This window comes from Pleurodeles waltl, chromosome 8, assembly GCF_031143425.1.
Source record: "Pleurodeles waltl isolate 20211129_DDA chromosome 8, aPleWal1.hap1.20221129, whole genome shotgun sequence".
Classification (NCBI taxonomy): Eukaryota; Metazoa; Chordata; class Amphibia; order Caudata; family Salamandridae; genus Pleurodeles; species Pleurodeles waltl.
The window spans coordinates 1,453,204,701-1,453,348,879 of record NC_090447.1 but is presented as its reverse complement, the minus strand read 5'-3'; the positions used below and the strand labels follow the sequence as shown (position 1 = coordinate 1,453,348,879).

Genomic DNA, 144,179 nt, shown 5'->3' with positions numbered 1-144,179 from the left:
TAAGCCTGACTGCTCGTGCCAAGCTACCGGAGGGTGAGCACAGGCTGATTTTGGATTGTGTGTGACTTACCCTGACTAGAGTGAGGGTTCTTGCTTGGACAGAGGGCAACCTGACTGCCAACCAAAAACCCCATTTCTAACAGACAGGATACTACATGTGACTTGTGTAATGTGGAAATATTCCCTTCTCCTACAACTGTCAACTCAGTAGTCAATGTCCCATTGACGATATTAGTGCGATGGAATGACTGCCAGACACACATGACATTGCACATGCCACAGCACTTGAATAGTCTCCACGTGACATGGCATGTTGTTTCAGCAAGAATTTGTGGGTATCTCAAAGCTGTCCATCCACATCCACCGTTAAACATGGCAATGCAATTCTCCCAGCATGCCTCAACCTAGCTGACTCTTACCATGACTGACTGATGTTGAGGTGTATACATTTCTTAGTGCTGGATTTATCCTTTGCCAGATGCTAACGATGTGGCTGTGTCTACTCCCACTCAGTGTGATGTGGGTCCCTGACTTTATAAGAGAATGCTGCACATGAATGCTGCACATGTTCACATATGTCACACGTGATTGTGATATTGGAGGAGAGTACATGTATGAGCTATTTAGTTACATTTGGTTCCATGCAATGGATCTGTCATGTAAGTGACAATGAGTGGTTTGTATTGCTATGTGTTGTGTAATGTTGTTATACGGGGCATACTGTGTAGACATACAGACACAGGTCAATCATTGTGGATAATGGCATACCCGTTGCTACCTAGGATGGACACCCATACATTAGTCTACATGTATTTCTCATTATTAGCAGTGGGCATGTCTGAATTAAGCCTATTGGTGTGACAAGTGTACATCCTATGTAGATGGGTGTGTCACACACTCTGCCTACATTCCAGCCAGACTATCATTTGGCAGATGCATTCTCTCATTGAAAATAATAGAGCATACATTCTGTAGTTTGTTTGTATATGGAGTCAACACCCCTAGCTTCTTTATGTCACTGCCAAGCCATTGACCATTCCCCAACCAATGTGTATGTGCCAGACATGATTTACAGTCCTCCATGTGTCAGGGATGTGGCCTATTGCAATGCCAATACATAGTCCCATGAACCCACTGTGCATGTTCAGCTTCTAACATTGACTAAATACCATGGACTATTACTGAACAAGCAATGTTACCTATGATGTACCCCCTTGACATACATGTATGGTGCAGGCCAAGCTACTCTCACACAGAGTTTTGACAGTGTTCAGTTCTGACATTACTTAACCACCATTTTCTGACAGCCCCTGCCCTATGTGTGGCCCCCTTGCATGCTACCTATTAGGGATGGTTTTGTGTTGCTGAATGGCCCATGAAATTACACATTGCCCACATGATGCAACAATATATGTAGTGGTGCATGGATCTTGGCTTTCAGAAGTCACATGCCAGGGATTTGGGTGTCACTGATCTGTGAGATGGAGTTTGTAGAACCCCATACATCACCAAAAATGTGTGTACCATACTTGTTGTTTTTGTGTTTCTGACACACTCCCCGAGGTTAGATTCACATTCCCAAGGTATATGTATTGGGCAATGAGTAGACCAAGGATTATATTGTTGAACAAAATTCATTTGAAGTACAAAGTACTTTTTTAGTAAAAAAGTTGTCAACAATTGTCTGTTTCCTGCGGACTCCTTCCGCTGTGTTTGGTTGGTCCTCCTCAAAGTCCTCAGCCCCATCATCCTCCTCCTCCTCATTGTGGACATCTACTTGTTCATCCCAGGGGATATTCTTTCTGATACACATGTTGTGCTAGATAGCACATACCAATATGATCTTGCATACCAGCGGGGAGCATACATGAAGCTTCCTCCTGCCATGTCCACGCACCTGAACGGGGATTTGAGTAGGCCAACTCTCTTCTCCACCACATTGTGTGTTTTCCGGTGTGCTTCATTGTAGTCACACTGTTTATTGGTAGTTGGATTTGCAAATGGGATCATGACCCACAGCTGTATGCAATAACCTTGGTCAGCTGCAAAGATAAGAGGGAGAAATTTAGTGAAGAGTTGAGAGGGAGCTGGAATATTCCATGGCAGTAGTTGGTTGCAGTTTGAGTGGTGACTCAGATGTGTTTGTGGCGTTATGTATGTTCCAGGTCTTGTAATACGGTTCAATTTGACTGTGCTGATGAACATGACATTCTTGGGTACTGACTCAAGGACCTGTATATGACCATCTAGATTCCAATACGTATGCTCAACATGTATGTAAAATGTTTTGTGGAGTCCATTTTAGTAGCAGGGTCCTCATATTAGATGGAGGCTACCACCTCCTTGCAGCACAATGGTGTCAGATGTGTGGTCAGCATAGTTGCCCTACAAAGCCAGCCTATTCCGAAATGTGGCATTACACATGCAGTGCAACACTTAGTGGACCTTAGTGGCAGATGATGGTTGTGTCAACCATCTGGGCCCTCATTACAAATCTGGTGGTCTCAAGAATGCCAGACTCAAAGTGGCAGTTGGACCGATGCGGTTATGCAGTATGACCCCCACAATATGACCGTGGTGGACCCACCACGTTTGGACCGCCAACATTGACAGGTTGCCACCAGCCAGCTGCCTGGCAGTCCCAGTGGTCTTGATCTGCCAGGGCAGCGCTGCAAGCACTGCAGCCCTCCTGATTTGTACTCCCATATCTGCCACTACCATGCAAGGGCTGGTGGAATGAGGGTGTCAGGTGTTCTCTAGAGACCCCTGCACTGGCCATGCACTTAACCTGTGAAGTGCTGGGGCCCACATGGACAGACCTGTAGCGCTTTCCAAGACACAAATTACATGCAGTAATAACCGCTACCGGTGCTGCTGCACCTGCACCAATGCCACATTGCAGCTGATCACTTACGAACCAGGTGCAATGTTTTGGCCCTCTTCCCAGATGGGCCGGCGTACAGAAAATACTGTTTCCGCCCACAGGCCCAGTAGTGAATTCCTAATTGGGCCAGTAGGGTTTAGACCACAATGGAGGTCTAACCGTGGTGGAAGATTACTAAGCAGCCTCTGCAGGACAAACAAACTCATGATAAGTGTCCAGGTGTCCAAGGGTGTGTATCACATATTAGCATGATGATCACGTTTGATACCGGTGTATATCCTAGCTTCTTAGTAATTGGATTATCAGCCAGACTTACTATACATACTCGGACAGACTTTGGGAGGGGGCCCAGCTATATTTCTGAAAGGTCACTTAGTACAGTGCATGTATGGACAGTCATGTCCTCCATACTCTTACAGGTGTCTACTATGGGATCCATGTACATTACAGCTGAGCAGTGAATCTGCACCATGGTGTACCTTTTTTAGTCTACAGTACAGGAATGATGGTGTTCTGGGGCTCTAAATGGGGCATGAGAGGTGTCAGTTGAGTAGTTGTGTCACCATTTCTCATGATTCTGTCCCATTGTCTATAATGGCAGGTACATTAGTCTTCCCATATGTGCAATACAATGCACTCAACAGATGTATGTGCAGCCTACAGGTATGCCAGGCATGTGTAGATAGGATGTAGTTGTAGTTGGCACCACTTGGGTGGCATTTGATGTGGATTGTGCCTGAGTCTTGCACACCATGAATGAGGTGGGGATGTACCTAGGTGTGACTTTCTTTACATGCTTATGCCATAGGCCATTGACATGGCGGAGCTATTGTTTGTTTGGTCTAATATGTGTGAAGTATACTTAGCAGTCAACCAGTGGACACTTGTAGTGGTTTGTGGTCTTATTCTGTATGCAAAGAGAACTTAGCTCTTCCTGTCCTTCACGTGGTATGGCTGTTAGTTGGAGGCTGTGTTAGGTACATGTGAGTGTCTAAGTTTGTGATGTCCAATCATTGTGGTGTACTGAGGCATGTTGCAAATGTATTGTTGCCAGTACTTCTATGGTCCCATGCCCATATGTCTTTGTTGTGGTGTATATGTTGTTTGTCCTACAAGGTTAGTGTGTTCTGTGTGTTTTGATTGGTTGGTTGACTTACTGACAAGTAGGCCATTGCCATATTGTCCATCCTGGAACCGCTCATTGATGGTGGAGTGCCGGAATATGTAAGCATCATGGACGCTGCCGGGGTACTTGGCTGAGATGTTGGTGAAGAGCACACAGTAGTCCACAATGGCCTACAAATGTATCAAATGTGTGTGCTTGCGGTTCCTGTATAGGTGTTCCATAGCTGCAGGTGGCACCAGTCGTACATGGGTGCAATCCATTGCACCCAGCATATGCCGAAACCCAGCAATCAGATAGAATCCTTGCTTGGTCTCCTGCTCCAGTTGCTGGGTGTTTGGGAAGCAGATGTGGTGGGTTGTGCGGCAGATGATGGCATCTAGGACCTTAGGCAGGTAAATAGATATTGATGGCTGGGAGACACCAGCCACTAGTGCCCCAGTTGTCTGAAAGGATCCAGAAGCCAGCATATGCAGAACAGTGAGGAGCTTTGTGATGGGTGGTACGTTGCAAGGAGTTTGCAGCCTTGCTGTAATGTCTGGTGCAATCTGTTTCAGCACCCGTAGAATGTACTCCTGGTTAACGGTAAGTCGTAATGATGTCTTGCTCCCTGAGGCCAAGGAGGGTTGTCCTCTGCTGAAATATCCTCTCCCGCCTTCTGCGTTGCCTTTGTGGGTGCCCTGGTGGTATTTCGGGTAGCTCTTGTGGAGGGAGCAGCTGTCGTTGCAGACATCTGCAGCATGTGCCTAGCTGTAGCAGTACTACTTCCATGTTGTCCTGGAGGTAGCAAATGTTCCTTCTGTGAATTTTCCTTATATAGTGGTGTATGCGCCTCATTTTAATGCCTGGTCAGACACGGGCGTTAAAATTTGACATAAAACGTGGTTAATGTCACGTTTTTGGGTCCACCTCCCACCCATGCATCATTTTTTGCACGGGGGATAAATATGGTGCTATGGGCTCAGAGTCATTTTTTGGATTGGAGCACCTACCTTGGATCTCATTAAAGCAAGGTGGTTTCAAGCATCCAAAAAATTACGTTAACTCCAATATTTTAACGCCAGCCGGGTCAAGGGTCAAAATATAAATATGGAGTTAAGAAAATTACACAAATTCAGAGCAAATAGAGTATAAATATGCCCCTGTGTATCTCTTATTTATCATAGTTAAAAGACCATCGCTCGCATGTTCCTCTAACCACTGTTTGACAGGTCTCAAATACAGATATTGCTTTAGTCATCTCTGAATGGCTTAGGATTCTTTATAAAGTTCCAACACTTCACCCAGGTGGTGGCCTGACTATTTATCATGCCACCTTAGCCACCTCATACATTAATCCACCTTAAACCAAATTGGTTGTACTATTGTTGTTTTGAAGTCGAGGCTTTATCTAAAATAACATTTACTGGAGCCCTTCAGTAGCACTCCCCTGAGCCCTTTGCCTCATTCGTAGTCAAACTGTCTTTTCTATTAGCATTCAACATTTTGCAATATGCCAGTTTCACTCAAGCAGTCTAAATATTTGGATAGATAACAGAGATTAACTTAAAATAATTATGTTCTGTGATACGTTGGCCTTTATGAGGCTTGATTTACAATATTGAATTTGTGCCTAAATGGCTTATTTGATGTAATACTGCAAAACAATGTGAAATCTGAATTCCTACCAGGCTGGATGTACTTAAATTTATGTGTTTGATCACATGATTTGCACTTCTCATGGGCACTGCTCCACTGCACTGATCTTTTTTATTTTGGAACTTCTCTACAATGTTGAATAAATCAATGTCATGTAAAGTCTATTTTAAGATCATTGTCTCACATGTAGCCTTACTGAATTTAATTGCACTAGGGAAGTACCTTTAATGGGCCCTTCCTGGATTAATTAAATTTACTTTGAACAAGTTTTCCGTCAGAATCAATTTGTCCTTTATAACTTAATTTGCATGTTCATCAAACAGCTCATATTGCTGGCAACCTCTTATACCTTATTTTCTCTTTGTCCACATCTCGGATGGCACCTTATGTACCCCGTTGAGATATCATTATGGAGCCCTTTATTCATTTCTCTTGGAACACAACATCTTCTCCACTTGTTCTATCAGAAATGCAACCATCCAGAATCTGATCTAAAGTTACTCCTGATCATCTTTTCAACAGCTCTTGTTTCTCTCTGTGCTGAAATCGATAATAATGTCGCTATTGATAGTAAATGCTGTCAGCATATTATTTATCTTATTTCAGCTCTGGATCCTGTTGCTCCATCCAAAATGTTCTCGCATACCTTTCCAGACCCTCCTTGGTATGACAAACTGAAGAAATGGTCGCTGGAAAACAGCAATGCAAGAAACTCTAATGGTTATGGAGGAGCAACTGTTTATCAACAGATAAGTCCAACTACACCTCTTTTATAAAAACAAAAACAAAGCTTTAAATAAAAATGCCAAGACTAAGCGCACTGCCTCGTGCACTGATTCTGCTCAATACTTTTATATAAAAATCTAAAGTGTTTTTGTAAATTGGTTTCGAGTAATTCTTTTGAGTGTGTGGTCTCATTTATTGCTACTGTGAGTACAACAAATGCTTTGCACTTCTCCAAGATTAGCCTAACTGCTTGACCGAGCTACCATAAAAATTAGAGCAGTAGGTGGTTGCCTGGACCCCCTGCACAGTGTGCCTAGCTTTGCACACCACATAGAGGGCCAGCCTTCTACAAACTCTAAAACACAAACACGACACGGCACACTGCCTGTGTGCCCTGTCCACCATACTCTGCATACATTATGGATAAGACACCCCTCGGGCAGTGCTCCCAGACCTAAGGCAGGGTTCACCATAGTACATGTGAGGGCATAGCTGCATGAGCAATATGCCCCCACTGTGTCCTTGCCAAACCTGGGACATGGTGAGTGAACAGAGCAGCCATTTTAATACATGTGCTGGACACTGGTCAACACAAGTTTCCCAGCTACAAGATGGCCACTCTGAACCCTAGGATTTTTGGTATCAAACAACTCAAAATGATAAATCCAGACTGTACCAGTATTGGATTTATTCCTAAATGTACCCAGGGGGTCACCTTAGAGGTGCACCCTGCAAAAGCTAACTACCCTGGCATGGTTGCTGACTGGTCCTATCCATTCTGCCACCACCAGACACCCAATCTACAAGCCTTGGGGGAGAGATCCATCTCTTTGGTTTGTAGAACATTGCCCTTCCTGGGTGGAGGTGCTAACACCCCCTCCCCTAAGGAATGTGCACTGCCCTGGTGGTGAGCTTCAATGGGATTACCAGCTTTTAAATCCAACCCCCAGGCCTGCTGCTAGTGGGAGTAAAGGTGGGAAACTACACAAAGAGTAGGAGGAGTGGCCCCACCTGGCATGCACCGCCCCTAAGGTGTTGCCTGCGAGGTGGGCACTCCATTTCATTTTCCTCCATCTTGGATGGAAGGAAAATAGCCAATCAGGGATAGAGAAGTGACCCTTCCCACAGGAAGTGGTCACTGTAGTGGGTATCACTCAAAGGTAGGTGTCCCATTGGACACTACCAGGTTCCCCCCTAAAACGCCAACTAAATTCAGTATTTAGTAGGCACCCCTAGACCAGGTAATCTAGGACAAAAGAAGACCAGCGCCAAGAAGACCAAAGGCATGAGGACTGTGGACCTGCTGGAACAAGGAAAAGACGGCAAACCCTGCCTGCTGCACCCAGGACCCAACATTCACTGCTGGGGAGCTTCTGGACAACTGAAAAAACTCTAAAGAACCCCAGATGACCTCCAGGCTTCGAAATTTGCCATAGAACTCCCTCCAGAGTGGAAGTACCACATTCTGCAACTGCAAGAAAACATCAAACCAGTGAGGGTCACTTCACTGACCAGCCACTAACTAACAAACCGGAACTCACAGCTGAATCCAACAACACACCAATGACTGTGCGAACAAACCTTGCCAGTGTGCCAAGTTTGGTGGCACTGTGCCCTCCAGTGTTCAAATCATACTAATACTCTGGGTATTGGTCAGCCAGCATCGGACATCAAGAAAACCAGCCTGCCCAGGGCTGAAAAAGGACTAGGAGGAAGCCCCAGTTGAGGGACTTCAGGAACACCCTGGACCTTCTGCCAGAGTGCCCCCACTGTCCTGCAAGCGACCCTCAGGCCAACTTACCTCCTACTGCATAGGTCATCCTTGCGCACAGCGCCTGGCTCACTGATTAACTCTGCACTCGTTTGCCCTGTGCCCTGCAACGAAGAACCTGCTGTGTCCTAAGTGTCCCCAACCCCTTGTGAACTCGACACTCCAAGGGAACCCCAAGGAACCATCTTTAAACTTACCAGTTCAGTGCTTTTCCAAGTGGTCCTTCGCAATGGCCCTGCACCAGCTCCAGAGACATTTCATTGCTGCTCCTGCCAGAACCGGGAGCCGAACTTCTCCAGCTGGCACAGTGTGCCCACCGATGACCTCAACCAACCTGCAAAAGAAGAACTTGGTAAACCAACTATAGGATTTTATATGTATTTTTAACTGTGACTTTCAATTGATTGCTATGGTGCGTAGTTACACACAAAGACTATTTTTACTAAACTTCAAAAATTCATATATCAAATACTTAATACTTAACCAATTTTGATAATCTTAGTCATACAAATTACACAAAAATATAAAGTATTTTTTATAAATTGCACTTGAGTTATTCCTTTGAGTTTGTGAGTTGCATGATTGATAATGTGAGTACAACATACGCTTTGCACTTCTCCAAGACTGACCTAACTACTTGATCAAGCTACCTTAAAAATTAGAGCTTTAGGTGTAGGAGGCTAGCCTGGTTTGTAGTGGGTACCAAACGTACTTACACTTAATACCAGGTCCAGTTGTCCCTCATTAGTTAAATGTAGTTGGTGTCTAGAAGCCAGGCTCTGTAGGGTAGGCGAGCAGCCAAGGCCAAACTAGGAGTCATGCAAAACTCATACAATACCACTGTAGTAACAGTACTTACACACATGAAAGAAAATACTCAGTGTTACAAAAATAAAGGTACTTTATTTTGGTGACACAAATGCCAAAAATACCTTAGACACTATACTCCTTTAGGAGGTAAGTGATATACACAGTATATACACTAGAATGCAGAATTAGCTATGAAAACAGTTAGAAAACAGTGCAAATAGTGAAAATCACAATGGTTCGAAATGGGTCAAGGGGAAACACAAACCATATACTAAAATAGTGGATTGTGAAAGTCTGTTTCCCACCTATACAAGTGTAGTGTCTGGAGGGGTGCTGGGAGTGTAAGAAAATACCAAAGGTAAGTAATAAAACCCACCCCAGAGCCCAGGAAAGCAGGAGTAAATTACAGTACGTTTCCTAGAATACACACGAACACATGATAGAAGATTTTGCAAGAACCAGAAGAGACTGCAAGGCACCAATGATGGATTCCTGGACCTGAAGACAAGACCTGTGGAAGAAGGGGACCAAGTCCAAGAAGCACTGAAGAGTCCAGGGAGAACAGAAGCCCCTGCTAACCCGGATAAAGGTGCAAAAGAAGAACCAGCAGTGAAGAAGAAAAGGTCAGTACTGCACCCAAGAAGGCCGATGCGGGTTCCTGGTTGGTGCAGATAATGTCTACGCCGGATGGATGATTGCAGTCTGGTTTGCGTTGCTGGATTCCGCCGCCAAGCCTTGGCACCCGCAAAGGTCACAGTTAGCGGAAAATGGTGCTGCCCTGGACCAGGAGGGACCTGGTGGCATCTACCCAGGAGAGAGGGACACAGGGGGGCTCTCAGCAACTCAGAGAGCCATCAAAAGACCAGGCAGCGCACACAGGAGTCCCACAGCACGGGAACGAAGAAGTGCAAAAGAAGGCCCATGCTGCACTATACAAAGGGATCCCACGCCGCCGGGGAACCACGCAGGAGGCTGTGCGTCGCAGGAAGGAGTGCTGGGGGGTGGAGCTGCATGATGCATGAAGAACTTTGTGGAAGGATGCCAACAAGCCTTAGCAACTGCAAAACATAGGGTGCATGGGGGTACTGTCTTGCGTGAGGAGGCAGCTCCACCAAAGTTGGACAACTGGACTTCAGGACCGTTGGGACCACTTCAGTTCACCAACCATGTTGCTGGATCCACGCACTTCTTCAGGAGAGGGGACCCAAGCCACCGGTTATCGCTGCAAAGGGGTGCCTGCTGAAGCAAGGAAGTGACTCCTTCACTTCAAGGGAGATTCCTTCATTCTTCTGGTGCAGGCTGAAGACAGGCAGTCCTTGGAGGATGCACAACCTGGAAACAGTTGAAGCTGCTGGCAGGAGCTGATGATACAATGTTGCAGAAGTTGTCTTTGCTTCTTTGTTGCAGTTTGTGGAGCTCCTGGAGGGTCCAGATGCAGTTTTGTCGGAAGAAGGTAAAGTTAAGGAGGCAGAAGATTCCTGATGGAGTATTGCAATCTAAATCTGAGGAAACACCCAGAGGGGAGACCCTAAATAGCCCTGAAAGGGGGATTGGTCAGCTACCCAGTTAAGCACCTATCATGGGAGGGCTTTGACGTCACCTGCTGGCACTGGCCACTCAGATGCTCCCAGAGTGCCCTGCCAACTTGGAAACCAAGATGGCAAAACCCAGGGACACTCTGGAGGAACTTTGAGCACCATCCCTGGGTTTGTGATGGACAGGGGAGAGGTCACTCCCCTTTCCTTTGTCCAGTTGGTCACCAGAGCAGGGACTGGGGTCCCTGAACCAATGTAGACTGGATTATGCAAGGAGGGCACCATCTGTGCCCTTCAAAGCATTTTCAGAGGCTCTGGGAGGCTACCCCTTCCATGTCTGTAACACCTATTGCCAAAGGGACAGGGTGAAACCTGCCAAAGGAAATGCTTTGTTCTGCCTTCCTGGGCTCGTGCCACTTGAGCAACAGGAGGGCAGAGACCTGTCTGTGAGGTGGCAGCAGCTGAGGATGCCTGGAAAACCTCAGAAGGCTGGTATGGCAGTACTCGGGTCCACTGTGGAGCCCCCAGAGTGCATGGAATTATATAACCAATATTAGAATCAGCATTGGGGTATAATTCCCAGATGTCAGACGCCTTACATAGCTATATTCAGAGTTACCATTGTGAAGCTGGACATAGGTATTGACCTATGTCCAGTGCACACGTAAAATGGCGTCCCCACACTCACGAAGTCCAGGAAAATGGCCCTGGATGATGTGGGGCACCTCTGATAGGGTAGGGGTGCCCTCACACACAGGTACACTGCACACAGCCTTCAGGGTAGGAAGGCTTGGTATATGGATGACTTATAAGTGACCTAGGGCCAGATGTAGCAAAGGGTTTTTCTGTGCGAATGGGAAAATGTGTTCGTGCATATAGCCCCTAGTGCAGTGCACTATTTCACATTGGCTGCAATGGCAGTCCTGTAGAAGCCTTTGCATGGGCTCCCTATGGGTGGCAAAAGTAATGCTGCAGCTCATATGGATCCCCTGGAATCCCTATGCCCTGGGTACCTAAGTACCATATACTAGAGATTTATAAGGGGGGACCAGTATGCCAATTTGGGATGAAATACTGAGTTATCAGTATGCAGTGACAACATTTAGAGGAGAGAGAGCATAAGCACTCGGGTCCAGGTTAGCAGGATCCCAGTGACACAGTCAAACACACTGACATCAGGCAGAAATAGATGGTAACATGCCAAAAAGAGGGTACTTTCCTACACAACCACCCCCCAAACGAGGGACAATAAGGCTAACCTTGCCCAGATGAGTCTTCATTGTCTAAGTGGAAATATCTGGAGAGTCTATTTGCATTGGTTTGGTTACTCCCAGGTCTATATTCCACTGTAAAGTCCATCCTCAGCAGGGAAATGGACTGCCTCAACAAATTAGGATTTTCACCTTTCATTTTGTGGTCTGTCTGAACTATGAAGTGAGTACAAAAGAGGTATGGTCTCAACTTCTTCAGGGCCCAGACCACAGCAAAGACCTCCCTCTCTATGATTCACCAACGCTTTTCGCTAGGGGTCAACCTTCTACTAATAAAAGCAACAGGTTGATCCTAGCCCTCTGAATTGAGTTGTGATAGCACTGCCCCAACCCCTACCTCTAAAGTATCTGTCTGGACAATAAACGTCTTTGAATAGTTTGGGCTTTTTAGGACAGCTGCAGTACACATAGCCTGCTTAAGCTCCTCAAAAGCTTTCTGACAGCAAGCTGTCCACAATACATTCTTAGGCTTTTTATTAGAAGAGAGATCATTAAGAGGGGCCACAATGGAGCCATCATTCTTAATAAACCTCCTGTAGTACCCAGTGAGACCAAAAAAGACTCTAACCTGGGTCTGTGTTGTAGGGGGAGCCCAGTCTAAAATAGTCTGGCTCTTCCCCTGTAGTGTTCAATCTGTTCCCCATCAACTGGGTGTCCCAGATAAACCACCTTCCCCTGCCCTATCTGGCATTTTGAAGCCTTGATTGTGAGGCCTGCCTTTTCAAGGACCTCCAAAACTTTCCAAAGGTGGACCAGGTGGTCATCCCAGGTGGAGCTGAATACACCAATGTCATCAAGATATGCTGCACTGAACGCTTCCAGACCTTGGAGGACTGTGTTCACCAGGCTCTGGAAAGTGGCAGGTGAATTCTTCAAACCAAAGGGCATAACAGTAAACTCATAATGCCCTCCAATGGAAGAGAAAGCAGTTTTGGGTTTTGCATCTTCTGATAGCTTGAACTGCCAATACCCTGCAGTGAAGTCAAAAGTGCTGAGATACTTGGCATATACCAGTGTATCTATAAGCTCATCAGCCCTGGGTAGAGGGTGCGCATCAGTCTTTGTGACTGTATTGAGCCCTCTATAATCTACACAAAACCTAATCTCCTTTTTCCCATTCTGAGAATGAGGCTTGGGTACTAGCAGCACTGGGCTGGCCTAGGGGCTATATGAGTGCTCAATCACTCCTAAGTCCAACACCTTCTGAACCTCAGACTTAATGCAGTCCCTAACATGGTCAGGCTGTCTATAAATCCTACTTTTGACAGGTAAACTGTCTCCAGTATCTAAGGTGTGCTCACACCAAGTGGTCTGGCCAGGTGTCAGAGAGAAAAGTTCAGAGAATTGGCCTAGGAGGTTCCTGCAATCCTCCTCTGATCCTCAGAAAGACAATCTGCAAGAATAACTCCTTCCACTGAGCCATCAGCTGCAGGGTTGGAGAGGGTCACTCTCTTCTTCCTGTCCCTCATCAGTGGACATGAGTTGGGTTAAGTCAGCCCTATCATATTAGGGTTTCAGGTGGTTCACATGAAGTACTCTAAGAGAACTTGTGGGAGTGCCTCGGTCTATTAAATAAGTGACCTCACCCTTCTTTTCCACTATCAGATGTGGGCCACTCCATTTGTCCAGGAGTGCTCTGCGTGCCACAGGATCCAGCACACACACCTTCTGTCCTGGGTGCTACTCAGTCAGGACAGCCTTCTGGTCATGCCATTGTTTTTGTAACTCTTGGCTTGCCTGAAGGTTTTTAGCGGCCTGTTTTATGTACTCAGCCATTCTAGATCTTAGGCCAAGTACATAACCCACTATATCCTGTTTGGGGGGGCTTCAAGGGTTGTTCCCACCACTCTTTTACTAGAGCTAGTGGACCCCCTAATAGGGTGACCAAAAAGTAGTTAAAATGGGTTGTAGCCCACTCCCTTCTAGGGTACCTCCCTGTAAGCAAAAAGAAGTCATGCTAATAGGACATCCATCTCCTTCTGAGCTTTTCAGAAAATCCCATACTCATACCTTTGAGAGTTTTGTTACACCTCTCAACCAAGCCATTTGTCTGGGGATGCTAAGGTGTGGTGAACTTGTAGGTTACACCACACTCTTTCCACATTGCTTTAAGGTATGCAGACATGAAGTTACTACCTCTGTCTGGCACAACTTCTTTTGGGAAGCCCACCCTGGAAAATATTCCCAGGAGAGCCTTTGCCACTGCAGGAGCTGTAGTGGTCCTCAGGAGAATTGCTTCTGGATATCTAGTGGCATGGTCCACTACCACCAAGATAAACCTATTCCCAGAAGCAGTATGATGGTGACGGGGGCCAACTATGTTACCCCTACCATTTTAAAGGGCACCCCAACCACTGGCAGTGGGATCAAGGGGGGCTTACCAATGGCTTGGCAAGTAACGCAAGAGCGACAGAACTCTTTTGGGTCTTCTGACATATGAAGCCAGTGAAAGTGAGGGACTAGTCTGTCCCAGGTCTTGATTTGCCCCAAATGTCAAGCAAGGGGAATGTCATGTGCTCGTGTCAGAAGAAACTCCCTATACTGCAAAGGAATGACAGGTCTCCTGGCAACACCAGCTGTTGGGTCCCTTGCCTCTGTATGAAGGAGATTATTTTCCCAGTACACCCTGTGAGAGTCAGTGACAACCCCTGCTTCCTGTTTGACAGCTTGCTGTCTCAAACCCTCTAGTGTGGGACAGGTCTGCTGTGCCACACTCCACCTCTCCCTGGCAGGCCCCCCTGCACCCAAGAGCTCAGCTGTGTCAACCTGAAGCTCCTCTGGAGTAGGTTCTGCACTGGGAGTGGGCTCCTCTTTATCAAAAGGGAAATCTTCAGTGGAGAGTGGAATAGTGGATAAGGGTTTACCCTTTCTATCCCTAGTTTTTGGGAGCACTTGGTCCATTGTTCCAGGATTCAAGTTTCCCTGTCCTCTTTGCTTCTTGGCCTGAGCCTTTGTCAAAGCAAGGATGTGCACGGGAATGACCAGCATTGCTGCATGAGCCTCCAATTCCACTTCAGCCCAAATTTAAGTCTCCAAATCATTGACCAGGAGACATTACACAGGTAGGTCAGTGGATACCACAACTTTCTTTGGACCAGTAAACCCCCCCAGTTGAGATTCACAACAGCCATGGGTTGGCTAACAGTGTTATTATGGATGTCGGTCACTTAGTACTGATGACCAAGTAGGTGTTGCTCAGGGGCTACCAGTTTTTGCATCACCATTGTGACACTGGCACCTGTGTCCCTGTAGGCCTCAACCTGAACACCATTTATTAGGGGTTGTGCTTGTACTTATTCATGTTAAGGGGACAAGCAACAAGGCTGGCAAGGTCAGTGCCACCAGCTGAGACTAAAACAGCCTCAGTGGTTTCTCTAAGTAAACCAACCCCTACTACATTACCCTAAGTGAGTCCAGCTGCACCCTTGGACTGGTTATTTGTAGTGCTTTTCCCACCACCACTGCTATTACTAGGAGCACTCGTGGAAGCAGTGGGGGTTGTGGTGGTAGGAGGTTTGGTGTTCCTCTTGGGACAAGTGGGGTCACTTGCCCGATTGCCTTTGTTTTTACAAATGTAACACCAAGGATTTTTATTCAGTTGATTGGAAGAGGATTTAGACACATTCCAGAGGATTTTTGTGGGCCTGATGAAGACGCTTGCTTTTTATCTTTGTCCCCACCTTTGTCATTGGACATACCATCCTTCTGCTTGTCCTTGTCACCCCCTGTATGAGCTTTTCTGCTCACCCTTGTTCTGACCCATTTGTCTGCCTTCTTTCCCAATTCTTGGGGAGAGGTCAGATCTGAGTCTACCAAGCATCGGTGCAACAAATCAGACACACGGTTCTTCAGAATATGCTCTCTCAGAATTAGGTAATAAAGAACCTCTTAGTCAGACACTTTGCTGCCATGCAATGTACCTTCTAAAGCCTTCACAGAACAGTCCACACAGCTATCCAATCTTGTGAAGACTCTTTTCTGGTCTTGCTGAACTTTATTATATATTGTTCAGTGATTAAGCCAAATCCATCCAAGAGTGCAGTCTTCGGAATACTATAGTTGTCTGAATCTTCTTCTCTGACAGTGAGAAGTCTATCCCTCCTCTTGCCAGAAAAGGACAACCACAGAATTGCAGCCCACTGCCACCGCGGGACCCTCTGTACTTTACAGGCACTCTCAAGAGCAGCAAACCACTTATAGATGTCATCCCCCTCCTTGTAAGGGGGGAATACCTTTGTGCAGATTTCTGGAATCAAACATATTCTCCCTAACACCATAATTCCTGAAACTGCTGCTGCTGCCATCATGGAAAACTAATCCCAACCCCTGCCTCTCTCTCTGCACAGCCAATATCTCCCTATCTAGGGCTAGCTGTTTCTGCTGCAGCCTCAGCCTGGCCTCCTCCAGTCTCAGTTTCCTGAGCTCCCTGTCTATAGAGTCATCACCTGGAGTTGAACCATGGGATCCCTCAGAAACTGAGGTGACTGAGAGTGTGCAGAGGTAGGTAGATCTTTCCCTAACCTTAGTAACCCTGGTAACCTGACCTCTAGGTGTGAAGGGAGCACTCCAAGAGTGACTACCCCTCCTACCGCCAGCTACACTAGATGGTTTGCTAGGGGGAAGATCTTTTGAAGACCCATCCCCGTAATCTTCAGAATGGTTCCCTGATTCTAAGGGTGTAGAATTTTCTTATTCCTCCCCTTCCCGGTTACCAGTCTGTTCCTGGTCATCCTGAAGAAGGAGGCTCAAAAGAAAAAAATGTTTAGGGTTCTTCCCTACATCTAGGCTCCTCTCTGAGCAAAGACCCTTAAGTTCTTGGAAGGTCATGCCCTCGTGGGGAGTACCTATGACTTCAGAGCTAGGCCCAGCAGTAGACATAGTGTAGTGAGTGTTAGAGTAGTATAAGTGAAAAGAAAAAACTACTCTCCCTAACCCCTAGTCTCTTAGAAAAAAAAGTAAGAGACTAGATCCTACCCTAGGTATATGTATGTATAGCTCTAGATATAGAGTACACTTTCCTTTGAAAAGCACCAGTGACAGAGTAATAAGGCAATTGTAGTACTGATCCCACCAAAGCACAACCAATGTAGGAGGCTGGCCTGGTTAGTAGGGGGTACCAAAGGTACTTACACTTAATACCAGATCCAGTTATCCCTTATTAGTGAAATGTAGTCAGTGTCTAGAAGCCAGGCTCTCTAGGGGTAGTGTGGGCAAGCAGCCAAGGCCTAACTAGAAGTAATGCAAACCTCTGTAGTCACACAGTACTTACACACATGAAAGAAAATACTTGTTGATGCAAAAATAAAGGTACTTTATTTTGGTGACACAAATGTCAACAATACCTTAGACACTATACTCCCTTAGGAGGTAATAAACACAGTATATACACTAGAATGCAGAATTAGCTGTGAAAACAGTTAGAAAACTGTGCAAATAGTGAAAATCACAATAGTAAGAAATGGGCCTGGGGAAACACAAACCATATACTAAAATAGTAGAATGTGAAACTCCGTTTCCTACCTAGGCAAGTGTAGTGTTTAGAGGGGCTCTGGGAATGTAGGAAAATACCAAAGGTAAGTAATAGAACCCACCCCAGAGCCCAGGAAAGCAGGAGTAAATCACAGTAAGTTTCCTAGAACACACACAAACACATGATAGAAGATTTTGCAAGGACCAGAAGAGACTGCAAGACACCAACCATGGATTCCTGGACCTCAAGACCAGTGGAAGAAGGGGACCAAGTCCAAGAAGCACTGAAGAGTCCAGGGAGAACAGGAGCCCCTGCTAACCCGGATGAAGGTGCAAAAGAAGAACCACCAGTGAAGAAGAACAGTCAGTACTGCACCCAAGAAGACGGATGCGGGTTCCTGGTTGGTGCAGATGATCTCCCATGCCAGATGGATGATTACAGTCTGGTTTGCGTTGCTGTATTCTGCCAACAAGCCTTGGCACATGCAAAGCTTGTGGTTAGCGGAAAATGGGGCTGCCTAGGACCAGGAGGGACCTGGTTGCCCCTACCCAGGAGGGAGAGACAGAGCGGGCTCTCAGCAACTCAGAGAGACCTCAGAAGACCAGGCAGCATGCACAGGAGTCCCACAGCACAAGGACAAAGAAGGTGCAAAAGGAGGCCCTCACAGCACTACACAAAGAGATCCCACGCTACCGGAGAACCACGCAGAAGGCTGTGCGTCGCAGGAAGGAGTGCGCAGGGCCATAACTGCACGGTGCATGAAGAACTTCATCGAAGAATGCCAACAAGCCTTCGCAACTGCAAAACACACGGTGCACAGGGGGTACTGTCTTGCTTGGGGAGGCAAGCTCTTACCTCCACCAAAGTTGGACAGCTGGACTTCTGGATCGTCGGGACCACTTCAGTCCACCACCCATGTTGCTGGATCTACGCATTTCTTCAGGAGAGGGGATCAAAGTCACTGGTCATCCCTGCAGAGGGATGCCTGCTGAAGCAGGGAAGTGACTCCTTTACTTCAAGGGAGATTCGTTCATTCTATTGGTGCAGGCTGAAGACAGGCAGTCCTCGGAGGATGCACGACCTGGAAACAGTTGCAGTTGCTGGCGGGAGCTGAAGATACAATGTTGCAGAAGTCGTATTTGCTTCTTTGCTGCAGTTTGTAGAGTTCCTGGCGGGTCCAGATGGCTTTTCATCGGAAGAAGGTGAAGTAAAGGAGGCAGAGGATTCCTGCTGGAGCCTTGCAATCCGAATCTGGGGAAACACACAGAGGAGAGACCCTAAATAGCCCAGAAAGGGGATTGGTCAGCTAACCAGGTAAGCATCTATCAGGGGAGGGCTCTGACGTCACCTGCCGGCACTGGCCACTCAGATGCTCTCAGAGTGCCCTGCCAACTTGGAATCCAGATGGCAAAACACCGGACACTCTGGAGGAGCTCTGGGCACCACCCCTAGGGAGGTGCTGGACAGGGGAATGGTCACTCCCCTTTCCTTTGTCCAGTTTCGCACCAGAGCAGGGACTAGGGGTCCCTGAACCAGTGTAGACTGGATTATGCAAGGAGGGCACCATCTGTGCCCTTCAAAGCATTTCTAGAGGCTCTGAGAAGCTACCCCCCATGCCTGTGACACCTATTTCCAAAGGGAGAGGGTGTAACGCTCTTCTCCCAAAGGAATTGCTTTGTTCTGCCTTACTGGGCTTGAGCTGCTTCAGGGCAGAGGGCAGAGGGCAGAAACCTGTCTGTGAGGTGGCAGCAGCTTGGGCTGCCTGGAAAACCTCAGAAGGCTGGTATGGCAGTACTGGGGGTCCACTGTGGAGACCCCAGAGTGCAAGGAATTATACAACTAATGTTGGAATCAGCATTGGGGTATAATTCCAGGATGTTATACACCTTATATGGCCATTGTGAAGCTTGACATAGGTATTGACCTATGTCCAGTGCACGCATAAATTGGTGTCCTCGCACTCACAAAATCCAGGAAAATAGTCCTGGATAACGTGGAGGCACCTTTGCTAGTGCAGGGGTGCCCTCACACACAGGTACTCTTCACCCAGCCTTCAGGGTAGGAAGGCTTGGTATATGGGTGACTTATTAGTGGCCTTATTAGTGGCCTGGTGCAGTGTAAATGGCTGTGAAATGGTGCATGCAATGGCAGTCCTGTAGAAGCCTTTGCATGGGCTCCCTATAGGTGGCAAAAGTAATGCTTCAGCCCATAGGGATCCCCTGGAACCCCAATGCCCTGGGTACCTAAGTACCATATTCTAGGGACTTATAAGGGGTGACCAGTATGCCAATTTGGGATGAAATACTGGGTTACCAGTATGCAGTGACAAAACTTAGAGGAAAAAGAGCATAAGCACTGGGGTCTTGGTTTGCAGGATCCCAGTGACACATTCAAACACACTGACATCAGGCAGAATTTGGGGGTAACATGCCAAAAAGACGGTACTTTCCTACATCAGGTGATCTAGTTTTCACCCCTGTAAACCAACGTGTGGTTGCCTGGACCCCTTGCACAGTGTGCCTAACTTTGCACACTACGTAGAGGGTCTACAGGGGAGAATAGATGGGCAAAAAGAAGTGGCTGTGTCCTCATCCATCCCAGCAGATTGCCTGCTTGGAAATGACCTAGAACATTCTGCCTGGACTGAAGTAGAACTAAAGACCCATGCAGCCATGCTTGGGATCCCAGAATGGGCCTGGGTCAAGACCAGGAAACAGAACATACTTCAGAAAGGAAAAGGAGAGCTGAATCCTGAAATAGTGGACCAGCGTCTCAAGAGAAAGTGAAGGAAGGCTGGGGAACCAGCTTCTCAACAGATCGCAGGTCAGAACCCCTCTTCTCAATACGTGAACTTGCAGTTCACAAAGGGAACTGAGTCTGCAGAGCTTGGGTCTTACCACCCATTGCTCTTGGGCCCAGGGGGACACTCTATGGAGGATCTGTGCCAGGGACAGAAAACCTGTCCCACTCTTGAAGGCCCGAAGCAGCAAGCTGCACAGGAAGAAAAGGGCAGTGTCAGTGGTACCCCCAGGGTTTATTGGGAGGATTAACTTCTGTTCACTGAGGCCAGAGACCTCAAGCCTGGTACAAACAGGACGGTGGCAGTACTTCAACGGTTCAGAGAGTTTCTCCTCACTATAGCCCATGACATTCCCCTAGCTGGGCATTTGGGCCAAGATAAAACTTGGAGTAGGTTGATTAACCACCTCTAATGGCCAGGAATGTCACAAAAAGTGAAGGACTTTTCTCAACCCTGCACTACCAGACAAACCAGTGGCAAAGCAGGAGGAGACATAAAGACCCACTTTATGCCACTACCTGTGGTTGAGGTTCCCTTTCTTAAAATACATGTGGAAAGAATGTTGGGGAACTTAAATGGTCACTACCCCGTACCATCCTCAAATAAATGGGTTTGTTGAAAGGTTTAACTAGACCCTAAAAGGCATTATTGGAGGACTCCCTGAAAAACTCAAAAGGAGATGAGATGTTCTACTTCCTTGCCTGCTTTTTGCCTACAGGAAAGTGCACCAAATGGAGTAGGAGTCTCTCCATTTGAACTTTTGTTTGAGCATCCTGTTAGGGGATGTAGGAAGTTGGCTCTGTATGTGCTATTTCAAAGTAAGGAATAGCATGCACAGAGTCCAAGGGTTCCCCTTAGAGGTAAAATAGTGGTAAAAATAGATAATACTAATGCTCTATTTTGTGGTAGTGTGGTCGAGCAGTAGGCTTATCCAAGGAGTAGTGTTAAGCATTTGTTGTACATACACATAGACAATAAATGAGGTACACACACTCAGAGACAAATCCAGCCAATAGGTTTTTATATAGAAAAATATCTTTTCTTAGTTTATTTTAAGAACCACAGGTTCAAATTCTACATGTAATAGCTCATTCGAAAGGTATTGCAGGTAAGTACTTTAGGAACTTCAAATCATCAAAATTGCAGGTGTACTTTTCAAGTTATTCACAAATAGCTGTTTTAAAAGTGGACACTTAGTTCAATTTTCACAGTTCCTAGGGGAGGTAAGTATTTGTTAGTTTTACCAGGTAAGTAAGACACTTACAGGGTTCAGTTCTTGGTCCAAGGTAGCCCACCGTTGGGGGTTCAGAGCAACCCCAAAGTCACCACACCAGCAGCTCAGGGCCGGTCAGGTGCAGAGTTCAAAGTGGTGCCCAAAACACATAGGCTAGAATGGAGAGAAGGGGGTGCCCCGGTTCCGGTCTGCTTGCAGGTAAGTACCCGCGTCTTCGGAGGGCAGACCAGGGGGGTTTTGTAGGGCACCGGGGGGGACACAAGTCCACACAGAAATTTCACCCTCAGCGGCGCGGGGGCGGCCGGGTGCAGTGTAGAAACAAGCGTCGGGTTCGCAATGTTAGTCTATGAGAGATCTCGGGATCTCTTCAGCGTTGCAGGCAGGCAAGGGGGGGGTTCCTCGGGGAAACCTCCACTTGGGCAAGGGAGAGGGACTCCTGGGGGTCGCTTCTCCAGTGAAAGTCCGGTCCTTCAGGTCCTGGGGGCTGCGGGTGCAGGGTCTCTCCCAGGCGTCGGGACTTTAGATTCAAAGAGTCGCGGTCAGGGGAAGCCTCGGGATTCCCTCTGCAGGCGGCGCTGTGGGGGCTCAGGGGGGACAGGTTTTGGTACTCACAGTATCAGAGTAGTCCTGGGGTCCCTCCTGAGGTGTTGGATCGCCACCAGCCGAGTCGGGGTCGCCGGGTGCAGTGTTGCAAGTCTCACGCTTCTTGCGGGGAGCTTGCAGGGTTCTTTAAAGCTGCTGGAAACAAAGTTGCAGCTTTTCTTGGAGCAGGTCCGCTGTCCTCGGGAGTTTCTTGTCTTTTCGAAGCAGGGGCAGTCCTCAGAGGATGTCGAGGTCGCTGGTCCCTTTGGAAGGCGTCGCTGGAGCAGGATCTTTGGAAGGCAGGAGACAGGCCGGTGAGTTTCTGGAGCCAAGGCAGTTATCGTCTTCTGGTCTTCCGCTGCAGGGGTTTCAGCTAGGCAGTCCTTCTTCTTGTAGTTGCAGGAATCTAATTTTCTAGGGTTCAGGGTAGCCCTTAAATACTAAATTTAAGGGCGTGTTTTAGGTCTGGGGGGTTAGTAGCCAATGGCTACTAGCCCTGAGGGTGGGTACACCCTCTTTGTGCCTCCTCCCAAGGGGAGGGGGTCACAATCCTAACCCTATTGGGGGAATCCTCCATCTGCAAGATGGAGGATTTCTAAAAGTTAGAGTCACCTCAGCTCAGGACACCTTAGGGGCTGTCCTGACTGGCCAGTGACTCCTCCTTGTTATTCTCATTATTTTCTCCGGCCTTGCCGCCAAAAGTGGGGCCTGGCCGGAGGGGGCGGGCAACTCCACTAGCTGGAGTGTCCTGCTGGGTTGGCACAAAGGAGGTGAGCCTTTGAGGCTCACCGCCAGGTGTGACAATTCCTGCCTGGGAGAGGTGTTAGCATCTCCACCCAGTGCAGGCTTTGTTACTGGCCCCAGAGTGACAAAGGCACTCTCCCCATGGGGCCAGCAACATGTCTCGGTTTGTGGCAGGCTGCTAGAACTAGTCAGCCTACACAGATAGTCGGTTAAGTTTCAGGGGGCACCTCTAAGGTGCCCTCTGTGGTGTATTTTACAATAAAATGTACACTGGCATCAGTGTGCATTTATTGTGCTGAGAAGTTTGATACCAAACTTCCCAGTTTTCAGTGTAGCCATTATGGTGCTGTGGAGTTCGTGTTTGACAGACTCCCAGACCATATACTCTTATGGCTACCCTGCACTTACAATGTCTAAGGTTTTGTTTAGACACTGTAGGGGTACCATGCTCATGCACTGGTACCCTCACCTATGGTATAGTGCACCCTGCCTTAGGGCTGTAAGGCCTGCTAGAGGGGTGTCTTACCTATACTGCATAGGCAGTGAGAGGCTGGCATGGCACCCTGAGGGGAGTGCCATGTCGACTTACTCGTTTTGTCCTCACTAGCACACACAAGCTGGCAAGCGGTGTGTCTGTGCTGAGTGAGAGGTCTCCAGGGTGGCATAAGACATGCTGCATCCCTTAGAGACCTTCCTTGGCATCAGGGCCCTTGGTACTAGAAGTACCAGTTACAAGGGACTTATCTGGATGCCAGGGTCTGCCAATTGTGGATACAAAAGTACAGGTTAGGGAAAGAACACTGGTGCTGGGGCCTGGTTAGCAGGCCTCAGCACACTTTCAATTGTAAACATAGCATCAGCAAAGGCAAAAAGTCAGGGGGCAACCATGCCAAGGAGGCATTTCCTTACACAACCCCCCCCCAAACGAAAGAGGATGAGACTAACCTTTCCCAAGAGAGTCTTCATTTTCTAAGTGGAAGAACCTGGAAAGGCCATCTGCATTGGCATGGGCAGTCCCAGGTCTGTGTTCCACTATAAAGTCCATTCCCTGTAGGGAGATGGACCACCTCAACAGTTTAGGATTTTCACCTTTCATTTGCATCAGCCATTTGAGAGGTCTGTGGTCGGTTTGAACTAGGAAGTGAGTCCCAAAGAGGTATGGTCTCAGCTTCTTCAGGGACCAAACCACAGCAAAGGCCTCCCTCTCAATGGCACTCCAACGCTGCTCCCTGGGGAGTAACCTCCTGCTAATGAAAGCAACAGGCTGGTCAAGGCCATCATCATTTGTTTGGGACAAAACTGCCCCTATCCCATGTTCAGAGGCATCAGTCTGCACAATGAACTGCTTAGAATAATCTGGAGCTTTGAGAACTGGTGCTGAGCACATTGCCTGTTTCAGGGTGTCAAAGGCCTGTTGGCAGTCCACAGTCCAGTTCACTTTCTTGGGCATTTTCTTGGAGGTGAGCTCAGTGAGGGCTGTCACAATGGATCCATATCCCTTCACAAACCTCCTGTAGTACCCAGTCAAGCCAAGGAATGCCCTGACTTGAGTCTGGGTTTTTGGAGCTACCCAGTCCAGAATAGTCTGGATCTTGGGTTGGAGTGGCTGAACTTGGCCTCCACCTACAAGGTGTCCCAAATAAACCACAGTTCCCTGCCCTATCTGGCATTTGGATGCCTTGATAGAGAGGCCTGCAGATTGCAGAGCCTTCAAAACCTTCCTCAGGTGGACCAGGTGATCCTGCCAGGTGGAGCTAAAGACAGCAATATCATCAAGATAAGCTGTGCTAAAGGACTCCAAGCCAGCAAGGACTTGATTCACCAACCTTTGGAAGGTGGCAGGGGCATTCTTTAAACCAAAGGGCATAACAGTAAACTGATAATGCCCATCAGGTGTGGAGAATGCTGTCTTTTCTTTTGCTCCAGGTGCCATTTTTATTTGCCAGTACCCTGCTGTCAAGTCAAAGGTACTTAGGAATTTGGCAGCACCTAATTTATCAATGAGCTCATCAGCTCTTGGAATTGGATGAGCATCTGTCTTGGTGACAGAATTGAGCCCTCTGTAGTCCACACAAAACCTCATCTCTTTCTTTCCATCTGTGGTGTGAGGTTTGGGGACTAAGACCACTGGGCTAGCCCAGGGGCTGTCAGAGCGCTCAATGACTCCCAATTCCAGCATCTTGTGGACTTCCACCTTGATGCTTTCCTTAACATGGTCAGACTGTCTAAAGATTTTGTTCTTGACAGGCATGCTGTCTCCTGTGTCCACATCATGGGTACACAGGTGTGTCTGACCAGGGGTTAAGGAGAAGAGTTCAGGAAACTGTTGTAGGACTCTCCTACAATCAGCTTGCTGTTGGCCAGAGAGGGTGTCTGAGTAGATCACTCCATCTACTGTACCATCTTTTGGGTCTGATGACAGAAGATCAGGGAGAGGTTCACTCTCTGCCTCCTGATCCTCATCTGTTACCATCAACAGATTGACATCAGCCCTGTCGTGGAAGAGCTTAAGGCGGTTTACATGGATCACCCTTTTGGGGCTCCTGCTTGTGCCCAGGTCCACCAAGTAGGTGACCTGACTCTTCCTCTCTAGTACTGGGTAAGGGCCACTCCATTTGTCCTGGAGTGCCCTGGGAGCCACAGGCTCCAGAACCCAGACTTTCTGCCCTGGTTGGAACTCAACCAGTGCAGCCTTTTGGTCATACCAAAACTTCTGGAGCTGTTGGCTGGCCTCAAGGTTTTTGGTTGCCTTTTCCATGTACTCTGCCATTCTAGAGCGAAGGCCAAGTACATAGTCCACTATGTCCTGTTTAGGCTCATGGAGAGGTCTCTCCCAGCCTTCTTTAACAAGGGCAAGTGGTCCCCTTACAGGATGACCAAACAGAAGTTCAAAGGGTGAGAACCCTACTCCCTTCTGTGGTACCTCCCTGTAAGCGAAAAGCAGACATGGCAGGAGGACATCCCATCTCCTTTTGAGTTTTTCTGGGAGCCCCATGATCATGCCTTTTAATGTCTTGTTGAATCTCTCAACTAAGCCATTAGTTTGTGGATGGTAAGGTGTAGTGAATTTATAAGTCACTCCACACTCATTCCACATGTGCTTTAGGTATGCTGACATGAAGTTGGTACCTCTGTCAGACACCACCTCCTTAGGGAAACCCACCCTGGTAAAGATACCAATGAGGGCCTTGGCTACTGCAGGGGCAGTAGTCGACCTAAGGGGAATAGCTTCAGGATACCTGGTAGCATGATCCACTACTACCAGGATATACATATTTCCTGAGGCTGTGGGAGGTTCCAGTGGACCAACTATGTCCACACCCACTCTTTCAAAGGGCACCCCCACCACTGGAAGTGGAATGAGGGGGGCCTTTGGATGCCCACCTGTCTTACCACTGGCTTGACAGGTGGGGCAGGAGAGGCAAAACTCCTTAACCATGTTGGACATATTGGGCCAGTAGAAGTGGTTGACTAACCTCTCCCACGTCTTGGTTTGTCCCAAATGTCCAGCAAGGGGAATGTCATGGGCCAATGTTAGGATGAACTCTCTGAACAGCTGAGGCACTACCACTCTCCTAGTGGCACCAGGTTTGGGGTCTCTGGCCTCAGTGTACAGGAGCCCATCTTCCCAATAGACCCTATGTGTTCCATTTTTCTTGCCTTTGGACTCTTCAGCAGCTTGCTGCCTAAGGCCTTCAAGAGAGGGACAGGTTTCTTGTCCCTTACACAGCTCTTCCCTTGAGGGTCCCCCTGGGCCTAAGAGCTCAACCTGATAAGGTTCAAGCTCCAAAGGCTCAGTTCCCTCAGAGGGCAGAACTTCTTCCTGAGAAGAGAGGTTCCCTTTCTTTTGCTGTGTTGCAGTTGGTTTCCCAACTGACTTTCCTGTTCTCTTGGTAGGCTGGGCCATTTTTCCAGACTCCAGCTCTACTTTTTCACCCTGTGCCTTGCATTGTGCTCTCGTTTTCACACACACCAGTTCAGGGATACCCAGCATTGCTGCATGGGTTTTTAGCTCTACCTCAGCCCATGCTGAGGACTCCAGGTCATTTCCAAGCAGACAGTCCACTGGGATATTTGAGGAGACCACCACCTGTTTCAGGCCATTGACCCCTCCCCATTCTAAAGTAACCATTGCCATGGGATGTACTTTTCTCTGATTGTCAGCGTTGGTGACTGTGTAAGTTTTTCCAGTCAGGTATTGGCCAGGGGAAACCAGTTTCTCTGTCACCATGGTGACACTGGCACCTGTATCCCTCAGGCCCTCTATTCTAGTCCCATTAATTAAGAGTTGCTGTCTGTATTTTTGCATGTTAGGCGGCCAGACAGCTAGTGTGGCTAAATCCACCCCACCCTCAGAAACTAGAGTAGCTTCAGTGTGGACCCTGATTTGCTCTGGGCACACTGTTGATCCCACTTGGAGACTAGCCATACCAGTGTTACCTGGATGGGAGTTTGGAGTGGAACCTTTCTTGGGACAGACCTTGTCTCCAGTTTGGTGTCCATGCTGTTTACAGCTATGACACCAGGCCTTTTTGGGATCAAAGTTTTTACCCTTGTACCCATTGTTTTGTGAAGAGGCTCTGGGCCCACCCTCCTGTGCAGGTTTTTGGGGGCCTGTAGAAGACTCTTTACTATTTTTAGTTTTGGTTGTCTCATCACCCTTCTGCTGGGGAGTCTTTGTGACCCCTTTCTTTTGGTCACCCCCTGTTGAAGTCTTGGACACCCTTGTCTTGACCCAATGGTCCGCCTTCTTTCCCAATTCTTGGGGAGAAATTGGTCCTAGGTCTACCAGATGCTGATGCAGTTTATCATTGAAACAATTACTTAACAGGTGTTCTTTCACAAATAAATTGTACAGCCCATCATAATTACTTACACCACTGCCTTGAATCCAACCATCTAGTGTTTTTACTGAGTAGTCAACAAAGTCAACCCAGGTCTGGCTCGAGGATTTTTGAGCCCCCCTGAACCTAATCCTGTACTCCTCAGTGGAGAATCCAAAGCCCTCAATCAGGGTACCCTTCATGAGGTCATAAGATTCTGCATCTTGTCCAGAGAGTGTGAGGAGTCTATCCCTACACTTTCCTGTGAACATTTCCCAAAGGAGAGCACCCCAGTGAGATCTGTTCACTTTTCTGGTTACACAAGCCCTCTCAAAAGCTGTGAACCATTTGGTGATGTCATCACCATCTTCATATTTAGTTACAATCCCTTTAGGGATTTTCAACATGTCAGGAGAATCTCTGACCCTATTTAAGTTGCTGCCACCATTGATGGGTCCTAGGCCCATCTCTTGTCTTTCCCTCTCTATGGCTAGGATCTGTCTTTCCAAAGCCAATCTTTTGGCCATCCTGGCTAACTGGATGTCCTCTTCACTGGGGTTATCCTCAGTGATTTCAGAGGTGTTGGTCTCTCCTGTGAGGGAACCAGCATCTCTGACTATTATTTTTGGAGTCAGGGTTTGAGGGACCCTGTTCTCCCTAGATAGGACTGGTAGGGGGGAATTGTCCTCCAAGTCACTATCCTCTTCCTCTGAGTTGCCACCCTCAGAGGGGTTGGCCTTTTCAAACTCTGCCAAAAGCTCCTGGAGCTGTATTTTGGTAGGTTTGGGGCCCATTGTTATTTTCTTTAGTTTACAGAGTGACCTTAGCTCTCTCATCTGTAGATGGAGGTAAGGTGTGGTGTCGAGTTCCACCACATTCACATCTGTGCTAGACATTATGCTTCTAAAAGTTGGAATACTTTTTAAGAAACTAAAACTGATTCTAGAATCTAATTCAAACTTTTAACAGACTTTTAAACTCTAAAAGAAATGCTAAACAGGATCTAACACAAGGCCCTAGCAGGTCTTTTAAGAATTTAGAAAACTTTTCAAATTGCAAAAATCAATTTCTAATGACAATTTTGGAATTTGTCGTGTGATCAGGTATTGGCTGAGTAGTCCAGCAAATGCAAAGTCTTGTACCCCACCGCTGATCCACCAATGTAGGAAGTTGGCTCTGTATGTGCTATTTCAAAGTAAGGAATAGCATGCACAGAGTCCAAGGGTTCCCCTTAGAGGTAAAATAGTGGTAAAAATAGATAATACTAATGCTCTATTTTGTGGTAGTGTGGTCGAGCAGTAGGCTTATCCAAGGAGTAGTGTTAAGCATTTGTTGTACATACACATAGACAATAAATGAGGTACACACACTCAGAGACAAATCCAGCCAATAGGTTTTTATATAGAAAAATATCTTTTCTTAGTTTATTTTAAGAACCACAGGTTCAAATTCTACATGTAATAGCTCATTCGAAAGGTATTGCAGGTAAGTACTTTAGGAACTTCAAATCATCAAAATTGCAGGTGTACTTTTCAAGTTATTCACAAATAGCTGTTTTAAAAGTGGACACTTAGTTCAATTTTCACAGTTCCTAGGGGAGGTAAGTATTTGTTAGTTTTACCAGGTAAGTAAGACACTTACAGGGTTCAGTTCTTGGTCCAAGGTAGCCCACCGTTGGGGGTTCAGAGCAACCCCAAAGTCACCACACCAGCAGCTCAGGGCCGGTCAGGTGCAGAGTTCAAAGTGGTGCCCAAAACACATAGGCTAGAATGGAGAGAAGGGGGTGCCCCGGTTCCGGTCTGCTTGCAGGTAAGTACCCGCGTCTTCGGAGGGCAGACCAGGGGGGTTTTGTAGGGCACCGGGGGGGACACAAGTCCACACAGAAATTTCACCCTCAGCGGCGCGGGGGCGGCCGGGTGCAGTGTAGAAACAAGCGTCGGGTTCGCAATGTTAGTCTATGAGAGATCTCGGGATCTCTTCAGCGTTGCAGGCAGGCAAGGGGGGGGTTCCTCGGGGAAACCTCCACTTGGGCAAGGGAGAGGGACTCCTGGGGGTCGCTTCTCCAGTGAAAGTCCGGTCCTTCAGGTCCTGGGGGCTGCGGGTGCAGGGTCTCTCCCAGGCGTCGGGACTTTAGATTCAAAGAGTCGCGGTCAGGGGAAGCCTCGGGATTCCCTCTGCAGGCGGCGCTGTGGGGGCTCAGGGGGGACAGGTTTTGGTACTCACAGTATCAGAGTAGTCCTGGGGTCCCTCCTGAGGTGTTGGATCGCCACCAGCCGAGTCGGGGTCGCCGGGTGCAGTGTTGCAAGTCTCACGCTTCTTGCGGGGAGCTTGCAGGGTTCTTTAAAGCTGCTGGAAACAAAGTTGCAGCTTTTCTTGGAGCAGGTCCGCTGTCCTCGGGAGTTTCTTGTCTTTTCGAAGCAGGGGCAGTCCTCAGAGGATGTCGAGGTCGCTGGTCCCTTTGGAAGGCGTCGCTGGAGCAGGATCTTTGGAAGGCAGGAGACAGGCCGGTGAGTTTCTGGAGCCAAGGCAGTTATCGTCTTCTGGTCTTCCGCTGCAGGGGTTTCAGCTAGGCAGTCCTTCTTCTTGTAGTTGCAGGAATCTAATTTTCTAGGGTTCAGGGTAGCCCTTAAATACTAAATTTAAGGGCGTGTTTTAGGTCTGGGGGGTTAGTAGCCAATGGCTACTAGCCCTGAGGGTGGGTACACCCTCTTTGTGCCTCCTCCCAAGGGGAGGGGGTCACAATCCTAACCCTATTGGGGGAATCCTCCATCTGCAAGATGGAGGATTTCTAAAAGTTAGAGTCACCTCAGCTCAGGACACCTTAGGGGCTGTCCTGACTGGCCAGTGACTCCTCCTTGTTATTCTCATTATTTTCTCCGGCCTTGCCGCCAAAAGTGGGGCCTGGCCGGAGGGGGCGGGCAACTCCACTAGCTGGAGTGTCCTGCTGGGTTGGCACAAAGGAGGTGAGCCTTTGAGGCTCACCGCCAGGTGTGACAATTCCTGCCTGGGAGAGGTGTTAGCATCTCCACCCAGTGCAGGCTTTGTTACTGGCCCCAGAGTGACAAAGGCACTCTCCCCATGGGGCCAGCAACATGTCTCGGTTTGTGGCAGGCTGCTAGAACTAGTCAGCCTACACAGATAGTCGGTTAAGTTTCAGGGGGCACCTCTAAGGTGCCCTCTGTGGTGTATTTTACAATAAAATGTACACTGGCATCAGTGTGCATTTATTGTGCTGAGAAGTTTGATACCAAACTTCCCAGTTTTCAGTGTAGCCATTATGGTGCTGTGGAGTTCGTGTTTGACAGACTCCCAGACCATATACTCTTATGGCTACCCTGCACTTACAATGTCTAAGGTTTTGTTTAGACACTGTAGGGGTACCATGCTCATGCACTGGTACCCTCACCTATGGTATAGTGCACCCTGCCTTAGGGCTGTAAGGCCTGCTAGAGGGGTGTCTTACCTATACTGCATAGGCAGTGAGAGGCTGGCATGGCACCCTGAGGGGAGTGCCATGTCGACTTACTCGTTTTGTCCTCACTAGCACACACAAGCTGGCAAGCGGTGTGTCTGTGCTGAGTGAGAGGTCTCCAGGGTGGCATAAGACATGCTGCATCCCTTAGAGACCTTCCTTGGCATCAGGGCCCTTGGTACTAGAAGTACCAGTTACAAGGGACTTATCTGGATGCCAGGGTCTGCCAATTGTGGATACAAAAGTACAGGTTAGGGAAAGAACACTGGTGCTGGGGCCTGGTTAGCAGGCCTCAGCACACTTTCAATTGTAAACATAGCATCAGCAAAGGCAAAAAGTCAGGGGGCAACCATGCCAAGGAGGCATTTCCTTACAGGGGACAACTAAGGTGGTCATTTTAAACATGGCGGTATGGACCGCCACGCCAGCGATGGCGGTCATTACCGCTAAAGGCATGGCGGTCCAGACTGCCATATTCTGAACATAGTAGTGAACTGGCTGCAAAGCAGCCAGTCCACCACCACCCCTGCTAGGCCAGATTTGACCGCCGGGCCGACTGTGAGCTCATTCGACCCGTCTGTGGAGGCTGGGCAGGAGGTGGGATTATGATTCCCTTTCCACCAGAGATTCCCTGGCGAGTTACCCTGCCCGGTAATCCCTGGCAGATAGCACACGGGTGACAGGAATAATCATTCCTGTCACCTGTATGTGACATGCCAGGTCCCTCCCACCCTTTCCACAATCCCTACCCACCCCCTCTGAGACCCTAGAAAAGCCCCCACCCACTGAACCCCCAAAACCGACCCCACAACTCTCCACCCCCAAAACCCATGTAGGCCCCCACCCCGAGCCTCACCATCTCCCACCGCCCACCCCTACATACAGGTCCCCCAAAACCCCAACCCTCCACATCCACATGTACCCATTCACTTACGTGCACACATGCATACATGCACTCAGACACACATCCCCCCCACAGACACCTATGCACTCACACTCACACACACCTCCCTTCCCCCTTCCCTCTCGGACAGCACTTACCTTTTCCGTTGCACTGCTCCGGGAGGGAACAGGCTCCCTGGATGCTGCTCCGCCACCATAGCTGCCTCTCTATGCACCGCCACTCCTATAACTGCTTCATTATAGGCTTGGCAGTGAAGGGAGTGACGTGGCGGTGAGGGTGGAGCAGTATCCACCCCGTCCACAGACCGCCAGCATGGCGCATGGCGGGCCTCACCTCCATCAATGGCGGTGAGGCGCCATGTGTCATTATTTGGTGGGATGCCGACCACTGCCACTGGTGGTCTTTTGTTGACTGCCGGCACGGTTGGCGGCGGGGCATCCCGCCAAGTACATATTGATCCCCTACGTCTTGTAAACAAAAGCTGGGAGAAGCCTCTCTAAGAGCCAAGCAAGATATGCTGGACTATGTACTTGGCCTACATTCCAGGATGGCATATATATATGGCGAAAGCAAGCCAAAATCTTCAGGCTAGCCAGGGGCTGCGAAAGCTCCGGTATGACCACAAAGCAACTATGGTTGAGTTCAAACCAGGGCAGAAAGTTTAGATGTTCGAGCCTGTTGCTCCAATGGCTATCTAGGACAAATGGTCTGGGCCCTATCCCATTCTTGAAAAGAAAGGGGAAGTCACCTATCTGGTGGACTTAGGAAGTTGCAAAACCCCAAAGGGAATCATACATGTCAACCGCCTAAAACCCTATTATGTTAGAGCTGATGTGAATATGCTCATGGTTACAGATAAGGGACAGCAAAAAGAGAATAAATCTCACCCTGATCTCCTCTCGAGCAACCAACAAGATGGTTCTGTGGATGGAGTGGTCTTATCAGACACCCTCACAGAACAACAGCAGGCTGATTGCAGACAAGTCCACAGTCAATATGCTGAGTTATTCTCCCATGACCCCTGGAAAGACTGATTGGTGTTCCCATGATGTGGACTCTGGTAACAGCTTGCCTGTCAAAAACAAAATTTACAGACAGTCAGACCATATTAGGGACAGCATACAAACTAGAGTCAAAAAGATGTTGGATTTGGGTGTAATTGATTCAGCAGTGAGTCCCTGCGCTAGCCCAGTAATTTTAGTCCCCAAGCCTCACTCAAAAAGGAGAGAAAAAAGAGATGAGGTTTTGTGTGGATTACAGGGGCCTCAAGTCTGTGTCATAAACTGATGCACACCAAATTTCAAGAGCTGATGAGCTCATTGGCAGACTAAGGGCAGCCCCATATCTGAGTACTTCTGAATTAACATCAGAGTACAGGCAGATTGGCTTGACCCCGGGAGCAAAATAGAGGTCAGCATTCTCCACTCCTAGTGGGCATTATCAGTTCACTTTGGAATAAATAATGCACCTGCCATCTTCTAAAGGTTGTGGAAACCAAGTCCTTGCTGGGCTGGAACCCTTTAGTGCAACTTACCTAGATGTCATAGCTGTCTATAGCTCCATCTGATCCACCAAGGGAAGGTCCTTGGGGCTCTGCATAAGGCAGGCCTTACTATCAAAGCCATTAAGTGCCAGATAGGGCAGGGTAAACATGTTTACAAGGGCCACCTGGTTGGAGGAAGCCAAGTTCAACCCCTCCAACCCAAGATTCAGACCATTCTGGCTTGGGAAGCTCCCACAACACAGACACAAGTCAGGGCATTCCTTGGCTTGACTGGGTATTATAGGAGATTTGAGAAGGATTATGGCACCATAGTTGTCCCCTCACAGAATTAACCTCTAAGAAAATGCCCCAAAAGATTAACTGGACAGTGAGTTGTCAAAGGGCCTTTGATTCTCTGAAGAATGCTATGTGCTCTGCTCCAGTCCTCCAAGCTCCAGATCACTCCAGGGAGTATACAGTCCAAACAGATGCCTCTGAACTGGGTGTAGGAGCAGTCTCAGCCCAGAATAATTATGATGGACATGACCAGCCTGTCGCTTTTATAAGCAAAAGACTGCTCCCCATAGAGAGAAAAGCTGTTGCTGTAGTTTGGGCCTCGAACAAGCTGAGGCCATACCTGTTTGGTCTCGCTTCTTAGTTCAGACTGACCACAGGCTTCTCAGATGGCTTCAACAAATGAAGGGTGTAAACCACAAACTGCTTAGGGGGTCCATCTCCCTACAGGGAATGGAGTTTCAAGTGGAACACAGACCTGGGACTGCCCATGCCAATGCAGATGGCCTTTCCAGGTTCTTCCACTTACATGATGAAGACTCAATAGAGAAAGGGTAGTCTCTTCGTCTTTCGTTTGGGGGGAGGGGTAGTGTGAGAAAAGGCCTCTTTTGTCACGGTTTACCCCCACTTTGTGCCTGGTATCTGATGTAGTCTCAACATTGTTAGTGACCAGGGCCCCTGCTAACAAGGTTTCCTGGGCCAGATCTTATTCCCTAAAACTGTTGTGATGCATTGGCAGAATTGGCAACACCTTTAACTGCCACTTTAAGTCCCTAGTAAATGGTACTTACGTACCCAGGGCATTAGGTACTAAGGGTAGGCGCCTGAGGGCAGCAGCACAGATAGTGCCACCCTCTAGGACCATGCATCTAGAAGCACACAGCACTGCCATTGAACGCTGAGTGCTCTGATGCAATCCTAAAAGAAAAACTTGATATAGCACACAGCCTGTGTGCCCTGTCCACCAGACACTGCATGCACTAAACGTAAGTCACCCATCTGGCAGGTCTCCCAGCCATAAGGCAGGGTGCACTATACTGTATGTCTGGGCATGGATGCATGAGCAGTGTGTCCTTACTGTGCCCTTGCCAAACCTGGGACATAGTAGGTGAACAGGACAGCCATTTTAATACATGTGCTAGACACTGGTCAGCACGCGTTTCACAGCTACATGATGGCTACTCTAAATCCTGGGTTGTTTGGCATCAAAAACTCAGAATGATAAATCCAAACTGGTACCAGCATTGGATTTATTACAAAATGTACCCAGGAGTCACCTTAGAGGTGCTCCCTGCAAAACATAACTACCCTGGCAAGTTTGTTGGCAACCAGCCTGCCACCACCAACCAAGTTTCTGGAACCCTGGGGTGGGAGATCCTGCTCTCTGGGTCCCAGAACAAAGCCCTTGCTGGGTGGAGGTGCTAGCAACCCCTCCCTCAGGAATGTGCACTGCCATGCTAGTGAGCTTCAAAGGGCTTACCACCCTCGAAACTCGACCCACAAGCCTGCTGGTAGCAGCAGATGCCCCCCCCTGTTGCAAACCCCACTTTTGGTGGGAACAACAGCAGGAAACCACACAAAAGAAAGGAGTGGTCATCCCCAGCTTGCATCACCGCTAAGGTGTTGCATGCGAGGTGACCTTTCAATTTCATTTTCCTCCATCTTGCAAGGAAGGAAAATAGCCAATCAGGTGTAGGGAAGTGGCCCATTGGTCACTACTAGGCACTCCCCTAAATGCCCACTAAATACAGTATTTAGTGGGCATCCCTAGACCAAGAAATTAGATTCCAAGGACAAAAGAAGACCAGCAACAAAGAAGACCCAAGGCTCGAGAACTGAAGTCCTGCTGCACAAAGAAAAGGTGCCATGCCCTGCCTGCTGCACCCAGGACTCGAAAATCACCGCTGAACGGTTGCTTTGACACTGGATGGACTGTACAATCCCCCAGGGGACTTCCACTCTTTGAAAATCACCAACAATCTCCCTCCAGAGTGAAGGCATCACTCACCTGCAACCCAAGACCAAAAACGTAGTGAGGGCCACTTTACTGACTGGCTGCTGACCAAAGAACCGGACACCGTAGTTGGACCAAACTCCACTTGACGGACCGTGAGCACAAACGCTGCAAGTCTGCCAAGTTTGAAGGCACTGTACCCTTCAGTGGCTAAAATGTGCAATAGCCCTAGGAACTAGTCACCCCATGTCGGATATCAAGAAGGACAGTCCATTCCGGACTGTAAAAGGACCAGGAGGAAGCCCCAGTCAAGAGACTTCGAGAACCACCAGAATCTCCCACCACAGTGCCCCGGCTAACCTTCAAGCGACCCTCAAAGAGACCTACCTCCTGCTTCTAAGGGCACCTTTGCGCACAGCCCCTGGCACACCGATTCGCTCTGCACCAGGCCTCCCTGGGCCCTGCACCAAAGAACCGCTGTGCCCTAATGGTCCCCCACCCCTTGTGACCTCGACACTCCAAGAGGATCCACCGGGTTTACCTTTAAGTCCACCTGTACATTGCTTTTCCAAGTGGTCCCCTGCAGAAGCCTGGCACCAGCTCCAACAGCTTTCTGAAGTTGCTCCCCCCGAAACCGGGACCCACCTGAACTTCTCCAGCTGGTCCATAGTGCCCACTGATGATCTCGACATACCTGCAAAAAGAGACATTGGTAATCACACTGCCTGATTACCAAAAGTAATCAGCCAATGTATTTTCTCCATTGATTCCTATGGTGGGTAATTACGCACATAAAGACTATTTTTTATTAAAAATTCATAACTTAAAAATTACTTACCCAATTTTAATGACCTTGGTCTTAAAATGTATATACAAATCTGAAGTATGTTAGTAAATTGGTCTCCAGTTACTCTTTTGAGTTGTGTGGTCTCATTTATCGAAACTGTAAGTCCAACAAATGCTTTGCACTTCTCCAAGATTAGCCGAACTGCTCGACCAAGCTACCATAAACGTTAGAAGATTAGGTGGTCTCGTTTTTTACCTCTGTAAACCAATGTGTGGTTGTCTGGACCCCCTACACAGTGTGCCTAGTTTTGCACACCCCATAGAGGGCCAGCCTCCCACAAGCGTTTATTATGAGCTTTTGTATGCCAAGTTGCAGACAGAAGAGGCCTATAAATAACCCCACCCGCTGTAGCTCTAAACGCCCCTGTATATCACAATAGAAAGTGAAAATGGAAGTGGAAACAGTATGTGAGCATAAGGTAAAAGACCTGATTACCTGTCTCCCCGACCCACAACAGCAGACTGGATAGTGATGCAAAGCTCCCTTGCGCTCTTTCTGCACTAGTATAGAGAAACTAGTTCCAGCCACTCAGGACATCATGCCAGAGCCCAAGGGTGATGGGGCATGTAAGAGGAAAAGAAGCTAGCAACGCCGTGGCACATTGATCAGCATGGGGGCATATTGCGCAGTTTAAGGCGTCAGCAATGATTTGGGGTCACTTGGCTGCAACAAGTATTGTAAGTAATTACCTATCCATTTGCGTATATCTCTATGGAAGAATCCTCTCCCAAATACTCCTTGTGATGCGTTGGCTTTATTAGCACGATTCATTCACAGTGTGACCAGACCCAGAAGTCCAGCGTGTGCGAAGGTTCAAATGTTGCCATGGAGCTTGCCCTGCATTTTTTACTGAGTTTCTCAACTTTAGCCAAATTCACTTGCAGGATAGATTGTCCACAAATACAATTTGAGAGCAGATGTCCTCGGTACATTTTGTGTGCCCAGGGTTTCTGCTGCTAAGGCTGGGGTTTCCTCCTGCAAACCTGATCCTGGAGGAACCTTTACTCCTGCTACTGTTGGTTAAACTTAGGAAACTTCCTTAGAGTTAACAGAAATTGTGAAGTTTAAAAAAAAAGACCACTAAATTACAGACGAAAATGCATTGCAACTTTGCACATCCCTAGTCACAATTTCTTTGATTTTGGTGACTACACCAGAGCAAGCACTGAACAGTCTTTGCTGTGCCCTCTCCAGCACCACAAGAGAGAATTCTGCAACTAGGTATGGCCTCGTGAAAAACCCTCATTTGCAAGTAATGTTCTTGATAAACAAAAATGGTTTTCCATCTGCAGGCAGGGAGGTTAGGCGATCAGCAGGAGCAGAGTTAAATAGATCACGTTTTCCATCAACCTTTGACCACTCAAAGTCCATGTCTGTGCTGATATTCTCCCCGGGGAGGTCCTGCTAGAGAGGAGCCCAGTTCCTGCCAGAGCCTCTCTGCGCCGGCAGCAAGGTAAGGGACTTCAATTAAGATATGAATGGGTGTTTGTGGAAGAGATCTCAGAAGGGGCTTTAAAGCCAGCTTCTGCCAAGCAGGATGCTGCGTTTAACGAGCCCCGCCTTCATACCGTAGCATTGGTTTTAGAGCTTTCAGCCAATTATTGGTGCATTACTGTACATTCTGCACCAATAAGAGGCCACAGCTATCCCAGTGCTTCTGACCCCGTCCTAACCACTGAATTAAAGCAAGGGCCTGTGGATGGAATGGGCCCATGTTCCTCCTGAGCTGTTAAAGGAAGAAGAGGCCGCACTGCAAAGGGAAGAATATACTCAAAACTTCTCCAGACTAAAACAAAATTGGTCAGGTGTCAAATACAAAATGTAGGACCGTATTAGCTGCCTTTGTTAAATTTTGTGGCATATTTCAAAATGTCAAATTTTGGATTTTAGGTTGCATGTGCAATTTTGGTGATGGTGCAATGGGCCAAAGCTGAGGGGGGGACTCCTTAATGGCGTGCGTGCCTCTCCAGGGCATGCTGCATCTCCGTGCACTGAGGCTGGGTGAGATAATGAGAGCTGGGCAAGGGGAACCATTATTTTATTTCTGCAGGGGTGTAGGTCCATGGACGTCATTCGGGGGGATAGTACCGGCTTCATCTGACCTGCCACTGACAGTTACAATTACCTTGCCTTCCTCTTGTCTCAGGGTCCTAAAGGCAGCTGCAGACAGAGAGTAAACACGACCCCTACAGAGGTATTTACCCTCTGCAGTAGTCAGCCCTAATTCTTCCTGTAGCCTGTCACAGAAGGCTGTTGATGGACGGAGAATAGAACAAGCGGTCCTCCACCGTCTGATGCCATCCGAGGTCAAAGGGTGAGTGACATCACATCCGCTACTCCTGGATTTTGGCTGCTCGGGTCATTCATAGTGTCGACAGAGGCTGTCAAATATTTCACATACATGGAATGGCGGTGCCGATCGCGCTCTTAGGCCCTTATTTATATATTTTTAGCGCCGCATTTGCGTCATTTTTTGACGCAAAAGAGGCGCAAACTTACAAAGTGCAATTGTATTTTGTAAGTTTGCGCCATTTTTGCGTCAAAATGCGGCGCTCAAAAAGTATAAATATGGGCCTTAAGCTGCTGCAAAATATCCGTAGGGAGGGCTGGATGCACTCTCATAGGCAGACGAAAGGCCGATGGAAAATGTACCCTCACACTACAGGGATGTGATTAAGGCTTTTCTTGCTTCTACGTTTTTAAATGCAGTGGTTTATACCCACATCACAACTTCAGCAAAAACGCCGAACCTCGCCTTCCACTCTGCAAAAACCCTGGTCACGTACAAGCTAGGAATGCAGGTGTGTTCTGCTGCTCTTAATGAATAACTGTGTTTATATCCGGTAACCAGAGTTTTTTACTCTGTATCTTGTGTCACGCTAAACTAAGCGTGTGCAAAGAATCTTAGTTCTAACTACGTGGGGTCCTGGACCTGTTCTGTAACCTGGAGGGGTGTACCAAGTGTGCCATATTGCCGGAAGTGGACTACTGACCCTTTATGAACATAGCGCATAGAGTGATGGTGATAGCATACGGAGATTAAGAGGGATCAATAGTCTGACCAGACCTTATGCCGCTGAGGTTGAGGCCTGCTAGTCAACCTGTGTAAACTGCTGCTTCTTTATGCATACCCAGACCCTTGCACTGACATCCCATGTGCATGACAGGCATCTTTAGTACGTGTAACACATGCATGATGTGTGAGGGAGACAAACTAATGGAGATTAGTGGGATCCATTTTGGATACCCATGCCTGGCATAGCACAAGACGAGGGGTGGTTAGAACTGTGCATCCAAACAGTGGAAATACATTTCCTGCTTCCCTGTAGTTGGAGGAGAAACAGTGATTAATTTGTAAATAAAATAAGAGTCCGAGCCCACATCAGGAGCCCACTGCATCTTCCATCACCCATTCATCCTGCCAGCGCTGGCAATAACAGTACTAAACAACTGCAAACCATCACACTCCTGCAAGGGAGACAACCCAGACCATTCCAGTCCATCTGAGCTTTAGGAATGGCTCGGGTGCAGGTATTAGACATTTTTTAATGTATATTAAATGAATAAACAACTGTTGTTGTGCTCATCTCCATATCAGACAAAATTCACCACCATGGAAGCATCCGTTGCTCTAACTTTGAAGAACACTTAAACAATCCCTAATCAAAAATGCATCAACCAAAAATGTAAATTAAGCTTTGCTCGATTTAAGAGGGTCTAATGAGACTCTGGATGTTCAAATGAGGCTAAAGAGCCCCCATCATCCAAGTCTGTGCTATTGGCAATTGGTCTTTCAGGGCAAGCACCAGTAGTAGACTCTCTTATTACTTCACCTTAGTTTCCCAGTGTTTGATGGTTAAGGTCTCTGTAACACTATTTCAGGAAATGGGCAATTATGGGCCTGGGTGGGATCCCAGGGGCATGCCTCTTTGCTAGTGCATGGGGGTACGCTCAACCAAGAAGCATGAGGATATCTGCTCTGGATCCATGTTTCTAGGAATTTTTCCAGGTATGGTCCTTTCAGACCCTCTAAGAACCCCACAAATGGAATGGCCTTCCACATCTTCATTCATTGCAGCCATCTATCCAGCTCTTCAAATTATGTACTGTCAGGTGGACCTCTTTAACAGAATCCTCAACCATCATTATACGGCGTTCTGCTTCCTTGTGTGACCCGTAGTGTTGCCACAACAGTGCCACATCTGCCCCCTACCTTGCTGATCTTCATTTAATGGACCTGATAGGAGGATTGAATCACCTGGAGGATTACATCCCTGCTGGAGCAGGCCCTGCCAGTGAGTCCGTGGTGGTTTATCTCCTCTCCATCTCCTATCGCTGTGGGTCTCTGGCCCGGAGGAAGACTTTTACAAACTTGCATACCTTGGCCTGCATGGGTAGATCCTTGCCCCTCACCATAGTGAAGGGTGTGGACCAACACCAACAGCCTACTTTTGGGCTACGACAAAACATGAAGTGTAGGAGACTCACCTGGGCAGCACAAGCAGTCCTTTGAGGTTTTGTTTCCATAACTAAATTACTTTATGGAGACCCTCTGATCAGTGGTGCTGGCTCGGAGTCGGGTAGTGCCTCAGTAGGTACCCGGCCCTCATATCTCAAAAGCCCTTATGTAAAAGGTCACCACAGGGATGGTTAACAATCCACGTTACTGCTTTTATAAAGGTGTGGCCTGCTGCTTTCTGTTCGGAGTCCTCAGCTTACAATAGGTCCCAAGATTTCCAGCGCTTCTCTCTTTGTCCTAAATCAGAGCTGCGTCTGCCGAAGCATCAACAAGAACTGCAGTGTCAGCCTGTCATCACCCTCCAGGTCGGGCCTCAAGAACACCTAAGGATCAATTGGTGGGGAGGAGAAAAGGGAGGAGAGGGGGATACTTAACCTCATTAGACCCACTCTTCCTCCCAACCACCACCTGCATGGTATGGTCTTTGCAGCATTCAGGGTCAAGAATCTAAGTGGTGTGCCTGCCAACAGAATGTTCAGGGGTGTAGTACTCAGTCCCAGGGCTCTCCGGCACCTCCCCCCGGGGCCCAAAATGGCTGCAGAGAGACACCCCCTGGCTTTCCAAGGCCATAGTGAGGGCAGTGCAGGCATCACTCACTGGCCATGCGGCAAGTGTCCAGAGACAAAAGGCTGCAGTAGAAGGGAGCCACCAGCTCTCCGCCTGGTTCACATCACTTTGAAGCGGTCTAGTGGGGGAGTGACTCGTAAGTGAAAGTCTCACTGCCTCTCAGTCGGATTCGCCTCGACTCCAGTTATGCTACTGACACCTCCACAACTTGGCCACCAGACTAACTTGCACTCACTCTTATTCTAACTCACTTTAAAAGTCTCACTCTCACTTATTCTGAATCAGTCTTACTCACTCATTCTCACTCACAGTTACACTCATTGTCAGTTACTCTTACGTATTCTCAGTCAACCTCTCTGGCACTCACGCTCGCACTTTCACATACACACATTCACAAGCACTCTCTCTTTCTCTCACAAGCACAAGCACACACTATCTCTCAGCCACATGAATGCACACAGCATTTGACAGACTTACCTTCACCTTCCACTGTTGGATGGAACACAGCTCCCTTTCGCTTCGAATGGAGAAGCAGGAAACTGAAAACTGCAGCCAATGCATTGATGCACAGATTCCACCCTTCAGCTTCTTGCTTTTTCATCTCATCCTTTACCAACCTATTGTTAGGTGGGATGGAGGTCAGTAAGCCTTCTACCCTCACCCCCACCTTAAGGCAAGGTGTGAGAAGGCACTGTGGTAGGATGAAGGGCACTGAAGAGCTTCAGCCTATAGCCCCTGGACTGGCCTGTCACTAATGGCACCCCTGCGGCCTGGCCTGCACTTAGCCAACTCTGGAAAATGTGTTTCAGAATTGGCATATGCACTCATATGTGCCCGGTTATTAGGGAGATTCACTGCCTCAGGCAGGCTGATACAAGAGTCAGCATGTTTTTAAATATACCAGCATTAAATAATAGGCTATCACTCGCCATTGGTATAATAAAAAGGATCAGAAAACTATAAGGGCAGCGGCCAACACCGGTAGGGCAAGTTGCCACTGGTGATCCTACTGGTATCTTGCAATACTACATTGCATTGAAATAATAAAACAGGTATTTGCAAAGTGTATGTTCACCCTTGGGGTCTTTTAGCACTGTTTGACAGATGTTTATTGTTCCCCAGTGGTGAGCATGTTGATGACCTGGAAATAGAAAAAGCTTAGTAAACCTGTCAGGATGTGAACCTGACAATGGGATCGAATGGAGATCTCTGCAGTGGATGCAACTGGGTCCGGTGGGCCAGTGAACAAATGTACTCACTCCAAAAATCTGCCTTTGACCTAGTTGGCACAGGTTGGAATCCTGCCAGGTGCACCCTGCTTTTAATTCTTCTGAGGCTGATGACCTGGCTTCTTCTGAGGCTATTTAGTTCCAAAATGACTAAGCAGTGAACTATTGCCTTACAAATAAATGTGTTGTGGTATGTGGTAGTCCACTATGCATTGACCCACAATGCTGCCCTACCTACTTAAGCCTATGCTCAAGGGGTTAGACCTCAGCTGTTAGACAGTCAGGGGCATATTTATGAAAAAGTGGATCAGCGCAGTGCAGCAAGTCAACTTGCTGTACTGCATCACTGGGAAAGGGAAGGAATGTGCAGAATTTAAGGAAAACAACACATTCCTGTCTTTTCTCCTGCACTGGCGCACAATGGGCTGCTTAGCACCAAAACACGAACTCAGGAACCCTTGCCCCATGGTGCAAGGGTGTCTGTGTTGCATGCACAAAAACGATCCCCTTTCTATGTGTGCTGTAGTATGCAGCACACATAGAAAGAGGAAAGAAATGAGGAGAAATTAAGATTTTTCTCCACGTTACGCCTCTCCTGTGGAGTCATATCTTTTTGGCGCATTCCCAGGTTTATCTGTTCTTGTAAATCTGGGAATGCATCAAATACCATGAATGTTGTGTGGGAACACCCACACAACACCCATGGAAACACCTCCCTAGTGCAGAGTAATGCAACTCAGTCATTTGGGCTGTGTTACATTACTTGAAATTCATGAAGTGATGCAGGGCCACGCAAGGTGACCTTGTCTGACTTTATAAATGTAATTCTTCATTTGCGTTGCCCTTGCACCACGTTGCGTGATGCCATAAAACACAAAGTGGCTCATAAATATGCCCCTCGGTCTGTTAGCTTACACATTTCTATGTCACCACCTTAGGGTTGCTGGCAGAAAGCTGGACAGCATGTCTCATTTGTGGTCCTGATGCCCTACACTTTGAAGATGTAACCTAATACCCCAAATAGAAGTGGGATTGACATGCATTGCCCCAATTGCAAGAAGAGCAGAGTGGTCATTTACCACTTTTAGAAAGTTTTGGTAAGGGAAGGGAGCAGCGTCCTATTGGTTTGGCTAAAGCAGTCCTTAGTCTTAGGAACATGCTGGAATTATACACACTAGCTACAATTTAGAGTCCAAAATACATTCACACAGGAATTATATGGCCATCCTAAGGCAGAAATTTGGTAAAGTGACATACTTCTTATGTGGGGGACACCTTACATAAGACCATCCAGTTCCTGCAAAAAGAAGTAAAAGTACACTCCTAGCACCCTACAGATCTCCAGGACAGATCTAAATGCAGTAATGTAGGTCTTCTGCATTTAATGCTCGTCTAAAAAACTGGACAAATGGAAATATGCATAGAAAATGTATGCCTAAACTATTCCTGGAAGATGAAATGCTGAATGGGATAACAATTAAGATAGCACACAGATCGCCCAGTTAGTGCCCATATCTGGAGCAACCTGAACACCAGTGATGACACCTATTCTGAGTTTTACCAAAAACTAAGGCCCATATCTTCAAGTGGCCTACCCTGCCAGTGTGTCACTTTTTGTGATGCACCAGTGACACAGGCTGCACACCATATCTTCAAGCTCATGCAAAGCCATTTTGTGTGACTTTACATGACCTTGCAGATATTAAGGAATGCAACGCAAAACAAGTAACTGCGTTGCCTTACTTTGCATCAGGGAAGCGTTTCCATGGGCGTTGCGTGGGAGTTCCCATGCAACATCCATGGATTTTGAGGCATTCCCAGATTTACAATGTTTTGTAAACTCAGGAATGCGTCAAAAGTCTATGCCACCCCAGCGGTGGTAGAAGAGTGATGCAACGGGAAGAAATATCTTTATTTCTCCCCATTTTTTCCAAGAAGAATATGTGCGGCATCCTGCAGCACACATAGAAGGAGGTAAATGCCTCCACTGATTGTTTTTGTGCAGGAAAGTGTCCCTTTGTTTGTAAAAACAATCCTCCCCACAACACAGACATCCTTGCACCAAGGTGCAAGGGTGCCTGCGTTGGCGCATAGCAGCAATTTGTGCGCCAGCGCAGGGGGCGAGGACAGAAATGCACTGTGTCTTGTAGGCACGGGGGGTGCAGCAAGGTACTTGCTGTGCTGCCCTAAGCCATGGGCCTTGTAAATATGGCGCTAAGAAACTCACAGAGGGTGCCAGAAGCTGTATCAGGTAAACAAGCTTTCTCTTACCACATATTTCTCACCGAACCCACATAGAAAATGAAAGCTGCAGGATGCGGTTACAAAGTTTCAGCTAGAAAGAGGTTTTAGATATGTTTTGATTGATGATGCAACATCTTAGGCTACACCAAATTTATTGAAAAAAACACTCATAAACAGACAGGCAGATGGATGACACCAAACCTAAAAAAGTACACAATTGTGCAATTCTTTTTCTGAAACCCACACCTCGCTTCTGCGTGAAGGGAAAGATCCATTTAAGACCCTGTGTTCCACGTATATATAAAATTGGTACAAAGTCCTGGGGTAACAACAGAGACAGGTGCCTCACCAGTGCTCAATTTGTGCTTGTTGTTTCCGATGCTGAGCACCGGCACTTATTTTTGAGGGCCGGAGCTTATTCTTCTGCCTCAAGCATTTGCTGCGAGCATAGGACACATATGGGAAAGAAGGATGAAGGGAAAAATGAAAAAGCGTCACAAAGGGAGAAAGTAGAAAGCTGGAACAGTGAGCTGGAAGGGCAGGGAGCAGCTGTAAATGGATTGAAGAGGCCCGAGATGTCTCCAGGATTACGCCGCCTCAGTATTCCGTGTTTACACATTTAATTGCAGCAGCCGCGTGTTTAAGAGGAGGGCTTTGAGCACCGGCACCTTTTTATTTACAAATTAAGCACTGTGCCTCACTACACAACACAAAGCACACCGAGATCTGCAGACACCAATCAGATCATCCAGTCTGGCTAAATCATGGGGCAGATTCCTCATAGTAAATGGTCCAAAGCTATCAATTGTCGAAAAATATCCTTAAAAGTAAATCTCAACATCCTAGAAATCAGTGAACGTCTGAAAGCAGAAATGGTGAGCGTGTCAATACATGAGTTCAATACAATCATGGACAACTCTTGCCACACTTAAGAACATATGACACACAACAGCAACCTCAGACCTGCACTCAGCTATGCTACAGACAACTTACATGAACGACTACCTACATCAGTACCAGAACCCCTAAAACACCAGGGAAGATTAACTGCAGGAAAGAAGATAACATGATTCGACTTTCTCAATAGTTCAAAGTGTCAATGAAACAATGCCATGCTAAGGCGAAGGAACTGCAGTTATCGTAAAAGGCTAAATGGAGGCCCAATATACCTGCTAACTCCATCCCTCTGCGGCATACCGCCCAACTTACTAAACCTCTTTAATGGTCTCTCTTGAGCCCTTCTACCATTTTGATTATTATTATTGCCATGCTTTATGTACTAACTCCCTAGCCTTCCACCTTTGAAAAAATGACAGTACTCTGAAGTGGCAAAAAGGCGACATAGAGGTAGGGCACAAAACATCCTAAGTAAATGATTACATTTTTACGAGCTTCCTGGGTGGAGGATTCCTATGAAGAAATTATTCAAGAAATAAATATTATCCAGTCTCATGCTCAGAAGGGCAATGACTCTGAAAATGTGGTTTTATTGTTTAGAACAAGAATTTCCATTTAGGCGAGAAGTACTCAGTTAAGTGGGACAACATGTGTGTTGGTTGATGAATTTCATTTGAAGACAAACTGATCAAAGGAGGCTACACTTCAAGAACTCCAACAGCAAACGTCAGAGTTTCCTGGTAAATATTAACTTCCATCTCCTAAGCGTCCCGAGTTAATCAATTATCTGAAAGTCAGTTAATGTCTTGCAAGGGATAACAAGTCTGGCCACAGCAGGTCATCACGAGTCACACAAAGTCAATCAATATCTGTAGAGGTATATATTTACCTAGTCTCAACTATAAGGATAACAGAGAAACTGCAATTTTTGGATGGTTCTCTGTTTACCTTAGTCATGTAGCTCAACATCCAGCCTGTACCAGAAATAATGTCTGGCAGGGGGACGTTATGATGCAGGGAGGCCCAAAAAAATAGTGTAGTGAAATTAACAACATTTAAGTGCACCATTTTTTCCGCCATTTTTAATGCCTGCTCAGTGCAGGCGTGAAAATGACACACCCACTTTAATCAATGGGCCTCCCTGTGCGTTGCTGCACTAGCAACAACATTTTTGACACTAGTGCAGCAAAGCGCCACAAAAGCATAAAAAAGTTTTGACGCTATTGACCTAACAACTGCCATGGTGCGCCGTATTGTATTAATACGGCAGAACCATCGGGTCATTAAGTGATGCAGGGGCGATGCAAGAAAAGTGGCTTTCTTGTAAATATGCCCATTAGTTTTTTGATTTCTTAGTATAGCGTCCAATACCGTGGGAAGCTTCGAGGCACTTCGATAGACAGTGATAAATAACAGTCACAATAAATATTCTGACACTAACTCTAAAGGAGTATGCTACATGAGTGTGCATCTAACACAATAATGTGATGGTATGTTATATATGAACCAATGTCCTAAAAGACCATGCATCAATTTCTTCCAATATGCAAATGCTTCTCATAAAAGCTTCAGCATAAATTGAGGGTTTGGACCCGTATGTTAATGGGAAGGCGGTATGTGATTCTTGAGAAAAACATACATTGAGGAAACCTGTCCTTGAGAAGCTTTCTCCACCAATCTGTTTCCCTGAATGTTTCCAAATAACAAATCCACCCTACTGAATGCCTTTCATGTTTGAAATATTTTCTGCTGATTTTCACAGGGTCTCATTGATCCATCCAAATTCAGGATTGTGTACAAAGGCCAAACACATGTCTTTTCAGAACTGGTGGATCTACTGTCTATCCTGGAAAATTCTTTTGAATCTTGCATGGATAAATGCTCTGATAAGCCTGGCTCACAAAGTTAGTGATGCCCAGTTAACATTTTACCGCTCCTGAGAAGGAATGTGGGAGTAAAATGGAAACTACTAACTCAATACCCAACCTCATGTCCTAAGAGTATTCCAGAGTTTTGATTAACTGTACTCTCTACTTTTCAACCACACTAAACACTGATGAACAACTGGGAAAACCTATGGTATGGTTTGAACTTTCTCTGCGATTATGCTTCTTTGTTGTACGTCCAGTTGGTCCGGATGGGGACGAACCTTAAACAAGACATGGAACTTCATGTCACTAATAGTCTACATTATTGGTCAGTTTGTGTTAAGGGTGATGCAGTTGGTTGTCAAGTACCTGTAGTTGTGGTAGGCCATATGAGGGTGCCTCTCACGTTCCATGTAGTTTCACTCATTCTTCCATGCTTAAATAGGCCTGTATCTCAAACCGGCAAGTACCACCGTTGGGGAACACTTAACCTAGGCCCACTTTTGTGGCTGCTGCCCAGTGTCAGATATGTTTAATCAGGTAATTAACCAGCAATCCATGTACCTTAAAATGTGCTGCAGGTTGAATGGAGCGAAGATCCAAGCCTCACTGTAATGTAGAGAGAAAATGTTCAGAAAGTAATATCAGGTATTCATCGCCTCCAAACTTAACAGGTGTGAACTTCGTGCACCTCTAACCTAGTGTGTTTTAGCAGTTTGTACAGCTGTTTCAATAGCTGTTTGAGGTGTTTCAGCTGTTTGTTTAACATAATCCCATCCTGAGTCTGTACAATGAGTTCACAATGTCACAGATATTTATCTGCTACCTCTTACCAACCCGTGTAGTCAGCAAGGTTTTATCAGAAGTTTTAATTTCCATCTCTACCTACATGCCATGGTAATTTCAAGAGCAAATTACCCAGTTACTTTGGTTCAATTACATACACATAGCTGCCCACTTACTCATATCCTGATGTGTAGGTGTGGAGGGTTCTCATCATCCTTGTATGAGAGCCACACTGCTCCGTAAGCTTCATTTTACCTCCTGGATGCACGTCTCCCTTCTTGAATTGAGATTATTTGAGTTTTGTTTCTCAATGTTATCTTTCCCTTTCACCTCCCCCTTTGCACCCTCTGATTTTCTCTTTCCTAGAGCCATGTGTTGTTCCCTGTTGTGCCCATATTTTTGCTCATTGTGTAGGTTGCAATTGCACCCTACATCAAACTGGTCCTCATGCTCATGCCTGTCGGTCAAATGTCCACACTGAAAGTAATGTCCCTTAATATTAAATAGCTTAACCAACCAGTAAAGCGTAAAAATGTTTCTAACCACTGCCACACACTGAGGGAAGACATGGGGTTTCTTCAAGAAAACAAGATTGGTCATAAAGATGCACTTCCTATGCGCACTAGAGGGGTTCAATGGTTTTTCCTGCTCTCTGGCAAACTCTAAGAATGTTGTGGTCACCTTAATTTCTCAGGATTCAGGTCTATCATTGCTCTGGAGCAGGATGATAATGGTAGGTGGCTGACTCCAATCGTTCAGCATAGGATTATTTGCAGTCAACATATATGCCCCAAACATTGACACCCCTCTACTTTGGTTTAAACTTCCAGCCACGTGGGTACTACTTCCAATGAAGACCCAAATCGTCCTAGGAGGTGATTTTAATTTGCAGATGGATATTATCCTAGACAAGATTTTTTCCCTTCAATATAGAATCCCCTAAGGCACATAAAGCAATGCGCCCTCTGTGCACTTGTCATGGCCTCGCTGATGTTTGGAGGCTACACAACCCCCTTGCTGATGAGTTAACTTATTTTCTCCCCCACACAGCAGTTTTTCGAAAATCTAATTCTTTTTAGTTAGCAATTCGCTTCTGCAGGAAACCTCAGTCTCCTCCATTGAGGCTATCACAATCGCAGATCACACTTCCATTTCCATTTCTTTCCAGATTCCTTCCCTGAAGACTGAAAACCACAAATGGTGCATAAACATTGAAGGTATTGAGAATGTAACAGATATGCAGGAACTACACAAAGAGCTGTGTCTGTTCTTACAAGACAACACCTCATCTGTCTCTTCACCTATTACTTTACGGGACACCTTGAAGTGCTTCTTCAAAGGCCAAGTGATAAATGGTATGGGTAAGAAAAATAAAGGCATATTGACGGCTAAAAGAAAAACCTAAGAAAAAGAAAAAGTTGATAGACTAACAACACTCAAAAAACGAAAATATGATCATAGCAAAATAATCAGTAAACACACTCCCATATGGGTTCAGGCACAGAAAGGTTAAACATAATTTTACCAAAACCGGGTAATCATTAGCTGCATTTCTAAAAAAACAAAAACAAAAAAATTCACCTTAATTTCTAACATTAACGACACCCAGAGTATATTCAAAACCAAGACGTGTGATATTCTCCAACCTTTGCAGAAATTCGACACCAAGTTGTACACCCCTCGGTTTCCATGCCGAAAGATATATGTGTTAATTTTCTACAAGCTTTGCCAATATAGACCATTTCTGCTTCAAACAGTATGAAGAAGATATGATAGAGCATACTGAGATTTGGAATTTAATTAAGCTCATTCCAGGGAGCAGGGTCCCAGGTCCGGGTGGCCTACTGATTCGTTTTTATGAGACCTTTAAATCCACAATTATAGAGCCCTTGCATTCTGTGCTACGCCATTTTGATCCAACAGGGTCATCACTGGTACAGATGTGGAGGCCACTATTGGGGTTATCCCTAAAGAGGGGAAAGATCATTCTGACCCCAAGAATTTCAGACCAATCTCGTTAAGACTTAAATCTATGCTGAAATTCTAGCTATTCGCCTTGCTCCCTGATTACCAAGTTAGTCCATGTTACGCAGACGGGATTGATCAAGGGCAGATTAGCAAGCGATAATATTCACTTGTTTTGCCATATTATCAAAAAAGCATCTCTCTCACAGGCCCTCGCTGCAGCAGGCATTATTTTGGATGTGGAGAAGGCCTTTAACAAGTTGTCCTTGTTGTATTTGGCAGCTGCCTTAAATAGATACAATTTTGGGAAAGTATACATTTAGAGTGTCATGCCCTTGTATGAAAAAACCTCTGCAAGAATTAAAGTCAACAGTGAACTGTCAGGCTTGGTCACATTACAGGGAGGCACTTGTCAAGGCTGCTCCCTCTCACCAATGCTTTTCCTGCTGGCCATTAATCCTTTATTGTTAATGAGATTTGTTCATATGATTTTTTAAAGTGCTGCAAATTCAGAAGACATTTGAATCCTTTTAATGCTTACAGAATCCCCTGACCTTGCAATACATGCTATTTTAGACATCATTAATACTTTTTCTTCTTTTCAGGCCTCTCCCTTAATAGGGATAAAACTGAGGTCTTATCTCTCAATGTCCACTGCATCCCTTCCTGTCTTCAAACTTTCAATGGCAATGTAGATTCATCAAATACATAGGGCACCTTTACAAGCCCTTTGCGCCACTGATGCATACATTTTTTTATTGACTTATGTGATGCTCCTGTGGCGCTGGCCCCCTTTCATGCATAACTCCGGCTCAAAGGGGCATTCAATGGGTGTTGCTGTGGGCATTCTGCAGCACACAAAGATGGAGGAAAACGCCATTGATGATTGTTTATATGCAGGAAGGTATCCCGTCCGGCACATAAACAATCATCCCTGCAACGCAGGTACCCTTGCACCATTGTGCAAGGGTGCCTGAGTTGGCGTTAGGCAACCAATTGTGCACCAGCGCAGAGGAAAGTACAGGGGTGCGTCGTATTGGTATAAATACGACGCATCCCTGCACTTTCCTAATGACACAGTGCAGCAAGCTGGCTTGAGGCGACCACGCTGCATCATTTTTTTTAAATATGGGCCCAAGAGTATTACACAAAAAAGATCTCTTAGTAGCAGTAATCATGAAATAACAGACGTAATAGCCAATGGCTATATTGGATAAAATTAGACCAGGAGAAAGATCGATGAAATTGAAATCATTAAACTACTCAAATCTGCTCCAATTATCTTATTACTGCCCCTTCTTAAATGGAATCTCATCTCAAGATCTGTTTTATGTGAGTTTTATAAGGACTAAAGAGAAAAAAGAAGTTATAAAGCTCTGGCCACATTAAAAATAAGTAAGAGGGGTGATCATGTAATTGCAGCTTAAACATTTTTAAACATCATTCTGGCTTATGCTTAAAACAAGCCTATTACACTAAGGAAGAAATTATATTCGGATCACAGGAATGAACATTCATAGATTTATAGAGAGGTAATTTAAGAATCATGTTACCCAGAAACAGAAAAGTGAGTAATTCCAATAGAAGTAAAGGAAGTTATTCACCAAATGACATCTGCTATGCTTGGCTGAGGCTGGATTTAGAGCATGAGAAAGAAATTTGAAGACTAAGGGCCTGATTTAGAGTTTGGCAGAGGGGTTTACTCCATCACCGTTTATAGACCAATAAAGTCTATGGAAATTGCAATACGTCGGGTGGGATATCCATCACGTTTGTGACGGAGTAACCTCTCCGTCAAACTCTAAATCAGGCCCTAAGTCATATAGGTTCCGCAAAAATGCTCTTTGCACAATCCTGCTTCATTTTTGTGGAATGTTTGTGGATTGAAAAGATTGGTGAAATCAGTCCAGTTCAAACATTTATTTATAAGAGACAATTTATATACAAGAGACAAGGATGTGGAAAGAGTTTCCTACTTGTGAAGTATTTTTTCCAGTTCAGTTATATGCAAAACATAATATCTCTGGCCTTGCTTCAGGGTGGCTTTTAACTCTTACCTCTGCTAATATAACTAGATATGCAAAATATATAAATACAAAATGTGAATCAATATTGGCTGCCAAAGTAGAACTGTACAGAAATGTATTACCCATTAAGGGTACATTGGTGATAAATGTTTATGCAAATTTATTCGATACCTATTACTACAGCAGTCAATTGCAAAAGTTTACAGATGACTTGTCCCATTTCTCAAGATTCTTAAAAATGCATTCATCATAATGGGTGATTTTAATCTCTGTCTTAATCCAAAAGGATGTGACTAAAATCAAATAGATGTAACTAGCAACATTTTATATTCCCATAGCCACATTCACTACCTGTGCTTGTTCAAAATTTGCACATCAAGTTTTAAAAAAATCTTTCAGCCCAAGGAATGATTTGTTCCAATGGTCGCTTTACCTACTATATACCGAATTCCTGGCCTTCAAAGATGCTCAGTAGATTATACATCTGTACAGGCTGGGTGTTCTATATGTTGTCTAATTTCCAGGTTTCCCATTTGGGAACAGTTACCATTGTTCTTAAAACATAATTTTACAGATCCTCCAACTGCAGGTATGAGAAAAAGCAATACCCCTGAAGATAGATTTCCCAAGGCGTTTGACTAATTGAGTGGGTGAAAAACAACTGAAAAATGAATTGTGCCTCCAGAATAATTTGACATTAGATAATTCTACTGATCTGAAGAGTGATACAAACTAGATATATGATATAATAATAAAAGAAGGGATCAACTGTCTATTGGTTACAGAAAAGAAAAACAATGGCATAAAAAAAAAACACATGGAAAATGTTGAAAATATAGCAAAATAGTAGTTTGATTCTCAGTGCCACTCCTTAAAAAGTTGACTAAAGACTGCTGGGATGAAATATTTGTAGTCATTACTTCCAAAGATACTGAGAAATATTAGTGCAGCAAACGATAGGATGACCACAAGTTTCAGTTGAATGTAGGGTTTCAAGATAATGCGTACGGAAGGAATGTACTGTAGTGGATATTCAATGCCACCAATCAAGGAATATATTTGTGTGAATAGACACTGTCCATGTTTTGTGAATTTTTGGCCTGATTATTCTCCACCTGTTATTACAAAATTCAGTAGGTGAAAACATAGGTTTACCTGTGACTTTAAATGGTTTACACTTAAGTGTTTATTCTGTGATAGGAAGAAAGGTACAGTGATAAAACATGTTTTTAAGACGAGATATTCTTCGGATCCCAAAAATGATCCTTTAATAAAATTGATGTAGGTGCTTAAATGTATGCTAAACTCGGGCCCTCTGCTTTGGAAGACTGGACTGATTGGTAAGAACTAATTCCAGTGGCACACGGGAGTTTTAAAGATGGATATTCAACAATAACCACATTGTTCTTTCTTCGGTCTTTGCTTCAGAAGACAATATAAACAAAAGGAAACCTTTTCTCTTTTTCATCATCTTCCAAGCTCCATTTCGATTGGATCTGTTGTCAGTTGCTAAGGGGTAAATTAAGACAAAGGAAAATCCCTGTGAAGTTATCATCAATATTAAAAAAACATCACAGGAATAACTGGGAAATGCTTGAGATTGATTTGGAAAGTACCATGTCCAGGAAAATGACCATAAACAAATAATTATGCGGACTTGCCCCTACGTTATTCACTCTCTTCTTGACAGACTTCCCATGCACCCTAACATCTTCCTGTTCTTCGAAGGTGGGAGACACCCATGTACTAGATCTGAAACTTTAGCAATAATGGACATCACTCAATAGGATTACAAAGGAAATCCGATCTAACACATTTTGTAGTAGAAATATGTAAAAAGTAAAATCTTGGTATTTGGCATTACTGGGAGCAGAATGGCTGATTTATTGTACATTTAAAAGTTGAAGAGATATCCTCATATATACACTTGGGAATGCTGTTCCATAGTGAAATGTATTGTTCTGCCCAATCCAGATCGAGATTTATGGAGATAGCTCTCTATAAATCTCAAGTTTTATAAAGAGTTGCTGGTCTTAGAAAATTTAGAAAAGCGTTTGGTGGGCCATCTTTAACCACTGTATTAAGTGCTTTCAAACCTATGATGCAACCACAGAGTTAATATAGCATGAAACATTTGGCTTTAGTGAAAATCTTTCGTGGGACAGAATAGAAAGTTAATATTTGAAATAGGTGTTAGGAATACCTATGTCTGCAATTGTCCACGCTGTCAGAGTGCCCAAAAATATGACGGCCTGGAAATATATTATAGTTTAACTAGTCCTACACTTTTGGTATACACTTTTGATCACCACCCAAGAAAAAATTGCTACGCTATGTTGATGAAATAGTACACAATGAACTTAATTGGGTTAAGGAGGTAAGGAAGCAATTTGACGTCATAGGAGTTATGACAACCTTAACCCTATTGATCTGGCAGCCCCACCTATCTGGATTACAATTAATTTCGATCCACTGTTGCATATGAATCATAACTGAGTGATTTGAAGTGCTTGGATGTGAGAATTCTAGAATATCACAGATGCCATCATGGACAGAAGATTGTGTGTATCATCGTATTACCTTTTTGCCTAATTCAGAGATGAGACATGCTATTTTTAGTCCCGCTTGAGACAGCAAGATCTCTTGAAAATAAAAAAAAAATAAAAAAAGGGATTACAGCATGACCATTACTTACCATTCAAAGTACAGCTTCCTGGCTGTTGCCTATGTCCTTCTACTGGCTGTGCGCTCTGGAGGTACTTTTTAAACTTTTTATGTTGCACTCCATAAGAGTACACGTGTTCTCAATCTGTCTCCTCTGCTCTGCATTCTTACTTTCCCTGTTGCTCTCCCACCCTTCTCCTGCTGTTCAGGGTTTGGTTTGCTTCCTCCTCCCCTATGTTGGTGCTTGCCCCATTCTCCTCCCACCATCATCCCGCTGTGCTACGTTACTTGCATCCTCCCTTCTTCCATGGTGTAGTTTGCTCCCTCGCTCCTCCTGCCATCCACGGCCATTCTTGCCTCTCCACCCCACCTTCCCAGCCCCTTATTTTGCTTGTCCATTTTACCCTCCTCCCAATGTCCATCGTTTTCTGTCCCACCATGAAGTCGTTCTTCCACCATGTCCCATTTTGTTCGCTCCCCCCCCCCCCCCCCTTCGTCCTGCCACGTGACAGAAAAAAATTGACAAAGCCAAATAGCTCTTGCGAACACAAGAGCTGTTTGGCTCTGTCAATGTTTTTTAGTAACATGGCTGAAAGAAAAAAAGGGCTGTGATAGTGGCAGTATTCTGCATCGGAGCACTTTTTTCTTTTGCTTTCAGTCATGCAGCAGTCGCACAATTTTGCAACCTGGCTAATAAAAAAATTGATAAATCCAATAGATCTTGCTTTGGCAAAACCTATACACCTTGCCAATGCTTGTTAAATTTAGATTGCATTCAACCCTTTGTATGCATTCACTGAAGTGCAGGAGACTAATGAAAGCAAATAAGGGTCTCTGCTGCTGTAATTTAGATGTAAAACATAATAATGTTAAGTTAATATTAGATAGCTCTTTCTTATTGCAAATAAGGCACCAATATGTAAAATCATTTTTTAATAAGGTATAGGTTCATAACTGGAAGCTCAGACTTGTTAATATGATATGTGACTTGTGCATTCTGAAGATTTTTTAAGTCTATTTTTAAATAGAATTGTTTTAATGATCATACGGGTTTGCAATATATACATTGCTATGTCCCGAACTTTGTTTTATATTTGCTTTAAGAAACATAGTCCAAATAAACCAAATAGTACTTACTAGCACTTCTATCCCTACCTATTCCCTGATACCCCACCTGTGCCCTGGTACCTCTACCCATGCTCTTATATCTCCCCAAATACCCTAACATTTGATTATCTATAATTTCTAAATATCTTAGGGAATTTCTGACAATATGTTTCATTTATTGCAGTGAACAATCATCAATACTCACCGTTCCGCAGACATTTTTCTTATGTAGTGGTATAAGGCACAAGATTGCATACCCATATCTATTATAGATATTGGTTTTGCAAAATGCACTTTTTCCCTAGAATGTATTACTTTTCTTATGCATTTTAACAGTATTCCAAACTTGGGTAACAAATTGTGATTTATGTAACCTTGCTCTCAATTCAAATTCTAACCAAATTCATCATTATAGTCTGAATATAGTTGAAAGAAATGTAGGTCGAATGATTCCAGGCCATGCACATGTTACTGGGTCCCAATTGTGGCAAATGGGTTCTTTGGCTTCTGGTGTCCTGGGGCTCCTGTACAGAACTACTTTTAGCACTTGGATTTCAGGGTAGAGAGACCGAGCAGCCTACAGCTTACACAGGAAGGTGCTGCAGGCTAGAAACTGAGGGCCAGAATTTTTCATGCAACTCAACACAAGCAAGACAACTTGCTGTGCTACGCTGTGTGAAAGGGAGAGGGCAGAAATGCTCCATATCTATCAAGATACAGCGCATTCCTGTCCTCTTTCTGCACGGGCACACAATCTGCAACCTACCGCCAACGCAAGCACCCTTGCGTTATGGAGCAAGGGTGCCTGCACTACGGACAGGATTGCTTCTCTACAAGAAGGGACACCTTCCTGCACACAAACAATCCTTAGAGGCATTTCCTCTTTCTGCAGCACACTTAAGAAAGAGAAATCCATGAGGAGAAATGAGGATACGTCTCCTTGTTGCACCTCTGGTGGGAAAGTGTACAATTATGATGCTTTCCCAAGTCTACCAGTTTTGGAAAATCTATGAATGCTTCAGAAAACACGTGTGGATGCACGGAAAAACCCACTTTCCAACCATGTAATGGCTCCACCTTGTGAAGTAACACAGGGAAGCAACGTGCACTGTCTAGTGTTACTCCAAGTTGACCAAGTCACAGAGGGACGCGCAAGGTGGCCTTGCATGGCTTTGTAAATCTCATTCTAGGTTTCGTATTACCCTGCATCCCTTTGTATGGCACAAAGGTGGCGCAAACCCTTAATAAGTCTGGGACGCAGACCTTAGCAATGCAACAAATAACACTCAACAAATCAATAACAGCCAGTATTTTTCTTTAAAAAGAAGTACTTGAATGCACACACATCTAAATACTAAGCACCAAAGTACAATTACAAAATGGCATTAGGGAAAAACAGTGCACCAACAGGAAGTACATATTAAAGAAATGTAATCAAATACTCTAAATGCAGACTAGACCCCATAGGCTTGCAGAACCATCAATGATTTGCATCCAAGTAACCCCAACATTACAAGTAAAGTATATAGCAAATCATGTGGTAAAAAGTTATAGCAAATCAAGTGCATTGGCTTTGTCACAGGGTGATCAATATGCATTCAACAATAACGATATTACAAATATAAGCATGTATTTTCTTTTACCATTAGAAAGCCATACCTATAGTCTTTAACATACTACCAACAATAAACACTGCAAAACAGGGGAATGTTTCAATGAAAGTTTTTATTTCTACCCTCCCTCCTCAGTGCAGAAGTACTCACTTGCGGATGCCCCTGCCCTCAGGGGCCACCAGTGCACTGTTTACCAGGGACCATTTAGGAGTCTCAAAACCTGTGGTACAGGAGGCTCAACACCTGCTCAGCAGTCTCTACCCAGTGGTAGCGAGGGAGCCAGCTTCCCCATACTTCTCCACACGCCTGTCTGTAGACTCCTGTGTGGCCAGTTCCCAGCACTGGAGCAAGGAAGAAGGTAGTGTGACAGCACACTGTGCTTGGTGAGCCCCTTTCCTTTCAGGCCACTCGGTCAGGCCTAGCGGCTCCCCAGGCAAATGTAATGAGTGGCGGTCTCCACCTCAAATTGGGATATGCCATTGCACATGAGTTCCCACCCTCGGCTCTCTGGAGGTGATTTTCTTATCTCAGTTGAGATTTAGGAAATGCATTGGTGCCCTCTACACTCAGACACACTGCAAAAAACAAAAGCATTGCACATAAGCATTTACTTTTAATAGGATATCTCCAACAGTTGTGCCAAGTTTGAAAGGATTTGCTATATTGGATTCCTTGTGGTGCACTCCAGCCAGATGGAGTGCTCTGTTCTTGTGGGGCCTTCTGTGTTCCAAATATTTGATGAAATGTCCTTGATGATTTTCACAGCGTCGGACACTGCTGCTGCTTCTTCTTTTTCAGCAGATGCTCGCTGTAAGTCTGGCAGTACCCTGCTGCCCAGCACTCTGTAGTCTCCTTGGGTTCTGCCTGCAGGACTACCTCAAGGTTCTCAACACAGACCCTCCTTTTGCTTTCACTCCCGAAGCACCCAACACCTTCAGCCACTTTCAAGGTGCCTGTGTGTCTAACAGGAGCCTCGGGTACCCTCTCCTATGCAACTACAACTAGGACCAGACTACAGAAGCCTCATTCTACTGTCTCAGAGAAAGAGCTGAGATGCTTGTACCTCTAGCTCTGGGGACAGAGTCCAAATAACGTCTAAGGATACGAGTTAAGAGTGGATCCCGCAAACTCCATACAGGGGGTCATCAGTAAACTGCTACAGCTCCTTTTGTCTGTTGGACCACTTAATCTCATGGGTTCTTCCCTGTGCAGGGGTTTAAAAATGGAGGTGGAGATTTCTGGAAGGGGGTAGTCCATACCCATTCCAGAGATGTCACATCTCTCTCCCAGACTGCATTTCCGTGGAGCAGCCCACAGGCTGTCTAATTTCCTTGCACAGCATTCCAGGAAGAATCAAAATGGCAGCTTGAAGGAGAATTGGGACAGGGTACTCTCTCTGAGCCAAGCTCTGCCCAGGCAAGTCTGGTCTCTTTCTTCCAAGAAAAACCCTAGACGTGGCTGTAGTCAAAGGTCTGCATGCCCTCCCTTTGTTCCAGGTGTAAACATGCTGCCAATGCTTGTGTGTCAAGAAGAAGCAGTTCAATATCAATAAATAACTTTATTTCGGCTAAAGCCATAAAAGTATCCAATAAGACAGCATAACATAATCATACAATAAATAGTAGATAATAGAAAAGAAGGGTGCCATATAATACATTAAAAAGACCTAACAATTTCTTCTAAAATAGATTATAAAAACACACAAATATAGGAACAATATGGGACAGGCATTAAATTTTAAGAAGCTAAAAACCTTTCTATCTTGATTTCACTTAATAATCTGCTTCTGCCTGGAGTCATTTTAGTTTTGCCAATCAGTCAGCAAGATTTTCTCTAGTTCTTATAGCCCATGCACTTTGGAGATATTTTGCGACTGCAAAAACTACCTTGTCACTTGTGTCACTTACCAAAATTCGTAAGGATGTATTGTGTTTCCTTATCCCCAATGATCTACATAGAGGAATAATCCACTGCTTCCTAGAAACCAAATATCTAGGGCAGAAGAACATAAATTGTGCAAGTTTCTCTGGTTGCTCGTGACAAAAATGGCAAAAGCTCAAATGGTTATCCTCCTTACTCCACCTTACAGTGAATGTCTTGAGTGGCAAAATCCCTAGCCTGAATTTAATAAAAAGGCTTTTAATGTACGGGGGATTTATGTTGTCCTTATAGGCCTCAAACTTGGGACTACATTTATGATCTAAAAACTGTAGTGTCCTACTACCTTGGGCCTTTTTGGTCCAGGTCTGCACCAAAATCGTCTCCTAGTAGCACCGCCTCATGCGTACTATTGCTTCCTTGGTTAAATTACAGGGATCTCTCTACACCTCCTTCATTTTAATGAATTGACTCATATCTATAATGTATTTGAACCAAGGAATGTTTAATGCACCACCATCCGCTAAGAGCTCAGCTGCTGCTGCTTGATAGGTGGACAGATGTTCAGATGTCCAGAGACGGACCCAGTACATAAGAGGTCCCAGGACAATTTCATTATGGATCTCATTTAGAGCTAGATCAAATCTAAGGGGTGTGAGAGGAGTACTCACCGGCAAACGCATGAAGTTATGCATAAAGCGATTTTCTACCGTTGTCAGACTTCTGGAATTACAGTACCCCCATAACTTGGCACCATAACTCGAAGCAGCCACTGCCGCTGCCTTGTATACTGTAATGGCAGGTGAAATTTCTCCTTCCGAGATGTTGGAGGCAATTTTCCTCCCTATCACTGCTGACCTCTGCCGGAGGACAGACAAACTCTTTCTAATCTGTGCCGACTACTGTTGGTCATCCGCTAGTCTGATCCCCAAATAATCAAATTGGCTAACTCTCTCTACCAATTGTCCAGCTATGGTCATTTTCCCCCTAAATGACTTATGCGGATTAAAGGCCATAGACTTGGTCTTAGTTGGATTTATTTCAAGGCCCCTCTTAGCACAGAAAAGTTCACTTTGGAGGTCCATTGGGGTTCTTGAAATCAGTAGAGTATCATCCGCAAACATTAAAATGGGGAACGGAACTCCTGTTAGCTTCGGGGCATCATGGCTACAATGCATCAGCTGATCTACCACACCATTGATAAAGAGGTTAAACAGTGTGGGAGCTAAGACACACCCTGTCTGACTCCCCTATCAACGGGTATGGCTTCTGTCAGGTCTCCACCTTGAGACCAGCGTACCTGAGCATAAGTTCCCTCATGGAGATATTTTATCAATCTCAGCAGTTCTTCATCAAGTTGATAAGACTCCAAGACATTCCACAGTAAGTCCCGTGGGATCATATCAAAGGCGGCCTTTAAATCAATAAAGGCCACATACAGGTGGCTCTTATTGAGTGTCAGGTATTTCCACCAAAGGAGGTTAAACCTGAACGCCTGGTCTATTGTACTCATCCTTTCCTGAATCCCGCCTGGAAATTGGAGAGGATCTGAAAGTCCTCTATCCATGTCTGCAGTCTAGTCAAGACCTGCTTACAAAATACTTTTTGGCTCACATCAATTAAACTTATTGGTCTATAGTCAGTTGGTAATTCCCTTGACCCCTTTTTAAAAACAGGAACTATAATTGCTCCTTGCCATGTATGGGGAAGCCCACCACCCCTCAGAATCACGTTGCTAAGTGCATTTAGATATAGAGACCAAGTTCTGGGTCGGGACAAATACAAGTGACCTGGAATATCATCTAGACCAGGAGCCTTTCCTTTGCGTAATGTTTGAAGAGCCAGGGTTGTTTCTTTTAGGGAAAAAAAGGTCCAAGGCAAAATTAGATGAAATAGCTGCCCAAGAAGTTGGTATATAAGAAATAGAAGACCCCTTTGGTATTGGTGAAGGAACATTGATGCAGCTAATCTGAGCCGCTCTGTACAGATTTCCAAATTGTGACACCCAAATTTCTGGCTGGATTGCTGGATAGCTCTCCACATTTTGGGAATGTCCTTTTTCTGCCACCAATTTCCAAAACAGTTTTGTATCCTTCTCATGGAGAGCATCTACCAGAGCATTCCAATATTTGGTTTCCCACTCTTTTTTAGCATTTTTCAGTGTTGTTTTACATGCAGTTCTAGTTGCTCTTATCTCTCGGCGACTCCCTGCCTGCAGTGCTCCCAATAGCTGTATTTTGGCCCGTCGGCAGGAGCTAGAGAACCATCTCAGTGGTCTATCCCTAGTTTCCACCTGCCTCCTTACTACCTAAAAATATGGTCTTAACCAGTTGACCAAGCTACCATGCAAATTAATCAAGTCGACCAGTGCAAAATCAGTGTACTTCAGGGGGAGAAGAGTCGATATAACTACTTTATATATTGATATCTGGCACTTTACATCTTCTGCCACCATTTCCCATCTCACGTTTCTATAATCGTTTGTCGGAATTAAAGCGTTACCCTTCACCCAATTAGTCAGTGTGTTACAATTAAATGTGGAAGTTAAGAAGGATGTACAGAGAGCTTGGTGGTCACTATCGTCTCGTGGAGAGACAGCCATATCAATAAGAGAGTTCCAGAGTATATCGTCTACTAAAATATAATCTAAATGGCTCGAATATGATCCTTTTCTGTATGTAGGCAACGCCGGAGTATCTGACTTCGTATTTCCATTTACTATTCTTAGCCCCATACTTTTTATTAAGTTCTCAAGTAGATCTAATGTTCCCCCTGTATTCTTTGTTGTGACCTAGACCGGGCCTGATCTGTCCCAGGGGTCTGCAAGCTGGGTTCCTTCTTGCTGGTAATCATCCTTACAACTCAGTTGCATATTGCAGTCCCTTGCAACGATTAAGCCCTGCCCCTCTGGTAGATGGTTCAAAAGATCTGTAAGCGAATTTAGCAGAGCAATCTGTGTGCTTTGTAGGCCATGTCTAATGTGTATATATTCACAAATACTATGCGAGTAGGCCCCCTTGGACTGCTAAATTCCACCTCCACAGCTAATATATCCCTAGTGGGGCTAAATAGCTCCTTTGCCTTGGGGAACATATTGTGCTTTAGCCAAGTTATCAGGCCCCCTGATGCCCTCCCAGATGGCGATGGGAGCGCAGCCTTCTGGAAGGTCTAGTAACCTGCTCTATAAATCATAGAAGGGGCCCATGTCTCCTATAAAAGAATGATATGATGTTGATCTATGAAACTGCACCACTCTGGGTTGGTTGTTTTTGATAGCACACCTGCCACATTCCAGGATAAAAATGTAATTAGGGGATCATTACCATCCCCAATATTTTGCAATCTCTCTTTGGTCTTGTTTGTAAAGGATGCTACTCCACAGTCCCTCCCTTCTGCTTGGCAAGTTATCTTATACAGACTTCCCCTCTGCCTCTTGCTCTGCCAGGAGAACGATAATCTCCCGGATGGGTCTATTATTCCAGAGAGAGCTTTGAAGTACCAATTATCCAGCAGAGTAATTAACTGATCCAACACTTTAAAGCATGAATTCCATTATGGCTGGCTAAGGGATTTATACACAACTTTACAAGTACATAAATATAGAGTAAAATAGTTATGCACATGCATTTGTGACGTAGAAATTGATAGGGGAATTACTCTGCTACCTCATGCAAGCCAAAAAATATGGGTTAGGCATACTTTATCCTAAGTGTGAAAACATGTGAACACTACAAATTTTACACTTCAGACAAACAGAAATGGGACATTTGTTCTTGAATTACCAAATAAATTATAAGGACTTGGCAAGCAAGCGTTTAGCAAGTCCCAGCTAATGTATTCTCTGTCTCATCTGCCACAGTACAATCTCTGCAGAGATGCCAGCTGAGTGAGACTAAAGTCTTCCTCGTACAGCCTGCACCTATGTTACATCTCTACAGAGAGCAGTGTGAAGTACTTACTGAAGACTGCATTTCGTCAAGAAGGGAAAAAACTCTCCACATGCTGCCAGGCAGCATGTTCCAAGACTCTATGACCAGAGCATGGATGAGCATCTGCTACGCCTAGACCAGTGGTTCCCAACCTGTGGTCCGGGGACCCCTTGGGGATCCGTGAAGCCTCCTCAGGGGGTCCGTGACTGCTTAGAAAATCAAATAATATTAAACAGATTAGGTCCCCAGTATTGATTAAGGACGCACTGGGGGGTCCCCAGATTCCAATAATGATTCAGTGAGGGTCCTTGGGTTCCAATAATGATAAAGTGGGCGTCCACAGAAGTCAAAAGGTTGTGAACCACTGGCCTAGACGACTCAGCCTTCTCCGTACATTCGGTTACCTGGAGGGGTGTTCGGTGGGCTGCTTAGAGCACCACACATAAGGTAAGGCTGCAGGACTCTGGAATACAACTTAGAACAAACAATGTCAAACCCATGCCTCCTGGTTTACTAAACAAATGCAATGACTTCTGGAAAGGGGCTTGGACAAGCCTTGTGACCAGCCCTTCACAACATGCCATAAACAGAATAGAATTTGAGATTCCTTGTCGAGGAAGAAGTTGAACCTTTTCTTGTTATTTTAGTTCCTGTTTGCATCATATATAAGGTAGGCAATTACAAATGGAAGATGTGTAGCAACTCATTTGTTCTCTTATTTTTCGTTGCATTGCTTACCCCCTTGTTACTATTTGTGTCCAGGGTTTTAACTTCTAACAGTTGTATCTTCTAGAATTCCACCCTACGGAGTATTGCTTGACTCTTTTCTCCTTCCTGCTGTCAGGAGAAGTTTGGTGCTTTGCTGACTTCCTTGGTCTTAATCCTCAGATTCTTCAACTTCCATCACAAGCTACCAGACTGCCAAGGCTTCCCATTTGGTGGTTGTACCTCCCTGGTGGGGCACTGTTAATGAGAAGATTTATACTCCTCCCATATAGCTGCAGCGCGGGTACTGCAGGAGTCGATTTTCCTCTGGCAATCATGAAGGGGTCTCAACAGACATTCCCAGCATGTATTCCATGTGTGCATCGCCTCCTACTCCAACTTCACCACAGCGGACTTTATTTTAAAACCTGGGCACTGAAAACAGAAGCTGAAAACAGCTGAGACTCCATTATGGAGGATTCCTGTCTGGTCCAAAAAACAGCCACCAAAACACAATGCGGGTGGCTGCAGAGACATGTTTACTAGCAAACATGAACACATCTGTGCTCAACAGAACGCAAACTTGCATCCATTTTATTGACATATATTTTTATTTTAAAATAAGTGGCTCATTTATTCAACATAATCCATTTATGATCTAAAACATCATAATTTTCAGACTTACCCATTTTTACACAATGAAGCCTTTGAGGGACCTTCATTCTATTTAAAAACAGCCACCAAGACCATTAGTGTACATTTTCACTTATAATGCACAAGTCTCACTAGGAGCAAAGAGCTATGAAGACTGCACGTCCTTTGCTCAATGTGTTATTGCTAATGGTCCTCGTTTAGGGAGCAAAGCATTCGTCACATAACCTTCTGATGTGCCCATTAGCGTGGTTTACATAACTTTGAGGAAAACCTGTGGGCTTTTTTCTAGGATATCAAAAACTCTAGAGCAGGCTAGATTGACTCATGATTGGCTAATGAATGGATTTCCCAGGGGAACAGAAAGAAAAGCAACCGAAGACAACTTTCCCTTTAATCGTTTAAGTAATAATCGGGTGATTTACTTAGAAAGTTATTTTTACCCTATCTGCTGTCTCAGGGGGAAGCGTTGTGACGTCACAACTCAACGGGGGTGAGTTATTACAGGTGAGTAGCGCTGACATTATCTTATTACCTATGCATAGTGATGCCTCGTCTGGAAAGTAGTAAGAAATGTAGAGGCGGGTTTTTACACCAAGATTTCATTTAGTATGCAGCAAAATCTGAAGGATGGTGTAGAGTCCTGTGGAAATACGAGAGTTGGGTTCACTCAATAAAGACGCATTTCTTCGGCTCCCATAAACTAAGAGAAATAAATTCATCTCTACAAAGCAGGATTACCATTAATGGTTTCTACGAACAATATTCCAGTGGAAACGAAATGCAAGTAAATGTAGAAAAGACACTTTGGGGCATATTTATACTCCGTTTGCGCCGAATTTGCGTCGTTTTTTTCGACGCAAATTCGACGCAAAACTAACTCCATATTTATACTTTGGCGTTAGACGCGTCTAGCGCCAAAGTTCATGGAGTTAGCGTCATTTTTTTGCGTGAACACATTCCTTGCGTTAATGATATGCAAGGTAGGCGTTCCCGTCTTAAAAAATGACTCCGATGCATATGCGTCGTATTTATACTCCCGGGCAAAAATGACGCCCGGGAGTGGGCCGGTCTAAAAAACCAGCATTAGCGCCGGATTTTAACGCCTGGGTCAGGGCAGGCGTTAAGGGACCTGTGGGCTCAGAATGAGCCCAGAGATGCCCTCCCCTGCCCCCAGGGACACCCCCTGCCACCCTTGCCCACCCCAGGAGGACACCCAAGGATGGAGGGACCCACCCCAGGGACATTAAGGTAAGTTCAGGTAAGTATTATTTTTTTTGTGGCATAGGGGGGCCTGATTTGTGCCACTATGCCCAATGGCCATGCCCAGGGGACATAAGTCCCCTGGGCATGGCCATTGGGCAAGGGGGCATGACTCCTGTCTTTGCTAAGACAGGAGTCATTTCAATGGGGGTTGGGCGTCGTAAAAAAAAAGCGCAATACGGGTTGAGGCGATTTTTTTGCCTCAGCCTGACTTGCACCATTTTTGGACGCCCATACTCCATTTTCCCCCTACACCGGCGCTGCCTGGTGTACGTCGTTTTTTTCCACGCACACCAGGCAGCGCCGGCGGCTAACGCCGGCTAACGTCATTGAATAAATACGGCGCCCGCATGGCGCTTCAGAATGGCGTTAGCCGGCGCTAATTTTTTTGACGCAAAACTGCGTTAGTGCAGTTTTGCGTCAAAAAGTATAAATATGGCCCCTATTGTTTTCAGGAGAAGGTTCTACATGTGCCTGCTGGTGATGACATCATTGACTAGGGTTTCTCCAACCCTACCTCAGACCATCAGAGGTATGGAAACAAGAAAGAGTCTATGTGTGCATTTAATGCTTCTTCAATATAGTGCTGTCAGTGTGGTTGCTATGGATTTTAACCACCTCTCCACCACAAAATGTTTTAGCCATATTGATTTTAAGTCAAATGAGGACTTCAGTATATTTCCACATGGTTTAACTTATGACTGTACAATGAGACTTAAGTGTTTGCCAGGTTTTAGTATTATAACAGCCTTATAACTATATAGCATAAAACAGACACCCATCGGGGCACATTATACAATGAGGTGCACTTTTGCTACTATTCAAGTTTCATTACTAAGGTCTGCCCCCATTTTTAACTCCCCATGCTTCCAAACTGCGCAGATATCGGCCTGACAGTCTTGACTGAGAGCACTGAGGCCCATATTTATACTTTTTTAGCGCCGAATTTGCGTCATTTTTAGACGCAAAAGCGGCGCAAACTTACAAAACACAATTGTATTTTGCAAGTTTGCGCCGTTTCTGCGTCAAAAAAATGACACAAATGTGGCGCTAAAAAAGTATAAATATGGGTCTGAGAATTTTCCATAAGAAATCATACTCTCTGTTTTTGCCGTTTTTAAAAATAAACGCATCGCGAAAGACAGAGGCCCATATTTATACATTTTTAGCGTCGCATTTGCGTCGTTTTTTGACGCAAAAGCAGCGCAAACTTACAAAATACAACTGTGGCCCATATTTATACTTTATTAGCGCCGGATTTGTGCCCCTTTTTAATGCAAAAACGGAGCAAACTTACAAAATACAATTGTATTTTGCAAGTTTGCGTCGTTTTTGCGTCAAAAAATGACGCAAATGCGGCGCTAAAAACGTATAAATATGGGCCACAGTTGTATTTTGTAAATTTGCGCTGCTTTTGCGTCAAAAAAACGACGTAAATACGGCGTAAACAAAGTATAAATATGGGCCAGAATTGTTTCCTTCGGTGTGCATGCGTAAAAAAACGGAAACCAGAACGACTTAATTGTAATCCGACCCAGATGACCCGTTCACTGTGCGGACTTGGAGCCCTGTGGCTGATTCATTCCAATCCACTTTATGGCCGAGTCGTGGAATCCCAGCATTAGTCACACTTGCCCGCCTTGCCCATCAGATTGCAGAAAGGAACGCTACACAATCTCAAGAGAGTCCGTAAGTAGGAGGAGGTCAGAGCCTTTCCAGCAAGCATCAGCACCTCCCCGCCGCTCCCAAAGATTAATGGGCGATCACGAGGCGCTGCTCCTTCTTCAGAAGCAAAGGTCTTAGCTGACCTGGCGCAGAATGGAGGGATGGGGAAAAGTCCACCCTTCTGCAAATCAATAACTGCTGCGTGAAGCACTACAGCCAAGGTAAACGTTTATCACGATACACCTTAGCCCGGTCATGGCGCAAGCAAAAAGTAGCTGTCCGCCGGGCGCCGGACGCACTTGGGATAGCACACTTCTTTGTCCGGGGAAAACATCTAGAGCCGTATCATGATGAGCTTTTTTGGTGCAGCACTGAGTCGAACCCAGTTTTGTGTAGGCCTGGGCGAAATTTTCATTATGCTGGAGTAATGGAGCGATTTTAGCAATTACGCTTTACTCTTTTGAGATGAAATTACGCGAGTACTGAGTAATTAAGAGTAATTTGGAGCAAAAATCATACCGCAGGCGCACAGGAACAGGAACTAAGCGAGATCTAGCGAAAGGCTGCTTGTCTGTCCTGTAGGTTGGAAAGCCAATTAATTTAACCCAATTTTTATTTGAGATAGTGCTTTATTTTCAGCTAATACAGCTAGTAAAAAGAGGGTAATGTTGGACTCTGTGTTTCTGAGCTGTGCTATCTGAAAATAAAGCACTAGCTCAGAGAATTCCCAGGTTAAATGAATTCACTTCACACCCTTCATTTGCATAAAACAGATGTTCTGTTTCCAAGCTCTGCTAAGATTAACACATACACTGACTGAGATATATTTCGACTTAATGTATGGGCTCACGAGGCCCAAAAAAATGCACAGCACAGACCACTTGTGCGCCGGAGCAGAAAACAGTGTCATGATTCGGCCCCTAGTCGCATTTTGTTCACTACGGATTTGAGCACCAAGAGGCATATTTAAGAAAACTGGCATTGCACAGAGAAGCAGCGTCACCTTTCTTGCGCCCTTCAGCGCCCCCTACTGCCACCATGTGCGCACCATATTTAAAATACTGTGCACCAGGGCTCAGTGATAGGGGCAATAGCATCATTTTTGTTGATGTTATTGATGTACGCTGAAGGAGTAGCACCAAAATATTGGCGCTACTTCTACAGAGTAAATAGGGGCCCACTGTATTCAATGGTGTGCCCCCTTTTAGTGCTTGCTCTGAGCAGACATTAAAAGTGCCGAAAAAAATAATGCAAGGAAATCAATTTTTTCACCACCCCAATGGGGGAATGCCCTTTTTGCATGCATTATGCCTGGCGCAGGTATAATGTAGCGCAAAGGATTACAAAGTGCGCAATGTATGCATTGCGCCACTTTGTAAATATGGAGCTGGCATTTTGGCCATCTAACAAAAATGACGCTAATGTGTCAGTAGATGGCACCAGGGGCTCTTAAATATGCCCTCAAGTGTTTAGAAAGCATTATAGAGCCCTGCTGTCTTCCCTTGAGCTACCTATTCCTCCTCACATGTGATGCCCTTTGCAATATACAAAAAAATCGCTCCATTACATTGCAAACAAACTGTATATGCCACTCAACTGAATGTGTTGCTTTGAGTAATGAACTTTCACAGAGGAAACCATGACCCTTCCGCTGTTGGCTAGGAAATTAGGTTATATGTATTTAGAGTTGTTGCTTCAAAGGTAGGCGGGTTTGGGATGGTTCCATTTTTATGATGAGAGGGGTAAGAATTTTAAGGGAATTTTGAAGTGAGTAGACCAGTCGTGAATGATGAAATCATCAATTTTCATTGTGTTAATTTCTGCAGTGATTAGATTGATGGTTGATGATTCAACTTTTTTGTTGGCTTTTGGGGAGGATGCAATAAGTTGACTCCTGTATTAAACGTGTTGTACCTAGTCAATCAGAAAAATTCATTTTCATGATGTCAGTCTTTAAGTAGTCATAAAGGCGATGAGGTCTTGCAAATCTGAGGATGTTGCCAGTGGGTGGTAGGTAAGGTGTGAGTTGGTGGGACACATATGTCTCTGAAGGCACTGGAATTTAGGGCATTGGTATGCTTGTGTTTGTAAACTGAAAGTGTGTTTGTGTATAATAACTGCTCTTCCACCCATACTTTTTCCATTGGTAAAAAATGTTATGCTATAACCTTAAAGTAGGATAATGTCCACCTAAGGTTCGGTGTTAAAGGACAGTCATGTTTATGTGTGGAGGAAGTGGCCTAGCATTAGGTACTTTAAGACAGCTGAGATGGTTGTGGTTTTAGTTACTACCATGCTGCACTTGTGGGTGATGCAATGGATTGGTTTGGCTGTGCTATTGTTTGAGTGTTTGTTGACATTTAGGGTATGTATTTATCTAAGACAGCATTAGCATACTTTACATGTTTTCTTAGTGGGTGTGGATTCTATGCCCTGTTTGGGATCACGCAGGTCAAATTTTAATGGTGAGGTTGTTTCTCAGATGTAAAAGATAAGGAATTTTGATGAATCTGTCTTTGGGACAATACGGTTGTATGGGCGCCAAAACTGTCTTGCATCCGTGTCACATGGATGAGGAGGTTACCTATGAAAGTATGTAAGGAGTACAGTTTAGATGTTAGAACTGCTATAAGCACTATGAGGGCATCAAAAGGTTGCATAGGCTATCCATAATGTTTGTGCGGTGCGACAAAGCCCATCGCTCACCATCTTCAGGAAGAACTTCAAGACGTTGCTCTTTGAATGAGGCTCTGTCTTCCACCCAAAGCCTCCTCCCGTGCCTTGAGACCCTCACGGGTGAGTAGTTGCGCATTACAAAAACTGATTGATTGAGTATTTTGGATTTGTTACAGAGTTATATTTGAGATGGAAATGTATGATGACTGGCCTGTGTTTCTGATGGGGAGGGAGATTGTGCTGTACATGTTAAGGAGAATTTCTTCTTGGAATTTAGGACCCTGACATGAAAGAGAGTTGCTGGACAAGTTATGTTTGCCCATGCAAAGGCAGATGTTTTCCTCTGTGGCAATGGTGGACATTTAACATTTTCAAGGATCTCTTCCTGCTTTTTAACACCCTCACGCTGTCAGTCTGCACAAGGAGTGGCTTGCCAGTTATGACTGACAGCATTGAGAGTCACTCAAAAGAACACATACTTCCTTTATTATTCATTAAACACAAATAAATAAATACAGACAGGTAAATATATATGAATGTCTGTGTGAATGAAAACTGGAAGCAATAACTAAATGTGTTGGACTTACTAAATGTGGCTGCCTATGTGCACTTATGCAAGTTGTGATGATATGTCCACCTTTCTCTTTTCCCAGCAACCATGGCCTCCCCTCTTCAGCCAAGAGAATGCATCGTCACCAAACAGGAGGGGAAGAGCTTTGGCTTTTTTCTGCGCATTGAGCGGGACATAGTTGGTCACTTGGTTCGGGGCATTGAACCCACAAGTGCGGCTGCAAAGGCAGGTCTGAAAGACGGGGACAGAGTTTTGAGGGTCAACGGAGTCTTTGTGGACCAAACTGAACACCCACAGGTAAATAAACTCTCATTGATGGAAAAATGATCTTCCTGTCTTTGCTTGTAGAGTGCTTATGGCTGTGGTATAAAGTAGGACTCATCATTGGTGCCCTCTCTCTGGTGCTGTGCCCTGGAGGGTGAGGTTAGGCAACCTGAATACTAGAGCAGTGGTCAAAGTGTTCAGAACACTTGTTTCCTCAGTGCAGTGCTTAATTTGAGCCGGTGGTTTACAGTGGGGGGCACAGGCACTTATTTTTGAGGGCCAGCACTTATTTTTCTGCCTCAAGCATTTATTGCTAGCAAAAGACGCATACAAAAAGACGGAGGAAGAGAAAAACAAAACACATCACAAAGGGAGAAAGCAGAAAGCCGCAAGAGTGAGCTGAAGGGGCAGGAGTGGCTGTAAATGGATTCAAGTGGCCCGAGATGGCTTTAGACTTACAAGGCCTCAGCATTCAGTGCTCACAGTGCAATAGCCCCGTGTTTCAGAGGAGAGCTATGGGCACAAGCACATTTTTATTTTCAAATTAAGCACTGCCTCAGTGCATAACAGAGTGGTTGAGTGAACCTCACCTGTCCTGCAAAGTGATGTAGAGATTGAGCCCGTATGTGGCAAAGCACGAGGGCCTGCAAAAAGTAACTGATAGAAATGAAACAAAGTATCACCAAACAATGACTGAAAACAATACACTTTAAAAAAACACACGTCATACATTGTAACTGAAACAGAAGGTGCATTAGGCACAAAATAATATTAAGAAGATGGACCCAGGCAGTACCGTCACAGTGATGTCCTTAATGGCTTGGCCTAAAATTAGGGTCACTGGAATTATGCAGCAGTGCAGGCTTCAGGTCTGCGGCGGGTCAGATTCATTTAAGCGATGATTAAATGCAAATTATGCAGTACATTGTGCAACTAAAGGCAAATTATGCAAGGCAATCAGGGTCATTATAATGTTCCTCCATGATACAAAAGAGATCCTAGTGCCATACAAAATGACATGGCTTCTAAAGAGAGAAAACTAGCAGATTCTGCTCAAATTGGATTTCTCAACAATTTATAGTTTTGCCTTGCATGGAGGCGCATGAATATTATTTTAACATACATTTTTATTTAATCCTGAATGTAAAATAAACGATGTAAAACGTAATCAAGGATGTACTCAACAGAACACAAGCTTACATCTATCTTATCGACATATATGTTTAAAATAAAATAAGTGGCTTATTTAGTCAATATATTCCATTTATGTTCCAAAACATCGTAATTTTCAGACTTACCAGTTTTTACACAACTAAGGGCCTGGTTACAACTTTGGAGGAAGGTGTTAATCCTATGGAACTCGTAATACAGCTGGTGGTATATCCGTCACTTTTGGGACAGATTAACACTTTCTCCAAAGTTGTAATCAGGCCCTAAGTCTTTGGGAGACCTTCATTCAATTGAAAAAACAGGCCTCAAGACCAGTATTGTACATATTCATTTATAATGCACGTCTCACTTAAGAATTCAAGACATATGACATTAAAAAGAGGTTAACAGTTTAAATATTCTTCCACCATTTGATCGACCTCTTGAAATAACAGGGACTTAGATGGCAGGGTCTGTGATGGAAGTAAGATTCAATGTGACTTTAAACCAAACCTGTTCACACGTAAAATGGATCACTCTTTGCACACTATCTGAATAATGTTTGCATTTCATAGCCCTTTATTTTCTGCTGGATGTAGAACACCTTCCACCTTTTAATTACATAGGGATGATTACACTATTTGGACAAAACTTTGACTTCATTGTGACAGTTCTGCTCTCTCCCATTCACGCAACACAGCACAGCAACTTTACTTCCGTTGTGTGGTATCTATGAAAATCTAGACCCTGGTGCAAATATGCCTCATTACGAGAAGGGGACAGAGCGGAACACCCTCAGATCTACTAATATGTGCCACTGTTTTCCTCTCTCCCTGTGCTGGCACGCTTTAGGCTGCTTACGCCACGGTGCAAGGGTATGTTCACTCTGTAAGGAACAGCTTTTGTACTGGAAAAGTATCCTTCCAGTACAAAACTGTCCTTTAACAATGTTCTTGCTTTGTATGCGTACTGCACAATGCAGCACACATGCAAAATAGGGAAGACGAAGCGAAATGAAAAAAAAATTCCCCATTCCGCCTGCCTCAAGGAGGTGTAGGATTTTGGAGCAAATCCCTATCTATGATTGGTTGTAGATAGCTATTTGCGTCAAAATTCTTGGGTGGTTGCATGGGAATGCTCATGCACCGCCCATGGAAATCCCCCTTGGTGCACAGAGTAATACAAAGCAGCTCATAGCGTAATTTTGCATTACTTTGTGAAACTATCCAACGCAAGTCATGATTTGCGTTTGATAGTACATCACAGGATCACACTTTGCATTAGGTTTGCATTATTGAAATAATGCAAACCAATCTTATAGTGTTAGTAAATGTGGGACTATGCATCTACTTAGAGTAAGCATTCAACAATATCATATCTTCGAATAAATGAAAGAGATTTATCACAAATTAAATAAAGGGGTTTATGCAATTATTACAGGCCAACTCTATAAAGCTAACATTCACCCTCTACATTAACCACATATACAATATTATTTTTAAAAAGAACACAGTTAAAGCTAACGTTTACACATTTCACAGTGGTCGTCAAAATAAATCCACGAAGACAATACAGAACAAAACACACAAAGGCCTCAAGGGAGCTGACCTAAAAATTGGTTTGGATTGTTCACATAAGATCTAGTCACTGCCAAATCTGTCTGTGGCCAGACCTAAAGGGGTTCTCTCTAAACTGCTCTTTGTCATTGTTTGAAACAAGAAAGGCATATGTATTGTCATTTTACAGATCCTCATGGTTGCCACCCAGTTACCAGGTGATATTGGAAAGTAGCTCAATGCTGTCCTGGAGAGCTAAAAAAATACACAATTAAATTAAGAACACACTGTATTCACACGTATACCCCTTTTGTTGCAAGAAAGTCCTGTAAGGAGACGTGACCATGAAAGTCTCACAGAAGTGGGTGAAAAATATGCGTTACGTAACTAGGGCTGACTGGGGGTGTGCTTGGATCAGTCGAGTATTTTTGACCTCTGTCTGTAAATGGGGAACTGACATCATATTATAAAGAACACTGTGTCACATGCATACCAACTTGCAAGCGAACCGAAAAAGTAATTTTCACTTTTGTATTGCCTCCCACTTTTAATACCCCACTTGAGCCCATGCTACCTTCACTGCTCTGTAATGAGGTACACATCTGTACACAATGTAGTACCATTTCGTGCCAGGGAGTACTTAGTGTAAATAAACGTTAGGGCCCACCCCTGCAAATCCTTCTGGACCCAGTCAGGAGATGTCAGGCCAGGGGGCCGCTGCTCAGAGGCTCCCTGGAACTCAGCCTTCCCTACATCATGGGGGCCACAGGAGCTAATTTTACGCCACTGGGAATACTGAGGCAGCGTGTGCTTTATTAGACAAATATATTTTTGCTTTTAGCCAGTTTTGTGTGTGTTTTTTTTTTTTCTTGACCAGGGCCCAGCAGCTTCCCCAACAATAAAGATTTGCAACAACAATGATAAAACATAACAAGCTTAATCGACGATAAAAGGCTGCCAGCCAATGCCAGCCCTAAAGGCTTTGTCAATGTTTGGTTATTGATGTTGTTAAGTGCCTGAAAGATTGATAATGAAATAAAAGATGCAAGGACTACATCTTACCGTAATGTTGTGGGCAGCCTTACTGAAGAGAAACGCCTATGAAAAGTTTTTGGGTGCTTCCTGTGCTACACTAAGTTAGGCATCAGCACATCAGTCTTGCAAACCAACAACAAAAATCACATGCTCACAAAAATCACATTTTCATATGGTGCAAGGAAGCAAAACTAGCACTTGATATAGTAGGGAGGGTTGGGGTCATTGGGTAAGTAGAAGGTTAGGATCAGTTGCCCTGTCCAATGACTGCCTCACAAAGCCACCTTTTTACTCTAAGCTGTTAGCCTGACCTACCCATGATGACGTCACTTCAGTTTCCATGTCAGCGACTGCCCTTCTTTTCGCAGGTGGTGGAGCTCATTAAAGCCAGCGGGAACTCAGTGAACCTCTTTGTTCTGGATGCAGTCTCTTATGAAAATGCCAAGAAAAAAGGAGAGAACCTGGAGAACTTGAATCAAAATCAGCCGGCTCGAGTGCCAGAAACAGTGGCTACCACAAACCAGGTTACAACACTAGAAACAATCCCTACAACAAACCAGGTTACAACCTCTGCGCAGAAACCTCGCATTTGCTACCTGGTAAAGAACAAAAAGGGTTACGGCTTTTCGTTGAAAACAACACAAGGTGAGAAATTATTAAGGACTAGAAAAATAAATAGAAATCAACATATCGCATGAACCGAGAGGATCTGGAAGTGCGTTGCTCCATCACCTGAGAAAATATTTCTTTGTAATCATCTTGTCACATGGTCAATTTTCTGTTGATTTTTACGAAAAATGCTTGTAGCTCAACTGGACCTAAAGTAAAAAAATATAGGTGTGGCTCAGGCCCTTCCACAACTGACAGTGGACTATAACACAATACTGTAAGTATGAAATTGAAAATGAAATTCAGATATTGATGTAATAATAATCACCACTAATGAAGAGGCTTTACAGAAGTTTGTTAAACTGAAACATTGAGTAATTAAATAAAAAAATTGACTGAGTTGAAAGAAAGATTAGAAATATCAATAGCTTTTGAATTTATCCAGCAACCCCTAAAGGACTGTTCTAATAAATGAATAAATCAGAAAACACCGCACCACCAGCTATTTATATTAGTGGCTCAAATATTCACTTTAGGGTTTCACATTATGGCCCTACCCGACAATTATAGTAGTAAGCCAAAAAAAGGATAAAAGCTCCAAAAACAGAATACAAGCAAGATTCTGACACTGTACTTTGTCTCTTTTGAACTTATCATAAGAGTGTATCTTTTTTCAGTGGTATTATAGCTTTATAGTCTGCTGCCAAGGGTAATACCGGTTGTTAAAGGCCCTGAACCTGAGTTACAGGCTCAAACCTGAAGCAAGGACCTATAAAGAGAGAGGGCCTTTAACAACTGGTATATCCCAATGCAGCAGGCTATAAGGCTATTAGAACATTAAAACAACTAAGGATAGAATGTTCTAAATTTAAAAGGGAGAAAGATGAAGACAAACATTGGAATGTTGAAGCTCTGGGATTTTACCCTCCATTATAAGCCCAGAGCTACTCCATTGTCTTCAATGGAGCTCTCAACATTCCAATGTTCTAATATAGCCTTAGAACCCGCCGTAGCGGGCTCTACCGGCTATTAAAGGCCCGCTCCCCGCGTTAAATGCCCGAGCCGAAGGCGAAGTGAATTTAACAAGGGAGAGGGACTTTAATAGCCGGTAGAGCCCGCTACGGCGGGTTCTAAGGCTATTAGAACATTCTGCCACACAGGGCAGAATGTTCTATTAAAAAAAAAAATGTTCACGGAGCACGAGGGGATTAAAATCCCCTCGGGCTCCGTGAGGCTTTGTTCACAGCTGTTGCTGTGAACAAAGCGAACATTGGAATGTTGGCGCTGCGGGCTTTTACCGGCCAGTAAAAGCCCGCAGCACCCCATTGTTTTTAATGGAGCTAGCAACATTCCAATGTTCTAATATTACAATACTCTCAGCCTTTCGTGAATGACAAACAAGCACAATTTATAACTGAAAGAGGTGGGGTGAAAGGGGAATGTTGACGAGAGCTCTCGGGTTGCCAGAGGTGATTTCGCTTTCAGAGAGCTTCAGAGCACCTCCTGTGCCCAAGATTCGAGCACAGACCCACCCACCACTAATGATGAAAGGAGTTCTGTTATTACAACAGATCAGTGAGTCATGTACCATTTGAAGCCTATGACTCTGAGTCTCTGTATCTGTATTTCTCGAGTATCTGCATTGCTGAACCAAATCTATGAAATATTCCTTCTTAGAAAACATCAACAACACAATAGGAACACAGGACAGAACAACACACAGCACAGACACAATATAACCTAATGCAAAACACAACACACATTACGTTACAGACACATAACACCACAATGACATAACAGCAATACAACACAACAATGGTCCAGAACAAAACAAAAATACATACAGTGCCATGGCGAAATGCAATATGGTTCAGCACTACACATTGCAATAAGTACAGCACACTACCTGTAGAGAAAAGCCCACCAAGTTCAACAAAATACAATAACATCTCAGCACAACAAATTCAGCAACACAATAAAGCAAGAGCTGATAACTCAACATTCCATAATAACACAAGACATCAAAACCAGAGGAACACAAAAAAATAGCATGCCAATACATCTAAGTCACATCACACATCAGCACACCAACACAACACAATAATAAACTTTGCCCCACCTAAAATTAAAGTAACAATATAAAGGAAGATGATAACTAAAGCACAACAGCAAACCAAAAATCTTAAAAAACAGTTAACATAACAAATCAACACACTACTATGCACTTTGCACCAACACAACACAAAATACCAACAGAACAGCACGCCACAACAATGCACCAACAGGATCAACAAAATATCAACACAACATACCACAGAGGAGACATTACAACACAACATAATGAAAACTAAACACAGTGCAATTGTGCATTGTTCGTATTCCTCACCTGCAGCACAATTGTTTGAACATGAATAAATATTTTAGCCACACAACACCATCAGCACAAGTTCACTTTCATATTAAGTATTAGCATTACAGTTAGTACTAGCCATTATTTAATGGCATGTCCAGTATTTTCATATCATAGCCAGCAAAAAAGAAACTGAGAAAATTGACAAAAAGCTTGTACTTTTTCCACTGTGAAATGCAAACTTAAAACAAGTACAAGAATATATTGCATCCAAAATGTTTTAGGCTTGTCTACAGCATTCCCAAATGATTACTGAAAGCAAAAATGCAAAATAGCAATGATAAGGGTGAATACAAAGGCTGTTATACAAATTTCTATTCAAGCGCCAGCTCTGGCCCACCTAGAACCTCGGAGTTAAAATGAACATCTTGTGGGTATTTTCTCTTAAAAAGGTGGCAACCCCTATTAGCTCCAAACAACAATGTTTTATGATCTAGCTCTAGGTGTGTCATATTTGTGTCCTGGAGTAACTGTGTTGTAGATTAATTTGCCTGGACCACTGTCCACAATGGTGCCTTATCTATTTATTTCTTAAACAATAGGACCACAGCATCAAAATAAAAGGTGTTTGTGTGTGTGTGTGTATACATATATATATGCTTTTTGTTTAGTTCAATACTTTAATGATGCCACTGAAATATTCACCAACTTTAACATTACTTTAAACTTTGTTTTTGTAGTGAATATATGTGTACATATATATATATATGTATATATATATATGTACATATATATATATATATATATTTACATATATAACACAATAGCACCTTTTTGGAAAGTTTCATGGAGATTTGACAAACGGGGCCACGGTTTTTAGCAACACAAAACCGTTTTTCCTATGGAGCAGCTGACCGCCTCTGGGTAATATATATATATATTGATGTATGTATGTGTTTATTTTATACTGAAGTCAGTCTTGCTATCACTGCATGTGTTTTATGGTACGTATGTGCATACATTTCTGATGAGAACTTTGGCATTTCAATATACTTTCTGTGGAAGGTTGAAAACCCATCTCTTTTGATGTTTGATGTTTTTAAGGCTGGTAGATGATGAGTTCCAAATGTGTGTTCTAAAAACTGGGTGTGACTTTGGCACCAGGAAGTCACTTCTGGAGACCGGGCACTCTACACATTTTGATATCATAATATATAGAGTTTGCATTTGTAATGTACTTGTTCATGTAAACTACCAACATATCTATTTCCAGGTCAAAAGGGCCTGTTCCTAACGGCACTGGCCCCAGAAGGAGTTGCTCTGAAGGCGGGTGTCAAAGACAATGATCGTTTGATTGAAGTGAATGGGGATAATGTGGAAAATGCCACTCATGATGAAGTGGCAGCCAAGGTAACAAGACCATATGGAATGCAAAACAAGCCAAGCTTTACACTCTTGTTTATAGTGTGATGGAACCTTTGAAAAACTGGATTTAAAAATTGCCAATAGAATTCACCACATTCATTACTATTTAATGATTTAAATTGACTCATTATATCACCTTAGAGACGCCTTATTTACTAATGATCCAATGTGTCTCACAGTTGTCATGATTGTTTGATGGCCATGGGAGATTTAATGCTGTTATGGTCATAGACACACAATAGTTATATACAGTTTATTCTGAACACACATTTGATTGGGATAGCAAATTACTGGATTGGAACTCCCTCCCCCAAACACATTCTAACTTGCTCAAAGACTTTCTGTTAGCAGGTGATCTGGCTACATGGGCAGGGCTGGAAACACTTTGCGCAAGGAGCTGTATTCTGCCCTACTGACAAATCCTCAAAACATACAATCCATTTCCTTATGTGATCCGGTGATCTGTTTTTTAAGCTTCATGCTCAAAGCTGGTAAACCTTGTATGCGGATGCATTTAAAATCAACATATATAGTGTATGGGCTGCTATGATGTCTGCACATGTTCTCCTTAAAGTTTAACTGTGTGTAGGAATTCCTGGTCTGTACGGTTTGCTAATGTAAGGCTCTTTACAACTATGTCATTCTAATTAAACCTTTCTTCATGATTTGTTACATGATGTGATAAGTTTCACAGATTACATATAAAACACAGTCAACTTTAGGTTTATCATTGTAGAATTGACTGGAATAGCACCAGAAAGTCAGCAGACGTGCATCAATAAAGTATTCTTTTCACTTACCTTTAATCTTCAAGAAAAAAGCTAAGATGACTATCCACATAGCATCCTGGGTATCGACCACCCACACTGCTTTTCAACATAACAGTGCCTCTTCTATCCTCTACATCTGAGAACCTGAAGATGGTGATTCATAATGTGTAAAACTGGGTTATTGATGGGGGTGTCCAATGTCCAAATTCTACTCAGGTTGATAGGGTTTTGGGTGATCTCTTTGGTTCAGAGCACACTCAGACCTGACAGTGATGCGGTGTTGCACTTCAGTCTAGATAAATCTTTTGTCAGGTTAGAAAAAAACTGCCACCTAGGTACCTGTGCTGTTTTCAGGTCCTCCAAATCTTTGTTCAGTTCAGAAAAAAAGCAGTTGGATGCCCTTGGGTTTAGTTTCTTACAGGTATAATGATGTTGAGAGAAAAAAAAGCATACCACATAGGGGTCTGCAGGCTGTACAGTCTGGAAAAAGATTACTTTAGTAGTATTCAGATCTGATACAAATAGAAAATGATAACCCCAGGGATTATTCTCCATCAAACCCAAGAACTTGCAGTGAGATAGTCCAGTAAAGTTACCTCCTCTATTTTGCTAACTTGCCTGTATACCTTTATATGTTTGTATGGCCAAAATGCTAATTTCTGGCTTATGCTTATTTTTCTAACTTTGTTCAATCTTAATTCTTTTATTGATAATTGATTACCAGAAGGTTGCAAATGTCACATCACTGTTGGCTCCTTTAAGTATATTGCTTGGCTCCTGAGAGCTATGCCTCACTAAGTTTTATAACAGCATACCACTTTACTATCTTCATGTAATCCCATCACTCTCTCTATTTACCCATTTAGGTAGATCACAATTCACTCACCATTCAATCCCACATAAAAAAGATGATAACAGCTACTAGAATCTCCACACACCATTTAGCAATTTACATTTGCTCTTCCCAGATCATAGGTAAAATAAAAGATACTGAAGTATGCTGACAACATTCTGCTGTAACACCACCATTTATTTTGTCTAGGTAAAACAGTCTGGAGACACAGTTGTATTCCTGGTCATTGACAAAGACTCCTACAAGTTTTACAACGATTCAAAGATCTCACTAAAAGGCGAAATGGCCGATCTGAAGCTCCTTCCTTTAAAGCCACGATTAGTAGAGCTGAAAAAGGGCAAAGATGGCTATGGGTTCTACCTTAGGGAGGAACATGGCAAGAAAGGTAAAGTTAAGTAGCCTTTTGAACAATGTTAATATGTTCTAACAAATTTGGCAGACTATGTTAAATAAAGCTGCACAAGTTCTATTGTGGGATAGGGTTGGCTCTAGGTGCTGTTTTAGATTTTTTACATTGCAAACCATCTTTGTTCAAAAGTAATATTTTTCATTTTATATCCCTTTATATCTTTTGTGTGAGCTTTTTATTTTAGTGTGACTCTATCAATCAATAGCCCCTTTATTCTTCTTTTGCCATTGCTCTTAAAAGCTCAACTTTTAATTTCTCTTGAAGTATCTATTTGTTGGTTGTAGCTGAACATGTTTGTTGATATCTTTCTTTCCAGTTTTCTGTTAGATTTTAGTTATTGTACTTTTATTGCATTTTTATTTTCTATTTGCAGTATTGCAATTTCAATTTTACATTTGTGCAGTGCCCCCTTAGTCCTTACAAATCAAATAAAGTTGAGGGTAACATATGAAAGTTTGGCATGTGAAAGAGAATCAATAATGTTTCAAAAGATAAGGCTGCACAATGAGAGTTGTCTAATGTTGAAGGAATGTAGCATGTGTGCACTAAGATTAAAAATATTTTTGTACGGATTTTTATGTTATGTCCTCATGGACACTTTATTTTCCTGGGCTTTCATGTAACAACCTAATGCATTCTGGATGCTGGAGAGTAGTTTTTCTTCTAGTGAGCTAATTAGACTAACACACCTGATAGCACTGACTAGTAGGTCAAAAGCCAGCAACTGAAAATAGGGTCTTTGATGACATGGAGTAAGATGGTCACCCTAATGTCATGTGTCTGTAAGGATTTGTATGGTTTGTTAAAACCAGAATAATATAGCAACTGAATAAACATTCATTCCAATAAATTCATGACCATAATGTATTCCTAAGTGGTCTTAAACTGGCTCAAATGTTAAATTCAATGGCAAAAAGATGAAGGTCATCCTGCTGCATTAAACATCTCTCCAAATAGCTGTGCATCCTATGTCCTTTCCCAAGTTCTTTCCCTCATCTCATTTCCAAACAATGTGCTTTATTATGTGGCAGTAATAAATACAATCTTCCTTCAGTAATGCACTCTCACATTAGCTCATCTGTAGACTGCAATGCCCAACATACAACTGCCTGAATTTCCTTGAACTTTTGCCACTGTGACAACATCTCCCTTGGGTTTGCCACCATACACCCACTCCAATTCATCAAATACATGTTATTCAGGTCTCTCTGATTTACTTGCTGAACATTTCCTGCTATTGCTGCATTTTCTTCATAAGGTTGTGGTCCCTTGCAAAATGGGAAGAAGTTTAGAGACAACCGTTGATTCCATTAAACAATCATATTGTTCTGGCTATCCTGTAACATCTCCAAAAAGACAAAGGGAGACATGCGGATAGTTTAGCAACCTGTGACTAGCACTATTTAAACTCTGTGCTGTCCATTGGCAACTGAAACCATCTATTTGTTTTTTGCACTGCTATTTCATCTACAGGCAACTTCATAAAAGACATTGACTCTGGCAGCCCTGCAGACAAGTCGAGTTTGAAGGACGGTGACCATCTGGTGGCAGTGAATGGAGAGTCTGTGGAGGACCTGCAGCATGAGGAGGTGGTGGAGAAGATACAGAAGGGTGGAGATAAGACCTCCCTGCTGGTGGTGGATGCAGAGACAGCTCACCTATACAAAATGGTAAGGCAGGAATGCAAGGCCTGGGAACAGGGTTGTGGTTCTGAGGTTCAGTCAAGTAACAAAACAAGAGCAGTATTTAGCAGTAGTAGTAGTGTATAGGGGCAAAACTGCCAGAGTTCAAAGATGCCAAAAGCGGGTTGTACAGTCTTATCATCGATAACGGTTTAATGTTTTATTACAATGCACACCAAAATGCAGTAACTGTTTTTTGCTGTCTATTTTTAAAACAAAAATAGATTCAGAAGGTTTAGCATGTTTGGTTGTCCAAGGTAGCATCTGCTATATTTTTAATTATCGATGCAAACATCTCTGTATTTCCTCTAACAATTTTTCTAAAAGAATCCACCTTGACACATATTAGTACTCATTATAGTTATTGTTGCTTCCAGCTCTCCAGGAAAGGGAGAATTGAGTGCTCTGTGTCTGGTGGGTGCCCCATACTTGTTTTGCTCACTATGCCACCTTAGATTAGACTCATTCATATGAAAATCAGCCTTGGTTCTGTTCCAATAGGAACAGTCCAGCGCAAACTGCCTAGTCTGATACATCACAAAAATTAAAAATCAGGGCAAGGTACAAGCAAACCCCAAATTAACCTATGCGCACCCTCTGGTAGCTTGACATACAGCAGTCAAGCTTAACTTGAAGGCAATATTTAAAGTATTTGTGCAATAGTAAAACAGTGAAAATATCACACAAAAGGGATCCCACACTAGGTTACAAATATAGAAGCAATCACTCAAATGAAAATCACCCCAAAAGACACATAAACATAAGAAATATACCATCACCAGCATGGTAATATATTGTGTAATGGCACCAATGATGACCACAGGCATGCCTGACTCTTTATGATGAAATATTGTAAAAACAAAATGATAACTGCAAAAGAAATGGACTAAAAACCCAAATTTACAAATCCATCAATCACCTCCAAACTCTGAAATTGTGATATATGCATAGAAATTTCCCAGTCAACCAAAAATGTCAAGAAATGCAAATATCTACACAATGAAGTTATGGAAAAACAAACTGATTACCCCTCATGTCCTTTTCTAATGGCAGCAAACAGAAACGAAACTTGAATCGTGTGAACATACTGCACTTTTACATATACATATAGCACAATATAATATCTCTTGCACCTACAGATTGATTCACAAGTCTTCTTCCTGCTGCTCTGGTAAAAGCAAACTTAGCATTACCCAAATGTGCCAATCAATGTATCCCTTCCACGCGGATGCATTCCATTATCCTTTAAAGTAAGTTAAGAAACAATTTTATAAAGACCCCATTTGGACCCCAAGAATCACAACAAATTAAGATGTGTCATCTTAGGCAACTATACATCTTTGTGGTTAAGAACAATCTGCTTAGGAAACATTCTCTATCAGACAATAACCTGGACGTAGCCACACGGCAGACCATTGATAGTCCACTCTTCATTACGAGCAATGCAAGCTAAGCTGGGAAGCCCTAAAAATTCCATCTGTAGTTTTCCATATAGTAAACCATTAACTTCTATTAATCTCTATGAAGACCTGCATGACTTCAACGTCAAACTCATTAATGAGTTTGTGTTGTTCCTATAAAACCATACACAGCCTTTCAAAATTGAAAAATCAAAGCCAGTCGAGGTTAAAACAACTTTTGAAGTTAAAACAAATATGTATTTTCCTCTAAATTGTACATAGAGATTCACAAAACTTTACTGGACACCAAAAGTGTCATAGGCTACAAATATTGAAACATCTCAAAGTTCTATTTGAAAGTTACAAAACAGCAACACATTTTCCTTTCATTAAGTGACTGAAAGACTTTGGAGATTGGGTGTCATAGCACTATTTAAAATCAACAAGTCCTTTTTTAACTTCTTTGAACTAATCCTTCAAGAGGCAACTGTCCAGAATGGGCATACACTTTTACAATTAAACCAAGGAGATTCAAAGTGATCTCCAACAATGGATTTGGATATAGACTTGGATCGGATGGCCAGCACATTAAGAATGCAGTAAAAACAATGATGGTGCTGCTATGTTTGATGAAATAAATAAAAAATCACAGGCCTTATTCTCATACTGCACTTTTGACTAAGTTTACACTATGTGTGAGAAATTGGGTTGCTGGTTGCCTAGGGCGTGAGCCCTTTTCAAGCAGCAAACACAATTTTTTCAGGGCAAGGTACAAGCAAACCCCAAATTAACCTATGCGCACCCTCTGGTAGCTTGACATACAGCAGTCAAGCTTAACTTGAAGGCAATATTTAAAGTATTTGTGCAATAGTAAAACAGTGAAAATATCACACAAAAGGGATCCCACACTAGGTTACAAATATAGAACGTAATGTAATAAATAAAAAAGACCAAAACTACAAAAATGTAATCAGTAGAGCTTAAGTTATACATTTTGAAAGAATAAACTGTAGTATAGCACTTTTAAGAGCAAAAAGCACCAACCAGGGATATATGGTCGCACAAGACCGGAACAAAATCAAAAGTTCAGGCTGACTGTGATAAAGCATGGGCCAGCTACAAGGACCCAATAGGCCCATTGAAAAAGTACCTTAAATCCTGGTTGTGGAGCGTTGTGTGGTTTCAATTCAAAGATGCGTCACGCAGCCGGTGCAATGCATTGGTTCTGAGATGCAGCGAGGCTGCACTGTGAGGTGGTGCATTGATGGTGAGGATCCCATCACCAGGCTTGCAATGTGAATGCTGGTGTCGGAGATGGGTTGCACAGTTGGGGCAATGTGTTGTTTGAGATGCGCAGTGAAGCTGTGATGCAGAGCTTGGGCTTTGTTGTTGAGGCTGCTGTCGCTGAGGGATGGGAGCACCTGCTCTGTGGAAGTGTCCTATAGCACCGGTTGGTTGGTGTTGAACCCAAGATGCGGCAGCGATGCAAGTCTTTTGCACCAGGTCCAATCCACACAACAGTGGCAATGCATCGGTTCTGCTCGAGAATGCGCAACTTATTCAAGGTGATGCATCGGTTCTGTTAGGAGATGCTCTGCTCTGCAGAGAGGATGCATCAGTTCTGCTGGGAAACTCCCTAGATCCACTTCCAAGGCTCCAGGACTGGGGTGGTACCACTTGGCAAGGTAGACTCACAGATGGCAGAGTCCAGGAGAAGAAGCAAGGTGATTGGAAGTCTTTTGTATCCCAGAGACTTCATATCAGGAGGCCAGACAACTAGCCCTTGGAGTCATTCTGAGTTCTGGGTTGGAGGGTTGCAAGTCCAGTTCTTCTCTCACCCAAGCAACAGAGAAGCAGGCAACAGCTCAGCACAGCAAAGCAGGAACCCAGCAGAGTGCCATCCAGCAGGGTGGCAGTGTGGCAGTCCTTCAGCAGCACCGCAGTCCTTCTTCCTGGAAGAGTATTCACAGGTCCAGAAGTTTACTGAAGTGGCGGTCTCTGAGGCCTAGTCGTTATACCCAGTGGTGTCTTTGATGTAGGGAGGACCTCAAACAAATGCCTTTCAAGTGCACAGATGTCTTTCACTCCCTACCCTGGCTCCAGACTCCCTACACAGAGCATGCAACACTTGTGTGGGGACAGGACCCAGACTATTCAGCTGTAAGTGAGGCTGTATCCAGCTCTCCACTCCCATTCTGCTCAGGATGGCCTATCAAGTCACACCGAGGCTCCCATTCTGTGTGGCTGTCACACAAATCCCAATCGCCAACCACACCCAGTCATGTGACCAGAGACAGGCTGCAGGCACCAAGTGGTTAAGGCAACAAAATGCCAACTTTCTAAAAGTGGAATTTTCAGATCTGCAATTTAAAATCTGACTTCACCATAAGTTAGGATATTAAATTGTGATCCCAAAGACACCAACCATGAAGGGGTTATCTCTTCTTATTTGTAAATGATGTTTATAAAATGTAATAAAGCAATTCTAATTTAACCTATGGGAGAGATAGGCCTTGCAGTGGTGAAAACCGATTCCACCACCAGGACATGTAAAACTAAACAGTACTTTTTTTTTTTTTTTTTTTTAATTTGTTTTTATTGTTATCAACTACTTGCTGTTTTTACAAGTGTAATTCTTCTTACAGTAACGTATTGTCGTGATTATACATTTCTGCTAATTATACCATTTCCGGGCTTTGCGGTCCATGCAGTACGTTACGCATTTGGTTAGCCTTTACCATGCATTTACTTAACTTATCAACAGTTATTTCTTCGCCCAATTGAAACTTTATAATGGCATTCACATTTTCATTATCCTACGTTACTGTTGTATTCTGTGACCTGTTAACAGACTTAACTCAACTTCAAACTGTATATGAACTTTTAGGCCTATGTGGGAGGAACTGTTTAATTGCTGAATTACTAAAAAGGGAGATAGCTTGCCCGGGTATTGCTTGTCGTGTTTTATTGCCCTGCGTTCCGTCATTACCCTCCCTTATCCTTTTTATTATACCATCCCGCTCTCCCCCTCACACTCATACCGCATCCGGATCAAACTGATTCTTAGTAGTCATTCAGTCTTAGTTACAGTGAACTTCCCCTATGTTGGGATCTTCTGACCGTGTCCATTAGCTCATCCCACTCCCTCAGGCTCCATCGGACTCTTTGTTAAGTCTTCCCAGTTAGACACTAGGTTTTCCCACTCCGCCGCGATTGGGGTCTGAAGGACCCCCCTCGCCTCCTCAGCCCTAAGGACCTGAAGCTCTGCCCTGGACCACCTTGTGACATTGTTCCTCCATTCTGTTAGTGATGGGTGGGTTGGGGACTTCCATCCCTTCGTGATCAGTCTTTTAAATAGAGCCAGAGACAGGTCAAGGAAACGATTCCCAACCTTGCCCCACCTAATCCCGGTTCGAAGACCCAGTAGGCACAAATCAGGGGTTGGCCGGAGCTCCAAGCCGAATAACTTCGTGAGGGTAGCCATCATCTCAAACCAACCCACCTGGATTCTCGGGCATACCCACATCATGTGGTCAAAGTCAGCTTCCCCGCCCTCACATCTGGGGCATACCTTGGGAGCCCCCCCATATATGCGGTGCAACCGATGTGGGGTGAGGTAAGTTCTGTGTAAGTAATTGTATTGAATATATCTGAGCCTCGTGTTGCGTGAGATCGTTCTAGGATAAGCTAGAGCCCTGGCCCATTCCGACTCGGACAGGTCTCGCCCGGCTGTCTTCTCCCATTTTTCTCTTAGGGAGTGCAGGGGGTCCACAGCTGACTCTATTTGGGCACGGTATATTTTTGTGATCATGTGAGGTTCCTCTCCTGCCGTCAACAAGAGGTGCAGCACCCCATGGGTTGTGGGTTCTGCATTAATTGTACTCCAGTGCTCTTTTAGGGTGTGCATCAGCTTCCTGAAGAATAGGAATTGACCTTGCGGTACCCCTCCTACTACTAAGTCATTGAAGCTCTTCAGCAACCCCTCCTTGAATAGTTCCCCCACTGCCCCCAGCCCCGCTCCCACCCATGGCCCCAATCCTAGCCCCCCTCGCTCACGCCCCCGTAGTTCTAGGGCGACTACCTCCAGTGGTAAAGCGGGAGAGTATGGCGGCCCGACCCCGGTCCTTTTCACGCAACGCTTCCAGCATTTCAACGCCACGTTACACATTATGCTGTCACCTATGAGGGCGACCTTCCTACCCGCCATATTTGCCGCTATACGAGCTGTGTCTGTTATTCCTTGCACTGTTGCCAGGTCTAGCTGTCCCCTGCCCGCCATCCAGCCGGCCACCCACTGGAGCTGAGATGCCAAATAATACGCCTCGAAGTCAGGGGCACCCAGTCCCCCCAGACGCGCCGGTCTACAGACGGTTGTTAGCGCCGTTCTCCTGCGACCCACATCCCATATCAACTCTCTAAGCAGTGCATTTAACTCTCGGAACCATGTAGGAGGGACCTGCACTGGCAGGTTCGCAAAGTAATAGAGTAGGCGTGGCAGCATGACCATTTTGGAGAGCGCCACTCTGGCCATTATTGATAGTTTCAATGACCTCCAGAACTCCACCGAGGTGCGCAGGGATCTAAGTGTCCTGCCGAGATTGCCGTCCCTAAGATCGCTCAGTTCGTGAAATATTTGTATGCCCAAATATTTAAAAGTCCGCGGGGCCCAGTTTACGTCCGCAGGGCACGAGTCCGGACGAGCGCAGCCTGCCAGAACAGGGAATACAAATGTTTTTCTCCTGTTAAGTCTGAGTCCAGATAGACTCCCGAATTCCTCCAGAATCCCCAGCGCCCACCCGACACCTCCCGCCCCGTCCCTCAGGTAAAGGAGTATATCGTCGGCATATAGAGAAACGATATGCTCAGCCGGACCCCAGATAATTCCCTTGCCCACTCCTTCTCGCCGCAACTGTGCCTCCAGGGGCTCAATTGCCAGGGCAAACAACATCGGTGATAGGGGGCAGCCCTGCCTAGTTCCGCGGTATATTGGGTATGCACTGGAGATCGACTTTCCGGTCTTAACTCTAGCCAGGGGGGAAGCGTACAGTAGGTCCACCCACTTCACCCATTCCTCCCCTAGTCCCATTTTGAGCATCACCTTCCTTAAGTAATCCCACCTGATTGAGTCGAAGGCCTTCTCGAAGTCCACCGCCAACAAAACCCCAGCTGGCGGTCTCAAAGCCCTGGGCATATGCAGCACCGAGAAAACCCGTCTTAAATTCAACGAGGTGCTTCGGGCAGGAATAAAGCCATTCTGATCAGTATGCACTAGCTTGGTCATATGGGGCAGCAATCGAGCAGCCATGATCTTGCTAAGAATTTTGAAATCACTGTTTAGCATTGATAAAGGCCTAAACTCCGTCACCCGTGCTTCCCTGTCTTTAGTTTTGGGGAGAGGGACCACCACAGCCTCCCGCAACGTTTGTGGCAGTTCACCCTGTCGCCGTGCCTCCGCGTACATCTCAGTCAGTTGGGGAGCCAGCAGTGACCTATATTTTTTGTAAAAGTCCATGGGGAGCCCGTCTGTTCCCGGAGTCTTCCCTGGCGCTAGCTGTGCTATGGCTTCGTTTACTTCTTCCACTGACACTGGGCCCCCCAGGGCCTCTTTATCCACTGCGTTCAGAGTTGGTAGCGGGATTTGCTGTAGGTACTCGTCGAAGGACTCTGTCCGCAGATCACTGGGTTTCCCGTACAACTGCATATAATATTCCCTGAATGCATTGTTTATTTGGGCCGGGCTGAGCTTGCGTGAACCCTCCCCATCTAGTACACATGTGATAGGCTCACCCTGCCCCCCGGAGCGGACCAACCACGCCAACATTCTCCCCGATCTACCCTCCTCCGCCTGCAGGGATGCTGTGTACTTTTGTCTATCATGGCATCTAAGCTGCTCTTCAATGCGGGAGTGTTCCCTGCGGGCTCGACTGTAATCCTCCTTCTCCTGCGCAGTTCTCCCCTGTCCCAACTCCCCTTCGTGTATGTCTTTCTCCAGAGCATTTAGCTCCCTTTCAAGTGTACGTCTAACCCCCGACGACTGCCCCAAGCAAAAGCCCCTCGTCACCACCTTAAGTGCCTCCCATTCCAGGGCCCTAGTGGGGGTGGACCCGTTGTTTGTCTCGATGTATTCTGTCAAATGACAGCGTAAGGCTTCTCTGTACGACTGGTCCTCAAGTGTTGAGGGGGACATCCTCCAAGACGGTATGGGGGGTCTATCCTCCGGCACCCTCATCGTTATTAACAAGGGATTGTGGTCAGACAAGGTGCGGGCCAAGTATTCCGAGCGTGTCATGTTAATTAACAGGCCTGCAGTGCATACTACTCTATCGATTCTTGTATGTACCTGGTGAAGACCCGAGTAATAAGAATAATCTCTGTCAGTTGGGTGATGCACTCGCCAGACATCCGATAGCCCCCACCCGTCCAACCACTCCCCTACCCTTTTGGCTGTTTTTATTGCCGCAGCCCCCTGTATAGGAGGGGTAGACCTGTCCAGTTCAGTGTCTAGCACCGCATTAAAATCCCCACCTACTAATAGCTGTCCGGTGCATTGGCGTGTAAGGTGACTCGATAACCCTGACATGAAGGCTACCTGGTCTTGGTTAGGGGCATAGATGCAACTCAAGACTATCGGTACACCATGCAGCCTCCCCTCCAGTATCACAAATCTACCCTCCTTGTCAATATTGGAAGAGATCGTCGTGAAGGGGACCCCCGCCCTGATCCATACCAATACACCTCTAGCGTAGGCAGAGTATTCCGTTGCGAATACCTGCCCCCTCCACCTACGTCTCAACTTCTCTCCCTCTCCAGGCGCCAGGTGAGTTTCCTGCAATAGAGCCACCTGTACACCCCTTCTCTTAAGATAGGAGAGTATCTTGTGCCTTTTAGCCGGAGTGCCCATCCCTCTAACATTCCAGGTCATGAGATTGTAATCTGCCATTGCCCATTTTCGGTTTGGTGGCTCTGTCCCGGCCCTCCCAAGCCTCGGAGCCTCCTCTCCCTTTATCTATAACTTTGTCACATTCCAATTCCAATTCCCACATTGCCTTATTAACTTTTAACTGTATGACCCAACTCCCAGTCCCCAGGGCGCCTCCGAACTTGTAGGTCGCCCAGCAAATTGTGCAACAGTGCAACTTGTTCAGACTCTGATTAGCAGTACCCGCCATTATTGTCAAACGGCAGAGTACTGGACTGGGGGGGTGGCCTTGCCCGGAGGGGCCGGTCGATCCCAATACGCGCCCTGTCTCCAGGGCCTTCCGTGCGTCCAGGCTAGCCAAGTTCGTCAGCTGTTTGCGGGGTTACTTTCGGGGCTCGGGTTGAATGATCCGCTTCACCTGCAGATGAAACCATTGTGTCGTCAGACTCGTTCCCGGATTCTTCCTGGGGTGACGCCTCTCCGCTCATGCGTGCCGCTGCCTCCAATGCCTCCTTCCTTCCTTTCTCTTTCTGTGTTTGGGTAGGTACCATACGTCTGCGGTTTCTGGGCTTCCTTCCCTTCAGCGCTCGGCGCGCCCCGTTCCCAAGCGCGACCCTTCCTGTGGACCCTCCTGCCCGGGAGCTGTGTGACTCTAGCCATTCCCAGGCTTCCTCAGGTGACTGAAGGAACAATGTTTTCCCTTCCAGAATCACTCTCAATCTGGCTGGGTAGAGTAGCGAATATTGGATTCCCTCCTCCCTTAGGGCTCTCTTGACTGCCAGAAACGAAGCTTGCTTGTTTTGTACCTCCAGAGTGTAATCCGGGAATAATGTCACCTCCCCGTTTCCGACTTTAAAAGGGCCCGATTCCCTGGCCCTCTGCAGGAGGGTGTCCCTGTCACTATAATGTAACAGTTTAGCTATCACGGCCCGGGGGGGCCTGCCCGGGGCCAGCGGCCTCGCCGGTACCCGATGCGCCCGCTCCAACGTGTAGAAGGGGGTCAGGCGCCCCGGAGCCACCGTCTCACCGAACCACTTCTCCAAAAATTCAACCATGTTCGTACCCTCGGTCCCCTCCGGGAGACCCACCACACGTACGTTATTCCTTCTGTTCCTCCCCTCTGCGTCTTCAACTCTCCTTTCGAGGCGCGTCACTCTGTCAACCAGGGAGGACACTTCAGCTGTCAGGTTTTCCTGCTTCGGTGCTATGTCCGCCAGGGCAGTTTCTGTTTCTTTGACTCTATCTACCAATTTGTGGTGTTCCGCTCTCAGCAAGCTCACCTCAACCGCAACCTGGCTGATCTCTCGCTGCAGCGTTGTTTTGGTGTCCTCTATCGCTCCAAGAATTTTATCTAGCGTGTCCTGGACCTTGACCTGTGTGTGGTCCTGCGCGCCCGACTCTTCGCACTCAGCCTGAGCCTTGGACTCCATATTTCTGGCTTTGGGGCGAGCCTTGGAGGGCATCAGCGCGGCCGCAGGCCCCGCCCCAGGGACCCCTGACAGCAGCCTCGGCGGTGTTTGTCTATCTTCTCCAAGACGTCACTCCCTCCCCTCCATGAGCCGCTGCCTTGCCCCAGGCTTTTCCTCAGCCGGGTCCCCGTACCCTTCAGGGTCCACTGTTTCTGAGTCTCTCCGTTGGGTGCTCCGCGCCTTTGCTCCCCTATTGCAGTCCAGACAAATGGGTCCCCCCGTCCCAGGGATCAGATCAGCCCCCCAGGGGCCCCACTTTGGTGCAGGTCCAGATCGTTCTTTTTCAACTTTTGCCCCAAACAGCCTAGCAGTCCCACGCAGGCTCGTCAATGTCCACAGCAGTCCTCAAGGGACCGATTTTACTGCACGTTACGCCGCCATAGGGAATGTCAGGGCCCCGGGTTCCGTCTCCGTTCCAGTGACCTCTCCATGTGTTCCCTTATCACTCCGGCCTTTCGCTGCACTGGTCCCCTCTTACAGCCTCCCGATAACTCTTCGCCGCTGGGCGCTCTTCGGCTGCACCGTCGCGATGGAGGAGAACTCCTCCGTTGTCCCCTCGGGTCCAATGACCAGACGCTTGATCACAGCCCCGGCCTGCAGCCCTACCCGGGTCTCAATCACCGCCTCGAGCAGGTCTCCGAGTCCACCCGGGGCCGCTCGCCTCCCGGGGCGCTGCCCCGCCGCACCTGTTCCGGTGCGGGACCTCATGGGCTCTCAGGCCCCTCCAGCACCTGTGCCGCTATGAGGAGGGGACTCCATACTATCCCCCCTCGCGCCTCGCATTGCCCGCTCCTACCGCGGGATGGTGCCGCCGTCTTCCGCTGGAGCCGCCCGCTTCTGGGCACGCCGGCCGGTCAGCTCCGCCACCCGACACCCTCAAGGGCCGCTGTAGGGGCCGCAGTCTCTCGCCCGGGTCGGCGCCCGTCTGCTCCCGGGGCCGCCCGCGTTCAGCCACTCCGTCCTGCAACGCCCCGACTGGGCGCGACTTCTCCCGTGGGCACGGCCGCCCCCTGCTCTCTCACCGTCTGATAAGGCCACGCCCAGGGCCCCGCACCTTCACGTCCCGTCGCCTCCTTCCCTCTCCGGCGGGCCCGGCCACAGCCCAGCGCGAGGCCGCGGATGCAGTCGTGCGCCCAGGCCTCTCGTCCCCCGAGCCGTCCAGGAGGCCGATTTCGGCACCGGGCTCACTTCGCCGTCACCAGAGGGGCACTCTCTCGCCTAGCCCCCTCCTGTGAGTCTACCCCTCAGTCCGGACTTCGGTCGGCCCGGCAGAGGCGCTTTTTCGCTCAATTATTCACCGGCCCCTCCGGAGCTCGGAATTTAGGCGTGCGCCATCTCCGAGACCTTGGCCACGCCCCCTAAAACTAAACAGTACTTGTCCTTCTTTTTAAATAGATTAAACCCTGCCCTCTGGGCTGTCCAGGGGCTATTCTAGGGGTGACTGATATATGTATTAAAAAGGAAGGTTTGGGCCTGGCAAAAGGTTTATTTTGCCATGTCAAAATGGAAGTTCAAAACCACTCACACAGTCTTTACAGTGACAGGTCTAAGACATTTGAGGCACAATCAGTGCTGCAGGCCCACTAGTATCATTTCATTTACAGGCCCTGGGCACATATAGTGTACTTTACTAGAAACTTATAAGTAAACCAAATATGACAATTGGGTATATGCTAATGTTACCATATTTTAGGGAAAGAGCACAAGCACTTTAGCATTAGTTAGCAGCAGTAAAGTGAGCAGAATCCTAAGGCCACCAGAAAAGAAGGCAGCAGAAACAGGAGGTCTTAATGCAAAAAGTTAGGTTAGTAAGTTTAGTAATTTTTGGTATTTTCACAAACTTTACTTTTTCAGTAACATACACTTTTGTACTAACTACACTTGACCAACCGCTGGTATTTCAACACCCTCCCACAGAAGATAATGGAAGCAGGGACCTAAAATAATACACCATAGAAATTAAAAGTGTTAAATGAAATTAAATGATTAAAAATAGATAAAAATATAAATAGATCTAAAATAATAAATCTAAATCAATGTTAAAATATATACTAAGAATGTATATTTTTATCTAATTATAGAGTATTTTAATAATCTATTTTGAATTTAAAAATTAATGTAACCAAAAAAGTACTGAAAAATAATTACATTGATTTTAATTCATTCTCTAAATCAGTTTTAATAATTATTAATGCACATTATCTTGTTCTTTAGGTGATAATTTTTTTTTTTAATTTAAAAGTTCAGAAAAATATATTTAATTCAAAATGTTTTCATTAATTAAAGTTTGAATTCAAAATTAATTTCCTATTACATTTTACTGCCCATAATCAAGCTGCTAATTCTCAATATGCCCAATGTCCAGTTGTGTTAGCTTAAAAACATATCACCTTTCACATTGTGCATTTTATGCACCATGCACATGTAATTGCTTGTGAATTTTCAAATGCATTCAAGTTGCACACTTTTATCACGACAAACATGCATATGGAAGACCTTATTTTTTTTAGGTCTGGCTATAAACAACATCAGCTGTTCTGAAGGCCTTATACAGAGAGAGACTTTGCTTTAGTTCAGCCCCTCTCGGTCATTACCTTTCTTTTTGTTTTTCATGGTGTACGATTGCTTGGATTGGCTGTCTATCAGGGGCCAAGGCATTTCATGGATTTTTACGGTGCCCCAAGTGTTTTCCATAGGTTTTGGTGATAGGATTTCAAGGATTCCTTTCATTAGACTGCAGAATAACATGACAGTTAAGATATTGTGAGTTGTTTGATGCATTTACGTTGCTAGCACAACAACAGCTAGTTGCTGGCTTGTGGCATCCTGTTTAGGAGTTAAATGCAATGGTATTATTCACTAATCGCCCTTGCACACATGCATTTGTTTTACTTTGCTGTCAAGTTATCATGATTAAATTAGTTTTGGTTGTTCACAGAGTAAAGATGCGTGTGCACATAGGCTTTTTAAAGATACAATAAAATGCTGGCCTTTTATCGGTTTTCCACTGCTATCCGATTTGACAAAGTAAAATAGTGTGTGAAAATAGGCGTTTCGAAAAAATGCAAAAAAATACTTGCCTTTTGTCCATATTCCACTTATTTTGTCACATTGTTTGTAAGCAACTCATACGTTTCTCTTGCTGACAAAAACTAGTCCATGTTAACTGCTAACTACCACTGTGTTCTTAACATGATATGCACGGATGCTAAGCACTTTCTGTTTTTAAGCATCATCAATCACAATTCTCCGTTTCCGTTCTTTTGAACAGACGCTATTAACATTCCATTACTACTGACACCCTATGCACTACTACTTCAAACATGCTAAATATATACTATTTTAAATTGTACTAACAACCTCACTCTTCTTTCAGTGATTTACGTACACATGCTTGCATATTTCCCTTCTTGAATAATATTGCTATACCTACGCATCCTATTACACTATTACAGTCACTGTTTGGATAAAAAAAAAACACCATACAATGTTTCATCAACAATACAAAATTCTTTCCAATGCTTTATATTATCTCTCAGGAGACAGTTACATTGGTTGGTGGTTCAAAGAAAAGTAGCTACTGTGGCATATTTTGCTGTGCATGTTAATAGGTTCGCCACTTACAATCTACACTTCATCATATGTTTTTTTTATTCACATACTTTTGTGACTGAATGGCCTGCACCTACTTTTGCAGTCTGTCCAGCATAGGGTACCTACTTCCGTCTTCCATATTACTGTCGCCACATACGTTGTTTCATTGTGGGAACTTTGTAGGACAGGTGGATGCACCACACACACACACACACATACACACACACACACACACACTTTCTCTCTCTCTCTCTCTTTCGCTCTCTCTCTCGTAGAACCATTACGAAACATGCCCCCTCACAAAGGGCAAGACCTGCTGCCTTTGTCAATGCTTGTTTTTTATTATCTTTGTGAAAGAGGCCTAATATAAATTAAACTAGTGGTAGAACCATCCTAGGGATGTTTCAATGAAGGTTATTTATTTGAGCATTTTATTTCGCAGGCAGGTGTTTCTCCAAGTCTCTATGCGCGTGGAGAAAAAGAGGCACCTAAAGGTGGCCTGGTGGTGGCTGCGGCAGCAAATCCAGCCCCTGCTCCAGCAACAGCGACCGCGCGGCTAGCGCCCGCCCCAGCCTCAGCCCCCGCCCCAGCCCCGAGCACAGCGCCTGTTGCCAATGGAGGGGTGCTTCATAAGGCCAGGCTCTGCAAGCTGGTGAAAGGGCCCAGTGGATATGGGTTCCACCTGAACGCAATAAAGAACATGCCGGGACAGTTCATTAAAGAGGTACAAACATGCTATACCTGTGATGATAGCCTTTCTGGGAAGCAGCTCTGTAGTGGTGCCCAAAGTATTTATTTGCCAACCTCTGGAAAGCTCTGTGGAAAAATTGTGTAACTTCATAAATCGTGACGTTTGTCACAAAAGTGTATGGCATTTTCCAGCTTGGCCTGTTTTGGTTAGAGTGAAAATGATCTCTCTGTGCTGTGAAAACGTTTCTCAGGAATTGGTAAACTAGGAAACAGGATGCAACAAGAAACTTCACCAGGGGCAGCTCCTCCGTTGAGGCGGGGAGCGTCGCCTCCCTGCCACTAGAGGCAAAACTTGAAAAATAAAATGATAATAAATCTGGTTTATTATCATTTTATTTTTCGTTCCTAGCCGAGTCTTGTGGGTGGGTTCATCATCCTGATGACAACCATGAAGGGGGAGTTGTGTGAACTCCCCTCAGTGCGCATGTGGGTTTGGCCGTCTGCCTAAGGACGGCCAAACCAAAATAGGCACTGAGCTGTCTCCAACCCCTGCTGTGTTGAAAACAGCAGGCGCAGGCTCCCAGTCTGCCTCGGAGCTAAAATTGAGGGCGCTCAGGCCAATCCTGATGCTGCTCTCATGCTGCAAGCATGAGAGCAAGCAGCATGAGAGCAGCGTCAGGATTGGCCGCATGGCAGGCTGGGGGCCGCATGGCAGGCTGGGAGCCTGTGCCTGCCGTGGAGCCGGAGGAGCAGAAGAGCGGTGATTCCTTGGGAGTCAGGTAATTTCTTTTTGTATGATTTATTTTCTTATTTTGGCCCCCACTCCCTGAACCCTTCCTAACCCCCAACCCCTGCCCCACCACTCTTCCCTGACATTAGCTGCTACTGAACTTCACCAGAATTAAAAACATTTTGCATTGCTTTACTCTACATGCTGCCATCAGAAACACCCACCTCATCAATTTTATAACCAACACAGGAATTAGAAAAAAAATGACATTAACCAGAATACAAAGGTAGGTAAGAATAGATATTAGTTTCACAACAAGGCTATTATAATAGCATAGCACATCTATACATAAGAGATCTATGATGGCTACACAATTTCAATGAAAAGTAATCATTAAGGCATTCCTCAATGACAAATATCCCTATTTTTAAACTAGTACATGAAATGTAACTTCCTCCAGCCTTCTAAAAACATCAACTCAATCACGCAAATGTCACAGAGAATATGGGATACGGTCTCCGTAGGCAAAGGCTTGAAATCCTTCCCCTCACCCCTGACCTCTCTATTTGGAACGCAGGTTTCACCCCAGGCCTCAGTGTGACAGCTTTCCACTGCTGGTCGGGAGCGCAGTCCCGCTCTATAGGCCACCTTTTTAATGAAGAAGGCCTCATGACATTCAAACAATTACATTTCTGGTGAATTTCTGGTGAATTGTGGCATGTGAAAATCCCAGGGTGCAGTATTTAACCTCCCCAAAGATGTCTGCACCTTCCCTCGACTATGAGGAGCTTGGTAGTCCACCCTAGAGGTGTGGCTACCTAGAGACAACACGCCCACGGGAAAACCGGTTTAGGCACTGGTCTTCCCTCTCTGGCCCTGTCTAAAGCCTGTCTATCTGAAGAAAGGGGAAGCTCCTGGGAGTGTTTTTGCCAGTTACCCACCAAAGGCAGCATCTCTTTGAAGCTCACCTTTTGGGCTAACACCCTGAGTAGTTTACGACTAATGGGGGTGTAACACCTCGCCCTTTCATGCATGTCTATTGTCCCTTAGTCTGGGAGTCGTTCACACAAATCCCCAGCTGGGCTGAAAGCAGTCTCCTAGCCAGTGCCCGTGTGAGGCTACCGGACCGGCTGGGTCACAGAATGGCACCTTTCTAAAAGTTGCATTAAATTAATAGTGATATTAAATTAGATCTGGGTGTCAGGTTGGGTTAAATGCCACAGTTCATTTGATACTTTACAGTATCCAGTTAGGTAGTCCCAGACAGTAACTCTGTACTAGACAACGGGGCTACTAACTTTTCCACAGCAAAATGACACGTCATATGAGAAATATAAGCCTCACTTAATAATATACAGGTCCCTGCCACAGGGCTCTATAGGCCTTCCGTAGGGGAGACTTACATAAATTGTTAAGGGAAGGGTTGGCTTTGGTACTGGTTTAAATGGCAAAGTTGAACTGGCAGTGAAACACTGCTCTTCCAGTCTGCAGTGGCAGGCTGGGAGCCATTTTGTACTTTATCACACAACCCGTGCTGCAGCCCTGGGTTGACATTCTGCCTTACAGGCCCTTTGTACCACATACTATGGGCTTATAAGTAAGTCATTACTTGCCAATTGGGGAAAGCCAATTCGACATACACTTTGAAAGAGGTTAGAACACTAGCACTGAGGTCTGGTTAGCAGGCTTCAGTGCACTCTCAGAGTAAAAAAACAAGCAGCATCAGTCCACAAATGAGGGGGTGAACTTGCAAAAAGAGGCATCTCCTTACCACCTGATGTTCATACTTAAAGGTCCCAAGCTTCAACCCCAAACAGCCCACCCACCCGCAGATAAACCATGAAAAAATGAAAAATCTCTGAGATTATCCCTCCACAAGGACCTCTCATTGAAGCAACACATTTCTAGGAAGACCAAGACAGCTTGTTTCCAAAACTCCCTCTTTAAGAAAGTGAAGGTGATTCTCCAGAAATGAGACTTTAGAACAATTGTACAAGCTTAAGTTCTCTCTCCCTGGACAGATCAACGCCCTGATCTGTGGTCTCCTCAACACCACTCTAGCACCCTGGAATGATTTCCTACATGCAGCTGCCCTGCTCATCAGGTTATTGAAGAAATTCGACCACGTCATCCCCCAGCCACACGTAAAAAATCTTACACTGGCTCCCCCTTCCAACCGTGATCATATTAAAGACCAGCTACAAAACGTACAAAACCATTCACAAAAAGACCCTATGTTACGTGGCAAACAAACTATCTCTGGGAAACAATATCAAGCCATTAGCTAGGATATCACCAAACTGGAAAGAGAACATTGCAAGATGGAAAATCTGCATTCATGTTTCCAGGATCTGGAACATTGGACCTGTCAACACCAGATCATTATTAACTCTCCTACAATTCGGGAAAACCTAAAGACACACCAATTTAATGAACACATTGATTGTGTCTTCCTGGGGACGATACCCTCTGTTCGGATCTATGTTGCACTTGAGCTAGGTTGATTCTCAATAAAGACCAACACATGCCTTCGTATATACAAAGAAATAAATATAGTTTGCTCTATCCATCTTCACGTTGCACATAAAGAGTGCACTATAAAGATGGAATATAATCTGAATGTGCTTTTGCACCCAAATAAAAGAACTGACTTAGCTCTTTTAAAAATGGGAAGCCAAGATCTTGCACATTTTGCTTGTAGTCAATCAGGCCACTTTGGAACAATTTCTGACTGAAGAGTAGCTGCTGTGCACTGTGTATGAATTATGTTCTTTTTTTGTTTTCTGTGTACAAGCATGTACATAAGCAATACTTGTTTGGCCATAAGACACAATTGTCTAGAGAGCCTAACTGCATTGCTTTAATGAAAAATCCACCCATACACCTTCAACAGGTACCAGCCCTTCAGATACTTGAAGAGACTTCAGAAGGGGTTCTCTGTTAATTCCTACAATCTGTGCAGACCTCTTTGTCACAAGATCGCTCTTCTTTGCTCGTCTACACAGTTTGTCTAGAAAAAACTATTCCTCTAAACAATTCCATAACTGCCAAGTTTTCAGATTGCTATGTGTGACATTTTCATAATTTCAGTGGAATTATGAGTGACATTTGAACAACTATGAGTGACACTTGCGAGCAAAACCATGCAATGAAAACAAGGAAAACATATAAATATCGGAAATTACACCCATCTGAGCAATGAGAAACTCTAAGAAGATCCTAAAACTGCTGAAAAGCACCAATATTTCAAAAGACTCGGCTCAGTCTCTATTCTATGAAAATGACCATTAATAGCTGAGTGAGCGACCCCCTTTGGGGCTATAAGTCTCGAGTCATCTCATCCTCTCAACAACTAAATGTGTGACACTTTGAGTAACACTTTCTCAAGATCAAAATTATGCAATGAAGTCCATAGAAACAGACAAATTTCAGAAACTACACCCATTTGAGTAATGGGAAACTCCAACTCTGCAGCAGGTGCTTTTAAACGTATTATTTCTAAATATTCAGCACTCTCCACCCCAACCTCAGTGCAGGGTGAGACTGAAAGACAAATAATAAACAACAATTAAGACTCTCGACCTTGGTTGTGTTAGACCAGTGATACTCAAAGTACAGCCAGGGGGCGCATGTGGCCCGCCTGACCTTTACATGCGGCCCTCTGGACTGGGCTGCTGTTTACTCAACTCTGCACAGTGATTAAAATATGTTAAATAAAAGGCAAGGCTTTATTCAAACGCTGATTGGAGAAAAAGAAAGGAAGTAACTAGATTGTCCTGCTCATTTAGGAACACCTTCATTTTTAAAGACATATTGCAGCAAAAGTGCAAAAATAGAATAAAGTCTCTTCAAAAACTGTATTTCCTTAACATGCAGAGTTGTTTCAACTTAGTATATCAGATTATACCAGTGCATTGAGAAGCAGTTTATTTTTAAGTGATAGTTTTCAAACATAAATTCAGAAACATTCATTTCCCAACCCACCCCACACGAAAACAATGCCAATAGTGAACTAAGAGGCAAGTCAGTTGTTATGTGCACTCTTTGGGGGGCCTGGGTCTCTATTATACAAGAACAACGTTATAGTTTAATTCAAACACAAGAGAAGGTTTTGTACAGTGCACATCCTGAAGTCATGTATTTTGAGGTTCTCTTAAATACAATAATGAAGAAAAAGGAGGGAAAGTTAAATAAAAGAATTGCCTAGGATCACACATTTGGTAAAGTGGGGAAGCCAGGATTCATCGCAGGTTTTCTGGTTTCACATTAAGCAGTTCAACTACTAGATGTATATACTTAGCTTCTCCTACACCCACCATACTGCACCCCCTCTACCCGCCACCCTGCTAGCATCAATACGGCCCTCAGTCACATCACAAACCAAACTTTGTGGCCCCTGGGAAAATAATTTCGAGTACCCATGTGCTAGACCTATACTCATAGATATGATCCGGTGGACAGGGGGACCTCCTCAGGGTGGGGAACTGACCAAAGTAGAATTCTTGCATCCTAAGGTTTGGGGCTTGGGTTTTCACAGTAATAAACTCCTCTCACCAGGACCCTATTTTAAAATAACTTACTTCCCATTCGCTCTGTCCTTTCCAGTGTCATGCTCGACTTTTTTTTTTAATGCGCATTCCTAACCAGACTTTCACGGCAGAACATTAGAAGGTTCATACGCTTACACCTCATCACTTTAACTTCAGGTTTTCAGGAGGAGGACTCTTTGCAGCTTTTCTGGGCACAGAGCATCTGCACATGACAGTGGTAGTAAGGGTGACATCAATGTTAAAGTGAAGCAGCATCATCGCCAGTGTGGCAGAATGTGCGCTGCCCAAGCTAGTGCCCAACAGACAGTCACTACCTGCTTAGTTCAAGTCACTACCTGCTTAGTTCCCCCAGGTTGAGCACACAGAGGTGGTCAAGTTGCTAAAAATGCATGATAATGCATTTTAAAGCAGACCAACAAATTAAAATGCGTTAGTCTAACACCTGATGCCTCGTACTTGGCAGGGCTGCAATTCTCCTAATTTTGTGTGGATTGCAAATCAGTTAAAAAAAAAAATAACAGACCTTACTTATTTTCTATACAGTGGAAATAAGGAAAAGGAAGGGTGTTGTGTCCCTTGCAGGCTTCCATACCGGTCCTTCCCCTGTCCGCCATTTGTATATTTGAACTTAAAATGGGTGGTTAAATATGGCACTTGATTGCTGCAGGACCTGTTATTTCACGAAAGCACGTATTATCATCTTATTGAATAAAGGAAACCCTACATGTGCCCATCCTTGCTAACATATGTGTATGCCGCAGGTGGTGAAGGGAGGCCCAGCCGATGTAGCAGGGCTGCAAGATGAGGATATTGTGCTGGAAGTGAACGGCGTGAATGTGGAGACAGCCTCTTACGAAGATGTGGTGATGAGAATCCGTGATGCCAAGGGCAAGCTGACACTACTTGTGGCCTCTTCCGAGGCGTATGAGTACTTCAAGGCTCATAACATTCCCGTTACCGCCTCGCTGGCCGAGCCCACAGATGACAACTCTGATCCGCCACCATATTCCGACACGATGCTGGCCACAACTGAGAAGCTAGTTCCAGAGCCCACGAAAAGGGTAAGCAGTGCTGAATTATGCAATAGGGTCACGTTAATGGATGAGGCAACGTTTATACAAAGGTTTAAGGTTTATCATACTCATAACAGGGTTTACTCAAAGCATGAAGTAATTCATTAAAACTACGTAGCATGTAAATAAGAATTCCAATTTCTGTTTTGCTGATTTTATATATAATTAAAGACAGAAACAACAGGTTTTATTTTTAAAAATGAAAACTGCAGATATTAAGTGCCGGGTTTATCATAGCATTGTGTTGTCCTTTGTTAGAAATGGGGTGTCTAGTTGGCAAAGGTATACACCCTTGTCCAAATAGGGACCACAATCCTAGTCAGGGTACGTCATACACAATCCAAAATATCCTGTGCCCACCCTCTGGTAGCTTGGCACTAAGCAGTCAGGCTTAACTTAGAAGGCATCGTGTAAAGTATTTGTGCAATAAATCATACAGTAACACAGTGAAAGCACTAAAAAAATACACTACACAGGTTTAGAAAAATAGATGATATTTATCTGGTTAAATTAAGGTCAAAACGATTCAGAGCCAATAAGCACAAGTTGAAATATCACTTTTGCAGGTTTAAAAAGAGTCTTAAATCTTAAAAATCAACAGTTGTCTCTTGATCACACAAAGTACCTGATTTACGTCAAAAATACCACACACGAAGACCGCAGAGGAGGAGATGCGTGGAAAAATAGGGTGTGCATCGGATTTTCCGATGCAGCACAGACGATGCGTTGTTTCTTTCCACGCTGCAAGGGGCTTTACATCATTTTCCGGCGTGCAGTCTTGGTTCCTCACTGCGATGCGGGGTTCTTTTTGGCACCCAGGGATGAATTGGGGAAATCTTGGGCATGTGGGAAAAAGTCACAGGTATTGCGTTGATCCAAAATGGTTATGCGTCGAATTTTCTGTTACACAGCATGCGCTGCATCGATTTTCCACTCAGTGAATCGGCTGCGTCGTTCCGGTTCGGCTGTGTGTCGATCCGGTCGGGCTGTGCATCAAATTTTCAGTCGCAAGGCAGGTGCTGCGTCAAATCTTGACTCAGGAAGTCGGGCTGCGTCATTCCGGCTCGGCTGTGAATCAGTTTTTCGATCGCAAAATGGGTGTGCATCGTTTCTGGCAGGCTGTGTGTCGATTTTCGGCACTCAAGGAGTTTCTTTAAGAGGCGAAGTCTTTTTGGTCCTGAGATTTCAGAAAACAAGAGGCTATGGTGAGACTGTGACGAGCGATGTAGAAGTGTGATGCATAACTGGGGTGAGCTTGTCGGTGCTGTAGTAAGTGATGCCAGAATGTGATACTTACTGTAGGAAAGTACCATCTTGCCTGGCATGTTACCCCCATATTTCACTGTATATATGTTGTTTTAGTTGTATGTGTCAGAATCTACCACTCAAACAGTATGTGAGGGTAGCCCTAATGCTAGCTTATGAAAGGAGCAGGCCTCACAGTAGTGGAAAACAAATTTAGGAGTTTTTCACTACCAGGACATATAAAACACACATGTACATGTCCTGCCTTTTACCTAAATAGCACCCTGCACTATGGGTTACTTAGGGCCTACCTTAGGTGTGACTTATATGTAGAAAAAGGGGAGTTTAAGGCTTGGCAGGTATTTTTAAATGCCAAGTCCAATTGGCAGTGAAACTGCACACACAGGCCTTACAATGGCAGGCCTTAGACATGGTTAAGGGGCTACTTATGTGGGTGGCTCAATCAGTGATACAGGCCCACTAGTAGCATTTAATTTACTGGCCCTAGGCACATATAGTGCCCTTTACTAGGGACTTACAAGTAAATTAAATATGCCAATTGGGTATGAGCCAATGTTACCATGTGTTTAGGGAGAGAGCATGTGCACTTTAGAACTGGTTAGCAGTGGTAAAGTGTCCAGAGTCCTAAAGCCAGCAAAAATTAGGTCAGAAAAAGAAGAGGAGGAAGGTAAAAAGTTAGTGGGTGACCCTGCAGAGAGGCCATTTTCATCACCCTTGCATCACACAAGTAACACAAGGGCAATGTAACACTGAAGTCAGATTTACCAAGCAACGCAAGGTCACCGTGTGTGGCCCTGTGGTGCTTGGTAAATCTGGAGTAACATAAGCCAGCGCAAGTCATTGTTTTGTGTTATTCTGTGCTAGGGGGGTGTTACATGGGTGGTGCGTGGGTGCTTCCACACGCCCACCCATGGATTTTGGAGCATTGCCAGGTTTACCATGAGTGGTAAACCTGGGAATGTGTCGTAATGCTACACCTTCCCAAGGAAGGTGTAACAAGGAGAAATATGTCTATTTATCCTTGTTTTTTCCTCTTTCTACGTGTGTTTGTTGGAAAGTGGGTTATTAGTAATGATTTGTAGGGACCTATCACTAGTAATAAGGCCACAATCTCATTGTAAAGTTCATTCAGGGTCACAGTAAAGTATTCACTTTCTCAACCCCTGGTAGCTGGCAACAAGCAGGCAGGCTTAACTTAGGAGACAGGTGTGTAAAGTATTTAAAACACCAATACAATAAATAAGTAAGACACAACACACAATAAAAATCCAACACCAATTTATAAAAATAGGAAATATTTTTAGCTTTAAAATGACACCAAAATAAATAAAAAACAAAGGAGGGAACTGGAGATATGAATTTTTAAAGAAAAAATAAAAAAACATACTTTCTAGTGCCTAAAAATCAATAGCACCAATCGGGGACATCTTGTCGCGCTTCACCAGGACCAAGTCACAATTTGAGGCCAACCGCAATGAAGCCTTGCTTGGATACACTGAGCGGGAGGCCTTCGTCAAAGTTCTACCTTCGGACTTAGTTATTTTTCTGGAGTTTTTTCACTTGGCATCAAGCGAGGCTCCCTTTCAGGCCAGGCTTTGATGCAATATCTTTGGCTTGGCTCAGCGTGAGCTCCCGGTCAACTCCTTGAAGTCTTGTTGATGGAGAAAAGATCTGGAGCTTCAGCGGGACAAACCTGAAATTCAGGCCGGGTTGCAGTTTCGACGTTGGTAGCTTGACTCTCGTCGACAGGTCTGTCACCTTATGGAGATTTTTCGAAAAGTCCTCCAATCTTCTCCAAATTTCTGAATCTCCTTCCAGAAGTCCTCCTTTGGGTCTCCAGTGGCTCACAACACCAATCCAAGGTTCTAGAAGCTTTAGGATGGTCCTTGGGTTTTTGGGACTACTGTTCCTAGAATGCACCTGGCAAAACCTCAAAAGTCCAGCTGCAGATGGTCAGCTGGGTCCTCCTTGGTGGTGATGTTGCAGTTGAAGCTCTTTTAACCTGTTGCTGTCAGGGAGTCCCCTCCTTCACTCTCTTGAAGCCAGGCAAAGTTCTTAGAGTTGTAGTTCTTCAGTGTGCAACAGGTGCAGTCATGCAAAGTGCGGCCCTTTTAGGGTGCAGACCATGGTTCCAGCAGGTCAGTCCTTCTTCTCGTTGTAGTTCAGGCAGTGTTCTGAGTTGCTAGGCAACTCTCCCATATTTAATCAGTGTTCCTGGGCTGGCAAGCAGAAGGGCACCCATGACCAATGGGGTGCAGGATTCCACCCGCTGGGGTGACCACTTCCTGTGAAGTGTGGCAAAATCAATCCCAGGAAGCACTATTCTTCCAAACTCCAAGATGGAGGAAATCCCACCTTGGAGTTAAGATCTGGCTAAGCCATCCAACTGGTGTGACTTATTTCCCTAAACACCCCCCCCCCAATCCATAATCTAGCCATCTGCTAATCTCATTACTTAGGCTCCCATCTGGCTGGGGTGGCAGGAAGAGGGGTGAGCCTGTATCCTGCCCTAAGTGTCATTTTCCCTTTGAAGACCAGTTTGGCTACCCAGCCTCCTTCCTGCCTGGTGCTCTGCAGCTTGCAGATTTCCACAGAGCAGATGTCCTATTGACTCAACGCAGGTCCCTTCACACCTCATTGAGAGAGCTTGGCGCAGCCTGGCACAAGCTGGCCAATCAGAGAAGAGCAGCTAGAGAGCTGGATTTTGGCTTAACAGAAAAGCAAGTTCTATAACTTCCTTTCTGTAGTAGTTATAATAAATCTAACAGTGGCAAGTATTTTGGATTAATTCTAACTATCATTTTCAGTCCAAGAATGGAAAATGTAGCCCATTCTAGTGAAAGTTATACTTTAATAAAGTTTCCCAATGTTAGCCCATGGAGCTACTGTACTGCAAAGGGGAAAACAAAATTGGCAGTTTTTCCCTCTCCAGGGCATATAAAACATATTTTATCATGTCTCTGCTTATAGTTACAAGGCACCCTACCCCAGAGCACTAAGGGGAGACCTAAAGGGTAACATATGTAAAAGTAAGGTAGTTTAAGACTTTGGAAGTACTTTTAATTCCAAAGTTGAATTTGCATACAATTTACTTTTAAAAGTAGCCTGTAAAGCAGGGCTGCCTTTAAAATGACAGCAGGCACTACAGCAGTGCACACTAGGCCTCTTATCCTCCCTTCCCCATTATATACTAAGAACTTATAGGTAGGCTGTCATAGCCAATTATACTTACTCCTAATTTGAATCTTCCTTTTACACAAAGCACTTGCCTTGGGTCTAATTAGCAGAGCCCATGGCACAAAGTCAGTAACCACCAGTATCAGTCAAACAATGGGGGCGATCAGGGCAAAAAGGATGACTTTCTCACAGTGCTGCATTGTGCAGCACGTGTAGTAAGGCAAAAAAGCTGCAGAGGATTGTTTTGTGCAGGAAGGTGTCCCGTCCTGCACAAAAATAATTCTGCCTACAGTGCAGGCACCAGAGAGCAACAGGGCCTGAGTTGGCGCAAGGCAGCACATTGTGAACCAGCACAAGGAGAGGACAGGAATGTGCCATATAATGTTAAATATGGCACATTGTTACCCTCTCCTTTTCAAGGTGTCATGATCCATTGAGTTGAGTGGAAGTTTGATAAATCAGGGCCTTTGTTTTGTATAGTGTTGTCGCTCCATGCTGTTACTTATGACAAATGATGTGCATATTGACAGCATGAAGTATTACAATAGGATGAAATTCCTAATTAATTTTAATTAAGTGTGAAAGTAAACTTCACCTAAATAAACATTAGTTGCTGCTTTATCCACCAAATTAAATATGGATCAAAAATAGTAACAACTAAAATATGTGTTAATTTCAAACCAAAATGTCAAAAATCAAAACCTTAAAACGGGAAAGTTAGGTGTAATTAACCATTTGCTCCAGGGATCATGTCTCAATTTGTCATAAAGTCAATGCATCTTTGGGTATGAATTCGGTTCAGGAAGATTTTGTGTTTTCATAAACTTACATTTTTTGGGGGAGACTTGACAAGTAGAAAATTTCCCGTAAGAACTATGACACTCAATGTGTGCCAGGGCCATATGTAATGTGCTACATCTTTAACTGTGAGACTTTAGGGAGTGTTTGGAGAAAGCATTGGTCAGGTGGCTTGTGTGACCTTTATATGTGAAAACATAATTCTAGTACAATTTCACATACAATTTCACGATCGCTCAGGACATTGCGCAAGCATCTTTCAGGACTTTTGCACGAGATTAAATGCCTCTTTGTGGTTGTGTGGATAAGTGAATGAATTAATGTGTACATGAGAACACGGATGGAAGAATGAGTGATTGAGTATTTGAATGGTGACATGAATGGATGAAGGGGCAAGGGCATATTGTAGGGTCATAATTATGTTGGAGAGACTGGTGTAGTGAAATTCAGTGTGGGAGAAGGGTCAGTGAATGGTTGAGAGGGTGCAAGAGTGGAAGAGTGAGTGTATGGATGGATAACATGATAAAGAAGTGAGTGCATGAGGTAGTAAAGGAAGGGCCAAGAGCCATGTTGGTGATACCTAGTCTGCCCATAGCCCCCTGGAACTCACCTTGTTCACCTTCAAGGGGGTGGGAAGGAGTGTCAATGCCAGCATCTGGAGGAGTCAAACTACTGGCCCATGGTGGCAATGTTAATGGCAGGAGATCACAGAGGTGGGATGTGGCAAGTGGGAGCTGAGCAGTGCCATCATGCACTGAGATCCCAAGAAGGGCAGGACTGCGCAATGCAGGCTCTCTGAAGCAAAATGGACACAGTTGCGTCCCAGTGACAGCTGGAGGCATTTAGAATTCTCTCAGACATAGCACTAACTTCTTTGGGATCACTTTGCATTCCAAAGGGATAGAGAGGAGCTGCAGGCATGTCCCACACCAAGTGGGTCTTCAATGGTGCTTCCTTCCTTCCTGTTGAGAACTAAAGGAAACTAACAGAAATTGCTGGCAGAGACTGAATGGAATGAGACACACGATGTGTGAGCTGCAGCTGGGATAAAGCACAGCAGCAAGTACTGATGGAGAGTCCAGAATTGCACTGTACTGTCTCATCAGGCTGTAGAGTACTTCCAATGGCATTGAAACTTAACTGTGGAAGAGAGATGCATATCAATGTAACAGTATTCAGAGGAGCTGGACAACACTGCAGCTATTGTTGGAAGGATGGCTCAGTGAGTTCAATGCTGGCTAAAGCAATGGGCAACAGGTGCCAAGTTCAAATACTGACTCAGCTGTCTACACTCTCAAAAGCTGGTAAATTGAGTATCACCGAACTAGGCAATAATAACACCTTTAGGCCCATATTTATGAAAAAATATGCACAACTGCACTGGCGCAGTTACGCTTCATTTTTCTTAATGAGAGCTAATGCCATCCGTGTGTCATATTTAAAAAAAGACGCACAATGGCGCTAAAGAATGGTTAGCATCTCAAAAAAAGACGTTAGCCGGTGATGGATGGCGTTAGGGGAAATGGCGCTAGTCGGTCAAAAATGAAGGTAGGCTGATTAGCTGCAAAGTATCTGCCGCTAGTCATCCTAGCGTCATTTTTTGACGAACAAGCATTTTTTGAAGAACAAGCAACCACAACTTCAATGCCCAGCACAGGGGACCAGTGTCCCCAGTACAACCCCAACATACCCAGTGCCAGCCAGGGGGTTCCATATAAGGGGCCCCCAGTGGCACACAACACACATACACTACCCTGTGATGGGCTCCCTCCTCCAGTAGTGTCCCCGTGGTGTGGGTGGTGGTGATGCTGGGGGTTGAGGTGGGCATCTATGTGCCCGTTCCATGGTGTTTCCCCGTGGAAATGCACCTACCAGCACTTTAACGCCTGATCTGACCAGGCGTTACATTTTTCCGCTAATCGGGCTTAGCGCCCTTCTTTAGGTCCGCCTCCTAGGTGCGTGTTGTTTTAGTGTTGGGAGGTCAATATGGCGCTGGGGGACTAGCGACATTTTTTGGAAGGGAACGCCTACCTTGCATATTATTGTCACAATGAGATGCAAGGTGGGTTGGCGCTTCCTAAAAATGGGGGTAACTAATATATTTTGATGCTAGACAAGTCTCCACTGGCTACCGGTCGAGAAGTGAATCACCTTCAAGCTTCTCACCCACACATACAAGGCCATACACAATGAAGGACCAACCTACCTGAACCACCCATCTCCTTCCACACCCCCGCCAGATCCCTCCCTTCCGCCCAGATGGCCCTGGCCACCATCCCTCGCATCTGCAAAGCCACTGCCAGAGGACGATCTTTCACCTACACTGCAGCAAAGAGCTGGAACAATCTCCCCCTGCACCTCAGACAAAGCCCATCGCTCACCATCTTCAGGAAGAACCTCAAGAGGTGACTCTTCCGGTGAGGCCCCTCCACTCTCCCCCAGCACCTTGAGACCCTCTTAGGTGAGTAGCCGCGCTTTACAAAGATTGATTGATTGAGGTCTAGCATCAAAATACAAATATGGAGTTAAGTTAGTGCCGCTTTATCGTAAAAAAAATGATGCTAAGGTGACGCTAACTTTCCATAAATATGGGCCTTAGTTTATATTACTTAGTAAAAGCAGAAGTGCATTATGAACCTTTATGTAAAAAACAAGTTATCCTTTTTTATTGAGTTATAGGGTGTGTTTTACATAAACCTCACCTACCACGGCACTGTGACATCTGTGACAATTGCAACTTCATTTGGTGAATGGGGGTGCAGTAACAATGCATCTTTACTGTGCCAGCTGTGCCAGTGGGAGTTAAGGGGGCACAGCCACCACTCTCAGTGCAGTACTATAACATAACTGTGCCAGCAGGGTGCTTAGCACAGAGACAGTTATGGCGGGACTCGGTGAGTAACTTTAGAGTATAAAGGAGAGAATGATGAGAAATGTGAGCTTGATTGGTAGCAATGGTGACACTGCTGAATGATGAGAGAGTGTGATAGGTGGGTACTGTGGGTGAGACAAGCAAGTAATTTTAGAGTAATGTTAGCAGTGGTGAGATTGATGACACATTGGTATTGGCAGCTGTGGGGGGGGAGCTCTGGTGAGTGCTGTGAGATTGTCATAGTATTGAGGATCCGGCTTTGGTGTGTCCTGTGCATGCTGGTGAGATTGCAAAGTGATAAATAGCAGTTGTGAAGCTTGTATCAGTGTGGTAGTTATTGTGTGGTGGTGAAACTATGGTGAACGATGTGATTGTGATAGATAGCAATGGTGAGCCTGCAGTTAGTGATGAAAGAATAAGATAGTGATGGTGAGGGTGTAGTTAGTGATGCAAGAATGTGATAGATAGTGAAGGTGAGGCTGCAGTTAGTGATGTGAGAATGTGATAGATAGTGATGGTGAGGCTTCAGTTAGTGATGCGAGAATGTGATAGATAGTGATGGTGAGGCTGCAGTTAGTGATGCAAGAATGTGATAGATAGTGATGGTGAGGCTGCAGTTAGTGATACAAGAATGTGATAGATAGTGATGGTGAGGCTGCAGTTAGTGATGCAAGAATGTGATAGATAGTGATGGTGAGGCTTCAGTTGGTGAAGCGAGAATGTGATAGATAGTGATGGTGATGCTGCAGTTAGTGATGCAAGAATGTGATAGTCATGGTGAGGCTGTAGTTAGTAATGAGAGAATGTGATTGATAGTGATGGTGAGGCTGTAGTTGGTGATACAAGAATGTGATAGATAGTGATGGTGAGGCTTCAGTTAGTGATGCGAGAATGTGATAGATAGTGACGGTGAGGCTGTAGTTAGTGATGCGAGAATGTGATAGATAGTGATGGTGAGGCTGCAGTTAGTGATACAACAATGTGATGGATAGTGATGGTGAGACTATGACAAGCGATGTACAGGAGTGATGGATAGTGATGGTGAGACTGTAGTTAGTGATGCGAGAATGTGATAGATAGTGATGGTGAGGCTGCAGTTAGTAATGCGAGAATGTGATGGATAGTGATGGTGAGGCTGCAGTTAGTGATGTGAGAATGTGATAGATAATGATGGTGAGGCTGCAGTTAGTGATACAACAATGTGATGGATAGTGATGGTGAGACTGTGACAAGTGATGTACAGGTGTGATGGATAGTGATGGTGAGGCTGCAGTTATTAATGCGAGAATGTGATGGATAGTGATGGTGAGGCTGCATTTAGTGATGCGAGAATGTGATAGATAATGATGGTGAGGCTGCAGTTAGTGATACAACAATGTGGTGGATAGTGATGGTGAGACTGTGACAAGCGATGCACAGGTGTGATGCATAACTGGGGTGAGCACATTGGTAACAGATGTGAGTAGTGATGGTGAGGCTGTAGTTAGTGATGCCTGGATGTGAAAATATGATAGATAATGATGGTGAGGCTGCAGTTAGTGATACAACAATGTGATGGATAGTGATGGTGAGGCTGCAGTTAGTAATGCGAGAATGTGATGGATAGTGATGGTGAGACTGTAGTTAGTAATACAACAATGTGATGGGTAGTGATGGTGAGACTGTGACAAGCGATGTACAGGCGTGATGGATAGTGATGGTGAGGATGCAGTTAGTAATGCGAGAATGTGATGGATAGTGATGGTGAGGCTGCAGTTAGTGATGTGAAAATATGATAGATAATGATGGTGAGGCTGCAGTTAGTGATACAACAATGTGATGGATAGTGATGGTGAGACTGTGACAAGCGATGTACAGGTGTGATGGATAGTGATGGTGAGGCTGCAGTTAGTAATGCGAGAATGTGATGGATAGTGATGGTGAGACTGTAGTTAGTAATACAACAATGTGATGGGTAGTGATGGTGAGACTGTGACAAGCGATGTACAGGCGTGATGGATAGTGATGGTGAGGATGCAGTTAGTAATGCGAGAATGTGATGGATAGTAATGGTGAGGCTGCAGTTAGTGATGGGAAAATTTGATAGATAATGATGGTGAGGCTGCAGTTAGTAATGCGAGAATGTGATGGATAGTGATGGTGAGGCTGCAGTTAGTGATGTGAGAATGTGATAGATAATGATAGTGAGGCTGCAGTTAGTGATACAACAATGTGATGGATAGTGATGGTGAGACTGTGACAAGCGATGTACAGGTGTGATGGATAGTGATGGTGAGGCTGCAGTTAGTAATGCGAGAATGTGATGGATAGTGATGGTGAGACTGTAGTTAGTAATACAACAATGTGATGGATAGTGATGGTGAGGCTGCAGTTAGTGATGAGAGAATGTGATAGATAGTGATGGTGAGGCTGCAGTTAGTGATGCGAGAATGTGATGGATAGTGATGGTGAGGCTGCAGTTAGTGATGCGAGAATGTGATGGATAGTGATGGTGAGGCTGCAGTTAGTGATGCGAGAATGTGATAGTGATTGTGAGGCTGCAGTTAGTGATACAAGAATGTGGTGGATAGTGATGGTGAGACTGTGACAAGCGATGCACAGGTGTGATGGATAGTGATGGTGAGGCTGCATTTAGTGATGCGAGAATGTGATAGATAATGATGGTGAGGCTGCAGTTAGTGATACAACAATGTGGTGGATAGTGATGGTGAGACTGTGACAAGCGATGCACAGGTGTGATGCATAACTGGGGTGAGCACATTGGTAACAGATGTGAGTAGTGATGGTGAGGCTGTAGTTAGTGATGCCTGGATGTGATAGATAGCGATGGTGAGACTGTGATGAGCGATGTAGAAGTGTGATGCATAACTGGGGTGAGCTTGTCGGTGCTGTAGTAAGTGATGCCAGAATGTGATACTTACTGTAGGAAAGTACCATCTTGCCTGGCATGTTACCCCCATATTTCACTGTATATATGTTGTTTTAGTTGTATGTGTCACTGGGACCCTGCCAGCCAGGGCCCCAGTGCTCATAAGTGTGCCCTGTATGTGTTACCTGTGTTATGACTAACTGGCTCACTGAGGCTCTGCTAATCAGAACCTCAGTGGTTATGCTCTCTCATTTCTTTCAAAATTGTCACTAACAGGCTATTGACCAATTTTACCAATTTACATTGGCATACTGGAACACCCTTATAATTCCCTAGTATATGGTACTGAGGTACCCAGGGTATTGGGGTTCCAGGAGATCCCTATGGGCTGCAGCATTTCTTTTGCCACCCATAGGGAGCTCTGACAATTCTTACACAGGCCTGCCACTGCAGCCTGAGTGAAATAACGTCCACGTTATTTCACAGCCATTGTACACTGCACTTAAGTAACTTATAAGTCACCTATATGTCTAACCTTTACCTGGTAAAGGTTGGGTGCTAAGTTACTTAGTGTGTGGGCACCCTGGCACTAGCCAAGGTGCCCCCACATTGTTCAGGGTCAATTCCCCGGACTTTGTGAGTGCCACCATTACACGCGTGCACTATACATAGGTCACTACCTATGTATAGCTTCACAATGGTAACTCCGAATATGGCCATGTAACATGTCTAAGATCATGGAATTGCCCCCCCAATGCCATCCTGGTATTGGTGAGACAATCCCATGATCCCCCGGGTCTCTAGCACAGACCCGGGTACTGCCAAACTGCCTTTCCCGGGGTTTCACTGCAGCTGCTGCTGCCAACCCCTCAGACAGGTTTCTGCCCTCATGGGGTCCAGCCAGGCTTGGCCCAGGAAGGCAGAACAAAGGACTTCCTCAGAGAGAGGGTGTTACACCCTCTCCCTTTGGAATAAGGTGTCAGGGCTGGGGAGGAGTAGCCTCCCCCAGCCTCTGGAAATGCTTTGATGGGCACAGATGGTGCCCATCTCTGCATAAGCCAGTCTACACCGGTTCAGGGATCCCTCAGCCCTGCTCTGGCGCGAAACTGGACAAAGGAAAGGGGAGTGATCACTCCCCTGACCTGCACCTCCCCTGGGAGGTGCCCAGAACTCCTCCAGTGTGCTCCAGACCTCTGCCATCTTGGAAACAGAGGTGCTGCTGGCACACTGGACTGCTCTGAGTGGCCAGGGCCAGCAGGTGACGTCAGAGACTCCTTCTGATAGGCTCCTTCAGGTGTTGCTAGCATATCCTCTCTCCTAGGTAGCCAAACCTCCTTTTCTGGCTATTTAGGGTCTCTGCTTTGGGGAATTCCTTAGATAACGAATGCAAGAGCTCATCAGAGTTCCTCTGCATCTCTCTCTTCACCTTCTGCCAAGGAATCGACTGCGGACCGCGCTGGAAGCCTGCAAAACTGCAACAAAGTAGCAAAGACGACTACTGCGACCTTGTAACGCTGATCCTGCCGCCTTCTCGACTGTTTTCCTGGTGGTGCATGCTGTGGGGGTAGTCTGCCTCCTCTCTGCACTAGAAGCTCCGAAGAAATCTCCCGTGGGTCGACGGAATCTTCCCCCTGCAACCGCAGGCACCAAAGAACTGCATCACCGGTCCTCTGGGTCTCCTCTCAGCACGACGAGCGAGGTCCCTTGAACTCAGCAACTGTGTCCAAGTGACTCCCACAGTCCAGTGACTCTTCAGTCCAAGTTTGGTGGAGGTAAGTCCTTGCCTCCCCACGCTAGACTGCATTGCTGGGAACCGCGTGTTTTGCAGCTACTCCGGCTCCTGTGCACTCACCGAGGATTTCCTTTGTGCACAGCCAAGCCTGGGTCCCCGGCACTCTAACCTGCATTGCACGACCTCCTGAGTTGTCTTCCGGCTTCGTGGGACCCTCTTGTGCAACTTCGGGTGAGCTCCGGTTCACTCCACTTTGTAGTGCCTGTTCTGGCACTTCTGCGGGTGCTGCTTGCTTTTGAGTGGGCTCCTTCTCTTGCTGGGCGCCCCCTCTGTCTCCTCACGCAGTTGGCGACATCCTGGTCCCTCCTGGGCCACAGCAGCATCCAAAAACCCTAACCGTGACCCTTGCAGCTAGCAAGGCTTGTTTGCGGTCTTTCTGCACGAAAACACTTCTGCGCGACTCTTCACAACATGGGACATCCATCCTCCAAAGAGGAAGTTTCTAGCCCTTGTCGTTCCTGCAGAATCCTCAGCTTCTACCATCCGGTGGCAGCTTCTTTGCACCCACAGCTGGCATTTCCTGGGCATCTGCCCACTCCCGACTTGATCGTGACTTTTGGACTTGGTCCCCTTGTTCCACAGGTACTCTCGTCTGGAAATCCATTGTTGTTGCATTGCTGGTGTTGGTCTTTCCTGCAGAATTCCCCTATCACGACTTCTGTGCTCTTTGGGGAACTTAGGTGCACTTTGCACCCACTTTTCAGGGTCTTGGGGTGGGCTGTTTTTCTAACCCTCACTGTTTTCTTACAGTCCCAGCGACCCTCTACAAGGTCACATTGGTTTGGGGTCCATTCGTGGTTCGCATTCTACTTCTAGAGTATATGGTTTGTGTTGCCCCTATCCCTATGTGCCCCCATTGCATTCTATTGTGACTATACATTGTTTGCACTGTTTTCTATTGCTATTACTGCATATTTTGGTATTGTGTACATATATCTTGTGTATATTTGCTATCCTCATACTGAGGGTACTCACTGAGATACTTTTGGCATATTGTCATAAAAATAAAGTACCTTTATTTTTTGTATATCTGTGTATTGTGTTTTCTTATGATATTGTGCATATAACACTAGTGGTACTGTAGGAGCTTCACTCGTCTCCTAGTTCAGCCTAAGCTGCTCTGCTAAGCTACCTTTTCTATCAGCCTAAGCTGCTAGACACCCCTCTACACTAATAAGGGATACCTGGGCCTGGTGCAAGGTGTAAGTACCCCTTGGTACTCACTACAAACCAGTCCAGCCTCCTACATTGGTTGTGCAGCGGTGGGATAAGTACTTTGCAACTACTTACCACTTTTGTCATTGTACTTTTCATAAGAGAAAAATATACAAAAGAAGTTCAGTGTATGTACACCTAACCAAAAAGTTTTGCTTTTCTTCTCTCACTTCTTTTACTAAGTGCTGAAAAGTACATCTAAACTTTCAAAAAGTTCTTAAAAAGTTGTAAAAGTTTTTTTCTGTTCTTTAAAAAGTTCTGAAACTTTTTCTTTCTTTTTCTGTCCCTTAAACTCTTGTCTATCATGTCTGGTACAGGCCAAACTCTTGATCTGTCCAGCATAGCTTATGACAACCTTAGCTGGAAGGAAGTAAGGAGTCTCTGCATAGATAGAGGTTTAGGGGTAGGGAAGAATCCCTCAAGACAGCTGTTGGTTAATATGCTCATTGAACAAGATAAGACCTTAGTTGGCACTTCTGGTGAGAAATTAGCTGATGGTTCCCACTCTGATTCTGGGGCACCCCTAGCAAAAGATTTGGGAGGGAATCTTTCCAACCTGCCCCTTAGCAGGCCACCTAGCATAGCTGGTACTGATGTGAATTCACATCACAGTAAGAGTGTTGCTTCACATCACAGTAATAGTGTTGCTTCTCATCACAGTAGAAGTGTCACTTCTGTAGGCCAGAATTTTAGTGTGCCATCTGTTAGGGCCAGGTCTCCCTCTGTTCATTCACACCATTCTTCTGTTTCAAGGCATGCCCAACCCACCCACCCTGATGACAGAGTGTTAGAAAGGGAGCTCAATAGATTGAGAGTGGAACAATCCAGGCTGAAGCTCAAGAAGCAACAGCTGGATTTAGATAGGCAGTCCTTTGATTTAGAAAAAGAAAGGCAGAGGTTGGGGTTAGGACCCCGTGGTGGCAGCAGCAGTATTCCAAATAGTCATCCTGCAAAAGAGCATGATTCTAGGAATCTACACAAGATAGTTCCCCCTTATAAGGAGGGGGGTGACATTAACAAGTGGTTTGCTGCACTTGAGAGGGCCTGTGTTGTACAGGAGGTCCCTCAAAGGCAGTGGGCTGCTATCCTATGGCTATCTTTCAGTGGAAAGGGTAGGGATAGGCTCCTTACTGTAAAGGAAAGTGATGCCAATAATTTTACAGTTCTTAAGAATGCAATCCTAGATGGTTATGGCTTAACCACTGAACAGTACAGGATGAAGTTCAGAGAAACCAAAAAGGAGTCTTCACAAGACTGGGTAGACTTTGTTGACCATTCAGTGAAGGCCTTGGAGGGGTGGTTACATGGCAGTAAAGTTTCTGACTATGAAAGCCTGTATAACTTAATCCTGAGAGAGCATATACTTAATAATTGTGTGTCTGATTTGTTACACCAGTACCTGGTAGACTCTGATCTGACCTCTCCCCAAGAATTGGGAAAGAAGGCAGACAAATGGGTCAGAACAAGGGTGAACAGAAAAGTTCATACAGGGGGTGACAAGGATGGCAAGAAGGATGGTAAGTCTTCTGACAAGGGTGGGGACAAATTTAAAAATGAGTCTTCATCAGGCCCACAAAAACACTCTGGTGGGGGTGGTGGGCCCAAATCCTCTTCAAATCAAAACAAAGAAAAGAAACCATGGTGCTATTTATGTAAAATAAAAGGCCATTGGACAACAGATCCCAGTTGTCCAAAGAAAAGCACCAAGCCTCCTACCACTACAACCCCTGCTGCTACACCTAGTGCCCCTAGTAATAGCAGTGGTGGTGGGAGCAAACCTACTAATAGCCAATCCAAGGGAGTAGCTGGGCTCACTTTTGGTAATTTAGTTGGGGTTGGTCTTGTTAGGGAGACCACAGAGGCTGTGTTAGTCTCTGAGGGGGCTATTGTTTAGCCACCTTGGTGGCTTGTCCCCTTAATATGGATAAGTACAAGCAACTACCCCTAATAAATGGTGTTGAGGTTCAGGCCTACAGGGACACAGGTGCCAGTGCTACCATGGTAATAGAGAAACTGGTCCACCTTGAACAACACCTACTTGGTCACCAGTACCAAGTAACCGATGCTCATAACAACACACTTAGCCACCCCATGGCTGTTGTGAATCTCAACTGGGGGGGGGGGGTTTACTGGTCCAAAGAAAGTTGTGGTTGCCTCAAATTTACCTGTAGACTGTCTACTAGGGAATGATTTAGAGACATCAGCTTGGTCAGATGTGGAGTTGGAGGCTCATGCAGCAATGCTGGGCATTCCAGGGCATATTTTTGCTTTAACCAGGGCTCAGGCCAAAAAGCAAAAAGGACAGGGTGACTTGGATCCTGGAAGAATGGACCAAGTGCTCCCTAAAGCTAGGGTTAGTAAAGGTAAATCACTACCTACTATCCCTCCCTCTACAGTGAATTCAACTTCTGAGGAAGAATAATTACCACCCTGTGCAGAACCTACACCAGAGGAGCTGGAAACAGACACTGCTGAGCTTTTGGGTGAAGGGGGGCCTGCCAGGGATGAGCTGAGTGTGGCACAGCATACCTGCCCCACACTAGAGGGTCTAAGGCAGCAAGCTGTCAAACAAGCAAATGGTGATGTCAGTGACTCTCACAGAGTTCACTGGGAGGATAACCTTTTGTACACTGAAGCAAGGGATCCAAAACCTGGAGCTGCCAGGAGATTGGTGATTCCTCTGGAGTACAGAAAGTTCCTCCTAACTCTAGCCCATGACATTCCCTTAGCTGGACATTTGGGGCAAATGAAAACTTGGGACAGGCTTGTCCCCTTGTTTCATTGGCCTAGAATGTCAGAGGACACAAAGGAATTTTGTAAGTCCTGTGAAACCTGTCAAGCCACTGGCAAAACAGGTGGCACTCCAAGGGCACCCCTTATTCCAATGCCTGTGGTTGGGGCTCCCTTTGAAAGGGTAGGGGTTGACATAGTTGGCCCCCTTGACCCTCCTACTGCTTCAGGCAATAGGTTTATCTTGGTGGTAGTGGACCATGCCACCAGATACCCTGAAGCAATTCCTCTAAGGACCACTACAGCTCCTGCAGTGGCAAAGGCCCTCCTGGGAATCTTTTCCAGGGTGGGCTTCCCAAAAGAGGTGGTATCAGACAGGGGAAACAATTTCATGTCTGCTTACTTAAAGGCCATGTGGAAGGAATGTGGTGTGACATACAAGTTCACCACACCCTATCATCCACAAACAAATGGACTGGTGGAGAGATTTAACAAAACTCTCAAAGGTATGATAATGGGACTCCCTGAAAAACTCCGCAGGAGATGGGATATCCTATTACCTTGCCTCCTTTTTGCTTACAGGGAGGTACCCCAAAAAGGAGTGGGCTTCAGCCCCTTTGAACTCCTATTTGGACACCCTGTAAGAGGTCCTCTAACACTTGTAAAGGAGGGTTGGGAACAACCTTTAAAACCTCCAAAGCAAGACATAGTGGACTATGTACTTGGCCTAAGATCTAGGATGGCTGAGTACATGAAAAAGGCCAGTAAAAACCTTCAGGCCAGCCAAGAGCTCCAAAAGCAATGGCATGACCAGAAGGCTGTTTTGGTTCAGTACCAACCAGGGCAGAAAGTGTGGGTCTTGGAGCCTGTGGCCCCAAGAGCACTCCAAGACAAATGGAGTGGACCCCACATAATTGTTGAAAAGAAGGGAGAAGTCACCTACTTAGTTGACTTAGGCACTGCCAGGAGTCCCCTTAGGGTGCTCCATGTTAATCGCCTGAAACCCTACTATGACAGGGCTGATCTCACCCTGCTCATGGCAACAGATGAGGGACAGGAAGAAGAGAGTGACCCTCTCCCTGATCTCTTCTCTTCCACAGAACAAGATGCTCTAGTGGAAGGTGTAGTTTTGGCAGATTGTCTTACTGCTGAGCAGAAAGACCACTGCATAAATCTCCTGGGTCAGTTTTCTGAACTCTTCTCTACTGTGCCAGGCACTACTTCTTGGTGTGAGCACACTATAGATACTGGAGACAGCTTGCCTGTCAAAAGTAAGATCTATAGGCAGCCTGACCATGTCAGAGACTGCATAAAGCAAGAAGTGCAGAAAATGCTTGAACTGGGAGTGGTTGAGCACTCAGAAAGTCCATGGGCCTCTCCTGTGGTACTTGTACCAAAACCTCATTCCAAGGATGGAAAGAAGGAAATGCAGTTTTGTGTAGACTATAGAGGTCTCAACCAGGTAACCAAAACTGATGCTCACCCTATACCCAGGGCAGATGAGCTAATAGATACACTGGCATCTGCAAGCATCTAAGCACCTTTGATTTGACTGCAGGGTATTGGCAGATCAAGTTATCAGAGGATGCAAAAGAAAAAAAAACTGCATTTTCAACCATTGGAGGTCATTACCAATTCACAGTAATGCCTTTTGGATTGAGAAATGCACCTGCCACTTTTCAAAGGTTGGTGAACACAGTCCTGCAAGGGCTGGAAGCCTTTAGTGCAGCATATCTAGATGATATAGCTGTCTTTAGCTCCAGTTGGGATGATCACCTGGTCCACCTATGGAAAGTTTTGGAGGCCCTGCAAAAGGCAGGCCTCACTATCAAGGCTTCAACGTGCCAGATAGGGCAGGGGAAAGTGGTTTATCTGGGACACCTGGTAGGTGGAGAACAGATTGCACCACTTCAGGGGAAAATCCAAACTATTATAGATTGGGTTCCCCCTACAACTCAGACCCAGGTGAGAGCCTTCTTAGGCCTCACTGGGTATTACAGGAGATTCATAAAGAACTATGGCTCAATTGCAGCCCCTCTTAATGACCTCACATCTAAGAAAATGCCTAAAAAGGTATTGTGGACAGCTAGCTGTCAGAAAGCTTTTGAGGAGCTGAAGCAGGCCATGTGCTCTGCACCTGTCCTGAAAAGCCCCTGTTACTCCAAAAAATTCATTGTCCAAACTGATGCATCTGAATTAGGGGTAGGGGCAGTCTTATCACAACTTAATTCTGAGGGCCAGGATCAACCTGTTGCTTTTTATCAGCAGGAGGTTGACCCCTAGAGAAAAGTGTTGGTCTGCCATAGAGAGGGAGGCCTTTGCTGTGGTCTGGGCACTGAAGAAGTTGAGGCCATACCTGTTTGGCAATCACTTCATTGTTCAGACAGACCACAAACTTCTACTTTGGCTAAAACAAATGAAAAGTGAAAACCCTAAATTTTTGAGGTGGTCCATATCCCTACAGGGAATGGATTATACAGTGGAACATAGACCTGGGAGTACCCACTCCAATGCAGATGGACTCTCCAGATATTTCCACTTAGACAATGAAGACTCATCAGGTCATGGCTAGTCTTATTGTCCTTCGTTTGGGGGGGGGTTGTGTAGGAAAGTACCATCTTGCCTGGCATGTTACCCCCATATTTCACTATATATATGTTGTTTTAGTTGTATGTGTCACTGGGACCCTGCCAGTGCTCATAAGTGTGCCCTGTATGTGTTACCTGTGTTATGACTAACTGTCTCACTGAGGCTCTGCTAATCAGAACCTCAGTGGTTATGCTCTCTCGTTTCTTTCAAAATTGTCACTAACAGGCTAGTGACCAATTTTACCAATTTACATTGGCATACTGGAACACGCTTATAATTCCCTAGTATATGGTACTGAGGTACCCAGGGTATTGGGGTTCCAGGAGATCCCTATGGGCTGCAGCATTTCGTTTGCCATCCATAGGGAGCTCTGACAATTCTTACACAGGCCTGCCACTGCAGCCTGAGTGAAATAACGTCCACGTTATTTCACAGCCATTGTACACTGCACTTAAGTAACTTATAAGTCACCTATATGTCTAACCTTTACCTGGTAAAGGTTGGGTGCTAGGTTACTTAGTGTGTGGGCACCCTGGCACTAGCCAAGGTGCCCCCACATTGTTCAGGACCAATTCCCCGGACTTTGTGAGTGCGGGGACACCATTACACACGTGCACTATACATAGGTCACTACCTATGTATAGCTTCACAATGGTAACTCCGAATATGGCCATGTAACATGTCTAAGATCATGGAATTGCCCCCCCCCAATGCCATCCTGGTATTGGTGAGACAATCCCATGATCCCCCGGGTCTCTAGCACAGACCCGGGAACTGCCAAACTGCCTTTCCTGGGGTTTCACTGCAGCTGCTGGTGCTGCCAACCCCTCAGACAGGTTTCTGCCCTCATGGGGTCCAGCCAGGCTTGGCCCAGGAAAGCAGAACAAAGGACTTCCTCAGAGAGAGGGTGTTACACCCTCTCCCTTTGGAATAAGGTGTCAGGGCTGGGGAGGAGTAGCCTCCCCCAGCCTCTGGAAATGCTTTGATGGGCACAGATGGTGCCCATCTCTGCATAAGCCAGTCTACACCGGTTCAGGGATCCCTCAGCCCTGCTCTGGCGCGAAACTGGACAAAGGAAAGGGGAGTGATCACTCCCCTGACCTGCACCTCCCCTGGGAGGTGCCCAGAACTCCTCCAGTGTGCTCCAGACCTCTGCCATCTTGGAAACAGAGGTGCTGCTGGCACACTGGACTGCTCTGAGTGGCCAGGGCCAGCAGGTGACGTCAGAGACTCCTTCTGATAGGCTCCTTCAGGTGTTGCTAGCCTATCCTCTCTCCTAGGTAGCCAAACCTCCTTTTCTGGCTATTTAGGGTCTCTGCTTTGGGGAATTCCTTAGATAACGAATGCAAGAGCTCATCAGAGTTCCTCTGCATCTCTCTCTTCACCTTCTGCCAAGGAATCGACTGCTGACCGCGCTGGAAGCCTGCAAAACTGCAACAAAGTAACAAAGACAACTACTGCGACCTTGTAACGCTGATCCTGCCGCCTTCTCGACTGTTTTCCTGGTGGTGCATGCTGTGGGGGTAGTCTGCCTCCTCTCTGCACTAGAAGCTCCGAAGAAATCTCCCGTGGGTCGACGGAATCTTCCCCCTGCAACCGCAGGCACCAAAGAACTGCATCACCGGTCCTCTGGGTCTCCTCTCAGCACGACGAGCGAGGTCCCTTGAACTCAGCAACTGTGTCCAAGTGACTCCCACAGTCCAGTGACTCTTCAGTCCAAGTTTGGTGGAGGTAAGTCCTTGTCTCCCCAACGCTAGACTGCATTGCTGGGAACCGCGTGTTTTGCAGCTACTCCGGCTCCTGTGCACTCACCGAGGATTTCCTTTGTGCAGAGCCAAGCCTGGGTCCCCGGCACTCTAACCTGCATTGCACGACCTCCTGAGTTGTCCTCCGGCTTCGTGGGACCCTCTTGTGCAACTTCGGGTGAGCTCCGGTTCACTCCACTTCGTAGTGCCTGTTCCGGCACTTCTGCGGGTGCTGCTTGCTTCTGAGTGGGCTCCTTCTCTTGCTAGGTGCCCCCTCTGCCTCCTCACGCAGTTGGCGACATCCTGGTCCCTCCTGGGCCACAGCAGCATCCAAAAACCCTAACCATGACCCTTGCAGCTAGCAAGGCTTGTTTGCGGTCTTTCTGCACGAAAACACTTCTGCACGACTCTTCACGACGTGAGTCATCCATCCTCCAAAGGGGAAGTTTCTAGCCCTTGTCGTTCCTGCAGAATCCTCAGCTTCTACCATCCGGTGGCAGCTTCTTTGCACCCACAGCTGGCATTTCCTGGGCATCTGCCCACTCCCGACTTGATCGTGACTTTTGGACTTGGCCCCCTTGTTCCACAGGTTCTCTCGTCTGGAAATCCATTGTTGTTGCATTGCTGGTGTTGGTCTTTCCTGCAGAATTCCCCTATCACGACTTCTGTGCTCTTTGGGGAACTTAGGTGCACTTTGCACCCACTTTTCAGGCTCTTGGGGTGGGCTATTTTTCTAACCCTCACTGTTTTCTTACAGTCCCAGCGACCCTCTACAAGGTCACATAGGTTTGGGGTCCATTTGTGGTTCGCATTCCACTTCTAGAGTATATGGTTTGTGTTGCCCCTATCCCTATGTGCCCCCATTGCATTCTATTGTGACTATACATTGTTTGCACTGTTTTCTATTGCTATTACTGCATATTTTGGTATTGTGTACATATATCTTGTGTATATTTGCTATCCTCATACTGAGGGTACTCACTGAGATACTTTTGGCATATTGTCATAAAAATAAAGTACCTTTATTTTTAGTATATCTGTGTATTGTGTTTTCTTATGATATTGTGCATATAACACTAGTGGTACTGTAGGAGCTTCACTCGTCTCCTAGTTCAGCCTAAGCTGCTCTGCTAAGCTACCTATTCTATTAGCCTAAGCTGCTAGACACCCCTCTACACTAATAAGGGATACCTGGGGCTGGTGCAAGGTGTAAGTACCCCTTGGCACTCACTACAAGCCAGTCCAGCCTCCTACACTTACCAATGGTAAGACTGTGTGGAGTTATACTTGAATGTGATAAGTAGCTGTGGTGAGGCTGTTTAGTGGTGTGAGAGTATTGTGTGTAGTGATGGTGATATTGGTGAGTGACGGTGAAAATGTGGTGGGTAGCCAAAGGATGTGGTGAGTTTTGCAGGTGTGTATTAGGTAGCGATGGTGAGACTGTGACAATCGATGTACAAGTGTGATGCTTAACTGGGGTGAGCATGTCAGTGACCGAAGTGAGTAGTGATGGCGAGGCTGTAGTAAGTGATGCGTAAATGTGATGAGTAGCCATAGTGAGGATGCAGTGAGTTATGCAAAATGAATAGTTATGGAGAAACTGGCTAGTGATCAAAAGTGTCACTTGTAGTGATTTGTGTACTCCTGCTAAACCTAAAAACATTAAAGCGTGGACCCGGACACAAGTAATAGGTGATTTAACTTGAGCTCGAGGCACGGGCAACAGGCCAGAACCACAACATTATAAAGGTTTTTGGGTGGTGGATGGGGCGTCATGCTTATGGTTAGGCAGTTACTTCCCAGGTGGTGGACTCCTGAGATTGGCTTCTCGCCATAATTTAAAGGCATCCTCATCACTCTCTTTTTATTAATGTGACCTCAGCTTCACTATACCAGTCACATAATCCGTTCATTCTGCGTGTAATAAACCAAGGGACACGGTTCCTCCTGCTCTGACCTGAGCCGCAAGATGCTCTGTACTAGAAATTCATTGTTTACACACTGAACTCCCATTGCGTTTAGGGTTAAAATGCTTTACAAAACGCATAATAATGTTAAATTAAATTCCCACTTGAAGGCAATAATTAAAGATGTAGAAAAGTAAGAAAAAAGGGACAGGCCCTGGTATCCATTCCGACAGGCACATTCCCTTGAAGTGGACCTACCAAAAGGCATGTTATATGACGGGCAGCCGGGAAATATGTGTTCCGAGAGTGCATACAGAGTGCTGTGTGCCGGAGGGTGTCACTCGCCTGGCACTCAGTGTCACACAGCCTTGCACCTGTGGGTAGGCATGATTAGGGGTGTTCCTTGGGCCACAGACACTCCCACCGATCCCGAGAGTGGTGGGGGTCAGACGGTGCACGCTGCATCAAGGCAACAGTGCCAAAGGGAGGACAAGCTGATTTACCCGGGAACCATGGGATGCAGCTCATCTCTAGCTCGAGCCAATCATGCACTGGTATGGCAGTGGACATGCCCTCTGTAATACCAAAGCGCATCCTGCAAAAACCTGCCCCAAAAAGGAATTTGGCTCCAAGCCCCTGGTATGTCGTAGGGCCATGTGTACTTGGAAGCAGTCTCCTAGGCAACCGGGGTCATCGCATTCATTCCGTTTCCTTGCCTTTCCTGGTCCTTTTTGTGGCATTTGACAGTACTTAAGGGATTAGCACATGGCCAGCCCTTTAAATGTGCCGCCTTCGCAGTTATGTGTGTTGTGGCTGCATTATGGCTAAAACAACAGTGAACTAATTATACAGACCTTTGGAAGAAACACTGGAGAAAGAAAAAAACTCAAAACACCGAGAGGCCAACTGCCCATGAAAACACCGCGGCGTGAGGAGTTTTAGGGCAAGGAAGCGAATCAGACAGACATGAAAAGACAAAAGTGACACGAATGGCGCAGTAAATCACCATTAGCAATAGCGGGTCTGTGTTCAGAAAACACGAACTAAAGCACAACAGTGACTCGTCGCTGGTGGGTGGAGGACAGTAGATAACAGCTAGGAGAGGATAGAAGCAGAGACGTACAGCTCTTAGAAACCGCCAGGGCGGCACACGAAGCACCAACAATAAATAAACGGAACGGGTTTCTTCATCTGACGTGGATGGCAAGAAGAGAATCTGGAGGCCTCGTAGGACATGCAGGGAAAGGGAATAGTGAGGAGCTCACTGATAGTGGGACGCAGGATGATGACGAAAGATGCTTTGCGGTCGAGAGGTGCGGCATGCAAATGCTAACTGAACAAGCATTTGCAATGCAACGGGTCTCGTGTTTGATCGAATTAGAGCTATTAGCGTTGTAAATTCCTAACTGGACTTTTCTTATCCCATAAATTGAAAATGAAAAGTAAAACAATAGAAACAAGCGAGCTGATTCAAATTGCCATGGCCGCCATGAGCGTGAGCGCAATGGAAAGACACAAAAGGAAAAAGAAGTTCTCTCGCAGTCAAACGTATCGGCAAGCGTGCAGTTATCCATGTAACTGGGTCGATGGCCCAAGCGGTAACAAAACCACCCCAAAGAGGGAGAAACGTAAAACGTTTACCAATGATAACAAAGGATTTTTGAAAGTCAAGCCCGTGAACAAGTGATAGTGATGGGGTGCGGTGGGCGTGGTTGAAAGCCCACAGATAGATCACAGCACATCAGTGCTTTTGCACGCTGGAACTAATGAGACTTGTTCTGGCCTGTGGCTTGAGGCTACTAACAGCTGGCGACAGTCTGAGATGGAATGTGATGGTTTGTGGCTGCCTGTGGCGGCCTGAGAAAATACAAAGACAAGATAACATAGGGAGACTCAGTCAGACCACAGGATAAGAGCAGGTTGTACCTGAGCTGACTACTAGCACGCTCCCACAAATCAACAAGCACATCGAGGCTCAGCAAAGGAGCAACAGAGTACCTTCGAGGAGCATTGGGCAGCGCCAAGGCTGTGTTGAGGAGGACACAGGATGTGCTAGAAGCACCTCCATAACCATACCTTGTAAAATCCAACACACATTACTGTGCAGCCTAAACCATCACACCCCTGCCTGGGATCATGTTATGCTGAAAACAAGGAGACATGGTTATTAAAACCAAGAAAGGAGCGGGAAGGCTCAATAACTAGGCCGAAGGAAATATTCTGAAATCTTCACAGAGGAGAATGTAAGGAAGATAATCCAATAACTCACAAAGGGTAACACTGATGAGGTCTTTAAGCACCAACGATCATCAATTCAGACACCTCTTTTGATTGAGACCCCAGTCCACCAGATCTGCCTACTTCATTGCTAACCAGTATAATTATCCCCCTCTACAAAAAGCCACTAAGAACGATCCGAAATCCTTCAGACTGACTATCCTCATTTAATATCTGCAAATTATGGTCCAAACAAGTCCTAATCTTTATGGAAGAATCAGAACATACTGAATACAATCGAAGGCAGATTCAGACAGGGGCTTCCTACCCTAGACCAGGTCTTTGCATTTTATTTCATAGTGTAAAAATATAGCACAGAAAAAGAAATACTGCTGTATATGGCATTTTGGGACTTCACCTCAACCTTTGAACTGGTACCTAGGGACAGACTATAGAGAAAATTCGCAAACACAGCCCCTCCCTCCATTCTTTTATAGGAATGATGTACTTGCTGATGACCTAGCATAGGTGGAATCGAGACATGCAGTTATACCTGAATTGAATGACGAAATAAACTGCTGGGAATTGACTGATCTGATCCGTTAATGTTGTGTGGGACTGAGTTTGCGCAGAGTAAAAAGGCTGGGGGCTGGGTGCTGGGTGCAACCTGAAGCGATAATACTGCTGCTAAGAGCATCCCTGTACATGTAACCTGACTATGACATGAATACCTGCGCTTTGAATGTTTCTTTTTTCTTTTTCTTTTCCTTACTTCTTGTTTAAACTCAATAAAATAAAAGAAAAAAAGAATGCTTTTCTCAGGAACAACTTCCCAAGAAGAGGTGAACCAAAAAGCAAAAAAAAACATCTGGCAAGGTGGTGGGGAGCAAGAGACAAAGCGCTCACCAGAGCAGAGGTGGAGACGGATTAGGAGAAATATAGAAACAAACACATTGAAAGAAACTGTCTCGAAGCACATCAGAATATGATACCACCAACATTTCAACTGCATTAGATGCTGCCCCACAAATCCTCTATTTTAGCAGGATAGGGTGTATTTATGTGACTTATGCAATAGTCACTGGTGTCGAAAGCACCATATAAAACAAGCATTTGCAATGCAATGGGTCACGCATTTGCTTGAGTTCGAGCTATTAGCATTGTAATATCCTAACCGGACTTTTCATGCCACATATACTGATAATGAAAAGTAAAACAGCTTCAATATGCGCACCGACGGTCACCATGAGCGTGAAGGAGAGACACAAAAGGAAACAGAAGTTCGCTCACAGTCAACCATATGGGCAAAAGTGCAATTTTCCATGTAACCGGCAAAAGTAGAATTATCCATGTAACCAGCAAAAGTAGAATTATCCATCTAACGGGGTCGATGTCATGCAAAGCGCTCGACTACTGCCCAGCGAGATCACGCTGCGTAGGAAATAAAAAGAAATAGTGCAAAAGCCATTCGGAAAACATGGAGTCTCGTATGTTTTCAATAGTTTACCGGTGCTGTAGAGGAAGGCTAAACACCGGAAAAGGCATGACGTTTGCATGTCTCTCACTAATGAAATCAAGAGAATTTGAAAAGGCAAGCCCACGAACCAACCAAACTGATGGGCGTGGTTAAAAGCCGACAGAGAGATTCCAACAGGGGCCAGAGCGCTTGCGCGTGCTCGACCATAAAAATGGAAGGAGGAACAGTAACCCACTGAGAACTGAAAATGTCTGTTGCCCTCTGAGGGTTAACATTTGTGTGTATACGGGGGTAGGGCTCAGAACTGCTTGCATCTGGCTGCTCTGAATCTAAAAGTAGCGAGCAAGGGGCAGTAAGGAGCAGAGGCGCAGGCTTGCCGCCAAGCTTTCTGCATCTAGTGACAGAGAGAGTCACCAACCACCACAAGCAGTGCATATGGCAGACCACTGCTTCCTTTAAGTAGGATTCCAGGGGGGCCTGCACAGGATTGGCCACTGCAGCTCATTGCCGGTCTCTAGAGTCAACTCTTTAAGGCCTCGCAGCCCCAGGGTGAAAAAAACAAAAATCACCAGCCCCTACCCCCACTCCCAACCCCACCAGATTTTTCACAAGTATTTTATTAAATTGGCAATGTTTACGTGTGCCTAAATGGATTTAAACATTGCAGTTAAGTTCTGTCACCCCTTTGTAAAATGCAGTTGAGTACCTGATTGTCGAAGATACTATTGTTGTCATCCAGGCTTTACAAAAGTGTAAACGTACTCACAGTGTGAAATGGGAGAGGAGAGGTTTGAGGAATATTTGGAGTCCCTTGCCCTTTGACACATACCTCCAGCCAGGATACCAGGATATACATGACAAAAGATATTAATGATGGCCCATTACAGAGTGGATTACTGCTGCTCCTTTTTGTTGTTGCTTAAAACAAAAGACTATTATTAGCATGATGTTTCTTATGGGTAGAGCCTCGACCCCCACCCCTGGATCACTGAAGGCCCCACCATAGGGGCCATTTACCCAGTTTGAAGACTTCTGCTCTAGAGTCAGGTGACAATGATGCAGGAACTGCAGAATCTGCGCTGGCCAGCTGCACTAGCAGGGTGTGTCAGAAGGACTCCGGGCCACCTACATGTGGCAGGGCAAAGCTCACACTGCTCCCGGTGACGAGCCTGCTCAGAAACCAGCAGTGGTGCTGGAACAATTTCAATCAAAATCAATGTTTTATCACTGAAGTCATGGGGTATGTGAAAAATCCAAGTGTCATGGAAGGAACAGGTATAGCAAATGAGTCACGCCCATTCAGCAGGAGAGTGGTACAGGTAAACTATATGGCTTGTATTGCATGTTAGCGCACCCAGTCACAAATATAATGCTAAAGCATCGTGTGGCAGCACTCTGTTCTTTAAAAACAGCAGATTCTCCATTGAAATGGCAACTAAATTGGCACAGGCATGCAGTGCTTTCTACTGATAAAACTATATACTGTACAAACAATAATATCTAGAATTCAGGTTTCAGCAAATATTTATCACTTGTGCATCATCAAGAAAAGTGTCTTGATTCGATCCTATAAAATCATTTTTTCCACCACAACTCAGAATTACAAAATAGTGTACCTCATGTGTGCTCTTCTAATGGATGATATATTTTGAAATATTTGTACAGCTCTTTTACAGGTGTTTAAATGACATTGTGTGTTTGAATAAAATTGACATACTACAGCCTTTCCTTTCAGGTACCCTGTACCACAGCAAGATGTTAAAAGATGAAGCAGCAATTTGCCAAAAAACATAGCCTGACATTTGGGCCCGTATTTATACTCCGTTTGCGCCAAATTAGCGTAGTTTTTTTCGACGCAAATTCGGCGCAAAACGAACGCCATATTTATACTTTGGCGTTAGACGCGTCTAGCGCCAAAGTATGGGCAAATAGCGTCATTTTTTTGCGTGAACGCCTTTCTTGCGTTAATGAGATGCAAGGAAGGCGTTCCCGTCTAAAAAAATGACGGCGACGCAAATGCGTCGTATTTATACTCCCGGGCAAAAATCACGCCCGGGAGTTGGCGGGTCAAAAAACCCTGCATTTGCGCCACTATTTAACGCCTGGGTCAGGGTAGGCGTTAAGGGGCCTGTGGGCTCAAAATGAGCCCACAGGTGCCCTCCCCTGCCCCCAGGGACCCCCCCTGCCACCCCTGCCCACCCCAGGAGGACACCCAAGGATGGAGGGACCCACTCCAGGGACATTCAGGTAAGTTCAGGTAAGTATAATTTTTTATATTTTTGAATTTTTTTTGGTGGCATAGGGGGGCCTTATTTGTGCCCCCCTACATGCCACTATGCCCAATGACCATGCCCAGGGGACATAAGTCCCCTGGGCATGGCCATTGGGCAAGGGGGCATGACTCCTGTCTTTACTAAGATAGGAGTCATTTAAATGGCGTCTGGGCGTCGAAAATAATGGCGCAAATCGGGTTGAGGCGATTTTTTTGCCTCAACCTGACTTGCCCCATTTTAAGACGCCCTAACGCCATTTTCCCCCTACGCCGGCGCTGCCTGGTGTACGTGGTTTTTTTCCACGCACACCAGGCAGCGCCGGTCTGCTAGCGCCGGCTAACGCCATTCCATAAATACGGCGCCCGCATGGCGCTTCAGAATGGCGTTAGACGGCGCTAAATTTTTTGACGCTAAACTGCGTTAGCGCAGTTTAGCGTCAAAAAGTATAAATATGGGCCTTGACCTCTGTCTTTGAACCCACAACGAATATGACAAGATAAAAGCAAAATTTAAACGCTTCTTTTTTGGTCATTCACATTCTGAACACCGGCATAGTTATTTTGAGGATGCTGTAGCACTCTCGCACTGCTACTTCCATTATCTATGGAAGCCATTAATGTTTCCAATTGGACACTGCCCCATCATTATGTTTGATGAGGTCACCACCTTAGGTGAGGAGAACCCCCTGCCTAGCGAATAAGAGTGAAACAAGCTCTGGTTTTCATAGCAACCTCAGAATCTATGCCCAATCAAATCTTGTACTCACATCGAGTAATTTGGGAAGATCCAAAGATCTGTCTCTGTAGTACTCCCGAAAGCTCTTTTTTGGTTGATCCCATACTGTCCGATGACAGCTGCGCTATTGAGCTAGACCTAAAAAACGACTTCTACGTAGTTCTTATTTTTAATGTGTTTGCCACACATTGTAATTTAAAAGATCTTTGATTCAGAATTCCTAGTGAATATATCTGTGAGCATAATTTGTCAAGCCCTTTGCATGCCATGCTACCTCCAACCTTGTGGCGCACTTGTCATGTCTCCTTAATAACAACAGAACCTTTTCCATTGGGTGGTCCATCCATCCATTCTCTTTCGCACATGGAGGCATTACGGGAGATTGAATTTGGCACCACGAGTGAATGGCCGGAGAGCATGGTCAGTCTGCTGGGCAAGGAGTGATAAACAAGATTCCCCCGTTTGTTACACTGAAAATGGAACCTAAACACTTTGCATGGTTGATTCCAACAAAGTATAACAAATGTCTCTGGCTCAGGGACATTATTTGTTGAAACAAATGAACCTAACAATTTCTCTCCAACAAGATGTTGGATTAAAACATGTTAACAGCTCAGTTTATGTTCCCTGTGTTGTATTGTAAAGTCAAACTGCAGGGGTAAGTATGCTAAGGGCAACACTTTTACTTAGTTACTTAGGAGTTTCGTTGTTTGGTGTTGCCTTGTGGTTAATTTAGATGGCTAAATTTAGATTGAAAAAGGGAGGCAAAGGAGTATTAGAGGTAAATCAGTCACAGTGGGGACCAATCTGATATTTTTCATCAGTCTCTCCATGCAGGTCCAGTTGGATCATAGGGGACCACAAATATTTCCCCTGTAATCCAACTAGTTTCTACCAGAGGACAGGCAAATAAAACCTCAGCTTCTAATATTTGCCAACGATCCTATGAAAGTGTTTAAGTTCACATTGTACAACTGACATGGTTTCTGCCTTTCATTTCATCGCATGTGGTTGCTGCATGCATTCCCTTTGTTCACACTTGGGCAGCTCAGCTGTTTGTATCAGCCAGGTCACTTCTAGCAAGGCTTGACATCCATGTGACTCCTTTTCCACTCAATGTTGAACTGGGAGTCATGTCATCCTAGGTCAATACTAAGGGGGTCACTTTGACCCCAGTGGTTGGTGGTAATGTGGCGGTGGTACTGCCAGCCTGTTGGCGGTACATACTGCCACATTATGATATTGGTGGGTTGGCTGAAGCCAACCCGCCAATGAACCACTCTGGCCGGAATGGTGGTAGCAGCTGCCGGGCTGGAGATAAGAATCTCTATTCCAGCGACCACTATTGTACCGTTTCAGATATTTTGACCCTGCCTACCGCCATGGTTTTCATGGCGTTCGTAATGCCACAAAAACCATGGCGGTAGGCCCTATAAGTGACAGGGAATTCCTTCCCCATCACTGATAGGAGGCCCCCTCCCCCAAACACTCCCCAGATGCCCCCCTCCATCCACGCTCCCCCCTTTCAATTCCACACCCCCTCCACAAACACACAGACACGTACCACGCGTACACACACTCATTCACACAGACATACATGCATTCATACACGCATGCATCCAGTCATTCATGCATACATCCGTACCACATTCACACTGACAGGCAGACACGCAATCACATATCCATTCATACATGCATACTCACACATGCATATACATACGCAAACAACACTACACATACATTCGCATTCACAGACACTCACACACCCCCACACGCACACACACACACACACACACACACACACACAAAACAACCACCACCCCCTCCCCTGTTGGAACCTAACTTACCTGAATCCAGGGGGTCTTCCGGCAGGGGACGGGCCAGCAGGGCCCGCCAGCAGAACACCCCCAGGCCGTATTATTTTTCTTAATACGGCTGGCAGCGGTCTACTGGCGTGGCGCTGCTGGTGGTAGCATCTCCACCTTAACGCCATCCGCCAGTATGGCCACAGCTGGATTTCCGCCCTTCTTGTGGTGGAAATCTGGCTGTGGTCATTATTTGGCGGACAGCTGTTAGCCGCGGCGACAGTCTTTTGGCGGCCATCGGCGCGAAGATAGGCACAATTTACCACCAATGTTTACATGAGCGCCTAAGTGATTATACACTGCTGCCTATGGCATCACCAGCACAGGTATCTTGGACTGCCCAGAAAAGCTTGAAATATGTCTACATTGCAAGGGGATTCAGGCAACAAAATGGCAGCTTCTAGGGAGGCACAGTCTGTGCAGCAGCTCTTAAGCCATGCCTTTAAAAATACTGCTTCAGAAGACATTCTGGCCGTCATTCTGACCTTGGCGGTCTTTTCGCAAGACCGCCGAGTTACCGCCGCGGTGAAGACCGCCGACCGCGGCGGTATGCCGCTGTGCGCATTCTGACCGCTGGGAGCGTTCCGCCGGAAAACCGCCAGCAGCCACACTGGCGGTCGGCGGGAAAGTGGAGACTGGTCAACCTCCACCGCCACGCCAGCAGAACACCACCCACAGAATTACGACCCACATTTCTGTGTGGCGGTCTTCTGTTGGCGGTCTTCTGTTGGCGGTCACCTCCCCATGGCTCCTGTCACCTCCCGGAGGACCAACGCACAAGGTAAGTTGATCGTCCGTGAGGGGAGGGGGTGGGGGGGTGTTGTGTGATGTGTGCGTGCATGGGGGTGTGCGTGGGAGTGTGTAGAGGGGGTGTGTGAGTGCGTGCATGCGGGCGGGGAGTGCTGCTGTGCCTATGGGCAATGTGTGTAGTTCGGCGGGTGCGCATGTCGGCATGTATGTGTGCGGGTATGTGTCCCCGTTGTGTATGTGTGTGTGTAGGGGGTGTGTATATGTGCATGTAGGGGGTGTGTGCATGTCGGGGTGCGTGTATGTGCATGTCGGGGTGGGGGTGGGGAGGGGGTTCGTACCACCTCTGGGGGGTGGCAGGGGGGTGGAGGGTGTGGGGGGAGGACTCGGGGGGGCAGTGGGGGGTGGGGGAGACCCCTATCAGTGCCAGGGAAGGAATTCCCTGGCCCCGATAGTGCCTACCGCCATGGTTCGCATGGCGGTTCCCGACCGCCAGAAACCGCGGCGGTAAGCAGGGTCATGATACCGTTGGCGGTCTTGGGTCGACCGCCGGACCGGAGTGCGCAGACTCCAGCCCGTCGGTCATGACCGCCGTGGCTGTCGGAGTGGGGAAGTGGCGGTCGGTCGCGGCGGTGACCGCCGCGGTCAGAATGCCATTTTTAATACCGCCGGTCTGTTCGCGGTCCGACTGCCGTCTCTCCGCCGACCGCCAAGGTCAGAATGAGGGCCTCTGTGTTGAATCAAAACAAGGCATGACTGTGCTTGCATTCTAAAGGGCGAAAGTCCAAAGAAAAGGTTGCCTGTTAATGATAACCGCTACAGCTATTAACAAGTTACTTGCATTACCTATCAACTTCTATCCTCTTACAGTTCTCTTCCACCCAAGACTCCTCCATTTACATCTTGCGGCGTTACCGCCATCTAGTGGACAGTTAAGTAAACAATGCCAGTTTTATACTGTGAGTTCGCCAAAGCCGTGTGAGCGGTCTTTCCATGTGCCCTTCCTTCCCTTATTTGCCTACAGGCAGTGCTTTAAATGGGCCGGTACTCTCCGGTACTGAGTACCGGCACTTTTTTATTTTGAGAGGGAGAGTACCGGCATATCTCAAGAAAAACGTAATACTTTTAATTGGAGAGTACCGGCACTTCTCAGAAACAAGCAGGTACTCTATTACAGAGTACCTGCACTTCTATTTTTCCATTTAAAGCACTGCCTACAGGGACGTCAATTCACCAAAATGCCAGAAGTAGCAGAAGTGACATCACACGCGATTTTATCTTTACTTTCACTCACTCACACACATGCTTACACATACACACACATTCACTCATGTACACACTTTTTTTTACATAAGTACACGCACACCTGCAACAAACACAACATACATTAAAAATGTTTTTTTTACTTACCTCAGCTACCATAGAGGGTCATACACTCATAACCCAGCTAACTGTACTCCATTTTTATTACAATAATAGTGAATAATATCATATCATTCACTATTATCGTAATAAAAAAACTGATTGAAAACAAGAAACTGGGTCACCAAGTGACGTCCGTAAGGGTGAGCTGCCCCTGTGCTCCTGGCACTGATTTTGCCACCTTTGAGGCCAGGTGTCGCAAAGGCAGTTCAAGGGGTCGCAAGTGGCAAGCTGGGGGGCGACCCCTAAATGGCGTCCATGTTCACCTGTAAGTTTTTCATGTGTGCTTCATCCATCATTATATCAATAACAGCGAACCAGTATATTATCAGTCTTTTTTGGTCCTCTTTGATGAAGTTTTCACACATGCCAACATTTTGCGAATGTAGAGTAGAGGAAAGTGGGAGGTTTAAAAGAAATAATCTGGAGTGTATTTCCTCCATAGACTTTAAACATAGGCAATTTCAGGCGGGAGACAGACAAAATTAAGCTTTTTTTTGCCTTCAAAAAACGGGATGTTCCACCTGAATCGGTTTTATTGGCATATGAGGTTAGCTTTATCAAGATTACCGAACTGAGGCTTGATGTGCTAAACACTTTTGCGCTTGCAGATGCTGCTACTTGCAATTTCACAGGTTTTGTGAATGCTTAAGTGTTATTTGCAACATATGAAATCCAATTTGCGAGTCCGAATACCCTTCTGAACTCACAAAATGGGTACTGCAATCCATTCCCAATCCCAAGGAGGGTCTAGGGAGACAAGGGGCCACATGTACAATGAATTCTGTTTGCAACTTCCTAATTGCGAATCGTTGTGATTTGCAATTAGGAAGTTTCAAACAACAATGTACTAATGTGTCACAGACGCATTCAGCAATTATAAGTTGGTCACAAATGGACCTACCTCATCAATATTCATGAGGTAGATCGCAATTTACGACCCATTGGGAATAGCCTAAAATCACAGGGGTGGCGGCCTGCTGGGGTGAGTTTTCTTTTCATTTTTTAGGAGTAGGCAGTGGTCCGTGGGATTCTTAAGAAATGTTTGTACCCACATTCGCAAAGGAGAAAGGGTCCTCTGTGGACTCCTTCCCATTTGTGCATGGGTTACCATCAACTTGAAGTTGGTGGTAAAATGCTAATGTTTCTCACACCCTAGAAAGGGAAAACATTACATTTATCACATCAACGTGTGACATTCACAGCTTGTATCAACACACTACCCACTGCAAAATAGACCCCACTACTGTGTGCACCGTTGTGCTGGAGGCATCTCATCACACACCTGCAAGTACTCAAAATAGAGTGATGCTGAATATCTGTCCTGCTCCATGCTACAGCAACATAAACCACATAACAAAACACGATGAGGACATGGAGCAGCGTGAGAAACACACGAAAAAATTGAGGCTCCGAAAATCAACATCGAGTGGCAACAAAAAGGAATGAGTCGTGATACTGTAGCCCAAAGCAGCTCTGCACGTTCTCTGAACCATCCATCAGGGGGCCTGCAGAGAAGATAGAATCACAGTAGCCAGCAGTAGTCAGCAACGACCTACACAGCACTTGCACATGTCATATATCACTGTAACTTACATGCTCAAGGTACTACAGAGAAGGCCATAGTGACACAGGTTCTAGTACCACTGACAACAACTTATTCTCCGCAAGAACAGGGTCAGAAAGAAGCCAGTTGTAAGGTGTTAAGATGCCTGATTTCACTAATTCCAAACTTCCAATCTGAAGCTGTTCTGCAACTTACACAAAGCGAAGAGGTCCCTGCAGAAGGCCACAAGATAGGCAATTATGTGCACAACACGGACAGGGCACCAACTTAAAATCAAACATTGCCAAATTAGACTACCTATTCAGGGGCATCTGGTACTGATGCAGGCTTAGATGTTTGTGGCTAAGACAACACCACAAGCTTCCAGCAACATATCAGAACTGGAAGAAACAGGTGGTTCTGGACTCATGAAGGGTCGAACTGGGCAAGCCAACACAGTGGGAAAAGATAAATAATGCAAGAAAAGGGACAACAGACACAACATAGCGTTATCACTGTGCCATAACGAGGAGGTCACCAGGGCTTCTGGACAGCGAATGGAAGAAAGTCAACCACTGGATCTCTGGAATAGGTCATATGGGGTGACCGTAGTAGACACCAACAATCAATGAAGGATCCTGTGTAGAGAGGAGCAGTTCAGGTACTGCGAGACTGTGTCTTCTTGCACACATGTACCACGTAACTGCCTATTGGTTGGGTAGATAGACAGCTTATATTGCTGCGCGAGGAAGCGAGCATTCCAAGGAAATAACTGCACTCAGAAGAAACAATGGGGCATATTTATGAAAAGTGGAGCTGCACCTAGTGCCATGCCACTTTTCTTGCACCCCTTAGCGCCCCCCTAATGCCATTGTGGTAGTGCCAAATTTATAATGCAGCGCACCATGGCGGTAGTTAGGGTGACTGGCATCATAATTTGTGACACTAGTCCAGTGCTTTGCAGGAGTAGCGTCATAAATTATGATGCTAATCCTGCAAAGCACCCAGAGGCCCATTGAACACAATGGGAGCCTCTTTTTAACACCTGCACTTAGCAGGCATTAAAAAATGCAGATGAAAATGGCGCAAAGGAATCTCATAGATTCCTTTGCACCATTTTTACCCCCCAGCACCAGAACACTCCCTTGCATATGTTATTCCTGGCACAGGCACAATGTTGCACAAGGGGTTACAAAGTGGTGCAATGCAAGCAGTGCGCCACTTTGTAAATATGGCACGTGGGAAATGTCACCTTAATGCCACATTTGTGTAAAAATGAATGCCGCGAATGTGGTGCAAGGTGGCGCATAGATATGCCCCAATGTGTATAAATAATGGACAAATCAGCGACATGTACCTGCTTTTTATGGATGACATGGCTTTGTCGCAGGACAAGAAATGATGCACATACTGGAATGCTGATCTGCAGGTATCCTCCATTAGTGTAAAGGTATGTCCAGGGATCACAGGGTAGCTTTAGGAGGCCACGGTTTGATCCCAAATATATGAAATTAAATGAACCACCAAGCCCCTAACCATGGTTAATGGCTCCACCGGTCACTAACACTAGCGCGGCCGAATCCGTTGATGGCATTGTGAAGGGCAGCACCACAGCCTTGTAAGTCACTGCTTCAGACATGAAGGCGTAATCTACACTGCCTCAAAATCTTTAGTGACGTTCTGGAAAAAAACATGCACTGTATGACAACTATTCTAAATGGGCACGAGTCTAGATATCCGCTGCTGGTTAATGTAACTTAACATGTCTTGAGTGATGTAATATGTGAGGCCATAAGCAGCGTATGGTGGGGTACAAGTTCTAGGTAGCTCAGTAAACTATGAATGGTGAATTTTAGAGTTTTTTTTTGTTTGAAAATATTAGCTTTTAGCTTATTTTAAAACCTAACTATAGCATCACTTAAATCTTTATTTTTTTACCAGTGATGTTTTAGGGTTTTTGTAAACATAAGCTAAGATTTTATTAGTGTACCTAATTATAACATCACTTTACCCTTGCTTTTTATACATATATATATATATAAACACAGTTCCTGCCTTTCTTCTTGGTCTCACCAGCCAGAATCGGTGCACAGCTACAGGACCCGTAATTATATGACATACTTTAAGAATTTAAAACGCCAGCACTCCAGATAGCTCCAATAGTTGTTTCATAGCTCACATCAATGGCAACGCGTTTCACCCATTACGGTTTTGTTCGTAGCCAAATTGTTAATATATATATATACTGCCAGTAGGTAGTTAAAGTTAGGACCTAGTTTCCACAAGAAAATAATTTTCTGGTTTGCTTAAAACTTTGGTGCCGTTTGACAAAATCATCCAAACAAAATGCCCTACTTTGTCTAGATCTGCATGGAAAGCTTTGGGGTTATTCGTCAAGTGGGGGCTGAGAAAAAGGGAGGGGAGTCAAAAAATGTGTGTTTCCCATGAGTTTACCCATAGAGATTTTAGACGCAACTACAGCACGAACCACTTAACAGAATTACGCCAAATTTGCCAGAAAAACAGATCTTGGTCCAGAAGGAGCCCTTTGTATAATTTGGTGTAAATCTGTTCAGTAGTTTTGGAGTTATTAAAGAAAAAACAAATTTGTAGATCTAGTGGAGAAGAGATCCTCCACGAATCCGACTGATCTCATGCTGAGATCTAAGTGGTTGCCAGCACTTCAACCACTAAGTGTTGGCAGCCATCTTGGGACACAGGCGCAACCGATTCCCAAGACAAAAGTAAAAATAAACATAAGGGGGCAGGGTAGTAATTCCCTGACCCCCCTAGTCCTGGTGGTGGGGTCCAAAATCATTCTTTTTTAAAGTTTTTCACTGCAAAATCACAGTGGATCCACAAATCCACTGCAAATGTTTTTTTTAAGAAAAGGTTGAGCTCTCCCTGTGCTGCTGCATCGCCTTTGCTCCTATCTTCTCCTTGCTTTTTCCCCGGTTTCAGTGCCTCACCTTACTTTTTACTCATTCTCACTGCTTTCTTCTTACTTTTTCCACTATTTTTTTGTGTGCCAGCTCCTTGCTTTTCCCTTGTTTTCACTGCGTTCTTCTTTCTTTTTCCCCTGTTTTTGTGTGCCTTCTCTTTGCCTTTCCCTCATTTTCACTGCCTTCTCCTTGCTTTTCCCCCATTTTGTGAGTGCCTTCTCCTTGCTTTTCCCTCCTTTTTGCTGCTCTCACCTTGCTTTTGCCTCCATTTTTTTTGTGTGCCTTCTCCTTGCTTTTCCCTCCTTTTCACTGCTTTCTCCATGTCCCTGAGTCCTGTAATGGATGCCACAACATGTTGTCCATATTGTGGCATTCTAATCAAGGGCAGTCTTGGGGTCAGGGTGTGCTTAACCTGCCCCCTTATATATGTTCTTTAGTTCATTTTCAGGATTCAGGAACCCTGTCCATGAGTCCTGTGTTGACTGCCATAACCTATTGTTCAGGTTTTGGCCAGCCAATCAGGATTGAAAAGTCCCCTTTAAAGTGGCCAGCCAGAGTACCTCCGGCACCAACAGTGCATATCTATATATATATATTTTTTTTTTTTTTGTTTGTTTGTTTTTGTTTTTATAACTCTGTCATAACCACCTCAAGCACCTCTTTAAACACACATTCCTTAACCATGGCTGAACAGATTTACACCAAGTGACAAAAAAACACTCTTTCTGAGTAAAGTTCTAACTTTGTGCCAAATTTGGTGTAATTCCGGTCAATCCTTAGTTTCCGTAGCTGTGACAGAACTTTCTAATTAGAATCAACATGGGAAATCAATGATATGGAACACCCCTTTTTCTTGGCCCTGCTTGATGGATCACCCCAAAATGTGGTGGGTTCAAAACCTGTACCTCACTATAATACTGGGATGAAACTATAGCAGTAAATTATCCTCCACAATTTATTTAAAAGCATCATGCCTGTGAGGAAAGGATGCCATGCTAACAAAGGCCTACTCTCAATATTATTTCCTTGACACAAATCAATTGATCTCTAAGCATGACACTACACTGGATTACGGATCATTAATTATATGCATTTAAGTACATATTTTGTTTCTTGCATTTCACAGGCCAGCTCATCATCATCATCATCAGAAGAATCAGCAAAAAACAGTAAGGATGAGGATGAAGACACTCAACTGTGATAACACCTAGAGCCACCAGCAGCTGTGAGCCCCATAGAAGACAAAAGGCTGTAGAAGACTCGGTACCTTCTCATCAAGCTACCACCCTGTGTATCTCTGTCTTCCTGCATTGTGCACACACTCTTAAATCTTGTATATCTCACCAGCCTCCTATGTTTGGAGATACATAGTGGCTCAGGACCCATGCAATGACATTGGCACATCCACACAAATGATACTATACGTTTTACCTGCACAAAGTGGCATCCATCACTATACTCCTCTCTTGAGCATACCATCATCCCACATATAAAACAAATCTCTATGACACTAACATGCCATGCTGATGTATATGAGGGCTCAAGATTTGAGCTGGATTGTGGAGTTACTGATTATAAAATCCAGTCAGGTTTCGACCACATCCACAATGAATCTTCATGATAAGATGATGAATTTCAGAGGAGATTAAACACATATTTGTTGGTAGTTCTGAAATTCTTACTAAAATTGGGTAGTCAATGGCACATTTTTTAAGCTTTTGAATGGATGAATTTGGTATGTGTCATGTGTTCAATGTACCCTAAACACATGCTTCCACAGGCTGCCAAAAATCAAGGTAAAACATTTATAAACATAGAAAAGAAAAAACTAAGTAAATAAACTGTTATTTCAAAAAGGAAGATCTGTTTTTTTCAGTCTTTGACACAATACACTTCAGGAGAGCTCTGTAGGTGTCTTGTTTCTTATATATAAAATATACTTGGAGGGCGTGGAGCATCGAGATGGCGGTCACACCATAAGAGTGCTCCTGACCCCTCTGGCATCCGCACTCATCCTCACACCATCAGAGACTTGGTTCCCTATCTGCCGTGTCTGCTATCACTACAGAACCGGCCTTGGTGTGCAATGTGACTCTGGGCGCTGTTGAGGTCCTGTTTGCCAGCTGGACCCTAAGGCATTCATCACTCCACAACATGGTGGCGCTCTTATGGCCAGGCCCTTGAAATACCAGGGCTGTGGAGTGCAGAACATGTTGGTCCAACACGGCCATGCCTTTCAGGAGCACTCGTACTTGTTGCTGCATAGCTGGGAGCTGTGG

General features: G+C 45.3%; 1 protein-coding gene across 3 annotated transcripts; it reads left to right on the top strand.

Annotated features, from left to right (window-relative positions):
- Nucleotides 1–37,753: 37,753 nt before the first annotated feature.
- Nucleotides 37,754–143,760, top strand: PDZK1 (PDZ domain containing 1). Of its 3 annotated transcripts, XM_069202627.1 has the most exons (10): nucleotides 37,803–37,818; nucleotides 38,512–38,679; nucleotides 71,272–71,486; nucleotides 75,562–75,838; nucleotides 79,426–79,562; nucleotides 81,390–81,585; nucleotides 83,083–83,279; nucleotides 97,116–97,397; nucleotides 103,405–103,704; nucleotides 143,027–143,760. In XM_069202627.1, exons 3-10 carry the CDS (start codon nucleotides 71,277–71,279, stop codon nucleotides 143,099–143,101), a joined length of 1,674 nt encoding a protein of 557 aa, XP_069058728.1. In that variant the 5' UTR covers nucleotides 37,803–37,818; nucleotides 38,512–38,679; nucleotides 71,272–71,276; the 3' UTR covers nucleotides 143,102–143,760. The 3 variants fall into 3 exon arrangements, with proteins under 3 accessions (XP_069058727.1, XP_069058728.1, XP_069058729.1); XM_069202626.1 differs by lacking the exon at nucleotides 38,512–38,679 and having other exon boundaries at nucleotides 37,754–37,818; XM_069202628.1 differs by lacking the exons at nucleotides 37,803–37,818; nucleotides 38,512–38,679 and adding an exon at nucleotides 68,030–68,163.
- Nucleotides 143,761–144,179: the final 419 nt, after the last annotated feature.

Coding starts and splice junctions, on each gene's coding strand:
- PDZK1 (XM_069202626.1), top strand. CDS start 71,277: ATGGCCTCCCCTCTTCAGCCAAGAGAATGCATCGTCACCAAACAGGAG. Junction 71,487..75,561: donor ACCAAACTGAACACCCACAG/GTAAATAAACTC, acceptor TTCTTTTCGCAG/GTGGTGGAGCTCATTAAAGC. Junction 75,839..79,425: donor TTCGTTGAAAACAACACAAG/GTGAGAAATTAT, acceptor ATCTATTTCCAG/GTCAAAAGGGCCTGTTCCTA.